Raw genomic sequence first — 115,008 nt, forward strand, 5'->3', positions numbered from 1 at the left:
CATCGTGGAAGGAGGGCATGGCATAGGAAAGCTGTCAAGTCATGGCAACCAGGAAGCAGAGAGAGAGAGAGAGAGAGAGAGAGAGAGGAGGAGGTGCCAGGACAAAATATAAATCCCAAAGGCACACCCCAGTGACCTACTTCCACCAGCTACACCCTACCTGCCTGCAGTTAACCAGTATGGTAGTATCTTCAAAATATTAATCCATCAAATGGATGAGTCCACTGATTAGGTCACAACTTCCATAGCAAATCCCTTCACTTGTGATCATTGCTACATTGTCTCCTGAGGTTTGGGGAACACCTCATAGTCAAGCCATAACAATGCTCTACAGCAGAGAGAGAGGATGACATTTCCAGAGATGCTCCATATCTAAAACTGAAGATAATTTCATCTTCCCCATGATATCCTACAACAGATATTGAAGCTAGGAATACATCTCTCATGACGCTTTCAGAGAGGCTCAGAGGATAAAAATGCGTGTCCCAGGATGCCCTCCAAGACATTGAGGGAAAGGACAACTTCCTCCTAAGTCCTATACCATATTTCTGTGATCAAGACCTTGTAGTAGCCGGGTGCGATGGTGCATGCCCACCTGTGATCCAGGCTTCTTGGAAGGTTGAAGATTGATCAAAAGTTCAAGGCCAGCCTGGGCAACTTAGTGAGACCCTGTCTCAAAATAAAATCTTAAAAAAGAGAGCTGGGGATGTAGCTTAGTAATAGAGCAATTGTCTGTCATGCACAAGGCCCTGGGTTTGAGCTCTAGTACTGGGAGGAGGAAAAATAGCCCTCATTGTTACTGGCCTCTGAGTTTTTGTTCAAGGATCTTTGGTTGCAAGAAATAAAATGTGTTTATGCTTGATTTAAGCAAAAATAACATTATCCGAAGTTTAGAAGCCATGCAAGACTTAGGTCTCCTGGCCTCATCCAGGACAGGAAACAGAACTGAAAGGTTATGTAAAATCAAAATTGTCTCCCTCTTTCAAAATCGATCTCTCTCCTCTCCCCACATCTCCACCCCTTTCCTTCCTTATCTCCTGGGCTTCCATTTTACTTTTCTGTCTCTACAGACTACTTCTTCTACTTCATGCGTACTAGACAAATATGCCCACTGACATGTGAAGTACTGAGAACTACTTGAGTCTTGATTTTGAAATTTTAGCTGAGAGACTAACTGGGTCCAGTTTGGTTCACGGCTCAGCCCATGACCCCCTCTGCCAGGGCTAGGGAAGTTCACATCAAAGCCATCATATGCAGTTGTTCAGGTCAAACACAAGCATCCATTGCTCCTCTCATTCTCATGGTATGCAACCCAGTCGACCAAAGCTGGAAAACAGAACCTGTAAGAGAGATTCGACCACAAGATGGGCCAATGAGACACAATGAAAGTTGGCCAGGGGCTTTTAGAGGACAAAAAGTTTTCAGGGCTTTAGGAGGTTTTAGGCAGGGATATGAAGTTCCCCACTGTGCTGAGGGGATTGTTGCTGTTTTTTGTTTGTTTGTTTGTTTGTTTTGATACTGGGGTTTGTACCTGGGGACGCTTTACCATAGAGCTACATCCCTAGCTCTTTTCTTTCTTTTCTTTGAGACAGGTCTCAGTAAGTTACTTAGGGCCTCGCTAAGTTGCTGAGGCTGGATTTGAATTCTCCTGCCTCAGCCTCCTGAGTCACCATGAAAGGCTGCTGAGGGAGTTCCTTAGAGAGAGAGAGAGAGAGAGAGAGAGAGAGAGAGAGAGAGAGGGAGAGAGAGGAGGTGCCAAGGACAAAATATAAATCCCAAAGATACACCCCCAGTGTTTTCTTCTCTCCCCCTTATTCTTCCCCTTTTGTCTCCCTATGTCTAGCTCTTCCCATTTATTTATCTGTCTTTATCTCTTCCCTCTCCCTGTGAATCTGGCCCCAGGGGTGCTTGCCAGTCATAGTGCAATTTGAGGACAGTCATCCATCCTCAGGACAGAGAGGTCCAGATCATGGGGAAGCCAGTCATAACTGGGACTTTTTGTCAAAGTCCTAACGAACAGAGTTACCCTGAAGTAGGGTAGGGACAAGACAACCACTCTCCTGGTGTCTTCAGATGGGAGAAATGATGGGACCCAAAGATGACAGGTAAGAACCAAACCAATATCTCCCAGGATGCCCCATAGCTGCGTCAAAAGGCTGTAAGAGCCTTGAGCAAGGTGCCTATTGGTTCTTCTGAGAAAAGGCAACTCTTAGCCATCCCCTTACAATGGTTTGGATATAGCTTGAGCATCTCCCAAGGCTTCCTCTTTTGAAATTTAATCTGCATCGAAAGATATTAAAAGAGTGGCAATTTAGCCCAACTAATTTAAAGGTGGTGACTTTGGGGTGATTAGGATTAGATAAAATCATCAGGGTGGAGCCCCCATGACTGAATCCTGCTGGCTTTATAAGCAGAAGGGGAGAAACCAGAAGAGACTTGTGCACTCCTGGTCTCTTGCTACGAGATGCCCTGTGCCACCTGGGGACTCTGCCAGCAAAAGCCATCACCAGATGCAGCCCCTTGACCTTGCCAAAATAAACCTCCTCTCTTTATAACTCACCCGGTCTGTGGCATTGTGTTGTTTGCAACAGAAAGTCAACTAGTGTACCCCTGATCTAGTGACCCAAATGCAGTTCAAACACTTCTCTCCCACCTAGTCCAAGTCACAGAATATGAGCCCTGAAAGAAGGATTAGAGATTACTCAGCGTGAGGACCTCTTCCTCAGTCCACAGTAGTAAACAGGGGCCTGAAAAAGAGCTGTGGTCCTAAGGATGGAGAGGATGCTCAGAGCTGGACACTGGACAGAAAGAGTATTGGAAGCTAATTCTGGTGGGTCTGGATGTGGAGTTTTTAAGTAATGATGGAGATAAAGAGCAAGAATTTTCAGAATTGGCATATCTGGACCTCAGTTTACCAGATTATCAGTCGGGCATGCGAGAGGTTAAGGCCTCCTATTTTCCATAGTTTCTCACTCTTCCTGAGCCCTATAAGTGACAATCTGCACCAGGTCATCAGGTCACCACGGAAGTGGGTTCAGGGAAACCCACTCCCAGGAGAAGAAGAGACTGAAATCTGCAGAGAGGAGTCGATCTCAAGGATGCCTGGAGAGACGGAAGGGCAGAGAGAACAAGAAGAGGCAGGAAAGAGGTGGACAAGAGAGGGGAGCCGGGACGCCGGGGCCTGGGGATGTCCACAGGAGCCTCTCCCTCCCCGGGGCTGAGGACTCAGGCTTCCCTCCACTGGGTTCGCTTTCAGGGGGCCCCTCCAGGGAACTAGGCGGAAACACGAGGTTCCGGGGTCAGGACCGACCCACCGGTGCCTGAGCCAGTTCCGCTCTGCCCTGGGGGATCCTTGAGCTGCTTAGACCCCTGCAGCCGGCCAGCCTCTCAGCAGACCAGACGCCTTCACCTTCACCCTCACCTGCCCGCAGGCCACTCTCCAACTCACCTTTTCCGCATCACTTCCCTCCTGCAGTGCTCACACCCACGCTCACCCCTCTCGCCTCTCACACATCCGCACCCCAAACCCCCACCTCACGCAACCCTCCCCGCACCTTAGAACACCCCTCCACAGCGCCCTCCCGCGCGCACCTTTCGCACATCGTTCAGCCTCCCTGGCTGACACTCACGATGTCCCCACCCTCACTCACGTCACCTTTGCACCTTCACACGGCCCCCACGACCTCTCGCCTTCACCCACCGCCCTCACCTGCCCCCGCCACGCTGTCGCGCTCCGGCGTCCCCCCCGCGGGCCTCCGCGCCCCCTCCTCCCTGTCCCCGGGCGCTCGCCCCCCAGCGCTTGCTGCCCTCACCCCCCATTGTCTCGGCCTCTCTCCCGGACCCCACTCCTTTCCCCTCCCCTCCCGGCCCCGGCCCCGCCCCGGCCTCGGCGCCCCGCCCCCGGGCGGGCAGGGGGCGGGGCGCGGGGGGCGGGGCGGGCGGCGCGGGCGGTGCAGGTGCCGGGCCCGGAGCGAGCGGCGGCGGCGGCGGCGGCGGCACCATGGGCCGGGCCCGGCGCTTCCAGTGGCCGCTGCTGCTGCTATGGGTGGCCGCGGCGGGGCCAGGTAGGGTCGGGGGCCGGGGTCGGCCGGCAGGGCTGGGGAGGGGGGGCGCGCCGCGGTGACAGCCCGGTCGCCGCGGGGCCGCAGAGGCCGAACAATGCGCTCGGGGCCAGGCCGGGCCCCCTCCCCGGGACAAAGCGCAGCGCGGGCCGGGAGCCGGGAGCCGCGGGCGGGGGAGGGGGCGCGGGCCCCGGCCGCCTTGCCGCAGCCCCCCCACCCCGCACAGGCCCCGATCCCCGCGGGGACAAAGGGCCCGAGACACCCCCTCCCAACAAGCCCGCCTTCTCCCGGCCGGTCCCGCTGCCCTTCTGTCCGGTCTTGCGACCCCCTGTCCGTCCCCGTCTGGATCCCTCTCTCTCTCCTTGTATTCCTACCCTTGTCCTCTGTCCCTCAGTCTTGAAGTCCTGTCCCTCCTTCTGTCTGTTCCCCTTTCTCCTTGCCTCCAGATTCCCCATCTCTCCATCCTGCCTTTGTCCCCCACCTTTGTCCCCTGGTCTCTGTCCCCTTTTCCTAGGTCAGTCTGCCCCCTCCCCATCATCCCTATTCACCCTGGTCTCTTCCCCTGTATTTCTGCCCTCCCTCTTTGCCCCCATTCTCCATCTCTGCTCCTGTCTTGCTGTCACCCTGGTTCTGTCTGTCCCTTTTTCTCTGTCCCTCATCTGCCCCATCCTCTTGTCTCTCTGTCCCCTATCTTTCTGTCACCCATTTCTCTAGCCCCCCTCTGTCACCTATCTCCCTCATTTCTCCTTCTGTCTGTCCCACTGTCTTCCTGTCCCCTGTCTCTGCCTCCTCTCTCTTCCCATTAAACGTCCATCCCAGGATCCTCCATCCCCATCCTTCATTCCTCCATCTCTGATCCCTCTGTGCCCTGGAGAGGAATTGAGTCAAACAGGACAGCCTAAGGAGCCTGCGGGGAACGGGCAGTGTGCATGTGTGTAGGCAAGGGGGAATGGAGAACCTTGGCATGTGGGCAGACACGTGGATTCAGCAAATGCCTCCCCAAACTGTCCCCACCCATTCACACACCCAGGCCATGACTTATGGAGCCCCCTCCAGGACATCCAGGGAGCCATCCACACACCCTTATAACACACTGTGGGAAGCCAGAGACCCTCAAGAGAGGGTGACCCTGAGGCTGGGGACAAGGTCAGGAAATGTCACCTAAACACTCACAGTCTCATACTGTGTGTGTCTTAAACCTATTATGGATTACCCCTTCCCTGGCAGGTTGAGCCACTTTGGGGGGAAACAGATGATTGGATGGTGGCTGGGCAAAAGCTGGAAGGCTTGATGTACCACAGAGATTTGGGAGAGGAATTATAACCAGGTGGCACAAAGCTGGGGACCTGCATTTAAGTCCTGGCTCTTGCCAATTGCCATAATACCTACCCCCCACCTCTCGGCTTCAGTTGCCTTTCTGTAAAGTGAGGATGTTGAACTCAGTGACCTGAAAGGGAATGCCTGCTTGGATGTGAAGGGCCTTCCAGCAAGTTGAGTGCCATGACACTTTCCTCCATCCAAGGTTTCAGGCAGAGCCTCCCTCACCTCTGGACAAGGTGTGGGGCGAAGCTGATCTCACATACTCTGCTTTTCTTCTGTAGTCTTCTGTGGTTCCTTCTTAACTTTTATCAGTATCTCCTTTCTTTGCAACAGACATGCCCCAATTTCCCAGATGACAGCTTTGGTACTTCAGTTGCATTTCCATCAATTTTTAATTTGCTTTATTTTTTTAGGCTGAAAACCAGATTCATAGGCTCTTGGAACCATTGAATCCAGTAAATAAAGAATCTGTGTATTTAGAATGTTGACATCTTTAGGATTCTAGAATCTGGAAGTCTTTAGAACCCTGATACCTTTCAAGTTCTAGAACCTCGGTGTTAGCATTGTAGAATCTTGACATCTTTAAAATCCTGAAGCATGTCAGAGTTCTTGGATCTTGATCTCTCTGCCTTGAAGAATTCTTGACTGTTTAGAGTCATGGGATTTGAGATTCTCTGAATCAAAATGTGGCCTCAGTTGACCACCTTCTCAGTTCAAGATTCCTTTCTCCAACGCTTCCAGCACTTTTGGGAGACAGCTAAGCCTTATCCTTAGTTTGATTTTAAAGTCCCTCCTTCCTGTCACCCTAATCTTCTCTGTAAATGTCCTCTAAATTACATAGTGCAGGGCTTTACAAGGGGAGAGCAAGCTTGGTACCTTGGGAAGAACTCTAGGCTAGGAGCTAAGGAGCTATGTCCCAGCCTCGCCCAGTTCATTGGTATAGTTTTGTCAGTCTCTGTCCTCTCTGAGCCTCACATTCCCCTTCGGTAGAGCCTGGGGCAGGGAGCTGGGGCACATGGCCTCCAAGGGCCCTGCCTGCTTTCCTTTTCATTGGATATTTCTGAATGGTCTTGGCCATCAAGTTTTAGACAGTGGTCTCCACATTTCCTCCTTAGTCCCCGCTTTCCTCTCTCACTTTACTTAGCCAGCAGGAACGGGAATGGGAGATGGAGTCTGTCTGTACCCTTTAAAAAATGTATTTGCTCTTTCCTGGCTTATTTATCTGCTAAGAATACCAGAAGAAGGTGGTGAGATTCATGGCAAAAGAAAGAAGGGTCCAAGATGAGCAAGGGAGAGGAAGTGAGAAAGAGCTGAATTGCCTGCCCAGAGATGCATACAGGGAGAAACAGAGAGCCACAGCCCAGAAACTGGGCAGAACAGAAAGAAGCAACCAGATATGCAGATACCAAGAAAGAATAAAGAGGCTGTTCGGAGTTGGGGAGCCTGTGGAGGGGGAGCTTGTGATCCCGAATAATGTTTCCCTCCCAGGGTGACTCACTTTTCCCTGCTAAAGTTCTGACCAGCCATTCTGAAAACAGGGGGATCCTCCCCTCATTGTGAGTCACCCCAAGGAACAGGTCCTGGGATATTTCTATCACTGACCCCCACCCACCCCTGAGCTGGATGCTTGAGTCCCCAGCCTGGGGGTGGGGGTCAGGTTCCACCATGGATTTCAAGGCCTTAGATAGAGCAGGGCTTGGGCCCAGGGGTGGGTTAATGTCGTGCGAGCCTGGCCTGTCCCCGTCTTGGGGAACACAAAGGCAGCTTTCTTTCTCTGGCTTGGTGGGGGGGTTGGAGTCAGTTAGACCTGCCAGCATCTAATGGCCTGTGGCACCAGGACCCAAGCACCCATGGTCTTAGCTTACGTAGACCCCAGGCCCGTCAGAACCAGGCACCCATGCTCTTCTGCATACACCCAGTGGGCCAAGGGGGCAGGGGCAGAGCCTGGGCTTCTCCAGGAAGGGAGTGCATAGAGGGCACTCAGGGTGGAGGATCAGACAGGGGGTGCTCAGTGCAGGCTTGCACCCTTCCGGGAGCAGGAATTTATCCCCCAACCCTATGCCAAGGGTGAGTCCTCCAGAGGACTCCCCGCCTCCTTTCTGGGCATGAGGCCTGGAATCTAGGGAGTCCCGAATATCCCTGGAACGCGGGGGCCACAGGGAAGACTTTGTGTGTGCGGCTGCTGACTCACCCCAACGCCCCCACCTGATGCTTGGGTCCCCAGAGAGAGGGAGACAAAGAACTGAGGAAGACAGGACTGTGATTCTGGAGGTTGGGGGCAATGGAATTGGAAGTTTCCAGGAAAGGAGAGGCTGGGGACCTGGACCTCGGGGCCTGAGGGAGAAGGGCTGGGTCCTGGGATGCCTGGGTCTGATGGAGGAGGAGTTGGGTCCTAGACCCCTGGGTCTGATGGAGGAGGGGCCAGGGGTTCGGACTCCTGAGTCTGAAGGAGGAGGACTGGGACCTGGACCTCTGGGCCTGAGGGAGGAGGACAGGGTCCTGGGATCTGTGGGTCTGATGGAGAAGGAGTTGGGTCCTGGAGCCCTGGGTTGGAGGGAGGAGGGGCTAGGGTTTAGACCCCTGGGTCTGAGGGAGGAGGGGCCAGGGGTTCGGACTCCTGAGTCTGAAGGAGGAGGACTGGGACCTGGCCCCCTGGGTCTGAGGGAGGAGGACTGGGGTCTGGACTCCTGGTTCTGAAGGAGGAGAGGGTTGGGAGTCCATACTTCTCGGTCTCAAGGGTGGAAGGGTACCGATTCGACTCCTGGGTCCTGAGAGAAGAAAGGCCTGGGTGGGGGGCCCACTCCAGGTTTCCAAAGGAGGAGGGGCTGGGACCCTGATGCCTAGGTCCTGCGAATACAGGCGCCTTTACAAGGCTGAGCTGGGGAAGAATTGATGCTTTGTGCAAGGATGTTCGGACTCCGCCATTGATGGGGGGCTGGGGGGGGTTCAGTCAGGACGCAGGGATGTACCACCTCCCTAGGGGAGGACGGGGGGAAGGAGGCAAGATGCCAGGAGCCCCCTGGGGAGCGGATACAGGGAGGGTGGCAGTGACCTTCCCAGAACTGTGACCTTGAGACTCCCTTGGGTATTCGCTGACTCAGGACCCAGGAAGTGCTCCCCCCACCTCGCTTGTTCTCCGTGGAAACATCCACCAGCTGTGTACTCTGGACCCCTGGCTCCTGGGTCCAGAGGAGGAGGGGCTGGAGGCTCAGACTTATGGTTTTGAAGGGGAAGAAGGCTGGGGGTTCAGACTCCTGGGTGCTGAAGGAGGAGGGCTGGGACCTGGACCGCTGGAGCCTGGGAGAGGAGGAGGTTGGGAGCTAGATTTCTGGGCCTAAAGGAGGAAGAGGGGGGCAGACTTCTGGAAGCTGATGGAGGAAGGGCTGGTCCCGAGAAAGGAGTGTTGGGGAGCTGGACTCTGGGTCTAAGGACAGAGGATGCCAGGTTCCTGGGTGTCTCTACACATCACCTGCTCAGCCACTCTTTCCCAAACCCTCCCCTGTCCCTTTTTTCAGGCACCATCCCCATGACGACTCCTGGCTGTCAACACAGTTTAAAGGGCCAGTGCCCCAGTCCCAAAAGCTCAGCCCCTCTCTGACCAGAAAGGCCCGCCCCCCACCACCCCCCAACCCCCAAAACAAAAGCTCCTGGGACATTAATATTCCAGGCACAGACACTGTTGGTTACTGACTCCTCAGGAGGGGGAGGGAATAAAACAAAAGCCCCCCACCCTCACCCCATGTGCACCCTCAAGCAGAGAACAGTGGATAGATTGGGGGGTGCAGATCCAGAGGTCCCGGTGGCTCCCAGGAGATGGTGAGTTTTGTCACTGACCTGCCTGAGACCCCCCCCAGCCTCATTCTCCACATCTGTAGAATGGGGGGCTAGCATTAGACTAGCTCTGAGGTCCAGGACCCATGGATAAGCTTCTAGATACTTTTTAAAGCACCAGAACTTGCAGGCCCATTTTCCCAAGCGTGGGGGTATTCCAGGAGGCCTCCCTGAGCTGCAGGCACCCAGCTGCTCCCTATGAGGCAGGCCCTGGCATCATCTGCACTTTACAGAGTGGGTGATCTAGACTCCAGAAGGTTAGCACACTTGCTCAAGGTCACACAGATGGCACATGATGGAACTGAGGTCAACCCGGGGTTTAAGATGAGACTAATGAAGTCCCAAAGGCGCCGTGAGGCTGAAATGAGATCCCATCAACACAGGCCATTCATTCAGCAAGCTCCCCAGGTACTCACCAAGGGTCAGGCATGCGCTGGGCACTGGGGTGCAGCAGCAAACCCAGTGGGTTACCTCCCTGGCTTCGTGGAGTATACAGGGATGGGGGACAAACAGACAATATAACAGTCAGCAGGTCACCAAGTGACATTACTCTAGAAGATATAGACCAGTGGGGAGGAACTAGAGAGTGTTCTGGAAGTGAGGGGACAAGAAGAGGTGAAGGTTGCTCTGCAGAGGTGTCCGAATTAGAACAGAAGGCAGCCCTGGGATGGTGGAGGGGCAGGAAAGAACATTCCAGACAGAGAGAAGAGCATGTGCAAAGGCTGGGAGTGGGAGCAAGGGACCTCGAGGCCAGTGAGCACAGTGAGCATCGAAGTGCAGGAGAGCCATGGCCAGGGAGCCGAGACAAGGGCCATGTACAACCTTGAAGGCCCAGGGAAGGGGTGGATTTTATTCCTAGTGTAACGGGCGCCCTCAGAGGGTTTGTGTTGTTTTTGGCACCAGGGGTTGAATCCAGGGGTGCTTAACCTCTGAGCCATATCCTCAGCCTTTTTTATCTTTTATTTTGAAACAGGGTCTCACTTAGTCGCTAAGAGCCTCACTAAGTTGCTGAGGCTGGCCTTGAACTGGTTACCCTCCTGCCTCAGCCACACAAGTTGCTGGGATTACAGGCAAGCATCACCATGCCCACCTTCGGAGGGTTTTTTGTTTGTTTGGTTGTTGTGGTGCTGGGCATTGAACTAGGATCTTGCGCATGAGAGGCAAATGCTTTACGAAAGAGTTACATCCTGCTAGTCCCCAGCCTCCTGAAGGGCTTTAAGCAGAGAGGTGACTTGATCTGACTGTTGGAAAAGTCCACTTGGCTTCTGTGTGGAAAATGGACTTGGAGGAGGCAGGCACAGGATCAGAGGGACCCACAAGTGGGCTCTTGAAGGGTCCTGGTGAGAAATGATGTTGGAGGAGAGGGTGGCAGGAGAGGTAGACAGAAGTAAGTAGATTTGGTCATGTTTGGGGGTAAAATGGACAGATATTGCTGATGGACAGAGTGTTGGGGTGAGGAAAAGGAAGGGACTGTGGGTAATTTCTAGATGTTTTTGGGCTGAGCAACTGGGTGGATGGTTGTCACATTTATTGAGGTTGTAAAAACTTGGGGAAGAAAATATTTGGGGTATGTTAAGTTTGACAGTCCAGGAGGTGTTAGCAAATAAAAAATAGAAGAAAGAAAGAAAAAAGAAAATAAACAAATATCAGACTTGACACCCCAATGAAATACTGGTTTAAAGGTGTTATCCTCAGGGCTGGGGTTGTGGCTCAGTGGTAGAGCGCTCGCCTAGCATGCGTGAGGCACTGGGTTTGATCCTCAGCACCGCATAAATGTGAAATAAAGATATTGTGTCTACCTGAAACTTAAGAATAGATACTTTTTAAAAAAAGTGTTCTTCTCTGGGCTGGGGTTGTGGCTCACTGGTAGAGTGCTTGCCTAGCATATGTGAGGCCCTGGATTCAATCCTCAGCACCACATAAAAATAAATAAAGTAAAAAATCCATTGACAACAAAAATATATTTAAAAAAAAAGTGTTATCCTGATACATAAAAAGTCCAGAATAGGAGTCCAGGGTTCTTGCTGCAGCTCCACATCTTCACCAGAGACCCAGACATCTTCTGGCTCTTGGTTCCACCAGTCCTATTGCTCCTATCCTCATGGCACAAGATGGCTACCAGAATTCTATGCATCACATCCTAGTTCCAGGTGGCATGACAGTGACCCTGTAGAAAAAGGATTTGGTCCCATGTTCAGGAAGGAGACACAACACTTTTGCTTATATCCAATGGGACAGAACTTTTTCACATAGCTCATCTAGCTGCAAGGGAGACAGAAAATAACACTTTCTGCTGGACATAGAGCAACCATAAAGTACAGTCAGGGTTCTTTTACTGGGCAGAATGGATGTTTGGACAGGAAGCCAGCAGTCTCTTATTTCCATCCTGCAGAATTCATCTTTTCTACCCCTTGACCCCCAAATTAGGTTACCTATCCTCTTAACAGGAAAATCACACTTTGATGAGATATTTCATTGATTTGTATGTGCTTCCCCATTACCTAAAGGCTTTCCAGGGTAGGGGCCTCATCTCTGGGTACCTAGTCCCTGAAACCTACTGGATGCTCAGCAAATACTCAATTGAATGAACGAAATCCTGGAACAAAACGTAAGAGACATGGAGAGTTAACTGGCATTTAAAGACAACCCAATGTGATCATTTTCCTGCTTCGAGACATCACTGACCTTTAGGATAAAAGACTTATCATTTGCAATCCATCAGGAGCATATTCCACAGCCCATGGCCAACACTGGACACTGTACCCACCAGCCAGGAGTGGATATGGATGCAGGGTATGGAACCAGGGAGACCAGGTGCAGATCCTGGCTCTGACACCCTTGGCTGCGACTGTGGGCAACTCATTCCGTCTCTCTGGGCCAATTTTCTTACCTGTAAAATTGGAACTGGGACTTGAGGCCCTGTGTTTAATCCTTAGCCTTAATTAATTAATTAATTTTAGAAAATGGAAATTGGGAAAAATGGGGATTGAAAATAGCGCATAACTTATGTAAGTATTGTGAAGATTAAATGGAAAATCTGTAGGTAATGACCTTTAACACAGGGCCTAGCCCAGCAGTGACCTGATCATAAGCAGTAGCTGTAGTAGTTGTTCTTACTTTGAAGAGGACAATGATGGTAATGGCGATGCTACTGCTGATTAGTCTTGACGTTCCATTTTCCCTGTAGACTGTTTCCTCTGAGAGTGTTAGAAACACTTTCCTTCCCGCCCCCCCCCCCCCCCAGTACTGGGAATTGAACCCAGGGCCTCACATGCGCTAGGCAAGTGTCCTACCACTGAGCCACACCTCCCACCCAACACTGCCTTTCTCACCCCACACCTTGTTCCTCTGATGATTATTCAGGGTAAGTTAGCTGCTGTAATAAACAGGCCCCCAAATCTCAATACTTAACAAAAAGGTGTATTTCTTGCTATGTCACTGTCCTGTATGGGAAGGTCATGGGGAACAGTCAGTCAGGGACTGGGGCTTCTTCTACCTTAACATTCTGTGTTCTTCTAAGCTCCCCAGAGTCATCTCCAGCCAGAGAGCCTGAAGGATTGTGAGGGAGATGGTTCAGGTGGGGAAGAAGTGTTTCTGTCTTCCACTTAGATCCCATTGGCCAGAAATCAGTCACATGGTTCCACCCAAGTGCAAAGGATGCTGGGAAAAGTACCATAGTTTGTTAGGTATCCATTAACTTTACAGTGGAACCTACTTCTCCAAATTTAGTGCCTCAAAACAACAACCACTCTTTTTGTTTGTGACTCTGGGTCAGCAATCTGTGCTGGGTTGGGTGGGCAGACTTCTCTTGGTCTCAGCTGGATTCACCTGCATGGCTGTGGTCACCCGGTGATGCAGCTGGGGCTGGATGATCCAGAGTTGCTTCACGCCAGCAGAAGCTGGTTGGTGCTGGCTGTGGCTCACTTTCTCTAGCCATGTGGGATCTTTCCCTCAACGGGCTAGTTGTGGTATCTTCACCCAGCAGCTCAGGGCAGCAGAGAGCACAAGTGGAAGTAGCAAGGCCTCTCCAGGGCCTGTTATTTATGCAATATCACTTCTAGCAAATTCTGTTCATCACTGCAAGTCACAGGCCTGCCCAGATTCAAGGAGGCAGAGTAGGAGGAGGAGGAGGAGCAGCAAGTGAATTTGCAAAGGACATATCCAGGAACGGGAAAAATATGATGGCCATCTTTGCAGACAAGCTACACTTGGTGCCCAAGTGTGAAAGATGGGATGTGGTGAATACATCAGCCTCCCACGCCTGTGAATGCTGGCTCCCTCTTTAACATCCAGACTCAATGGAGTTTTCTCCCAGAGTTACTGTGACCACCCATCTCCCTGGGCAGTTCTAGTCTCCCCTTCTCTGGGTTCCCAGTGTGTCCTGTGTTGCCACACTAGGCATATACCCTAGATCTTGCTCAGCTCCTTTAGAGAACAGAATTTTCCCCAGGTCTCTTAGGTGGCAGGAAATATTGGTGGAATGAACTGAAGGAGAGGGGAAGAAGGATTAGAGGGTTGGATGGAAGAGGAAAGAGGAAGAAAGAAAAAAAAAAAAAAACTGAACTGCAGCCTTCAGGGAGTCTCTTGCCTCTCTGTCTCCTGGTCCAGGTTCCGGACAAGAAGTACAGACAGAGAATGTGACGGTGGCTGAGGGCGGGGTGGCAGAGATCACCTGCCGTCTGCACCAGTATGATGGGTCTATAGTTGTCATCCAGAACCCAGCACGGCAGACGCTCTTCTTCAATGGCACCCGTGGTGAGTGCTGGGGCCTGGGCTCCTGTATCCCCAAAGAGGACACTGCTGAGTCTGGAGGGAGGAAGGCTCTGGGGACCTGCACACCCAGCCCTGCAGGCAAGAAGGCCTGAATAACCTGGGTCCCCAAGGGGATAAATAGATGGACACCTCAAACTCAGGTATGGCTGGAGAAAGGCAGAGGGCTGGACTTGGCACACCTGGGGGGGGGAGTGGAGGGAGTAGAGCGGGTGGGGGGTAGGCTTGAGGCCAGAACTCCTTGAGCTCACGCCTTCTCTCCCCTCTCTTTAGCCCTGAAGGACGAGCGTTTCCAGCTTGAGGAGTTCTCCCCGCGCAGGGTGAGGATCCGGCTCTCAGATGCCCGCCTGGAAGACGAAGGGGGTTACTTCTGCCAGCTCTACACGGAGGATACCCACCACCAGATTGCCACACTCACCGTGCTAGGTAATGGCTCCCCTTCTCAGACCCAGGCCCTCCTCTTTCTCCTCTGCTTCTCCTTCATTCTGAGACTTTTTTTTTTTTAAATACTGGGGATTTAACTCAGGGACACTCGACCACTGAGCCACATCCCCAGCCCTATTTTGTATTTATTTAGAGTCAGGGTCTCACTGAGTTGTTTAGTGCCTCGCTTTTTGCTGAGTCTGACCTTGAACTCAGGATCCTCCTGCCTCAGCCACCGGGCCAGGCCCCTGGTTGTTTTTAACCTCTGGTCATCTGGCTCCAGGAGATACGGCCGGCCTTCCTGACTAGTCTCTGCATTTGACTCCTGACACCTGGAACCCAGGCTCCCTTTGGTCCCTGGGATCTGGCAGCCTGGTTGCCTTGAGCCTACTTCGTTCTCTCCTAACCCCCTTCTCCTTGCGGCAGTGGCCCCGGAGAATCCAGTGGTGGAGGTCCGAGAGCAGGCGGTGGAGGGTGGAGAGGTGGAGCTCAGCTGCTTAGTTCCACGGTCGCGACCTGCCGCAGTCCTGCGCTGGTACCGGGACCGCAAAGAACTGAAAGGTACCCAGGGCTGGATGCCAGCGAGGGGTGGGACTTGAGAAAGGGCGGGGCTTAGGAAGAAGGCTCATTTAATGTGGGCGGAGCCCAGAGAAAAGTGCACACAGTTCTGACAACTAGCCCTTCAATATGCAGCTATTGATGAACTGATCGATGAGATAGGGGAGTGAAAGAGGAAGGAACTTTGGGAAGATGCACTGGAGCCCCTGGTTTGGGGAGGATTTGGAGGGAAAGAGGTGGGGCCCGTGGGTGGGGCGGAGCCGAAATCCTGGCCTGACAGTGTCTCTGGTGTGGCGTGGCAGGAGTGAGCAGCGGCCAGGAAAATGGCAAGGTCTGGAGCGTGGCTAGCACAGTGCGGTTCCGTGTGGACCGCAAAGACGATGGCGGTATTGTCATCTGTGAGGCACAGAATCAGGCGCTGCCCTCTGGACACAGCAAGCAGACGCAGTATGTGCTGGACGTGCAGTGTAAGTGCCCAGTAGGCAGGGTCCTGGGGGGTCCCCACACCAGCCACCCACCAGCATGATGGGGAAACCACTCCTCCTTCTTCCTTCTGCTCTCAGATTCTCCCACGGCCCGTATCCACGCCTCCCAGGCCGTGGTGAGGGAGGGAGACACGTTGGTGCTCACGTGTGCTGTCACGGGGAACCCCAGGTGAGCTCTAGAGCCCAAGACTCCTATCCTTAGAAAAGGGATGGGAACATAGACTCCTGAGTCTCAGGAATGTACAGCCTCAGCGAACAGGACTTGGGGTTCAGACTTCTGAGTCCAGAAGGAGAAGAGGGTCTGGGGACCCATACTCCTGGATCCCGAGGAAGGAGGCTCTGGAGCCCCGGGCTCTTGGGTTCTCAGGATGCAAGGGACTGGAAGGGCTAATTCTTGAGACCTTGGTGACAATAGAAGCTGGGCCCAGGACTTGGTTTTCCAAAAAGGAAAGAGCATGGTGACAATGGAAGCTGGGCCTGGGACTTGCTTTTCCAGAAAGGAAGGGGCTAGTGGGAGCCTCTTAACTGGAGGTCTGGGCGGGGTTAGCTGCATGTCTAGAGAATTCTGAGAAGCAGACTTGGGTGCTGGCATGGGGTCCTAACTTTGCCTATAATTTACCCCTGCCCAGGCCAAACCAGATCCGCTGGAACCGTGGGAATGAGTCTCTCCCAGAGAGGGCCGAGGCTCTGGGGGAGACTCTCACGCTGCCTGGCCTAGCTTCAGCGGATAATGGCACCTACACTTGCGAGGCGTCCAACAAACATGGCCACGCGAGGGCGCTCTACGTGCTGGTAGTCTATGGTGAGGGCAGGCTGCGGCATGCCGGGGGGCGGGACTCAGGGCAGGGGCAGGGCGTTTAGGGGCGGGGCTTGGGCAAAGACTAGTGGTGAAGAGCTCATAGTAGACTTATTACAACTGGGGGCCCAGACTGGGTTCAAATTCGGCTCTGCCTTACTTTCCTCCTGGGTAAAGTGGAAATAGACAATATCCCCCACCTCACTGAGTGGTTGTTAAGATTTTATGAACTAAATATGTTAAGTGATTGGAATGCCCCTATGTTTAGCACTTATTACCGTGTAACAGGGAATTTGGAGGTGGTTAGGCCCCAGCTGAGAACTTTAAATACCCGGAGCATTTTAGACGAAGTGGGAAGGGACCTGTTGCTTGGACATTCTCTGGTGGGGGAAGGTGTCCTCTGTAGGACTGAGTCAAAGAAAAGGGATGTACTGTCTCTATCCTCTGGGGAATGGAGGAAGAGGTGGGCGGGGGGCAGGAATTGGGATCAGGCAGTGTACAAAACAACAAGTATTCTTAAAGGAAGGGACATCTGGAAAGAGGGGAACCATGAGAGGGGACTACAAGGTAGCAGTAATTTTGAGGGGCAGGGTACATAAGGAGAGAGGTTATAAGCAGTGTGAGCTTAAGAGTTTGGCAGCGATGGAACCATTCTCTGATGACCTGGGCCTGCTCCGTCTCTCTGGCAGACCCTGGTGCCGTGGTAGAGGCTCAGACGTCGGTTCCCTACGCCATTGTGGGCGGCATCCTGGCACTGCTGGTGTTTCTGATCATATGTGTGCTAGTGGGCATGGTCTGGTGCTCTGTACGACAGAAGGGTGAGTGGGGGCGGGGCCTGAATTCAAGGAAGGGTCTGTGGGTTGTGGGATTCGGAAGGGGCGGAGCCTAGAGCTCAGATTCAAAAGAGGGCGGGCTTAGAGGCAGTGTGAGGGGGCGGGGCCTCAACCTAGCTTCGAAATCGGGCGGAGATTCCAAAGGGGTCATCTTGGTCAAGGACTCTGAGAAGGGTGAGATTTAGAAGCCCAATTAAAGGCAGAGATTTGAATAAAACAACTTATCTTCCTGATTGCTGGATTCACTGGGAGCACAGCAAGGGCACACCACCAAGCATAGGGCTAGGGTGGATCTTTCCATGAACTTTTGGAGCCTTCCTAATTCTGCTTTTACCTCCTTCTCTGCCACTGTTTTGCTATTCCCCGTCCTGTATGTTCCATTTCTCCCTCCTCTTTCACTGGTGTCTGTCTTGTTTGTCTTCCTATCTCCATTTATTTCTTTACAACTCCTGGACCCACATGTATGTCCCCACTGCCCTGGGGTCTGTCACCCCTCAGGCTCCTATCTGACCCACGAGGCCAGTGGCTTGGACGAGCAGGGAGAAGCAAGAGAAGCCTTCCTCAATGGCAGTGACGGACACAAGAGGAAAGAAGAATTCTTCATCTGACCCTACCCCCACCCCAGGCCTGGACCTAGGCTGGGGTCCCCCCACTGCCAGCTGCAAGGAACCAGCAAAGACATTTACCAGAGTCTGGGATGGTGGGCTTCTCCCCCTCACCACTAACACCTCAGACGCTTGGGCAGGGATGGGGGTGTTGGATGCCTGGCCAGAAGTGAGGGCCCAGAGGTCTGGGTCCTCCCCAGGCAGGGGCCAAAGGTCCAGATCCCCCAAGTCCAGGGAGGGCAGTAGGGATTGGGTTGGGGGAAGATAACTGGGGGAAGGCCATGGCCCTCAGGCTACAGAACCAGGTCTTGTGGGGAGGGGGTCAGATTCTGGGAACCGTGGGGTGGGCAGGGAAGGGGAACACAGATTTCTTTGGGGGTCCCAGACCCCACGCCAGCCATTGTAAGAGTTCCACAGAGCTCTGGGCACCTCTTTGCAAAGCCATGTTTGCACGGTGGGAGGAGGGGTGGGGGGAGGGTTTGGAAACAGGGATTCTGTGTCTTTGTGTCATAACTTTGATGGGGGCAGTGAGGGAGACAGCCCCGACCCTTATCTCCAACCCCCCTTCCCCAGGTTCCTGGGCTCCCCTTCTCTCCACCTCCTCCTCTACCCCTGTCCCACCCATATTTGTCTTTCCACCCACTCCTGGGGGGGCCTTCCCCATCTCTCCTCCAGGCCCCCCGGGGAGAGGGAAAGGAGTTTGGGGGGATGTGTGGTCTCTATGGTTTTATATATAATATATTAAAAAAATCAAAAATCTGTATGAAAATATCAGATTGCACCCCTCCCCCCACTCCTGGCTTTTGGCCCCTTTTTCTTGTTTTAAAAAACACACACATTTTTGTACGGGGCGGGGAGGGGAACTGGGAGGGGGTTTGGCAATCCCACTAACCACCATTAAACTGAGGAGAGAACAAGTGTTGGGGTGGCTGTGTGTCTGTCACTCTGACATTAATCTCCAGGGAAACTTTCACTTGCATCTCATCCTGTCCCTGTCCTGCTCAAAACCTCTCCTTAGCTAGATCAATCAAAGCCCTTTAGTCTGATATCTCATTTATCTAAATTGTAGATGTATTATTTGAACTTTAGATTACAATATAACCGCTTACAAAAAAATAATAATAATAACCTCTTACAAACTGGGGTGCGTGCCTGTAGGCTCAGCTACTCTGAAGCTAAGTAGGAGGATTGTCTGAGCCCAAGAGTTCAAGACCAGCCTAAGCCTTAAAAACAAAACTAGGGGCTGGGGTTGTGGCTCAGTGGTAGAGCACTTGCCTAGTATGTGTGAGGCACTGGGTTTGATCCTCAGCACCACATAAAAATAAGTAAAATAAAGGTTCATTGACAACTAAAAAAAAATTAAAAAACAAGACAACTAACCTCCATCAATGTGCCAGGTGTTGCTTAAATTCTGCAAAGTTCAAGGTGAATAAGACAGGCAAATGCTAGGTATTATAGGTAGTTTAGCATGTAATGCCAGATTCGTGGGACCCAAATAGACCTCCAGGAGCAGAATCTGATGCAATCACACAAGAGTCTTTATTGTAAACTCAAGCCTGGACTCACAACCGTTCCACACATTCGCTGCAGGAACAAGTTGGGTAGGGGTGATTGGTTAGTACAAGAGGGGGATTCCTTTGAACTGATTGGTTTAAGCCACGAGGGGAGTACATGCTAAACTACATGGTTTCCCAACATGTTATCAACTACCATAAACTATTGGGGGGTCATCTAGGATCCCAGGTATATTCCCTGTCTCATGCTGATTGGTGGTTGCTAGGGGATTACTATGGGTCCTTACCTAGCTTGAGTCAGGAACACCTGGGTCGCAGATCTCTCCTGTTATTTGCAGTCAAACAACTCAGCAGGGTGGGTATGTGCCTAGGAGTGCTCTGTGGGTTTTTCCAAGGGCAAGGGTCATGCCCGCTTCCTTGGACAGGCTTTGAGGTAGAAGCTTTTTTCAAAAAGAGTCACATCTGTTTCTCAAGCACCAATCTGAAGTTTGATCCTGCTGTAGGTACTGAGCATCTAAAATGAAGACTCCATTTTTACCCTCATGAAGCTTTCGTGAGGAAAACAGACTCTAATTGAGGAATTATACAATGTCAGACTGTGATAAGGACCATTAAAGAAAAATTGTAGCTGGGCCTGGTGATACCGCTGGTTACCAGTATAACACTAGAGAAGCACGCGAGGCAAGCATATAAAGCAGGGTTTATTTAAAAGGGTAACATAGACCTCTCCTTGGAGGGAGCAGAGGGCCATAGCTGGTATCCTGGTATCCCCAAAAGCAAGGGTGTTCTGCCTTTTTAAAATAGCTCTTAGGCTTCCTTTGTTCTCCTGCTCTCTTTTCCTTATCTCTCTCCTTCCTGCCTATGTGACTAGGCCCAGGAGAAGCTCAATGAGATGGCCAAAAGGTGAGAAGCAGGTGGGCTAAGTTGGAGTGATCTGGGCTGGAAAGGGGTGTGATTAACAACTCCCTGTAGGGAGGAACTATCCCTGGGACAGGTTACCTTAACAACAGGTTTGAACAGGGGCAGGTTATCTTGATAACAGTGGAGGAAGGGCTCTAAAGGCATTAGCATTTTTTTTTAAATATTTATTTTTTTAGTTATCGGTGGACACAACATCTTTGTATGTGGTGCTGAGAATCAAACCCGGGCCACACGCATGCCAGGCGAGCACGCTACCACTTGAGCCACATCCCCAGCCCCAGCATTAGCATTTTTTTTTTTTTTAATATTTATTTTTTAGTTTTCGGCGGACACAACATCTTTGTTTGTATGTGGTGCTGAGGATCGAACCCGGGCCGCACACATGCCAGGCGAGCGCGCTACCACTTGAGCCACATCCCCAGCCCCAGCATTAGCATTTTTAAAAAAATATTTATTCTCAAGTTTTAGGTGGACACAATATCTTTATTTTACATCGATGTGGTGGTGATCTGAGGATCAAACCCAGTGCCTCGGTGCATGCTAGGCAAGCGCTCTACCACTGAGCCACAACCCCAGCCCCCTCCCCCTGCATTAGCATTTTAATAGCTCTCCAACTTTCTGGACTCAAATTGGTCTCCTTGATCCTACCAGACTCAATTTACCTGTCTATACTGACTGCCTTTCTAATTCTGGCTTCAATGGTGGCAGAGATACTCAGGAGGCTGAGGCAGAAAAAGCCCAAGTTCTAGGTCGGCTGGCAACTTAGGGAGACCCTGTCTCAAAATAAAGAATAAAAAGGGCTGGGGATGTGGATCAGGAGTGAAATGCTTCTGGGCTCAATTCCCAGCACCACCAAAAATAAATTTAAAAAATAATATGTAGAGATGTGCAGTACCATTTTAACATGTTACTATGAAAACTTCAATTATACAGCAGTAGAGAGAACAGGCCATGAAGTCCCATGCACCTTTCGCTCCAGTTTCAACAAACAACTCAAGGCCAGTCTTGCTTTGTTCAAACTCCAATCTGAAGATGCTGTTATAATCAGGGAAAGCCTCTTAAGTTGACATGTGTTTCAAGATAGGAATTGTGAGCACAGCTATTAAAAGATCCGATGGAAAAGCATTTTCAGGCAAAGGGAACAACAAGATCAAAGGCGCAAGATGGTAAAGAGATTGGCTATCTAAAGTCAAGTGGAGCTAGACAGGAGTGGATACAAAGGAGGGTAGGTGAGGCCAGAAGGAGAAATAGGGCCAGACCACATGACAGACCCTGAAGCTATGATACATGAGTTTAGGGTTTTTTGTTTGTTTTTAAGTTGTAATGGAACTCCATGGAAGAGTTTTAAATTGCTGTGTGACAAAGTTACTTCTTCCTACAAGGCTGGAACCTTGCAACGGCTTCCTATACTCAGAATAAAGTCTAAGCTCTTTAAAATCGCCCATAGAATTTCCCTTCTCCAATCGTGTTTCAGGGACAGTAAGCTGCTTTCACTTCTTCAAACTATGCACTTGTTGTTGTTGTTGTTGTTTTGCCTGCCTCTGGGCTTTTGACCTTGATGTTCCTTCTGCCAGAAAGACTCCCATTCTAGTTGGCACCTATTCATACTTGGCTTAAAAATCACCACCTTTTGGAAGTCTTTCCAGTATCCCAGGCTGAGGCGGGCGCTTCTTCTGGCACCCACAGCTTCCTATGCGCCAACCATTCCAGGTGTGACCGTTTTAGGTAGTAGTCTAATTATGTGTAGATCTTCCGTTGACCATAGCGCCACGAAGATGGGGCCAGATCTGTCCTATTCACTGCAAAAAAAAAAAAAAAGTGTTCACCAGCACACGCCTGGCACAGAAGAGATCAATAAATATTTATCCTGCTTGGAGGGGTGTAAAGATTGATAGGGATCCTGGCCCTTGCCAACTGTCTTCGGATGTAAACTGATACCCAACTAAGACAAGATTTAGCCACTTGGCACTAGTCTGCAGTTCCTAAGCGCATGCGCTTTACTCAAGGGACCCCCCCAATATGCTAATCACTGCGCTCGAGAGTACAGCCTCTCCCAGGCATATGCAAATCACTCCTTCCAGTGCGGGAGGCCCTCCTTTGTCCCGCGCTAGGATTATGTAAATGAGAAGGCCTCCGATCCAGGATCCTGGCCGAGTGGTCGCCCTCCACCCACAACGCATCCTATTTTCATAAAGCGCGTTCCAGCTACGCACACGCACGCGCGAGCCCTGGAGCTTCTCGATCCTTCAGGCCGCGGACTGTACCAAGTAAACGCGGGCAGTGAGGGGCAAAGCACGGCAACCCGTGCGCGGGTTCCCTCCGTGGCCCGACTCGGATAGCCCCTCTTCCCACAGTGCGACAGGAATGGTCCATCTGGCTGCGCAAGCGCCCTAGGCTCCTCACGCCCCTTGCTCTCCCTCCTACTCTGCTTGCAACGCAGGCGCAGAGTCTGGGCGTGCAGCCGCCACCGCCGAGCCGGAGCTGGGGCCGCCAGCCCCGGTGAGTGTCCGCGGTCGGGGTGCGCGGGGCATGCTGGGAAGCGGGCGCTACGGCCCCGCTGCATGATGGGAGCGGCGGCAGCCGTCACCGAGGAGCCTGCAGCGGTCTTGAGCCGTGATGACCTGAGGGCGAGACCCGGACTCCTTTCCTTCCCCTACGCGGCTCCGCACGCTCCTGGGGCATCCTGGGAAAGCCAGCACTGCGTCTTACAGCGTTGGAGTCGGTCTGCTGGTCGTTATAGGCCTGGTGTATCCTGGGAAGGATTTCCCTAAATCCCTGTGGGGGTCCGGTCCCTTTTGTCCTGCGCCCTCTACTGAGCATCCTGGAAGTCGGCAGTGCTTCGGTGTAGGGCGTCTTGGAAGGTGGTCATTATAGGCCCGAAGCATCCTGGGAAGAACTGCCGCAGGGCATTGTGGGGACTGGTCCTTATTGTTTTGTGTAAGGTCCTTGCCTTAGCATATGTGCTAGTGCGGTCCTGCTGTTTTCAGACGGTCCATTCTGGGAGTAGGTTGTTGTAGGCTCAGGGCATTGCTGGGTCCAGGTCACCGATTTTGCCTGTTGGTTGTGACGGAGCTTTATTTATACTCCTTTAAGATCTTGGGAGCCAATCTGACCACCATAGGTGTTGTAGGAGTGTGACTTAAGTGCTTAGTATTCCAGAGTATGGAATACTCCGAAAGGGCCTTATGTGATGTGAGTTTGGGGAGGGGTGGGCTGGAATGGTGGGCGTTGTCTTCAGGTAACCTCATTCGAGGTCCTGATTGTCCCTGTTGTACGGTTGCCAGATAGAATTAGAATGTCCGGTAAAATTTCAGGTAAATAACAATCTTAGAAAAGTACAAGGGTGCCCCAGCCTGTGATCTCAGCTACTCAGAAGGCTGAGGCAGGAGGATTGCAAGTTCACAACCAGCCTGGACAACTTAAAGAGACCCTGTGTCAAAAAAAAAAAAAATAAATGAAAAGGGCTCAGTGGCAGAGCATACCTGGGTTCAATCCCCATAACCCACTCACCTGTACCCCCCCAAAAGGAAGACAGAAAGATCATCCCAAATATCGCATAAATATACATATATTAAATAATTCTTATTTATCTGAAATTCACATTTAACTCGGTGTCCTGTTTTTATTTGCTAAATCTGTCATTTTTATCCAGGCATACGGTAGAATTTCCAAATTAGAATTTCCTATATATACTAGGGTATTATAAAAACTCTTCTTTGCCAATTTTTAATTCTCTCTATCCTTACAAACTCAGATCCAGGTATCTTTGTGTCACTGGGGATTGAACCCAGGGGCTTTCTACTACTGAGCTTCATCCCCAGCCCTTTTAAAATTAATTTTGAGACAAGGTCTCTCTTAAGTTGCAAAAGCTAGCCTTGAACTTTTCATACTCTTGCCTCCTGAGTAGCCGGGATTATAGGCATGAGCTATTGTGCCCAGCTTCCAATTGTCTTCTTTAGGAAGTTCTCCTGCCAAGTTTCATCTTTTTCCAGCTTCAGTGTGATCTTAAGTCCTCAGCAATGAACTTGACCTCTGGGCTTTGAAGACAAGTATTTTCCACCATTGTATCCCCGGTGCCTATCACAGGCTTTGTCAAATAAGGGGATTTGTCAGCCCCTTCACTAACTGTCCCAGTGTGGCTCTCCACCATTAGGGAGTGCAGTAGGAGAAACAGAAAGTACTATCTATGTTTTCAGGGGGGTCTTTTGGTAAAGAGGAAATAAAAGAGAAGGATTAGGAAAGTCTCCCTGGGAGAGGCAGAGTGTTTGGTCTGGGAAGAAGTGTAGAGGTTCTTGTGTTTGTAGTAGGCTTTTAAGGGTGAAAAGGAGATCTCCAGATCTACAGGGGCCAAAGAGGACATTCCAGAGGGTGCACCAAGACCTCAGATGTAATAAGACCTGGTGTGCACAGGGAGAGGTGAGGAGCCTGGGATGGCTGGAAGTTCGTGGAGTTCCTGTCACATACCAGCAATTTGTGAGTCTACCAAATCTTCAAAAAAAAAAAAATCTCTTGAGCCATCAAAATCATTTTATGAGAGGTAGGATGACATAGCTTCAAATTCTAGTTTGACCACCTCCCAGATGTTGTGACCTTGGACTACTCATTTATCTTCTACCTCACCTTCCTCATCTGTACAAAGAAGATAATGTCTCAACATGGTTTGGAGGTTTGTGTAAGTCAAGGCCTAGATACCTCTTTCATATAGAGAAGGTAGTTAGGTCCTTTGTTTAAAGCTCCCTAGCTAAAGAGTGACAGATTTAGGATACTTACCTAAACACTTCTCTTGACACTTGATACACAACTAAGGCTGACATTCACAAACTGATGCAATCATATCAATTGCTTAATTTTTTTTTAAAATGCATTTTACCACTGAGCTACATTCCCAGTCCTTTTTATTTTTTAATATTTTTTTTAGTTGTAGTTGGACACAATATCTTTTATTTATTGTTATGTGGTGCTGAGGATCGAACCCAGCGCCTCACACCTGCTAGGCGAGTGCTTTACCACTGACCCACAACCCCAGCCCCATTTTTAATTTTTTTATTTGAGACAGGATCTCATCAAAATGCTGAGAGTCTTGCTAAATTGCTGAGGCTGACCTTGATCTTGTAAACCTCCTGCCTCAGCCTTCTGAGTCACTGGGATTACAGGTGTGTGCCATGCTACCCATCTTCAGTTGTTTCAGTTTTGAAATACCAAGTACTCTGTATCCCTAACTACCACTTTGGATCCTCTTCCAGCCCTGGACCTCCCCACAATCCAGCTCCAAAAGGGTTTATGCCTGCCACACTCTTTAATTCTGATTAGTGCGCCTATGCCAGTATCTACTGTTAAATATACAGAATGTCACCCTTCCTACCCCATTGAATAAGAACCACAAAACAATCTCATTGCCCAGATAAGGAAATTAAGGCCTCCAGAGGGGCAAGGGCTACAGCTGGGGCTCTGAAGACAGTCTGAGACAGAGCCTCACCCCAGCACTTAGCACACAGTGGGACTTGGAATGGGGACGAGCACTATGTAAAAATTTATTGAGTCACCACAGGCCTTTCCTTTTCCCTGTCCAGCATCCCACTCTACCTGCCAACATCCTGTATTAGAAGAATTGGTGGCCGGAGGTGTGACTGAAGAGCTGGCCGGGAAGGGACACTGCCCAGCTGCTGCTCTTCTCCTGTCTCCCATCCCCTCCCCTGGCCATGACAGAGACTCGGGAGCCAGCTGAGACTGGGGGCTACGCCAGCTTAGAAGAAGATGATGAAGACCTCTCCCCAGGTGAGATGGCTTTAGTGGTAGGAGTATTGTCTTGACTATTGTCCTGGCCTAGGGTTTGGGCTCCACTGGGAAATTTTGATTGTGAGCAGTTCCTTGTCTTGCTACGTGTTCTGTCCTGACTGGAAGTTCTTTTCCTGCTAGGAGATCTCTTCGCATTGAGACTCTTAGAAGTTGTAGGTTGTCCAGGATCTTTCTTCCTCCTGGTGGTTCTAGATTGGCTGTGATCTGACTCCTTGCTGGAAGTTCTAGATGGGCTAAGGTCTCTCTCCTTGCTGCCACTTCTAGAATGGCTGTGACTTCTTTCCTCACTGGGGGTTCTTGACCAATTGTGACCTCTTTCCTTTCTGAGGGTTCTAGAATGGTTCTGACTTTTCCTCCTCCTGTGGGTTCTAGACTGACTGTATCTTCTTCTATGTCTGGGAGTTCCCTTCCAGTTGTGACTTCTTGCCCTACTATGATTTCTCTTCCAACTGTGACTTCTCATCCTGCTGTGGGTCCTCCTCCGACTGTGACTTCTCGTTTTTCTAGGGGTTTTAGATCCGCTATGACTTCGGGTCCTGCTGGGGGTGCTGGACTGGCTGTGACTGTGGGTCCTGCTGGGGGTGCTGGACAGGCTGTGACTCCAGGTCCTGCTGTGGGTGCTAGAGAGGCTGTGACTTCTTGTCCTTCTGGGGGTGCTGGACTGGCTGTAATTTCGGGTCCTTCTGGGGGTGCTAGACTGGGTATACGTCTTGGTCCTCTCGGCCACTTCAGTTGGGCTGTAACTTGGTTCCCTCCTGGGGGCCGTCATCTGACTAGAACTCTTCGCTCTCCTTGTTGGTGTTGGAGACTGGCTGTTGCCCTTCCCCTGAAAGGGTGTTCTAGTTGGGCTGTAACTCTTTGAGCGGCTGGGGGTTACAGGCAACCTGGAACTGCTCCCCACACCTAAGGCTTCTCGTGGGCCATAACTCTTTTTCCTGCTCATATTTTTAAGCTGGCTGTCGCTCTTTTCCTGGGTGTTGGTTCTAAGCCGGCTATAACTCTTGTCCCGACTCCGTTTTGGATGGGAAGTAGGAGTTCTCGCCCTTTTAGCTAAGCCTGATTTGGTACCATGAGTTCTCATCCTGCTAGGAGTGCTGGCCCTGCTGGGTGACCTCCTAGAGCTGCGACTGCTCCTTCTGCCAGGTGTGCGACCCCGGCTGTGCGTGCCTTTCTGATGATGGTGTTTTGTGCTGCTGGTCTTGCTGCCTTTGCTGGTCCTTGTGTCGGTGCTTGCCCTACTGGGCGTTCTTACCTTATTGCGGACTTGGGACTTGCTACGGGACTGGTTAGAAGTGGCCGACTTTGTACTTGATGATTTGGTGGACTTGGAACTACTTGGGCTCATGACTGAGTTGGGGGATGTTGATGGCTTGGGGGCTACTGAGGAGGTGTTGGGCATTGCTGATTTGGTGACCTTCAAGGAGGCAGGAGATATGGGAGCCGTAGCAGGCATGGAGGATCCAGTAGAAGCCACAGACATGCTGGGCTTTGAGGATCTCTTAGGTGAAGGCATGATGGGTGCAAAAGGGCTTGTGGTCCTAGAAGTCATGGTGGACATGCAAGACCTGATAGCCATGGATAGTGACCTGATTGCCTGTCACGGGCCCACTGTGTGAAGTCATAGTGGGCACTGAAGCACCTGGAGGATGGACAGTGTGAAGTCAGGCATGAGAGAGCCGGAGGGACCCTGGTCCAAAGTTGGAGATATTGCCACCGTTTTGTAGCTATTCAGCAAACATCTCAGAGACAGACATGCTCAGCATTGCTGGAGACAGGGAGGGGTTGGTGATAGCCCTAGCCCTTTCTCGAAGAGTCTTCAGCCTCCAGACCTGCTCAGTCACTGCCCAAGGTGGTCAGAGTGTGATAGGGGTCCAGTGGTTGAAGGAATCCAGTGAACAAACATCAACCTGGGTGAACTTTGCAGAGGAGGTAGCATGTGAGCAGGGCCTTGAAGAGGAGCAGTTATTGTCCACAGAGCAGGATAGGGTCCCCTAGGGAGGGAGGTCAGAGCTCGGGCCACTGTCAGCCATTAACCTGCACATCCTCTGCTAGACAGTGGTGGGACCTGAGGTCAGAACAGCCCTTGAGGGGTTCCCAGTCTGATGGGGGAGACATATGAGGTTCTGGAAGCTACACTCTAAGGACAGTTACGGGGAACCTTAGGTGGGGTAGCCAGGGCAGAGTGATTTTGGGAAAGACCCCTGGATGGTAGCTTGGGGAATCAGGGTAATGGCTTCAGGGAGAACAGCCTATGCTGGGTCCTGAAGAATGACTAGGTGACCAGGTAGAAAGAGTCGGGGACAGCATTCTAGGCACAGGGATCAGTACACATCAAGGCCTCAGGAAACGTTTGGTAAACAGCAGGATGTAGCAGGATGGGGCACAAGCAGCCGGAGCTATGGGAGGCTGTTCAGCAGGTATTCGTAACCTGTTCTGGGCTGGTGAGGGCAGGGGCTCAGCAGTGAGCCACACAGGACTGTCCCTGGTCTGGTGGGGATGGAACCTGGACACAAATGCATAGCCCTTTGGGCTCAGAGCTGGGGACAGCTGGGACAGCAGAAGCGCAGTAGAAATGGTGATTAGCTGCCTGGGGTGAGGAGGTCTGGGATAGTGTCACCAAAGAAGGAGCCTCCTCCTGGGCCCTCACTGGAATCTAGGGCAGGATATTCACAGCAGAGGGAAGAGCCATGTTTCAGAAGAGGCCTGGAAGATGGATGCAAAGGTCTCCGTTCCACAAACATGCAGGCACTAAAACGCTAGATGTCACGCCTCACGGTGAGCCTCGGTCTCTGCTCTCAGGAACAGACGGTGCACACCCCACAGGCATGTGCTGTGAGCAGTGAGATGGGAATGAAAGAAAAGTGGAGTAAGGGGCAGAGGGAGGGCTGGGGAGGACTGCTGTTAGACAGGGTAAGTGACTAGGGAGTTCCTGAGAAGGTGACAGTGGAGCAGAGTCGAGGAGAAGAAGGAGTGAGTTTGGTCTACAGGGAAGGCTCTGAGGTGGGTTCATTCCGGGGGTGTTGAGAGATAGCCAGAAGCCCACTGTGGCTGGAGAGGACAGAAAAGGAGGTCAGAGAGGTGCCAGAAGGTCTGTGGCCGCTGTTCTGTTGCGGGCAGAGCACAGGTGCCCTGGGCAGCTCTGAGGAAGTAGGGTCCTTGGGCGGTGGATGAGAGTAAGGTTAGTGCCGCCCCTGAGAGTCCTTGGGCAGGGCCCTCCCTGGCAGCCAAGGAAGCCACTGTTTCCCTGTTATCGTGGGGTTTGCTCTGCATGTGCACCCCTAGACCACCTGCTGATAATGCCCTTTCCTGTATGTCAACTTCAAAATGTCCCCTTTTCTTAAACCTAAACTTGTCCTAGATATGTCCTTCCTACCCACGAAATCACTGTAATGTATCTATACTTAGAAAAAAATGTATCTCCTCCACATGACCACATACATCCTCATACATGCTTATGTGTGTATGGTTTCTTCCCCAAATGATGTTATGTGTGTTTTAATTTGTTTAACTCCCTGTTCAAATGCGGTGGGTGTTGGCCAGCACCTATGTAGCTCTCCGTGTCAGCCGAGCGAGGATTCCTGCTGTTCTGTGCCTCACTTTCCACATTTATCAGGTGGAGTAACAGTGGTACCCCTCTTCCAAGGGTTGCTTTAAGGCTTTGCCGTGTGTGTGTGTGTGTGTGTGTGTGTGTGTGTGTGCGCGCGTGTGTGTAGACAAATAAAGAGCAGGACTTTTAAAATAGCAGTGAATGCTTTATTGTTGCCGCTAACCCCACTCCACCCCAGACGCGGTTCTTGCTAGACATTCATTCTCTGGACACACAGATGTGGAGCATCTACCATGTGCCAGGCCCAATTCTGTGCCCCGAGGCCCCATCTGTGGAGAAGGAAGATCATGCCAGGCTGCCCTCTCCATCCTGTAGGTCTGAATGGGGGCAGTTGGGCTTAGCCCTCTGTCCTCTGACACCACTCTCTCCCTTGTCTGTCCTGACAGGCCCTGAGCATTCCTCTGACTCCGAATATACTCTCTCAGAGCCGGATTCTGAAGAAGAAGAAGATGAGGAGGAGGAGGAGGAGGAGACCACTGATGATCCCGAATATGACCCGGGCTACAAGGTGAAGCAGCGCCTTGGGGGAGGCCGGGGAGGCCCATCTCGCCGGGCCCCCCGTGCAGCCCAACCCCCAGGTCCCCCAGCCCAGCCTTGCCAGCTCTGTGGCCGCTCACCGCTTGGGGAGGTCCCACCGGGCACCCCACCTTGCCGGCTCTGCTGCCCTGCTACAGCTCCCCAGGAAGTACCAGCCCCTGAAGGGAGGGCCCTCAGGGAGGAAGAGGAGGAGCCACCCCGAGCTGGGGAGGGACGGCCAGCTGGGCGGGGGGAGGAGGACGATGAGGAGGAGGAGGGCACTTACCACTGTACAGAGTGCGAGGACTCCTTTGACAACCTCGGCGAGCTCCATGGCCACTTCATGCTGCATGCCCGGGGTGAGGTGTAGGCAGAGCCCCCCACCCAGGGAGCTGGGCAGAGGGGTGGGGTGGGAGGAGGGGGCTGAGGAAGCCAGCGTGGTCATGGGGAGTGGGGTACAGCTGATCTGTGTTGTCTTAGTAGTAGACATGTGAAGGCCGGAATAAAAGGCAAATTCTGTGTATGCTGGCCTAGCATGTGTTTGGTGGGGGGTGCGTGTGTGTGAGATATATGATACACACCTGGGCCTTTATCCCCACCCCCACCCCAGGCTTCTCCTTGTGACACCTCAGGGTCACTGTGGCCAGGATGACTCTCCATTTCCTAACGGCTGGCCATCTGTGTGGTTCATGTATTTACTCGTAGACTCCAGGATGAAGAGGCTCCAACACAACAGAATTTTGTTTCTCACTCATTTAATAATCCCAGGTGGGTGACTTGGTAAACAGGCTGCCCCTTAAGACTATTATCACCCACGCAGGGTGGGTGGCCACACTTGGGCCCCACTGGTGGGGGAAGATGGGGAGCCTGGAAGTTCTTCTGCGAGCCCTGGCCTGCCTTGACCAAGGAGCCAACTACAAAGCAACCTGGGAAAGGCAGTCTAGTCAGGCCCCAGAAAGTACGATATGGTTTGTGGGGGACAGCTAGTGTCACATTGCCTGAGCACCTCACAAAGAGGACTGCCATCAGAATCATACAAGGCTTTGCAAGCATTTCCTGAGAGTCTGGTTCTGGGCCAATGGCTTAATGTATATGGACTCAGAAATTATGCATCTAGGAACCTCAAAAATAGAAACTTTGTGATAATTCTAGCTCCCATCTTCCCAAGACTTGAACAGTGCTGTACTTTATTTGCATGAGATCATCTGGTTCTTGAAATAACTTTGTCAAGTAGGGATTGTAATGCATTTCATTTAACAAATAATTTTTGATCACCTGCTGTGTGCTAAGCATTGAGAATGCACCAGTGAATAAGATCCTTGTCTTCGTGGAGTTGATGTGGGGGTGAGTATGGGCTGCCACTGGAGACAGACAGAAAACCAATGAGATAAAGCAAACACTGGATGGTGGTAAATGCTGTAGAGAAAATAAAGGAGAGGGAGAGAGGGGAGAGCAGTTCTGGAAGGGGTTGCCCTTTTAAGTAGCACAGTCCTCCCTGAGAAGGTGACCAAGACCTGAAGGAAAGAGGGAGGGAGCCGTGCTTGTGGGTGGAGGAGAGAGATGCAGTTGAGTGGAGTAGGAGCCCACCTGGGATGTCAGGGAGACCTGAATGACAGCAAGGGAGGGAGGAGGGCTGAGCTGAAGGATCAGTGAGGGTCAGAGGGTAGCAGAGGGCTGGCTCATCGCAGCCTTGGTGAAACCTGGGCTCTCTGGGATGGGAAGTACTAATTGGCAGAGGATTGGCACCAAAGCTGCTTTGAAAAATAGACACCTAATTATGATAGTTACCGTTTACTGAACATTTATATGTGCCAAGCCGTGTTCTCGGGTGCTTTACATGGATTCGCTCATAGAAGCCTGGCAACTAAGAACCTCCAAGAATAGACCTGAATTACCATAACGGCATCAGTAAGTCAGCACTGCCAGCGGACCAGGCCCTGGGCTAAGTGCTTTATGTGAACAGATACGTGGGATCCTTAGGAGGTAGGGACTGTTGTGGTTTTTTCTCATTCATCCAGCAGTGCTTTATCGAGTACTTGTGAGAGGCAGGACTGTTCTGGGAGCTAGGAATGCCGCAACAAATAGAAAAAAAAAACCTCTGCCTTCACGGAGGTTATGTTACAGTGGGGAAGACAGTAAGCAGATGATTAAGTAAAATATACAGAATGTGTAGAACGTTAGAAGGCAGAAGAAATAGGAAGGAGAAATAGGAAGCGTAGTGGGAAGCTGGTGTGTGTGAAGGTTGTAGTTTTCAACATGGTGGTCAGGGACCACTGAGGTCAAGTACCTGAGAAGGTGACATCAAATCAGGACCTGGACAAGGGAAAGGAGTGAGCCACTGGGCTGTCTGGGGAAACACTGAGTACAAGAGTCTGGGGGGCCTGCTTGGGATGTGTGAGGAAGTGTACAAGGTGCCATGAGGCTGGAGCTCTGGGAGCAAGGGGAGGACTGGTAGGAGGTGAGGCAGCACAGCAGAGGGCTGTGCCATGTCGGCCGTGGCACCTTGGCTTCCTCTGAGTCCTCGTAGTAACATGGGGGCAATTTTCATGACCATTTTATAGCTGCTGTGGCAGGAGTGTACAGCCATTGAGTTACCTGCTGGAAGTCACACAGCCAGTGAGAAGCAGAGCTCAGGTTTTAACCCAGACAACCTGGTGCAGGGCATGGGTTCCACGACTAAACTGCACCCCTCTGTGGCTGCCCACAGCTAGTCAGGCTGACTTGAAAGGATGTAGCTCTCTAATGAGGGCTTAGTTTTTGCAGTGTTGAGGATTCAAACTAGGGGCAATTTACTACTGAGCTACAATCCCAATTATTTATGTTTTATTTTTTATTTTGAGATGGTCCTCCTAAGTTGCCGAGGCCAGCCTGGGACTTGTGATTCTCCTGCCTCAGCCTCCTCAATAGCTGGGATTACTGTCACACACCACCATGTCTGGCTAGCTATTGAAGTTTTTAAGATCACATTGATTACCAACATTGAAAATTGGGAAATTTCACATAAAAATGGAAGGTTTCTGCCTTCTTGAAAAATTATGAGAGTGGGACTCCCTCCCATGAGGCAGTAGTTTGATATACTGAGTGGGGGCCACCTCCTATGGGAGAGGCATTCATTCTGGGGTGCCCCATGCCTGACCTGCCTGGCACAGAACACGTTTGATACCTGTTGTAGGATCTTGGACCAAAGTGTCTTTCAAAACCCACACTTCTCATCCAAGTCACAGAACCTGACATCTAATCTTTGAAATGGAACTTCTATAACCTTTGTCACTGATCATCACAGAATCTGAGGCGTCAAGGCATAAATTCACAGCTGGTAAAAACAAGATGTTTTATTGTAACAAAATACCTGAGACAGGGTGCCTTATAAAGATTAAAAATGCATTTCTCACAGTTCTGGAGACTAAGTACCATCAGCGTCAGTGGCTGGCAAGGGCTGCTGTCTTCTTCCAAGATGGTACCTTCTTGATGTGTCACGGTGGAAGAGATTGAAGGGCCTACCTAGTTCCCTGGAGCTCTTTTAAGGTCACTTAATCCCATTCCTGATAGCAGACATTGCTGGCAGCAAAGGAATGTGGGAAATAGTTTCCAGAAAGCCCCAGCATCATGGAGGCTTAGTGAATGAGTATTTTCTTCTTCTTTTTTTTTAATATTTATTTTTAGGTTTTTTTTCAGGTAGACACAATATCTTAATTCTTTATTTATTTTTATGTGGTGCTGAGAATCGAACCCAGTGCCTCACACATGCTACCATTGAGCCACATCCCCAGCCCCATGAACGAGTATTTTCAAGACTCTATCCTAAGCTCCATCTTAGGCATAGGATGAAGCAGTGGGGGTCTGAGATATGACATTTCCTGCTCTCAGGAGCTGTTAGAGTGTAAAAAGACACAAATAATCACATCAACCAAAGGGTGTTGATTTCAGCTGCTAAAGAGTGCTCTGCAGAAAATAAGTCAGAAGAAGGGGTGGAAGTGACTCCTAATTAGGCAGGCTGAGGGGGACTTCTCTTAGGAGGTGGCTGTGTTGAGACCTGACTGATGGGGAGTCAGCTTTGCAAAGTTCTGATGTAAGAGCACTCCAAAGGAAATAGCAAGTGCCAAGGCCCTGAGGCAGAAGCAGTATGGCATGTGCAGCTTGAACAAGAGGAAGGGATTTTATTGCTTTCTGGGCTGGAACTCAGTCATAATCAGGTTTTGTGGGCTTGTCTTCAAATATTACTTATGGGGTGCCACTGTAGGGTTATAAGAGCAGAGTGATGTAAGCTGACTTTACACACAGGGTAGTCTATAGTAGAGGCTGGAGGGGGAGTGGTAGCAAGGGGAGCAGTTAGGAGACTCAAGAACTTAAGAGTCATGCAGGCAGTTGTGCAAGAGGCCAGAGACTGTAAGAGTCATGTTGACCCATTTTGAGATTCATTGTCCAGGTGACTATACCACATGCCTGGGGTTTGGGCTATAGATGAACATTTGGAAGCCAACAGTGATGCTATGTAGAGTCTTAGGAATCGATGGCATCTGAGAAATGTGGAGAGAACAGGAAACCCGAAGGGTAATTGAGGCCACTATTTATAGTGGGAGAACATGTGGCCCTTATTTGGGATTAGGGGAGCCACTATGGGAGTAATGTGAAAATATCTGAACTGGAAACACCTAGGCTTTCACCGTTGCCAAACGGAATATTTGGCTTTGGTGAAGTTGATATCTTGGGAGAAAAGAAGTGTGATAGTCAACTAACTGTAAACCTGTTTCCCCATAAGTCACCTCAGCAAAGAGTTCCAAGATAGACCTGTCCCAAATCATATGCACATGCGCGTGCACACACACATACCAGGTAGGACTAGTATTTCCCAGGGTGGGAATCTGTGATTCCAGACTCAGAGTAGGTTTGAAGAGAGGGAGTCCAACAGGAGTCTTCAGTTAAACAAGGGGTTCACAAATTTTTATGCTAAAGGGACAAAAGGATTTGTGGACCATGATGCTCTGCTGCAACTACTCAAATCTGCCATTCAATGTGAAAACAGCCATGGGGAAAAAAAAGAAAAAGTGAGAAAAGATAAAAGCCAAGTATGTTCCAATAAAACTTTATTTGTAAAACTCAGCAGCAGCTGGCTTGATTTTGCCATAGTTTGCAGACTCCTGCCTTGGGCTTGAAATTCTGCTGCCTAAAACAAGAGACCCAAAATGACGGTGGCTTAAACAAGATACAGTTGCTTTTCTTACATGTTATCAGAATGGTGGCTGGTATGGTGACATCCTATGAGGTTGGCCAGAGACCCAGGCTCCTGCTGTGTTGTTGCTCTGCCGTCCCACATACTGCTCTTGTCCTCACAGTCCAAGGTGGCTGGGCACTGTGTCCACGTTCCAATTAGAGGAAGGACATGTGCCTTTTTCAGGCCTGACTATTTTACCTAGGAATTTAGCCAGAACTCAGCCACATGACCACATTTAGCTGCAGGGGAGTCTGGGATGTGTGGTCTTGTGCTCCCATAAGCCTAACTAAAAATTGAGATAGCTATCAATTTCTCCCATAACCACCTCACCTGTGGATTTAAAAAACATCCCTCAATTCAAATACAGCCTGAGCAATGAATGCAGAGCATCAGCTATTGTCTCCAGAGGCAGGGCAGGCATTGTTAGGGACTAAAATGGGCCTGGAAGGACTTATCTCCGGCTGAGGGCGACACTCACCGCTTAGCTGCAGCTTGTAGCTTTTGCCCTGCTTACAGTGTAAGTCCTGGTCTTTTCAAGAGAACTGAAAATAGGATCTTAATGGGAAATCTCCAAGTGTTGGCCAAATGAAACATGAAGCAGAAGGTATCTCTGTTTGACTCCAAACTAGTTTCCCTACAGGACTAGGCCAACTCTGCCCTGAGCTCCCTCCTCCCCACATCCTTATGTTCTCTAGCAATTCCCACTCAAAAGCCAGAGCTCCCTGTTTAGACATTTTAATATGGATGTTTAGTTTTTAGATACTATTCCTGTTAGCTTATTCATGCCATCTCCCCTACACATATATATTAAAAAAAAATCCCATTCCTAGAATGGTACACAAAATTATTTAAATAGGGCATAATGCTCTTGTGTCATCCAGTGCCATGGCTGCTGTCTGAGTGGGGAGGGCTGGCAGACAGGGAGGAGACAGGACCTAAACTGCAATGCCTTTTGACTTGGGGTCTGGCTCCCACCTTGCTGCCCCATCCCCAAATACCCAGGTTGCTCCAGGTCTGGAACACACCCAGTCTCATTACAGGACAGCAACGCCGCCCTTCCCTGCCCTCTACTCAGGCACAGATCCAGGGCAATTTGCTCCTGCAGCCCATGGTGTCCATCTGGGAAACATTAAAGGTGATTACACAATCTGCAGCTAGTTATTCAACTGGGACTGAGGGAGAATAATTTTTCCTTCTCTATTGTGCATTTTTTTTTCTTCTTTTTTTTTTTTCCTTGCTCATTTTCTTAAAAAGATCTCACTGTTTGCTGATTTCACTGTTTCCCTAAAGGACCTATGTCCTCCAAAGACTGAAAGTCTAAATGACAGCCTTCTGGGTCCTATTTGTCCAGAGCCTTTTTGCCTTCCCAGGGTGGGAAGCAAATCCCTCCAAAGCCCCCAGAAGACCTGTGCCCGTATCATGGGTGGGTCCCACCAACCTAAGTGCGCATCTTAAGCACTTTTGAGGGGCTTAAGCTGTACTCAGAGCTCCCCCCGAGCATGTCGAATATAGTGTTGATGGAGCCCTGCTTCCTGGGCAAAGTCCTGACCACACTCCGTACAAGCAAAGGGACCAGGGTGGGTGCGGGCCTCATGCACCAGGCGGTGCCGCCTCAGAGAAGCAGCCTGCCCAAAGGTCTTGCCACAGTCAGGACAAGAGAAGGTGGGCTGGGCAGTGGTGGGTGCACCTGGCGAGGAGGGCCTGGCTGCTGGACCATGGCTGCGCTGGTGGATGATCAGGGCCTTGGAGGAGGGGAAGGAGCGGGCGCAGGTGAAGCAGATGAAGAGAGCCCCCTGCAGTTTCTGGGCCACGAAGTCCGCTGGGTGCTCCCGCTTCATGTGACGCTCCTGGAACTTGGAATCGGCGAAGGTGATGAGGCAGCGGGTGCATTGCGGGGCCCCTAGGTGGCCTAAGGGATGTGGGGAGAGGTCGGGGAAGGCCAGCAGGAGTATCCAGGACCTCTCCCAAGCCCCAGAATTATGCCAGCAACTACCACTGAATGCTATATGTGCTAGGAATGAGTTAAATGTTTGCAGTTATTATTCCTAAGACAGAAAAGTGCCTGATATCTAGAAGCTGACCTGACATGGCAAGGCCTTGGTGTTCCTCTGTACAAGCAAGTACAGAACTGTTAAAAACCCATTTTATGGGTGAGCAGACACAAGGCTCAATAGGTCAGCAAGTTACCCACAATCACAAAACTAGAAAATGAAAAGGTGGGGCCAGGGAATCTGCCTATCTGACACAATATGTGGTGGCTAGAGTAGTGCCTGGGATTGGGCCCCAGCTCCACCACTTCCTAGGCAAGTACAACAGCTTGCTCACCTGGAAAATGAGGTAATAACAGCATCTCTTTTTAGGATTTTTAGAAGGAACTAGTTAATTTATATAGTGCCGCTTTAAACAATGTTTGCAGTTATTACTCCCAAGACAGAGAAAAGCGCCTGATATCTGGGAGCTGACCTGACATGGCAAGGCCTTGGTGTTCCTCTGAACACAATTCCACAGAATAACAGTGACAGACAAGGTGTTGCCGCGACTGGGATGAGTCAAGACAAGACCACACCATAGGAATATCTGGATACAAACAAAACGTGAACATTGTCTAAGCCATGACCAGCCACCCCTCTATTCTTGTTAATGTGAGTGATCACAGCTGCTTTATCAATCACAACTTGACCTCATATTTTTTCTCTAGATAAGATTAAGAGAGCCAGTGAGAGCTGTTCCTACTTCCTGGAAGTATCTAATTCCTAGCAAAAGCCCCATTCTTAGACCCATTCCCAAATCATCACATGTAAGCTACATTATTTTTTTGTACTGGGGATTAAACCCAGAGGCACTTAAAACCACTAAGCCAGATCCCCAGGTTTTTTGCTTGTTTGTTTGGGGCTTTTGTTTTGTTTGAGACAGGATTTCATTAAATTGCTTAGGGCCTCACCGAGTTGCTGAGACTGGCTTCGAACATATCCTCCTGCCTCAGCCTCCCAAGTCACTGGGATTACAAGCATGTGACACTGCACCCAGCTCCCTATAAATCCGTTTTAAACACACATCCTGAGACACTCTAGTTTCCCCATGATATGTGAACAATAAACCCAATTTGTTCAAACAAGACGATGTGTTGCTGGTGATCTAGCTAGACTGCACTGACACTACGGCTCTTGTTACATATTTCTGACTCAGTTCCCTCACCTTAAAGTGACACGGGGTCCATGATTAAGAGTACTGAATGAGTGTTAAACTCAGTATGAGAATGACTGCACCTAGCACATATTAAGCATTCAACAGGAGCTGCTGCTACTGTAAGTCAAACATACCTTTATTAAAATCAGGCTTTCCCCCACTTTTTGCAGTTAATCCCATAACAGCCCTTGGAGGTGGGTAGTGGCAGGTCTCCCATTCCCATCTCCTGTATTAGGGACTGAATGCAGGGATCTCTACCAGCTATACATCCTCAACCTTTTCATTTTTTATTTTGAGACAGAGTCTAAGTTGCCTGAGGCTGGCCTTGTACTTGATCCTCATGCCTCAGCCAGAGATCCTGGGATTACAGGCCTGTTCCCACTGAGCCCAGTGTGGCAGCCTCTTTTGACAGAGGGGCCACCACATTCAAAATTTAGGTCAGAGCTGGGGCCAGAACCTTGGTGCTTCCCTCACAGTAGAGAGATTCCTAGCCTCACTTCTAACCCAAACCTCTCTTGGAAGCCACCCTATCCCTCTGAACTGCATCCCTTTTCTGCTAGGTGGAAAAGCAAGGTGAGTACACCTGAGCATAAGCATGAGGAGAGGCAGTTCCTGGTAGGCCAGCTCTAGGTCGTTCCATCCCCTTCCCAACAGGCAGGGCCCCGTAGCACCATAGGCACGGAATGCATAGGCTTGTGGGTCACCCTCCTCTGGCCAGCAGTACTCACAGATGTTGCCTCCTGGGCTGCTGGGCCTCCTCTCCTTGGGTGAATCCTGTTGCTCCATGGTGTCTTCGGGGTGTGAGTCCTCCATGGTGACTGAGACTCCTCTGGTCAAGACAGGAATAGGCGTGCGTGAGGCTCCTCATTTGTCACCAGCCCTAAGGAGCCTGCTAATCCTTTAGTGCCCACCTCCTGGAACTCGCTGACGGCGCTTTCTCTAGACAAGCTTCAACCCGCCCAGATTAGACTCCCTGGGTTTGTGGTTTCCCCTGGGGCCTTCTCACCTGTGTGACCTATGACTTCCTCCACCCAGCTAACTCCCTGACAGGGTGGGACCCTAGGTCTGGACACCAATCTCATTCCAGTCTCTCATATCTTGGGGAGGGTCGTCGTACCCACCCTTTAACCCGCCTCTTCCCGGGAGACATCTTTCTCTGACATCCTGTGGCTTGTTCCACTCAGAGCCCCTGCCTCTCAAGCACGCTGCCAGTCGCAGTGTCCCGCTGCCGCAGCACAGCTTCAGCTCCCGCTCACGACCAGTCGTCCCGGCCTCTGCTTTTCTCCCTACGGCAGAGGGCTGCCTTTCGCTGCGCCTGTCAGCCGCGCGCCATAGCGCCGCCGCCCGAGGGGAGTAGGGTAGGGCCCACCCAGACTCGAGGTTCCGTGGTCTTCGCGTCCTTTCTCCGGAAGAGCCTCTCGACGCCGAGGTCAGGGATTGCTGTCCGGCAGTAGTACAGTCACACAGGCCCGGTCCTCAGAATAATGGCCGGGGGTCCTTCCTTGACCTGGACGCACTGTGATGACGTTGAGAACCGTGTGTACCGTACATATCTAAGTTTCTTGCGCCCAGTTAGGTGGGCGCTCGCGGCGCGCAAGCGCCTCGCCCCCTTCATTGTTCTAGGCCCGGAGGCCGCAGAAGCTGGGGAGCGCGCACGATTCAGCTGTTCTGCTGCCAAGAACACGCTGTCTCCACCGTCAAGTTCCAAGATACCCCGCCTGGTAGAGGGAGTGGCTTCAGGTTAGAACTGTCCGATCGCGTCCTAATGTCTTTAAATCTGGGCGTTTTGGCCTCCTCGGCCTCTGTCCTCCGGGCTGGTCAGTCTCCTCTGCGACTGACCAGCCGCCACCAGCTATGCTCCTGGTGTGTTGGCTTTCTGCTCCGTTGGTGATTTGGGAGGAGGAAGAGTCATCCCCGTGTCCCCCGGGGGACAGGAGATTGAAGGTTGGACTTCTGAGGTGTTAAAGTTGAAAGGGAAACGCTAGCACTCAGAAAAAGGGTGAATAGGCGCCGGGGCCCCCAGGGAATAAGCCCAATATGCTGGGTTTCTAGGTCCTGGAGCGTGACACCCAGGTATGGAAATAGGAGACAGGGTAGAGGACTGAAGACTGGGCTAGAGAAGAAAAAGGCCAGGTGTTGCCTGACTCGTGTCTTCCCCGCCCTTGTTTTCCAGCAATGCTTCCGCCGCGAGGTGACGTGACTGCCTTATTCCTCGGGCCTCCGGGCTCGGGAAAGTCCTCGCTAATTGCAGCGCTTTGCGACAAGAATGTGGAGACGGTAGAGATCCCCGAAGGACGGCCGGACTCTGGGATCCCTAGTTTGAGAGCTGCGGGCCCAGGTCTTTTCCTGGGTGAACTGAGCTGCCCACCCGCGGTGCCCGGGCCCTGGGCGGCGGAGGCCAATGTGCTGGTATTGGTGCTACCCGGGCCCGAGGGGAACGGGGAGCTCTTGGACCCAGCACTGGCAGAGGCAGCGCGGGCCGCCCTAGCCCGAGGGACTCCGCTGCTTGCTGTGCGGAACCTCCGCCATGGGGATTCGCAGAATGATGCCCGGGCTCAGACAGCAGCCTTGCTGAACAGCGCCGGGTTAGGAGCAGCCACTCTCTTTGTGCTGCCGGCAGAGTGCTGCAGCAGCGATTGCTGGGAGGAGCTAGAACGCCTGCGGGTGGCACTGCGGAGCCAGGCGGAGGCGCTGCAGAGGTAAAGTGACAGGCTTTCAGGCTGGGTGGGGAGGCATGATCCCCTTCATCTAGACCCCATCCCTGAGGAGTTTGAGGGGAGACTACTGCCAAGGCTCCTCTCCTTTGCCCAGATCCCGCCTGGTCCTCAAAGGTTTTGAGGTCCGAGAGGCTCCACCCCAAGCTTGTGCTCTGCTTGACCCTTGTCAAGCCCCGCCTCCTGAGAGCCTTCTGAGGTCACAAGCTCTGCAAGAATTCTGGGACGGCCCTGGAGCTAGCCTGCCCGCAGGCAAAAAATTTTTGAAGTTAAACTCCATTTCACCTCAAAAGTTTCTGATCCTAGTGAAGATTTTACCCAGACTCAAACTCTCAAGTCCTTTTCTCCTCCCCTGTCATTAATTTGGCTCCCAAGCAACCCCAGTTGCCCAAGAGGCATACCTGCAATGACCTTTATTATATCTTGAAGTCCTCCCTCACTTCCTTTCTCCCTCTCGTTTCTGTTCCCCTTTGCTGGCTACCTCCTAAACTCCCCCGCCCCTACTGTCAGCCACCTCATTTTATGGATGTCAAATTGGAACTTAAAAAGTGGCATCTTTTTTCCTTAGCCTCACTTGCCTTGTGTTACCTTAGTCACATGTCCTTGGTAGGAGCTAGTATCAGAGATGTTTCTCCCCTCACTGACCCTCCTAACTCCTGGCTTCTGGAAAGAACACACTTGGGGACCCCCTCATTTGTCAGTAGTGCTCAATTGCTTTAGGCTACGATATAGTTGCCATTCTGTCCTTCCTCTAAGCTAATCCCATATGAGTTGGTTACACCCAACAGATTCCAGGAAACCTGCCCCCACTACTAACCCCTGGGTGTGTCCCAGAGAAATCTTGGTCCTGGGGGAGCCCTCATTTATGAACCAGATCCCAAGTCAACCAGTGGGTTTATCAAGGCCCTTGAGATCTGGGAGTAGGAGCAGAGCCCTCCTGATTAGTCTGGCCCCTCCCTTTCCTGCTCCTGCCTCACTCCAGGATTATTCAGAAAGCTCCACCCTTGTCACAGTAGCCCAGGCTTTGTTCCCCAGATTTCCCCATGTTTAGCTACCCTTGACTGCATCCCTCCCTGCTCCCACAGGCTCCTGCCACCGGCCCAGGATGGTTTTGAGGTGCTGGGCGCAGCTGAGCTGGAGGCTGTGCGGGAGGCCTTTGAGACCGGTGGCCTTGAGGCAGCTTTGTCTTGGGTGCGCTCAGGCCTGGAGCGCCTGGGCAGCGCAAGACTGGACCTGGCAGTGACTGGCACAACTGACATAGGCCTTGTGCTGAACATGCTACTTGGGTTGGATCCCAACGACCCTGGTGCAGTGCCTGCTTCTGTACCCACAGTGCCCACCCCCTTCCCAGCACCAGAGCGCCCAAATGTAGTGCTCTGGACTGTGCCTCTGGGTCCCCTGGGCACTTCCCCTGCTGCTGCCCCTCACCCCACCCACTATGATGCCCTCATCCTCGTCACTCTTGGGGCCCCCACTGAGAAGGACTGGGCCCAGGTCCGCTCCTTGGTGGTACCAGATGGGCCCCTCGTCTGCGTGCGAACAGATGGTAAGGGCGAGGATCCAGAGTCTCTGGAAGAGGAAAAAATAAAGCCCAGGGATGCAGACTTACAGAAGAAAGGCGAAGGGGGATTGGAGAATGCACCCAGCGACCCAAAGGAAAAACCTGGCACTGGATCTCAGAAAGCAGGTGGGGAAGATTCAGAGAAGGCTGGCAGCGAAGGTGTCGGTGCCAAGAAACCAGGCAGTGGGGACTCAGGGGGCACTGGTGCTTTGAGTCCGGAGGACGAGACGTGGGAGGTGCTGGAGGAGGCTCCCCCACCAGTGTTTCCCCTGCGGCCTGGTGGACTCCCCTCGCTGTGCGAATGGCTGCAGCGCGGTCTTCCGCCAGCCCAGGCTGGGGCACTGCTGCTGGCGCTGCCCCCCACCTCTCCAGGTGCTGCCCGCAAAAAGGCTGCAGCGCTGCGTGCTGGGGCGTGGAGGCCAGCTCTGTTGGCTAGTTTGGCGGCAGCAGCAGCCCCTGTACCAGGGCTAGGCTGGGCATGCGACGTGGCACTTCTCCGGGGACAGCTGGCCGAGTGGCGGCGGGCTCTGGGGCTTGAACCTGGGGCCCTGGCACGACGTGAGCGTGCCCTGGGCCTGGCTCCTGGTGAGCTTGCTGCCCGTACTCACTTCCCAGGCCCAGTGACGCGTGCAGAGGTGGAAGCAAGACTGGGTGCCTGGGCCGGTGAGGGCACTGCTGGTGGCGCAGCGCTGGGTGCACTGTCCTTCCTGTGGCCTGCGGGTGGCGCAGCTGCTACTGGTGGTCTGGGCTACCGCGCTGCCCATGGTGTCCTGCTGCAGGCACTAGTAGAGATGCAGGCAGATGCGGAGGCCGTGCTGGCGCCCCCTGAGCCCACCCAGTGAGGGATGGGATGGGAGCCAGGGCTTCTGGGGCTGGGAAACCTAAGCTCCGTTAGATTGGGGGGGGGGTTGAAGTCTGCCCCTTTAAGATAAGGGGTGGGGGTGTCTAGTACTCGGAATTCTGGGGGTTTGAGGATGCAGGTTCTGATTTCTAGTCATCTAGATTTGTGTAGGGGAATAGAGTCTCGGGGACAGGACTCCTGATTTCTCTGTAGACCAGGGAGTAGGCCATCCAGACCCTTGTCCGGATATTGGGGACCTGGAGTCCTAGAAGCAGAGTGCATCTTGGTCTCCAACTGGAGTTTTGGGGCCTCACCAGGGAAGTAAGGCTAGAATGCCTTGATTCCTAACAGAGGGGATCTTGGGCTCCATATTGGGGAAAAGGTCTGGGTTTTCCAGGAGCCAGAATTCTTGAATATGGCCCTCAAAGGGGAACAAGATCTGCTTCCTTGAAGGAAAAGGCCTATACACAGCCTCCCAGGATGCCAAGGGACAGTGGCTTTGAATCTTCTGTGGGGTGGGATTTGTGTGTCTGAGGTCTCAGGTTCCTGATTTGCAGGGACTGTGGGCCTTAGTTGCTAATTCTTGGATGATTGAAGGGTTACATATGGAAAAGGGAACAGGGAGCCTACAGGAGACAGTCCAAGACTCCATGGTCTTTTGGAAGTGAATGGGTGTCTTGTATTTGCTCTCCAAGGGTCTAGTGTAGGAAGAATGATCCCAGAAAAGTAACAGGTGGGCAAGAGGTGTGTGCATGGTGGGCTCTGGGGTAGCCTGAGGTCTAGGTGTGGCAGAGCAGGAACCTCTACTTCAGACATACCTCTCATCTCTCCCTAATATACTTGGATCCTGGCAGCTGCTCCCAGGAATTTGGGAAGGGGTACGCCTACCCATTGTCTAGGTGCTGTGTGATTCAGGGTGTCTCCAGGGTAGGTGTACCTCTGTCTTTCCTTTACGGTTCTATTACCTTTTTTGTTCATTTGGTTTCGGTCTGGGTTTCTTCTGTCATAATAGCCTTAACCCTTTTTCGCTTTGGCATTTTGTGCACCTGGCTTTTAGAGAAGCAGCTGTACTTCTGCACTAGTCCAAACATTTTTGTGTGGCCTTCTCAGTATCCCTAAGAGACTCTGCCTTCTGGTGTACACAGAGGGTGCTGCAGCCAGTAGCACTGCCACAGAACGGCTGTGCAGGTAGGTAGTCCAGATGGTGAGAATATGTCAGGGGTGAGGCAAAGGCAGAAACTGCAGTGCCTGTGTGTTTTAAGCTGCTAACTATGTGTAGGCAGGAAACCTGAAATTATATAGTGTCAAAAAACAAAGAGAGGATCTAACAGATGGGAAGAGCAAGTCCAGAGGGCAGGCTAGAGGCCCAATAGCCATAAGAAGGCTTCATGTGGTCTGGCTCCTGCCTCTTCTCATTCTTTGCCCTATCCCATTCCCAATGAGCCTGATAGGTTCTTCTGATAGAGTAGAATCTTGAGTCCTGCCTCAGGACCTTTGCACTTGTTATTTCCCCCTGTAATACACTGTTTCCATATCTTCCCATGATTGGCTCCTTGTCCATCAGGTCTCAGATGTCCCCTCAGAAAGGCCTTCCTGGCCACCCTAACTGATGTAGCTTGCACATCCTCACTACTGGTTCTGGCCAGTTGATTTACCTTGTAGCAAATATCACTATATTTATTTATTATATATCACCTTATTTATTTATTTGTTATTTACCTGCTTATTGGCTATTACCTCCTTGCTTGTCTTGTTCTCTGGTATATACTCAATACCTAGAACAGTATCTGGCACACAGTAGGTGTTTAGTAAGTAATATTTTTAGATTCACTGATCAGTAGCAGAACTAGGGTAAAGTTTAGGGCTGGAGATAGAGCAGTTTGTAGAGTGCTTGTCTCGCATGCACAAGGCCCTGGGTTCAATCCCCAGCACCACACACCAAAAAAATGAAATAAGAACTAGGGTAACATTTATATTTTTGGCCTCCCAGAAAGGAGAGAGGAACAAGATGGAGAGAAGCAAGCATGGTTACGCCACTCATTCTGTCACTTGGACCTATGCCTTATTTTCCCATCTGTGAAATGAAAGGGCTGGATGAGAACCGTGAATGCATTCGAGATCCTATTTTCCTTGACAACTGAAAACAAGGGTTACTGTTCTGAGGGACAGATAGTTGGGGGACAGTACCCCCATCTTCTGCTTAATCTTACCACTGGCACAAATTGTCCCATCAAAGTCAAATGGCCATGATTGACTTGGTGCTAAATGGCTCTAGGCTTTGTGCACAGAACTCACTCAGCCTTAGAAAGACTGATTTTAATATATTTTGTTTAACCCGATGTCCCCCAAATATTATCATTTCAACATATAATGTGTTAAAGGTAATAATGAGATAGTTTACACTCATTTAGTTTTGTATTTTAAACCTAGAGCATCTCAATTCAGATAATAAATTTTTATTAGAAAAGTTTGACCTCTTTAAATTTCACAAAATTCAGGCTGGGCACAGTGGTGCATGCCTGTAATCCTAGCTACTCAGGAGGCTAAGGAAGGAGGATAACAAGAAGGCCAGCCTCAGCAATTATATGAGACCCTACATCAAAGAAGGTAAAGAGCTGGGAGTTTAGCTTGGTAGAATGCCCTGGGGTTCAATCCCTAGTATTGAAAAAAGTAAAATTCATAGGTGACATAGATTCATATACCCAAGATCAAATTATATTTAATACTTCTTTGATAACTGAGATTGTTAAAAGTAAATAAAATTAAGAGCTAGGGGGCTGGGGATGTGGCTCAAGAGGTAGTGCGCTTGCCTGGCATGTGTGCGGCCCGGGTTCGATCCTCAGCACCACATACAAACAAAGATGTTGTGTCCGCCCAAAACTAAAAAATAAATATTAAAAATTCTCTCTGTCTGTCTCTCTCTCTCACCTCTCTCTTTAAAAAAAAGAGCTAGGATTGTGGCTCGGTGGTAGATCACTTGACTGGATGTGTGAAGCACTGAGTTCAATCCTCAGCACCACATAAAAACAAATAAAATAAAGGTATTATGTCCATCTACAACTAAAAAAATTTAAGTAAATTAAAAATTCCAAAAAAATTAAAAATTCAGTTTCTCAGCTGCATTAGCCACATTTTAAGTGCTCAGTAGCCACTTGTGGTTAGTGGCTACAGTGTTGACCAGTATTGCTATAGAACATTTTTTGGGGATTGCAGGAAACTTACTAGCATAGCTGTAGGGTGAGACAGGCCTGCTGACTTTGGGCGTGATCTCAGGGAAGTCATTCAGCACATGGCATCTACCTCATACAGGTTATGAGAGTTGCCTGGGAGTTCAGTCCTCTTGCTTTTGCCCACACGTCTTCAGCCCTGAGCAGCATGAAAATGTCTCTAGCTTAGGCACCTGTCACCACCAAGCCTTTGCTCAGATTGTCTTGTAGACAACTCTGTTCTGTGCTTTGTTGCTATTCCCTGTGCCCTTGTGCCAGAGATAATATCAAAGACAACAAGACAGTTTGTGTGTGTGTGTGTGTGTGTGTGTGGAGTGCCATTAGGTTTATATAGTTGTATGCTGGCACCTTTGGGTTTCATTGCTTCTGTTTTTGGTGCTTGCTTCTACGTTTTTTGGGTCCCCCTGCCCCTATACTGGGGGATTGAACCTAGGACCTCAGATCCTGGGTTCTGCTGGGTAAGTGCTCTACCACTGACCTACATCCCCAGCCCTGGTGGCCTTTTATCATGACTTGATGGATTCAGTTTAGGAATTGCAGAGTCATAAGGTCGTGTGAGTGAGGTATCTGTCCCTGGGAGCATCCAAGGAGGAAAGGCTAAAATTTCCTGTGGACAGGTCACAGGTTGCCATTGGGATGGGTCTAATGTGGCACCCCAGGGCTGGAGACCTGGGAATGTATGATGTACCTTGGTGTTGCCATTGCCAAAGCAGAAAAGACCCCCAAAACATGGGAGAATGAATGAGACACCCTCATCACCATAGCAGAGCTTTTGCATTTCTGGGTAATGGTGGGGCTTGTGTCTATTGCAGTGGGGAACCAGGAAGGACAAATCAAGGGTACGGTGACCTATGGTGTTTTTTGGAGGAATGAATAAAAATGTGTAGAAATCCTCTTGTGTGTTCTTTGGGGGTTTGAGTGGGGGAAATGCTGAGCCTCCTGACTAGGCTGGGAGCCTGGACTCCTGGGGCCGAGGGTAGGGGAAAGATGATGGGGAATCTATCCAGAGCACAATTCCTTAGGCTCCTGATTAGGAGCTTATATCTGCAGGATCTGAGTTTTGCCATCCTGGAAGGTGACTGTTAGGACCTTGATGGTCGAGCACATTTACTCCAGACCAGCGTGACGCATTAATGTCCCCAGTTTGTTCAGCCTCTCTGTAGCGTGGCCTTGGATCGTCCTCTCTCGTCTCATCCACTGGGGCAACAGCAAATTTGAGGCAAGGAGAGATTTAAAAAGTGCTCGTGCGTCGTGACTTTCTTCTGCTGTCCCTGGGACCCCTACCCCCATTGCCAGATTAAGAAGCCTAGGCTCAGTTGCTAGGTAATGAAGACACATGTAACCCAGTTGTCCTTGGCACCTCAACTCAGCCAGCCAACACTCAGAAACACATCTGCCTAATCGACTGGCAGCTGAGACCAGCAGAAGAATCGCCCAGCTGGTCCCTGACCAATTCCCGATACACAGAATAATGAGCTAAATAAAAGTTGATTGTTATAAACTACAGAATTTTGGAGTGGTTTGTTATGCAATGAAAGCCAACAGTCAAACTTGTTTACTCTCTGTGATGTGGTCTCTTTCTACCAGTGATTAAAATCTTCAATGTGAATCCTTTCTGTGAGCTTCAGATTCATCTTTTGAAAACAAGGATGAGAATATCAGTGCCTATCACTGAGTTGTGAAATGAGCTCTAAGAGGCCATGGTGGTCCTACATGCTATTGTGAAACATTCAGCTGTCAGTTTTATAATCCTAGGGTGGGATTGCACTTCCTGGATTCCCTGTGGTTGTGTGAGGCCATGTGACTAGTTCCCTCGAACCAGTAGAAAGTGTTGCTGGGTGTGGTGGTTGATGCAACACCTGTAATAACTAGGCCTGGGGACCCCAAGGCAGGAGGAGGATCACAAGTTCAAGGCCAGCCTCAGGAGCTTAAAGTGATTTCTGAGTCACAGGGTTTTTTTTGTTTTTTGCAGTAGTAGGTGAAGACGGGCATTCTGCCACTAAATCACATCCTCAACACCTTTTATTTTTTGAGACTGGATCTTGCTAAGTTGCTTAGAGCCTTGCTAAAGTGCTGAAGCTGGCTTTGAAATTGCAATCCTCCTGCTTCAGCCTCCCAAGCTACTGGGATTACAGGCATACACCACCACGCCTGGCTAAATCACAGCTTTTAATCACACATGTGAGGTTTTCCTGGGCTCTTTACTTTGGGTATAGAAAGTGGCCATGGTCAGCCGGAGTTGTGGCTCAGCGGTAGAGTGCTCGCCCAGCATGTACGAGGTGCTGGGTTCGATCCTCATCACCATATAAATAAATAAGTAAAATACAGGTGTTGTGTCCAACTACATCTAAAAATAAATAAGTAAATAAACTTATTTAAAAAAAAGAAATTGGCCATGTTCAAGTTGGTGACTGTGCAATGACTAATGAGCTGAATGCTGTGCATGGTGCTAAACACGTAGAGTGAAGGAACAACTAATTTTCTGTGAATGGACACTCATTCAGCAAACGTAACTCCCTCCCTCCCACTGGAGGGGGAGGATACTTTCCTACTACATTGCTATTGAGTTAGGCTATATGACTTACCTTGCTCAAGCGGTTCTAACTTCAGCAAGGGTCTTCAATATACTTGACTCAAATTTGTACTCCTGTGATCTGCCATGAGAACAGTTGAGGGAGTAACTGATCTGGAAGATTATGGAAGTGCACGAAGGGGAAGATTCCCTCCCCCCACCACCCCGTCACCCACACACACTAGAGCCAAATCAGCCAATACAGCTAGAAGTGGAGCTACCCAGCCAACCCATAAACCCTTTGGCAAAAATATTGTTTCAGGTTTGGGATGTTTTGTTACACAGCTTTATTGCAGCATTAGGTGATTCATACAACTTTGCTTTATTTATTTATTTTATTTGGGTGCAAGAGATTGAACACAGGGAGCTGTACCATTAAGTTATAGCCCCAAACTTTTTTATTTTATATTTTTTACTTTGTCACAGGGTCTTTCTAAATTGCTGAGACTGGCCTTGAACTTTCCATGCTCCTTCCTGCCTCAGCCTCCTGAGTTCCTGGGATTATAGGTGTGTGCTACCACACCTGGCAACTTTGTTATTTTAAACCACAAGATTAGTGATTTGTTTGTCGTCATAGAAAATCTAGTCTGTCCCAACTGGTGCCAGGGTTTAGCACCTGCCAACTGAAGGCCACTCAGTAGGTGGCAGCTATTATGATAATTACTATTTATTTAGACATATTGCTCACAGAATCATCATTCTCTTAAAAGGTTGAAGGCACTATACTAAGTGCTTTTAAAGTGTCCTTTCATTTGCCTCTTACAAAAAGCATTATAAGGTCATAGCTATTAATATCTAATACAGCTCAGTTGGTAGAGTGTTTTCTTCGCATGCACAAGGCCCTAGGTTCAATCCCCAGTACTACCAAAAAGGGAAAAAAAAAATCTACATTTTGTAGACAAGAAAACAGGAAAAAATTAAGTAATCAAGAACTCCAGAGTCTCACAAACTCAGGTTCAAATCAGATTCGACCTTTCCTACCTGTTAAAACCCAAGGCAAGTGGCACCCACAATCTGCCTCAGTTTATTTGTCTGAAAAGTGGGTATAATATCATTTCCATAGATTTGTGATCATAAAATGAGGTATAACATAGAAATCACTTAGCACAAGGGCCTGGCAAAGAGTGTCCCTTAATAAAGTACAAGGCCTTCCCTCTATCCCTGGAAAAGAGGAGGTTAGAAAAGAGGATTGAGATCTGTCCCTCTGCATCCCACCTCCCCAAGATGCATCATGTCACAAGTACTCAGGCTTGTTCTGTTAACTGGTTTAATTTATAGGGGAGCTGCAGAGCAGAACAAAAGGAGATCTCCAGCCATATATTCCTCAGGTCTTCACTCAGCCCGGCCAGGGGGATAGGGAGCTGGAAGGCAGTCTGCCCGGCGGATGAAGTAGAGGTAGGAAGCTGAGGGCACCTCGGCCCCAGCCTTTGTGTAGCAGGCACTCTCTGTAGCACAGCCTCGAGTGGCAAATTTGGTGTTGATGATACCTGGGAGGAGGGTTCCAGACTGGAGTCAGCCCCTTCTCATGGTCCAGGAGTCTCCACCCCTACCACCTCCTGGCCTAGTTCTCGGGAGCCCCTCCTCCCCTGGAACAGAGAGGTTTGGGCTTCCAGCTTTGGGATCCCTGTACCCTCAGAGATTCAGGGACCCCTCACCAGCCTGCACGTTGCCAGCAAAATAGATGCAGTGTGTTTCCTGGCCAACACAGCGAGCTGCCTGGGTTCCCGGGCACGTCTCCTGGAAGGGCACGATGCAGGAGGGGCACATCAAGCCATTCTCAGTACGATTGTTCTGGGGAGCTGCAGATGAGGGTGACGTGTATAGTGAACAGGAATGTTTACGCTCTTGCCGGAACCTCCCCAGAGCCCTGGGGATGCCAGGGCTGCTAATGGAAACTGCATTTTACAAGTAAGGAAACTGGCACCCAGAACCAGTGAGGTGCCTTGCCGGGTGTTACAGTATGAGCCAAGCACACAGTGGCCCCTGGGGCAGGGCTGAGTTGGCACTTACGGGGCACGGAGCCACTGTTGCAGCCGTCACTCTGGCAGCAGCGTGCGTTGGTTACCATGTAGTCATTGGGGCTCATGGTGGTGGAGACGAAGCCTGAGTAGCAGTCGCTGAACTTCATGCAGGCCTTAAAGGTGCTCACTGCCTGCCGGCCCTCTGCAGAGGGGACAGGAGTTCAGAGCAGGTGGCTTAGATCTAACCCTACACTTCCACAACGCCACGACCCCCTAGGATGGTCTCTTTCAGACCCCTAAAGTGATAGTCCCTGATTTGCCTGGTGTGTGGTCTGGAGTGGTTTATTAGATAGCCCTCCCTCCTTGGTACCATAGAGTGGAGTAGGCCTTTGGTGGTCTCCACATGGTCCCAAGTGCCTGCCTGGTGTGGTCTCTTCCACCATTCCCCTTCACCCCTCCGTGCTTCTCTCCTTCCCTGCCAGTAGGAGTCTTGCAAGTCTATGCGATTTTAAGACTTTGCTCCCCTCCCAGTAGCCCCTTCTAACAACTTCCAGAGTGCCGCCCCTGCTCCACACTCATATCTCAGATTCTTTCATAGTTACTCGCCAGAACTCCTCCCATCGGTAATCTCTTGCTGTCCCTCCTGGCTAGTCCCAGGTCTTGTCTGGGGTGGTTTCTTCCAGTCTACACAGCCTCCCTCCAAAAATTCAGTTTTCCCCTCCGTACCCCTCTGAGGGCTGGCTCTTCCCCAGCTGCTTCTTCCTCTGACCAAAGGTCCATTTCCCACCTATATGCCTGGGGAGGTGTCTTCAAGACTCTTGGGTCCTTCCCTCACCCACCAGAGCTTGCTGGGTGGACAGGACAATATAGCAATCTTCTATCCCAACTTGCACATCCCCTCCTTTCCAGATAGTTTCTTTCTGATCGAAAAGTTGACCTTCATCTGCAGCAGCCATCATTCCCTTGCTAGGTCCCCAGCATCTCTGCTCCTGTGACTAAGGGTCTCTTTCAGCTTTGAGTGAATGTGGCTGCTTGCCCCGGGGAGGGGAGGGGAGGGGATTGGCTTCCCTTGCTCCAAGTCTCCCTCTTCTTTCTCAGATCTGGGGGTGGGGTGGGGGCTCTAAGTCATGCTCTCTCTCTCCCTTCCACTTTACTCATGGGCTTCTCCAGTCCTCCATTTCTATTTCTCCTTATGAAGATTTGCTTCCAGCTTCAGAATCACCTCTCTCTCCACTCTGGGGTGGTCGCTTTTCTGTCTCTCCCCTAATCCAACATCATCTCTCCTCTGGTCTTTGGTCTCTTCCCTGATCTCATTCCCTGACTCCAACACAGCCTCTTCCTTCTTTACCCCTGCCCTATTTCTACCCCTTGCCTGTTAGATTCGTTCCCTCTGGCTCTCTTTCCCTCATGTCCTTAGCTCACTTAGCTCCCCGACCGCACCATCTTCTCCTTCGGACAGTGGCATCTTCAGAATCCCTTACCACAACAGTTTCCATCGCATCACTCAATTATCTTCCTAAGGTCTTTCCCTCTTTCCTGCCCTCCTCTGATTTTCTTCCCACGCTTCACCTGTCCTGAAAACTGTGATGATCTCTCCTCGGGACCGAGGTACCCTCTACCCAGAAAGCACGCCCTCCCCGCGGGGGGCTTGACGCCGCGCCCTCCTACTTGTGCTGGACTCGCTCACGAGAACCACGCATGCGTCCTTGCCAGCCTCGCAAGTCTTCATTCTGCCGCTGCACGTGTGCCCGGAGCCTTTACACACCTCACAGCTTAGAGGCCATCCTGCAGGGTAGAGGGCGAGTCTGTAGTCAGAAGTGGCGTGGACCGCAGTCCATGAATTCGACTTTGGCATTTAAAGGGGCGGGGCGGGGGAGGACTTGGGGTCCTGATGGAGGAAGGCCCAGCATCTCCCTGTGTTTTCATGGGTGGGGCCTTGACTTCTGTCCAGGCAACTGTCCAGAGTGACAAGGAAGCAGTGGTGCTGCCAGCAAAGCGGCTTCCAGGGGCGGGAAGCGACTCTGACTTGGAGCCTGTTTCCTTAATTACAAGGCTGGGGACTTTGGACGCCAGGGTCCTTTGTGCAAGCTCGGGGGCAGGGAGGGGTCGTGCCAAAGGTTTTCACGGACTTTTGTAAAACTTCAGGTCCAGCTGGTTCTTGGGTGTGGGACTCTCGCACAAGTACTGCACAGGTCTTATAGATGGTAGGAGTTCAGGTAGGGTACCTGAGGCTGGGGTCTGCATCCAAGGGCAAGGTGAGAGAGTGAGGACCAGGAAGGACTGAGAGCATGGACTCCTTGGTCCTAAGAGAGGAGGCAGCTCTACCTAAACTCTACCTAAACACCTTGGCCCTAGGAAAAGTGAAGCTGTCCTGGACTCCTGCATCTCTCTGAAGAAGGAGGCAAGGTGTCTGAACTCAGTCCAGAAAGAAAGGAAATCTCTCTTATTTATTTATTTATTTTTAAATTTCCCTTTCTAGTCGTGCTCTCCTCTGATTTTCTAGAATTCAGATGTCTTATTTGGGGACCCTGTCTATAGGACAGAGGATTCGAAGCCCACCAAGCCCCCTCTAACCACAGTGAGCTTTTCTTCTCCTGAAGAAAAGCTTTCTCCTTCTTATTCTCTGCCTCCTCTATAAATCTGAATTCCCAGGGTACCTCCTCTTTCCTCCTTGAAGACCTTGCTGAATTCTCTCTCACAGTTCTCTTTGCTGGGGTCCCAGGAAGGAGTCCAGGTCCCTTGTCACTTACCGAGATCCAAGAGGATGCAGAGCACAGTGGAGGCCAGCAGAAAGGTCCCCTGTCTTGTGGATGGTCTCATGGTGTGTGAATCTGTAGTCCCTGGTCCTCTGCCCTTATAGGAAGCTGAGGAGGGGCGGATCCAGACCCACCTTCACCCTGGGGTGAGAAATAGTTGAGGTCAGAACCCAGGGCAGTCCACTGAAGCCTCCAGGTTGAAGAGGCGGGACCAACATCCAAAAGGGACTTCACCTTGTGTCCAGATCAATTCTCCATGGGAACCTCAGGAGTCTTCCTGTCACCTCTTCCATCAGGACCCAGGTCACTCTGCCCTGTTTTCTCACCTTTCAACCCCTCCCCTAAAATCAAGGTCTGTCCAATTACTTGATTTCCTGTGAATTATAAAACACCTGCAAAGACTGAGATTCCCTCGTCCCATCTCCTCTCTCTTCTCAAGGAGGCGCCCAGCGTGGGTGGGGTCCTACCTGGGAGCACCTAGCATGTCCAGACTAGTCCTGTGGGGGCTGAACGCCTTGTCTCCCTTCCCTTCTCCTTTGCATTCTTGGCTCACACTCCCTCTTCTGTATTTGGACTGTCTGCTGTTCCAGCCCCACCCAGGGCTGATCCCTGGGTCTTGAGGGGATGAACAGAGAGGCACTTGTCAGGGGTCAGGTGCGGGCGTGGTAGAAGACAAATGCCCGCAGGTCACATATTGGGAAACTGAGGCATTTGTAGAAGCACTCTAGGCTGTGTATGGTTTGGAAACATGCTTGTGTTCTATCCTTTCCTCCTTCTCTTGGCCTCAGGATTTGGGCTGAGAGGGATCTGAGATGCTTTGTTGTGGTTTACCCTTTATTTTATTTATTTGTTTTTATGTGGTGCTGAAGATCAAACCCACTGCCTCACGCGTGCTAGGCGAGCGCTCTACCACTGAGCCACTACCCCAGTCCCCCCAAAAAAGGGATCTGAGCTTTTTATCGTGTGTGTGTGTGTGTGTGTGTGTGTGTGTGTGTGTGTGTGTTCAGGGAAAGGAGGGGGAGAGTGCAGCCGCAGAACAGGTGGAGGAGATCCTGTTTCACAAGGATCCAGGATCCGTGTGAACTGCCTTCTAAGCTTCAGTTTGGGCGGTGACTACGTCGTCCAATGAGAATGGCGAGTTTCTTTTAGGCACCAATCCCTGAGGCTGCCCCAGTTGCTAGGCGCCCGGAAAGCAAGGTGTTAACGTCATCAGGAAGCGGAGCTGGAGAGTGGTTGGATCAGAGAGGCGGGGCCGGAGAGAGAAAGCTTGTTGCTAGGGAACGCAGAGCCTCTTCCCGAAGAGATTCATCTGGGCTTGCGCGGTGTCGACGCGAGCGTCGGCGCGCCGCGGTTTGAAAGGCCCAAGCTTCGCGCGCTTGCGCACTTAAGCCAGCGCAGGGCGCCCTCCCTCCCCGCCCCCAAGCCAGGACCCTTCTTCATCCTCCGGTCCAGGCGAAGCCCCCGACATTGACATGCCAGAGATTCGCCTCCGCCACGTCGTGTCCTGCAGCAGCCAGGACTCGGTGAGGGACTGGCGTGGGGGAGGTTGGAAGATGCAAGGGAATTAGTAAAAGGGGCCCCGTAAGAACTTTGGGATCTAAAGGGAACTTCATGGAAGTCGAAGGAGGGGCATGGGGTTTCCAGAGACTGTAAGTGAATTCTGGGACAAATGTGGATTTGAACTTTTGGAACTTCCGGAGAGAAATGGAGGAATAGGGAAACCCATAGCTAACTTCCAGAGGGAAAATTCCAGTGGAAACTCTAGGCGGGGTGTGGGGGGACAGACGGGGTAACTTAAGTCCGGGGCAGCCTAGAGGGCTTGGGAGGACTCAGAGGAGTGATCTGAAAGCTGAGGGCCGAGCTCTCATCTCCGCCCTAACTCTCCTTTCCTCCTGTCTCCAGACCCACTGTGCAGAGAACCTTCTCAAGGCTGACACTTACCGGAAATGGCGGGCAGCCAAGGCTGGTGAAAAGACCATCTCGGTGGTGCTGCAGGTGATCCTGCCCTCCCCTTTCCTCCTACTGACTCGGGGTATAGAATCCCAAGGTCCAGATTCTGCTGAGCCATCTGGCAGTGCGTTGAGTCTCCTTCCCTTTGAGGCCTCAGCTTCCTTCCCTGGGAGATGGGCAAGTGCAATCCCTGTTTCTCCCAGCAGAGAAGAAAAGGAGACACGAGCACTAGGCCAAGAGATGACCCTAGGAATCACTCTGTGGCCCTCAGCAGGTTGTTCCCACTTGCTTTGACCTCAGTTTCCTCAGTTGTAACGGAATCATTGCCATGTACCTGCCTTCTAAAATCAGTGGGCTCAAGGTTGGAAGGTATCCAGGAAGGTCATTTAGCAAATCAACTTCATTTAAAAGAGGGTGAAACTGAAGCCTAAGGAAAGGAAATGAAGTGGCCAGTCTAAGCTACCATTTCTGGAATGCGGGCTGGTTTCATTCTGAGTGCTTTTTGTATATGCTTTCACTGAGTTCACGGCCACAGACCTGTGAATTTGGAGGGAGGCAGACTGGAAAGGGTGGTTTGGCCTGAGATAGTTACAGAATTCCAAGTAGGCTGTTCCGTCAGGGATAAGACACTGGTGGGAGAAGAGAGCTAAGTAGGTTTGAAAAATCTGCCCTTTGTCAGGTGGTGCCCTGGTATGATTCATTCTCACCACTAATAAATGACTTCTAGGGTCATTCTCACCATTATTAAATGACAATGTTGAGACTTGAGATCACAACTGAGTAGTAGTGTTTTTAACCACTTTATCATATTACATGGTTTTCATAAACTGGCTTTTACCCACCCTCACCCTTTCTGGGGATTGAACTTAGGGTGTTGTGCATGCTAAGTAGGTTCTGTACCACTGAACCACACCCCCCAGCTCCACACAGTGGCTTACTTGATGCCAACCACATTCCTTAGTTCTGAATGGAGGAGTGTTTGGGAGGGCTGTTGATAGGAACAAGGCTTATTTGTGAACATATTCTTTCTTTCTTTCTTTTTTGGGGGGAGGTTCTGGGAATTGAACTCAAGGGAGCACTGAGCTATATCCCCAGCCTGTTTTAGGTTTTGTTTTGAGACAGGATCTCACTAATTTGCTGAGATTGCCCTCAAACTTGTGATCCTCATGCCTTTGCCTCCCAAGTAGCTAGGATTATAGGTGTGTGCCGAGTACTGAACATATTCTTGGTCTCTCTTTTGCTTAGTACCAAGTCAGAGAGCCTTTTGAGAGTAGAAGCTGAGGATTCTCTTCCCAGGAAAAATTCACAGACCCACAATATTTTCTGACTTATTTTAGGTATTTAAGCATCTCCTAAATCTCTAACATAAAGATAATAATGAAAACTAGCATTATTCAGTGTTTTACAACCTGCCAGTCATCATTCTACACACCCCATGTGGTTAGTTTGTTTTTGTAGTACTGGTGATTAAACCCAGGGGTGCTCTACCACTAACTATATCCGTACCCTCCCTTTTTTTTTTGGAGAAGGGGTCTTGTTAAGTTGCCAAGGCTGGCCTCCAATTTAGGATCCTCTTGCCTCAATCTCCTGAGTAGCTGGAATTATAGGTGTATTCCACCATGCCCAGCCTGTCATGGTTTAATTCATTGAATCCTCATAAAAATCCCATGACCTAGGGTCTGTTTTTATTCCCATTTTATAGATGAGGAAACTGAGGGCCAGAGAAGTTATGTAACTTGCCTGAGAGCCAGTCTTTTAAACTGGGAGCTCGAGGTTGGTGATGGTTTTAGTTTGGGGACCTGGATTCAAATCCCAGCTTACTCACTCTGTGACCTCAGGCAAATTTTTTCATTTCTTTTAACCTGTTCTCATCTGTCCATTGGGAATAATGACTTCCAAAACCAGGTGGTTGTGAAAATTTGGTGACATAATGTCTGCAGAAGTGCTCTGTCAACATGTAGGTGTTTGTACAAAGGGAGGGATCTGTGGTTTTATTATGGGGTGATGACTCTACTGGGCTTCCTTATGATCAGGTGACCATAGGAAAATGACATTCAGTTCTGTTCACACAACTGAAGTAGGAACAGAGAAATGGAGGCAGAAGAGACAAGTCATGGAGCGAGAGGGAGGCAGAGGGCCAAGGCACAGGAATTATTGGCCTGGAAGAGGCTGGAGGAGTATTGCAGCTGTCGCTGAAATAGGAAACCCAGAGTGGGAGCAGATTGGGAAGGTGATGCATTTTGACTGGGATGTGCAATTTTGATATAATTTTGAGTATTAGGGATCAGATCTGAAGCTGGAAATAGAGGTACAGAAGTTGTCACTGTGGCTGGGTGCAGTGGCGCACGCCTGTAATCCTAGCAGCTTGGGAGGGTGAGGCAGGAAAATCTGGAGTTCAAAGCCAGCCTCAGCAATTTAGCAAGACCCTAAGCAACTTAGCGAGACCTTGTCTCTAAATAAAAAATGAAAAGGGCTGGGATGTGGCTCGGTGGTGAAGCACCCCTGGGTTCAATCCCCAGTACCAAAAAAAAAAAAAAAAAGGTGTCACCGTGAAGACTAGCTCGTACACTCAGGGTAAGCAGATTTATTAGTTCTTTCATTTACTTATTTATTCTACAAGTATTTATTAAGTGTTTTCTGTAGACAAAGCACTGTTTTAGCCCCTGGGACTGTATAGCAGTCATCAGCACTAGCCCCCCCCCCCCCCAAAAAAAAAAAAATCAGTCCTGTGGCGCTGTTATGCCAGTACAGAAAGATGGAAAATAAACCAATAAACAGAACCGACATCAGATGAGTGCAGTGAAAGGGATTTGACAATTAAGGGGAATGGGGGTGCCCAGCAGGGGAGGGCTGGTAACCCAAAATTTTTTATTTACATGGGCGATGGTCAAGGAAGGCTCCCCCAAGAAGGTGACACTGGAGAAAAGTTAGCTGTGCACATATCTGTGGAGGAGCCAGAGACTCCTTTGGATACATTGGAGGAGCACAAGGAGGCCCAGATGGCTGGAGTGGGGTTAGCCAGGGTGACGAAATAGGAGATGAGCTAGTGGGGTGAGGTCTACCCCCAAAACACTCAGCCTGGAAAATCATTGTAAGGACTTAAGGTTTTACTCTGGGTGAAATGGGAGCTGCTGAAGGCTCTGAGCAGAGGAGGGTCAGGATCTGACTTAAGTCTTCACAGGATCCTTCTGATTCCATGTTGAGAATAAACCTCAGGGGCCAGGCAGAGCAGCAGGGAGACCAGCACCCAGCGCCACGTCAGTTGTTAACGTCTTTAATGGGGAAATCTGATTGCATCTGACAGTTGTCAAAATACAGGGTAGCTCCGAATTTACTCAGTGCTAATTTTGGTTCTTTGGAAGTGAATGATAAGGCTGAAATTTTTGGACATCGAGGCAGTAGTCTTCTCTGAGGGTTTTCTACTACATCTCCAAACATCTTATGCAACATCTGGTATTGCTACAGGGTTCAGCCCCTTCAGCTTGTGACAGCCCCACACACTTTTTTTTTTTTTGGTAGCAGCTATAGGAGGTTTGTCACCAATTGGTCACCTGCTCCCAAGGCAAGGAGTTCAACCTCTTTGCCTGCCACTCCTGGGGAGGAGACAGGGACTCCATTGGAGACATTGGAGGAGCAGCTCCCCCTGCTCTGGAGGGCATGGCCAGGACATGATCCAGATGGAACCCCTGTGAACCGCTGAAGGTGCTTTCTTTAGAAGCAGTGTCGAACAGCGTGGTGACACACATCTTGGTTTTGGTTTGGGATGGTTTCCTAATCACTCAGTTCATGACTATAGTGTTTTAAATTCATTTTTACCTTTTGTTTTGGTTTGTTTTAAATGTGTAACATACACATAACAAATTGCACTTGTAAGTGTAGAGTTCAATGAATCTTCAAACTGGAGCCTATATACTCAACAGCCAAGTCAAGTACAGAATCTGCCTGACCCTCAAAGTCCTTTTATGTTCCTTCCTGTCACTATCCCCCATAAAGGGTAACCAATGTTGTGGATTTTATTTTTTAATTTTTATTATTATAATTATTTTTTAACATTTATTTTGTTTATTTATTTTTATGTGATGCTGAGGATCAAACCCAGTGCCTCATAAGTGCTAGGTGAGCGCTCTACCACTGAGATACAACCCCAGCCCTATTATTATAATTATTATTATTGGTACTAGAGATTGAACCCAGAAGCACTTTACCACTGAGCTACAGTCTTTTTAGTTTTTATTTTGAGATAGGGTCTCACCAGATTGCTACAGGTTTTGCTATCCTAGAACTTGCAGTCTTCCTGTCTCAGCCTCTGGAGTCACTGAGATTACAATTGTGCACCGCTACTCCTGGCTGTCCTGATATTTAACAGCATGGATTAGTTGTGCCTGATTTGAGTTTTCCATGAGTGGAATCGTGCAGTACATGTTTGGCCTGTTATGCTCTACATAGTGAAAGTCATCTGTGGTGTTGGGTGTACCTAGAGATAGTTCCTTTTCATTTCTATATAACATTCCACTCTGTGGACATAACCAGTATAGTTTTATTATCTCTACTTTTTGAAAAAAGAATATCTCCCTGTCCCTCCAATATGTTTCCTCCTCCCTCCAGTCACTCCTGCTACCCAGGGCCTCACTGTTAGCAGTTCATTGTTTCCTGCCTGGCTTGTTCTGTACATATACAAGTGTATATAGCTACCTTCTCCACTCCTTTTAAAAAAATATGTAGTGTAAAAAAAAATTGGGGCTGGGGGTGTAGCTCAGTGGTATAGTACTTGCCTAAACCCAGTGTGAAGCTCTGGGTTTAATCCCCAGCAATGGAAAATTAATAAGGAAATTAAAAATACACAGTATATGGGGGGTGCAGTGGCACACGCCTGTAATTCTAGCAGCTCAGGAAGTTGAGTTGGGAGGATGTGAGTTCAAAGCCAACCTCAGCAGTGGTGAGGCACTAAGCAACTCAGTGAGACTCTGTTTCTAAATAAAATACAAAATAGGGCTGCGGATGTGGCTCAGTGGTCAAGTGCCCCTGAGTTCAATCCCTGGCAACACACACACACACACACACACACACACACATATACACACACAGTATATAGACTGTTCTCCTTGCTTTCTTTTCTTTTTCTTTTTAAAAAAATATTTTATTTTTTAGTTGTAGTTGGACAAAATACCTTTATTTTTAAATTGTTTTTAACGTGGTGCTAAGAATAAAACCCAGGGCTTCACATGTGCTAGGCGAGTGCTCTACCGCTGAGCCATGACCCCAGCCCCTCTTTTTCTTCTTTTAATGAAGAACTGTATCATGCAATCCCACTGTCCCTTTATATAAAGTCCCCCCTATTATTTTAAATAATGTTTAACATTACATTTCATGTAATTTTTTTTCACAATCTGTCTCTCAGAAACTTCTGTATATCATTTGTTTTCTCTGAGAAAGGAGCATTCTCACAGACCTGGGCTGCAGATGACGGTCACCCTGTGCTTGAACCTTCTCCTGAAAGATGAGCCTTCTGAGAACTCCCTTCCTTTTTTGAGAAAAACATCACACAACATAAAATGCACCACTCTGACCACCTAAAGTGTATTATCCAGTGGTTTTTAGTATATTGACAGTGTCTCCACGCTCTAACTCCGATTATTTTCATCATCCCCAAAAGAAATCACATAACCATTAAGCAGTCACTTCCTACACCCCATCCCCAGGTTACCCTTGGCAACCACTGATCTACTTTCTATCTATATGGATTTGCTTTTTTGGCATTTCATATAAATGTACATGTGGTCTTTCATGTCTGCCTTCATTTACTTAGTGTAATGTTTTTGAAGTTCATCAAATTAGCATGCTAAGCATGTGCTCTACCACTGCACCACACCCTCAGCTCATCTTTCTTTTTAATTGAATACTATTCCATTAATACACTATACAGTGGAAAGGAAAGACAAAAATACATAAGAAAAATATGCTACACAATGTTGATCCATTCATTGGTTGATAACTGTTTGGGCCCCTTCCATGTGCAAGCATTTTAACTTATGAGGAAGAGAATACCACCCTTGAGGTAGACGTTGTTACTGTCCCCACTTTACGAGTTAGGAAGCAAGCAGGAGGGATGAAATGAAATCTTTTGCTCTAGGATCACATGGCAGTAAGCAAGTAGAACTGGGAAGGACCAGACCTTGTGTTTTTGGTTTTTTTTTTAAATATATTTTTAGTTTTCAGTGGATTTTTTTTATATATATGTGGTGCTGAGAATCGAACCCTGTGCTTCACACATATCAGGAAAGTGCTCTACCACTGAACTACAACCCCAGCCCCAGACCCTGTTCTTGACATTGGTACACAGCTCGGAACAACTCAGACATTGTCCTTGCTTTAATGGGGTTAAAAGTCTAGTGTCAGGCTGGGGTTATAGCTCAGTGGTTCAGCGCTTGCCTCGCTCATGTGAGGCACTAGATTGGATCCTCAGCACCACATAAAATAAATAAATAAATAAAGTAAAGATGTTGTGTCCATCTTTAAAAAAAAAATCTTAAAACAATGTCTAGTGTGGGAAGTAGCTCAGTGGTAGATCACTTGCCTACCATGCGCAAGACCCTGGGTTCCACCCCCAGCAGTACCAGAAGTCTAGTGAGGGGGACAAATGTTAGCTAATATAAACCAAGAAAAAATTTGAAGTATGGAATATCAAGTGGCTTAGGAATAGAAAGTGGTTCCTGGTAGGAGGTGAGGGAGAATCCGTTAGTCTGAAAAGGTGACATTTGAGCAGAGACCTAAAGGGTGGAAGGTACCAGCAATGCGAAGGAGTGGGGGAAGAGTGGCCTGGGGGAAGCGGCGAGGGACATGTGCAAGGACCCTGAGGAGGGAAGGAGCCAGTGTTTCCTGGACAGGAAGCAGCCCGCATGGCTGGAGGAGGTGACCTGGCTTGCAGGAGGCCAGCAGGGCTGAGCCTTGGGAAGGCCCTGCCCTTGGTGCCTCTTCCTCCGCCCGGTAGTGCTGTGGTGCAGGAGTGCACGCACTCAGTAGCCAGCCTGCCTGGGTTCCCTGGGGCTTTGCCCGCACCAGCTGTGACTTACGTAAGTGCTTCCTGTCTGTGGCTCCTCAGTTGGAGATAATTATAGCACCTGCCTGGCGGAGCGCAGTGAGGCGAGTGGCAGCTTGTGTTGTTCTTGCCCATCTGGCACCTTGTGAGCACTCAGGTGCTGGCTGCATTTATTGCAGTTTTTGCCTGGGCATCTCCTCTCCCTTCAGGAGAAGGATTGTTGTGCTGACCCTTCCCGTTTGCCTGTGAGGAAACTGCTTTTCAGAGAAGTTGGATTCAGATTGGAAACGACAGGGCTAGGTTTGGAACCCAGGTCTGCCTCACCCCAAGTTCAGGCTCCTTCCTCCCATAAAGCCATGTTCCTTTTTGTCGAATCAGGCAAACGAAGTCTTGGTGACTTCCTGACTGGACGGTGAGAGAGGAGATGGGAGCAGCAGATAGTCCCTGGAGACAGGGCAGGGCAGCAGAGGGTGGTGGACTAGGGATCTTTGAAGGCTAAAATAACTCAGTATTCTGGGGTCCTAGTGAAAGAGCCCCCAGCCGGAAGGCAGGAGGTTTGCATCAGCATTTCCTGACTGCTTCCACCTCTGCAGGGCTCTCTGCAGCTCCAGCTGTCAGGAAGAAATAGCAGATCCCGAGGGAGTTCTTATTATAGATAGGTCTTCCTTTCTTTTAACAAATAACTATCCAGCATCAATTATTAATGCTTCCTGACAGTGGTTGAGCACCTACTACGTGCCATGCCCTGTGACCATGTTATTTACGTGCATGGTCTTCAGTGTGATCAGCCCTGTTTTATAGATGAGGAAACTGAGGCTCCAGGAGGTTAGCCAGCAAGGCGACACAGCTAGTGTGTGGCAGATCTGGGATTCAAACCGAGGAATCAGTAATGAGCAAAACTGGACAAGCCTTGATCCATCCATCCGTCTATTCTGGGAGCTTCCGTGGACTCTTTATGATGAGTTCAATGAAGTTATAAATGTGGCATGTGGAGTCTGAAGAGCCAAGGAAGCACTTGTATTGGGGTGAGGACAGATGCATTTGCTTGGTGAATATCCTGGTTCGTGGCCATGCCCTATCCAACGCGCAGGAACACAGTGGCACTGCTCCCCGTTGACAGCCCTGGTCCTCATTGACACGTAGATGATATTCCAGGGGACATGGCAGCCCAAATGGGGGTTATCTCTTTTTCAGTCTCTGGCCCCACAGCAGGCCCAAAGGTAGAGCAGACATTGATGGTGGCCTTTCTCCCTGCCCACAGTTGGAGAAGGAGGAGCAGATACACAGCGTGGACATCGGGAATGATGGCTCAGCCTTTGTGGAAGTCCTGGTGGGCAGCTCGGCTGGAGGGGCTGGCGAGCAAGACTATGAGGTAAGCAGGACTGGGAGATGCTGACCTCTGCCTGTCCCTGTAGGGCCTCCGACATTCCTTGCAAGGGTGAAGTCATACCCTTTAGCTGCCTTCTGGAGGGTTGCCAGGTGTGCAGAGAAGACAAAGAGCAGACATGGGGTGGTGAAGGGCCATCAGGGGAGAGCCCAGTTGCTTATGTCATGTTGCATAAAAAACCAGAGGCTTGGGGCTGGGGATGTGGCTCAAGTGGTAGCGCGCTCGCCTGGCATGCGTGCGGCCCGGGTTTGATCCTCAGCACCACATACAAACAAAGATGTTGTGTCTGCCGATAACTAAAAAATAAATATTAAAATTCTCTCTCTCTCTCTCTCTCTCTCTACCTCTCTCTCTCTTTAAAAAAAAAAAAAAAAAAACCAGAGGCTCTCGCTGGGTTCTGGAGTTTAGTTGCTGCTTGAGAGCAAAGCTGCTCTTGTCAGGTCCCCAAGGTTCTCCCAGATTTCCTGGCATTTGAGATTCTGTGTCATTTGGGATGCTTCTGTTAGGCATTTCATTTGCATCAAATGTTTACAAGAAGGAATGCCTTTAGCTCTATTACAGATATCTTATTTTTTAATGTTTTAAAGATGTGGTCTTGCTGTGTTGCCCAGTCCGTCCCTGAACTCCTGGGCTCAAGCCATCCCTCTCAGCCTCTCAGGTAGCTGGAACTAAGGTGCTGCCACTGCACCTGGCTTACATGGTCCCTTTTTCACTGGTTGAGTTATTAGGACTGGGTTTGTAAGGTGCTAGTTATTCAGCTTGTTAATCAGGGGTGAGTAGAAATAAACCTACTGTTCACAAAGTCTAAATGAACAAACCAGTTTTCTACAAGATACATTTGTTATAGGAAAAAAATTTTTAATTGAGGTATATTTTGTATACAATGAAATGCTTAGACCTGGATGTACAGGGAAAAAGTTTTGAAATATGTATATACAGTATAAAAATCCCCCAAGCATTTCCAGCATTCCTTACAGTTCCCTGTTTCCCTTCGCAGCCCACTCTTCTGACTCCAGTTTAAGACAAGCTCTGAGTTATTTTCTGTCACTGTAGATAGGTTTTCCTATCCACTAATTTCATGTCAGTGGACTCTTGCAGAGTGTGTCTTTTTGGTGACTGGTTCTTTCACGTTACATACTCTTTTTTGGCATTCTTCCACATTGTGCAGATACCAGTGGTTTGTTCCATTTTGTTGCTGAATAGCATTCTATTATAGGAATATTCCATGGTTTGTTTATCTGCTCTCGTGTTGGTAGGCATCTGGGCTATTTCCAGTTTTGATTGTGTTTTCATTTTGTGGTACTGGGGATGGAACCCAGGGCCTCCTGCGTGGTAGGCAAATGCTCTACTACTGAGCTACACCCCCAAAGCCCTCAGTTTTTCACTATTAGGAATAAATCTTCTATGAACATTCTGTAGAATTCTCCATATGGAGATAAGTTGTCATTTATTTTGGATAATACCTACAAGTTGAGTTGTAGAGTCTTAAGAGTAAATATATTTTAACCTTATTAGATATTGACAGGTTTCCAAAGTGTTTGCACCATTTTCTGTTCCCTTTAGCAGTGTTTGAAAGTTCTAGTGCCCCCCATCTTTGCCTATTGTTATTGGTATTGGCAATATTTTTATTTTTATTTTTAAGCAGTCAAATGATGCTTAGTGGCTTTGATTTACACTTTCCTGAAAAGTTAAAACTATATATACATTTCATGTATTTTCTTGTGAAGTGTACATTTGGCTTGTTCTTTATTTTGTCTTTTTATCTGTGATTTGCCTTTTCAATATCTTAACAATGCACGTGTGTGGGGGCAATGGCTCTAGGGAATCCAGAACCATGCACCTGCTAGGCAGGCACTCTGCCACTGAACTACGTTCGTTTTCAGTGCCTTTTGCTGAGCAGAAGCTGAGGAAGTCCAGCCTCTCAAGGGTTATTTTTATTATTTTAAATGCTTAGTGTCTTTTGTGTCCTACAGGAAATAATTGTATGTCCAAAGTAATAATGGTCTCTGTGTGAGTTTCCTGGCACTACTGTAACAATCACTGCAAACTCAATGGCTTCAAATAACACAAATTTATTATCTTACAATTGTGGACATCAGAAGGCTAGAATCCGTCTCACTGGGGGAAAATCAAGTATTGGCAGGACCGCGTTCTTTTGTGAGTCTCCAGGGGAGAATTCATCTTCTTGTCTCTTCCAGCTTCTAGGGGCCACCTGCTGGCCTCTTCCATCTAAACTAACACTCCTATTACTGTAACATCTGCTTCCATCATCATTTCTGCCCTGACTCCGGCTTTCTTGCCTCTTTCTTATAAAAAGACCCTTGTGATGAGCTGGGCATGCTGATACATGTATTTTCAGCTTCTGGGAGACTGAGGTGGGAGGATCCCTTGAGCCCAGGGGTTCAAGACCAGCCTAGACAACATAGCAAGACTTCATCTCTGAGAAGAAAAGAGAAGAGAAACCTTCATGATGACATTGGGCCCATTGGATAATCCTGGGCAATCTCCCTCATCATAAGATCTTCAACTTGCTGAGGCTGGCTTTGAACTCTCAATCCTCCTGCCTCAGCTCCTGAGCTGCTGGGATTATACCACAGTCTTAATAGAAAAAAGGAAATGCTGAAATCAAGTTGTGTTGGACTTCTAATGCTAGCCTTCTTCAAGATTCTTTTGGGCTATTTAAGATCTTTGCATTTATTTCCATATAAAGTATAAAAAGCTTGTCAATTACTTTGTTAATTGATTTCAGACCTACAGAAAAGTTGCAAAAGTAGTGCAAAGAATTTCCATATACTCTTCACTTAGAGTCCCCAAAGTTGTTTTTATTTGTTTTTTGTGGTGCTGGGGATTGAATCCAGGGCCTTGTGTACTCGGGGCAAGCACTCTACCAACTGACCTATATCCCCAGCACTAGAGTCCCCAAAGTTAACATGTGCATATTTTTTCCTGAAGTGAGTATCATAAATTGTATGATGCTCCTTAATTCCTGCATATTTCAGTGAGTTTTTCCTAAAAACAAAGACTTTTTCTTTTCTTTTTCCTTCCTTCCTTCCTTCTTTTGTAGTACTGGGAATTGAACCCAGGGGTGCTGTACCACTGAGCTATATCCCCAGCCCTTTTTATTTTGAGTCAAGATCTCACTAAGTTGCCCAGGATAGCTTTGAACTTGCAATCCTCCTGCCTCAGCCTCCTGAGTAGCTTAGATTATAGGTGTGGATCTCATGCCGGCTTCCTCTCCACTCTTTCTTTTTCTCATCCTGCCATGATGACTAACTAGTATCTCTAGTGCAATGTTAAATGGAAGTGATGAAGTGAACACCCTTGCCTTGTTCCTGATATTAAGGGGGAAGCATTGAGTCTTTCACCATTAAGTATGACTGTAGGTTTGTTTGTTTGGTACCGGGAATTGAACCCAAGGGCTCTTAACCACTGAGCCACATCCACAGCCTCTTTTATGTTTTATTTGGAGACAGGGGCTCACTGATTACTCAGGGCCTTACTAAGTTGCTGAGGCTGGTTTGGTTGGTTGATTTTATATATAATATATATATATATGTATATGTATATATATATATATATATATATATATATATATATATATATATATTTTTTTTTTTTTTTTAAGATGTCAGTCTGAGGAAGTTTTTTCTGTTCCAGTTGAGAGCTTTTTGTTATATCACAAAAGCATGTTCACTTTTATCAACGTTTTCTGTTGTACAGGAATTTTTTTTTCTTTCTCAATACTGGGAATTGACATAGTTCTATCCATGAGCTACATCCCTAGCCCTTTTTATTTTTTATTTTGAGACAGGGTCTTCCTAAGTTGCTGAGGCTGACCTTGAACTTTCATACTCCTGCCTCAGTTGTTGGGATTATGATTCCTGGCTACAAGGAACATTTTACCAAATGAAGTTTCTTATAATAAACATTTTTATTCTCAAGGTGAGATAAGTCAGCAGTCTTTGGAACTACTGTGAAAAGGTTCTCCTCTTGGCAGATCAGTGTTATTCTTTATAATGATAAAAACAGAATAAGTGCATTAAAAATTGTATTTGTAGTTGTAGATGGACAACATGCCTTTGTTTTATTTGCTTATTTTTTGTATGTGGTGCTGAGGATAGAACCCAGTGCCTCACACATGCTAAGCAAGTGCTTTGCCACTGGGCTATAACCCCAGCCCCAGAATAAGTGCATTTTAAGCTAAGATTATCATATCTGGTGTGTGAATGTTTATTTTGCTTTGCTTGCCTTTCTAGAAAGGAGGAGGACTGGCTAGCTCAGAGTTTTGTCTTCCCAGGGTCCAAAAACACCTATGCTAACAGTTTTATTCTTTCAAGGTCTGTTTTTTTTTTTTTTTTTTTTTGTTGTTTTTGTACTGGGTATTGAACTCTGGGGTGCTTAACCACTGAGCCACATCCCCTGCCCCCTTTTATATATATATATATATATATTTATTTTATTTAGAGACAGGGTCTTGCTGAGTTGCTTAGGGCCTCGAGAAATTGCTTAGGCAGGCAGTGATCCTCCTGCCTCAGCCTCCCTAGCCACTGGAATATTTTACCAAACATTTTACTGGTATTACAGGTGTACGTTGGTGGCGCCTGGCCTTTCAAGGTTTTTTGTTTGTTTTTTAGATACCTAGGATTAAACTCAGGGATGTTCAACCACTGAGCCACATCCCCAGTCTTATGTTGTATTTTATTTAGAGACAGGGTCTCACTGAGTTGCTTAGTGCCTCACTTTTGCTGGGGCTGGCTTTGAACTCTCAATCCTCCTTCTTCAGCCTCCTGAGCCACTGGAATTACAGGAATGCGCCACCAAGCCTGGCCTTTCAAGGTTTTTAGTTAAATTTCTGCTCTGGTTCTGTTCTGTTACAACTTCTAGCCACAACTGAATTGAGGTCTCTGGGTCTCAGTGCTTGGTTTCCACTGAGAAATTAGATACAGCTAGAAGAAACAAGAAAAAAAGGTAAAAGGGTGGAGCAGGTGTGGTCAAGGTTAACATCACCTACAAATCAAACATGAGGCACATTATAGCAATAACCAATGCCATTTTCTACAAAGCCAACATGTTCTTTCTTCCCCATCTAAACTGTACAAAGGAGTTCTGGGGTTAGTATGGACTAGAGGTTAAAGGTTTAATTTTGGAAGCTTAAAGGCAGCATTGGATGGTGCAAGTCTGACAACCAGAGTGGGTCTCTTTACTTCAAATAGGAGGAGATATGCAGAGGAAATCTGCTTCTTAGTGTGGACAGTAGTTGCTGCCACAGTCTACATTATCCTTTTATTTCATCAGGTGAGAAATTCAGCTTCCCTGTCCTCAGAATCAGGCCTTTTGAAAAAAAAAAATTAAGTTTTTGGTACTAGGGATTGAACCCAGGAGCATCCACTGAACTACATTCCCAGCCCTTTTTTTTTTTTTTTTTTTTTTTTTTTTTGTGTGTGTGTGTGTGTGTGTGTGTGTGTGAGAGAGAGAGAGAGACAGAGACAGAGACAGAGACAGAGACAGACAAAGTCTTGCTCAGTTGCTTAGGTCCTCAGTGAATTGCTGATGCTGGCCTCGAACTTGCAATCCTTCCATGTCAGCTGCTAGAATTGCGGAGATTATAAGCATGGACCACCACACCCAGCTGAGAATAGGCCTTTTATAAGCAAATATAGTCAAGGCCAGGGTGATAGCTTCTCTTCTGTATGATTTTCTTTGTCTTTGTTGTTTTCTTTTCACAAACAGAGCTGGCCACAAAGAGACATGTAGTTATATTCTGCATTTTTCTCAGCAAAAGACCTTTATTTTCTAATTTTATAAATTTCACATATATCATTTAGAAAAGAGCCTAAGTAACAGAATACACCTAATCAAAAGTTTCTTATTGGATCCGGAAATATAATTTGTTCTTTCCTAAGGAAGGAAAAAGGAAGGACCCCTTTTCCTTGGGGGTCTAGCATTAGGCAGGCCCAGAGTTGATCTGGCAGTGTAACGAAGTTAGAGTGTTTCATTGGCATCTCTTTGATTCTTTTGGATTTGGCCTCATGGTCACAAGATGATAGTTGCTGCTCCATCTATCACTTGGTAACATCCAAAGCAAGAAGTGGGAGGGGAGGCGGATGGCAGAAATGCAGTAGCCCTCTTCCTCCCTCTGTTTCTCTTTATTGAACAAGGAAAATCTTTTCTAGGAGCCCCAAGCAGCCTTCCTCTTCTCTCTGACTGGATAGAACTGGATCACAGTCCAACCACTGGCAGAGGGATGGGGTTGTTTGAATCAATCATGATTTCTTCCGTTATGTTGGGTGCACACCTTCATCTCTTTTAAATCGTCTTGGTCAGGTCTGATTGTCTTTTGTTCCTTTGTCATACTATCAGTAACTCCATTATGTCTTTAAATGATTTAGAGTTATTTTTATGTTGTATGTTTTATAATTTGAATAAGTTTGGTTTCTGCTGACCCTAAGTCAAGGGCAGCTGCATCCCAGAGGTGCATGCATGTGTGTGTGTGTGTGTGTGTGTGTGTGTGTGTGTGTGTGTTTAATCATCGACTTCTGTTCTTTGGGCATATATCTGTGGGAATCCTCTCAGGGCATGCTTTGAAATTCAGTCCTCCAAAGACGAGTGCCCCTGGGTCAGGCGGTAATTTATTTATATTCATCTGGTGCTGAGGATTGAACCCAGTGCCCCACACATGCAAAGCAAACGCTTTACCACTGGGCTACAGCCCCAGCCTGGCAGTATAATTTTTAACTGCAAATGTTTGAGAGTAAGATTTGTGACTGGGAGTTCTCCAGAGAGAATTTTTCTCCTTTTCTCAGTGAAGGCCAAGATAGTTCTCCTAGACTGTTTCCATAGGCACAATTTCCCCTAATTTACCTACTGAGAATGTTACCCTTTGAGGATCCCAGCTCTCTGTGATGTAGCAATGATCTCTGAGATGCCATCTTCTTTGCTTGGAGGCCAGGCTCTGTCTCGTGTTTTCTAACAAACCTCACAGGGCCCTTTATTTATATCTTTGATTTTCAGTACAGGCACAGGTTCATTTAGAAAACCAAGGATTACACATTCAAGCTTTTTTACTGCTGTAACCAAAAGACCTGACAAGAATATCAAGGAGAAAAGGGTTATTTGCTGCTCATGGTTTTAGAAGCTGCAGTTCATAGACGGGTAACAGCATTGCTCTGGGCCCAAGGTGAAGCAGAACATCATGGCAGAAGGGAATGGTGGAGGAAAGCAGCTCAGGACTTGGTCACCAGGAAGCAGAGACCAGGGCCCTTTAAAATCAAGTTCTGTGCCAGCTGGCATTAGCATCAGGATAGACCAGAAAAATCAGTGCTGCCATTGCAGGCATGCCCCCACCAGGAGACCACACCAGTTGCTTTAGCAAAGGGAATGTAATGTATAGAATTAGTAGCTAGGTTTCCTTCCAGCCTGAGGTCTAATGAAGAAGCAACAGCAAAGAGCAGCTGCTAGGATTGCAGGAACCGGAGAAGCTGGAGTTAATGAAATGTACATGGTTAGAAACCAAAGGTGGGGTTGCTAAATGTGGGGAGGCCTAAACTCAGACCCCAAGGAGGAGTTGTTCTCCCATTCACTGCTGCTGGTGTCCCTGAGAGAGGCAGGATGAGGCTGGCTCCACAGATGTCAGGAAGCTGTAAACTGGATTAATCTGGGGCTGTAGGAAAGATCCTCATAGCTGTGTCCTGGAGTGTGCTCCTAGGATCTGCAAATGGACAAGAAGGAGCAGAGCCCTCTCCTCATACCTTGCAGCCCAGTGAGGCTGTTTCTCTTCCCCTTCTCTCTAGCTCCCCCTATTGGCAGAACCAATAGGTAAGGTGAAGTGGGCAACAGAAATGTCCTTCTCCAAGGGCAGCCCACATCATAGTGCCAAGGGTGAGGTGGGTGTGAGTGGAGAAGCAATCACTTAATAATTGATGCTGTTCCCCTGCGTTTTTGGATTTGCTTTATCATTTCTGGCCTCCTATAATTCTCTTAGCCTTTCCACTGACTCAGCCATGCATTTCCAAAGGCATTTGAATATTGTGCCGGTCACTATGAATACTCTCTGCTGGGAGAGTTCCTTAGGACATGTAGTCTGCCATATTGTCTGATGTTAAAACTCCATGGAAGAGTTCAGAGAAGGATCATTCAGATCCAGAGGTTAGAAAGAGTCCTTTGGACTACCATATGATCCAGCAATCCCACTTCTGGTTGAATACCCACAAGAAATAAAAATCAGTATGTTAAGATATTTCTGCATAATATAAACATATCCCCATGTTTATTGCAGCATGATTCACAATAGCCAAGATATGGAATCAATTGCAGTATCCAGCAGTGGACGAAGAGATAACAGGAAACATTGCTATATACACAATGGAATATTATTCCACCATAAAAAGAATGAAATTCTAGCTGGGCATGGTGGTGTATGTGGCTCAGGAGGCTGAGGCAGGAGGATTGTGATTCAAAGCCAGACTCAGCAAAAGTGAGGCACTAAGTAACTCAGTGGGACCCTGTCTCTAAATAAAATACAAAATAGGGCTGGGGATGTGGCTCAGTGGCTGAGTGCCCTGAGTTCAAGCCCCAGTACCAAAAAAAAGAAAGAAAGAATGAATGAATTTCTGTCATTTGCAGCAACATGGATGGTACTGCAAGAAATCATGTTAAGTTAATAAGCCAAGTACTGAAAGACAAACACCACATATTCTCACTTAAGGAGGGAAGCTTAACAGTTGATCTCAAATAGGAAATAGAGAATAGAAGAGCGGTTCCTAGAGCCTGGGAAGGGCGTGTGAGAAGAGGGTTGGAGAGAGAATGGCTGATGGGTGCAGGGTTACAGTTGGATAGGAAGAATGACTTCTCCATAGCACAGCATAATCACAGTTGGCAAGAATTAATTGTACATTTCAAAATAGCTAGTAGAAAGAATTTTGAATGTTCCCAATGCAAAGAAATGTGCCAGTTACCCTGATCTGGTCATTGCACACTGTTTACATGTATTGAATGTCACACTGTACTCCATAAATCTGTGCGATTGATATGTGTCAATTTAAAAACATGCATATATATCTATATTATGGGTTGGGGGTAGAAGTCGGTGGTGCGGTGTAGGTCAGTGGTAGAGTGCTTGCCCTAGTGTACATAAGGCTCCATATTTGATCACCACAAATAAATTTTTAAAATATATATAAAGATAGTGGGGGCTGGGATTGTGGCTCAGTGGTAGAACGCTTGCCTAGCACATGCGATCCTCAGCACCACATAAAAAATAAGTAAATAAGTAAGTAAATAAATAAATAAATAAAGATATTGTGTCCAACTACAACTAAAAAATAAATATAAAGATAGATAGGTATTTTAAAAGTACCTTGGAAACCTGTGTCAAGTCAATACTTACTGGGTCTGGAACTGTCCAGGCTCAAGCTAGAGTCCAATTGTCCCTTACCGCATACCCTTGGTCCCTTGTCCTCTTCCCTAGCCCCTAGGAGGTGTCATCTAAAGCAACCAGCCCTGGTTCTCATTCACCATGCCTTCTTCTCTCAGGTCCTTCTGGTAACCTCATCCTTCATGTCCCCTTCTGAGAGCCGCAGTGGCGCAAACCCCAACCGTGTTCGCATTTTTGGGCCTGACAAGTTGGTCCGGGCTGCCGCTGAGAAGCGCTGGGACCGGGTCAAGATTGTGTGCAGCCAGCCCTACAGCAAGGTACCTCACTGAAGGCACAGAGCCCTTGGTTCTGGGTGAGGAGGGAACTGAGGAGCCGATCCTGAGTCCCAGAGAGCTGAGAGGAATGGACAACTCTATCCCCATTGGGTTGTTGGCAAAGCTGGATCCCTACATTCCTGGAAATGGGTTTGGGATCCTCCCGTGCTGAGAAGCTTAGTTCTTGGAGTCTAGCAAAGGTGAACTGTGGCACATCCGAAAGGAATTGGAGGAGGGGCAACTGACTCATCAGCAGGGACTAGAGTTAACCTCATGGGACTGTAGTCTGACCATTGGGTTCAAAACATGCCTATGTCACTTTTTAGCTATGTGAACCTGGGCAGGTGACTTATCATTTCTGGGCCTCTATTTCCTAATATTTATATGGGAGTCTCAGCTGTGGTGACAGTGAGACCCAAATATGTAATAGCCCAGCACAATAAAGATGTACTTCTTGCCATTCAGCTGTCCTGGGAGGTATTTAGCTGGTCAGCTGCCTCCTCTCTGTGAGGTCATTTGGGGATCCGACTCCTCCTACTTTGTGGCTCTGCAGCCAGCTGGCAGAGCAGGAGAGAACTGGGAGTATTTCTGAGTTCAGGAAGTAGTACACAGCATTCCTCCCATTCCTAGTAGGAATTTGAGCACGTGGAAGTAAATTTGCTTGGCTGCCCAGCAGTCTTCGCCAGTTGCTGTGAGGGCGAAAGGAGCTAATGCATGTCAAGGGCACACAGCTGAACTGACCCTGAGTCAGGGCCCAGCACAGTTCTGTATCATCATCCTCATCCACAGGGCACCTCCTTAGACATTTGTGTCCTTAAGAGAGAAAGAGCAGGGCCGGGGGTGTGGCTCAGTGGGAGAGCACTTGCCTAGCACACGTGAGGCACTAGGTTTGATCCTTAGCGCCACATAAAAATAAAATAAAGGTATTGTGTCCACCTACAACTAAAATATATATACATATAAAAAAGAGAGAGAGAGAAAGAGCCAGAAAGGGACTTTTCTAAGTGAAAAGGTCTTTGGGCCAGGTTCTGTCCTTGGCCCATACACCCTGACTTTCACTCCTGCTTTCCCAGGACTCCCCCTATGGCCTGAGTTTTATTCGGCTTCATAGCCCCCCAGATAAAGACCAGGCAGAGGCCCCATCCCAGGTAAGCTCCACCTGCCACCCCTTTCCTCTCCACCCCTACCTGCCAGCCATCCTTCCACTGCACTGACTTGTGGGACCTTAGAAGGTGACCGTGACCAAGCTTGGCCAGTTCCGTGTGAAGGAGGAGGATGACAGTGCCAGTTCCCTGAGGCCAGGGGCTCTCTTCTTCAGCCGGATTAATAAGACATCCCCGGGTGAGTGTGGGAACCTGGGTGCTAAGTTAATGAGGGTTGGGATCTGGACTCATAGGTCTGAGAGGAGGTGGCTGGACCCCTGGGTCTGAGAGAAGACAGCTCGGGGCCTGGACCCCTAGGGCTAAGGGAGGAGAGCTTGGGCCCAGACCCCTAGATTACTGCTGGGTTTTAGGACTGACACTGTATGTCCCATGGATAGGAGCGAAAGGGTCTCAGGCCAGTCTTTTCATCCTGCTTCTGCTTTCTCCCTCTGTAGCCACAACCAGTGACCCAGCAGGGCCCAGCTACGCAGCAGCTACCCTCCAAGCCTCTAGTGCAGCCTCCTCAGCCTCCCCAGTTTCCAGGCCTGTCAGCAGCACCTCTAAGGTGAGATCACGAGACTTTGGTGGGATGGAGAAGGAAAGAAGCCCGAAGCCTCAGCCCATTCTTACCCCCACAGCCTCAGGAGTCTCCCAAAGGGAAGAGGAAGTTAGATTTGAATCTAGAAGAAAGGAAGATCCCCAACAAACCATCAGCCCAGCCCTCACCACCTGCCCTCAAGAGACCCAAATGTGAGCTAAGATCCCAGATTTCCACACGGCCTGGACTCCAGGGTCTGACAGGGAGGACTGAGGCGTGAACTCCTGGGCCTGGGGGAGGGGCTGGACGTTTAGTCCCAGTGGTATTAACTGACTCTTTACCCTTTTGCTTCCCAGTACCAGCTCCTACCCGCACCCCATCTACGGCCCCCGTTCCTGCCGCAGCACAGGGGGCAGTGCCAGGGAAGCCCCGGGGAGAAGGCACCAAGGCCAGGGGAGCCCGAGCTGGCCCGCAGGAGCTGGGGAAGATCCTTCAGGGTGTGGTGGTGGTTCTGAGTGGCTTCCAGAACCCCTTCCGCTCAGAGCTCCGGGACAAGGCTCTGGAGCTGGGTGCCAAGTATCGTCCAGACTGGACCCCGGACAGTACTCACCTCATGTAGGTCGCCTTCCTGCCCTGCCCTGTCCTCCATTGCTGTCTCTTTCTACCTCCCCGCCACCCGCTGCTTGTCTGTCTCCCTGGCTCACCTGCCTCTGCCTCTTTTTCTCCTCTTATTTCTACATCTGTCTTATCTCCCATCCCTTCCGTCTCCAGTGTCACTCGCTCTCTTTACTTCCTCTCCCCCTCTCTGTCACTCCTCTGTTTTTCCCCTTTGCCCCTCAGATCACGCCTAACCAAACCCCTCAATTCTGCCCCCACCAGCTGTGCCTTTGCCAACACCCCCAAGTACAGCCAGGTCTTGGGCCTCGGAGGCCGCATTGTGTGTAAAGAATGGGTGCTGGATTGTCACCGCATGCGTCGGCGGCTGCCCTCCCGAAGGTGAGGCCTCACTGCACACATGCAGCCCACACATACCAAGCCTGTCCCTTGTCCCCATGCTGACCAAGAGCCCAGGTGCTTCCAGCCCAGAGTCAGCTAGCTTCAGAGAGGAGGGACAGCTGGAAGGGACTCTTCTGGGAGGGTCCCAGGGGGCTCTGGGGAGTCTGCCTAGTGGAGAAGGAAAAGGACATTGCAAGCTGCAGGAACTGCGCGTATAGAGGCATTGGGTGGGAGGACAGCACTGGGGCTTGGTCATTTGTCATTCACAGCAGGTCCTGAAGCCTCTGCTTGGTTGGTGCCACACTGGGCCATGCAGTGCTGCGACCTAACTTTGAGCCTTGCTCTGAAGACATCTCACTTCAATGAGGTTCAGACTTGTTAAAACCTAGTATGGGGGAAGGCCCTGGGAAACCCACAGCAAGCCAGGAAGAGGACAAGAAAAGGTCTGCCTCTCTGAGCAGAGGCAGAGGACTTGCTGAGCAGCGGGGTCAAGGGTGGGGCTACCTGGAGCATCCGCTGAGCTTGCAGCAGAAGGTGCAAATGGCAGAGAAACGAGGCTGCGGGAAGTGGGAGCCTGGGAAGACTTTGGAGCTGGAGAAGAGTAGGATCATATCTGAGGCCTGTGGGTAGAAGGGGAGACTTGAGTTATGCTGCAGGCCTGAGTGTGTTCGGAAGTAGGTCTGTACTCCATGCTATGCTTCTGTTTTTAAGGGATACTGTCTGGGGTCGGGGAATGAAACTGGAAAGGCGGGTGGGGTTAGTTCAGCTTGGCTGAGATGCTGGGCTCTGTCCAGCTCCACAGACCTTTTGTACCTTGTTCTGGACTCTAAATGTGTCTGGAAGCCTTGAGTTCTTTTCTGCCTTTGGCACAAACTCCCTTGGCTGCACAAGCATCCTGAGCCATGTGAGTGTATATCCTGATGTCTGTCATGTTTACTGCAGATGTCAATGGCTTTGACTAGAGGGTGCCCCCCTCTAGTATGCTCCATAACTGAGGATGTTGTGTGACAGTCTGTATACCTGCCAATTGCCTCTCTGAAAACCAGAACTCAAAATTCTAAAACCCATCTCGTCTCAAGCGTCTCCTCTGTGAACAGAGGGGAGCCACAGAAGGTTTGAGGGGGACAGGGGCAGGCTCTGTAAGGGATGTGGTGTCCGGGGGAAACTGCAGATGGGGACCCAAAGAGACTGGGGCCTTAGAGATGGAAAGAAGGTGGAAGCAGGTGGATTTAGGATACATTTGGGGCAGAAGAAACAAGATTGGGATCACTGTCTGGGAGACTCCAAGGAGGACATGGAGGAAAATGGAACAAGATAAACACTGTCAGATTTAGGACCGGGTTTTAACCAAAAAAATTCAGAAAACATGTTGTATTTTAAAAACTCAAGGATAGAAGAGTCCAGGGCATGGACACAATATCTTTATTTTATTTACTTATTTTTATGTGGTGCTGAGGATCGAACCTGGGGCCTCGCGCATGCTAGGCGAGTGCTCTACCACTGAGCCACAGCCCAGCCCACAAACTGAGGTTTTTAAAAAACATTTTTGGGGTAGAGGTGCAGCTCAGTGGTAGAGCACATGCTTAGCATGCACGCACTCTGGGTTTTATTCCCTAGCACTGCAAAAAATAAACCTGGATGCTGTTTCTCTAGCCTTGAGACAGCCAAGTCATACAAGAAGGGTCTTAATGAAGCCAGTATTCACTTCTGCTTGCACGCTCTGCCCTGTGATTTGGGAGCAAATTAAATATCTCTCTGTGCCTTAGTTTCTTCATTTGTAAAATGGTGCTAAAAATAGCCCCTACATCAGGATTCAGTGAGTCAGTATTTGCCAAGCACTTGGAAGAGTTCCTGGTGCACATGAAGTCCCACATAAGCCTTAGCTGTGACTGCTGTTATTACAGCTGGGAGGTTCCTTTCCTGAGGCAGCCACTGCATGCAGAACCCTGCAGAGCATCAGGGTCTTCAATATACACAGGCACCCTTGGTGTCATCAAGGGCTGGGGGCTGAGTTTCAGGACACTCATACACACACTGGGGGATCTGTGCATACTCAAGTCCCATATATAAAACTGTAGGCAAGGCATGGTGGTACACACCTATAATCTTAGCTACTCAGGAGCTAAGGGAGGAGGAGCCCAAGTTCAAGGCCAGCCTAGGCAATAAAATAAAATGAAACTGCAGTATTTGCATACTACACATATCCTGCTATATATTTTAAATCATCTCTAGATCACTTATAATACCTAATCCTATGTAAGTGCTGTGTAAATACTTGCTATACTGTGTTGTTTAGGGAATAATGACAGAAATATGTACATGTTCAACCGGGCACTATGACCATGCCTCCAATCCCAGCAACTCTGGAGGCAGAGGCAAGAAGATCAAAGTTCAAGGTCAGCCTCAGCAGCTGAGCTAGACCCTGTCTCAAAATAAAAAATAAATTTTTTTTTTAAGGGTTGGGCATGTGGCTTAGTGGTAGAGCATCCCTGGTTTCAATCCCTGGTAAAATGCACACACACACACACACACACACACACACACACAGAGTAGATATACATTTATGTTCACTACAGATAGAGCTTCCTCTCCGCCCCACCTAGATATTTTCCATTCACAGTTATTTGGATCTACAAAGGGCCAACGGTATTTGCTTTTGAGAATTTTCCCTTAATTGTGGCATTTTCCTAGTGAGACATTTATTTTGACTCTCATAGGGGAAGCCTTTTTCACATTTTTCTCTCCTCTCTGAAATGAGACATTTCTTCCCCCAAGGAGGAGGTGAGGAGAGTGTGCTGGACTGATGGGCCCGGGGTCCTTCTCCAGCTGGGAGGGGACAGGATCCCCACCCTGAGTGTTTGATCTCCCTCCTCATGGAGGGCTTGGTGTTCTCCTGTCTTATGCCCCTTCCTCCCTCAGGTACCTCATGGCAGGGCCTGGCTCCAGCAGCGAGGATGAGGGGGGCTCTCACAGTGGCAGCAGTGAGGATGAGGCCCCCAAACTTCCTCCAAAGGTCTGGTGCCCCTGCCCGGGTGGGGGAGAGCATACTGGGAGGGGACACGATGTGGTGCCCCAGCCCCCTGCGGACAGACCCCCCCCCACATCTCTGCTCCCGTTCTTCACCCACAATCCTCCCTCCCTCAGCGCCCCCAGGCCAAAGCCAAGACCCCCCAGGGAGCTGGACCCAATTCACCCCAAAGGCCCCCAACCCCTGAGGAGACCAAAACAGCCTCGCCAGGACCCCAGGAAGATACCGACATTGAGGAGGACCAGTCAGGTTAGAGTCCGAGGGAGGAGGGGGCTGGGCTCAGACTCCAGGGTCTGAGGGAGGGAGGCTGGGGGCCTGGAATCTCTGGATTCCATTCAAGTGGAAGGAGGGGGCCTTGGGGCCCAGATAACTGGATCTGGAGGGAGTTGAGGTTGAGTTCGGCATGCCTGGGTCTGTGCTTGGGTGCCATTCTGAGAAGAGGGTGTTACCGAGCTTCCCAGAAGACAAAGCACCTCTCATGGGCTAAGCTTCTACTCTCAGGACAAGACAATGGAGCGGAAGATTCTGGGGACACTGAGGATGAGCTGAGGAGGTAGGCTGGGGACTAGGGTTAGGGTGACCTGGCTTTGAGTGTAGGCGATCTGCTCTGGGTGCTCAGCTTGTACCACTCCTGGCTCCACCAGGGTGGCTGAGCAGAGGGAGCAGAAGCCGGCCCCTGGGCAGGAGGAAAATGGCGAAGACCCATATGCGGGTTCCACAGACGAGAACACTGACAACGAGGAGCACCCGGAGTCTCCTGAGCTGCCGATCCCGGAACTCCCAGGTGGGAAACCCCGACCTCCTCCCGCCTGCCCAGCTGGGACTTGGCTCCTTAGTTCCCAGCTGTGGCTTGTCCCCGCAGCTCTGGACTTGCTGCCTTGACTGCTTCCATGTTGTCCTCGAAATGTCCCTCCTGTTTCAGCATCCTCTCTGTGACTTCCTTTTTTTTCCCCTTCCTGGCTTCTTGCTCCCACCAGCCCCCTTGCAGCCCAGTGTCAGGTGTGGTGCCCCTAGGGTCCCCTCCAGTTGTGAGCAGCCCCAACATCCCGCCAGTTCTTCCCACACACCACAATCCTCCCATCCAGTTCTGTCTAGGGGGAGACGTGGGCACTCCAGATGATGGGGGCAGTGCTGCCATTGGGACCCCAGTGGTGGGCACACGTGTTCACTTTAATATATTCATCACCTGGGACATGGATGCTCTGTGTGTGTGTGTGTGTGTGTGTCTAAGAGAAAATAAGAAAGGAAAATGGGAAAACTGCAGGGGTTTGTGGGCTTACGGGCATGGGAGCCCGAGTCTCTTAGGGTGAAGACAAGAGAGAAGAAAGGGGTCAGGGTCTGAGTGGACGTGAGATTTGGGGCCTTTGGAAGTCCTGTTTCCCCAGCTCCTCATGGGTGATAGCAGGGAGGAAAACACTGTGGTTTCCCAAAGCCCCTGAAGAGGCAGCAGCATGTCATTGGCCTGGAAAGTCACATGAAAATGGAAAAAAGAAAGCCACCCTGGTGGCCGGAGCAAGAGACAGGTACTGGCTGGAGGAATGAGCCAGCCCAGAGGAAGAAGTGGCCAGCTCTGGGGTTGCAGTGCTGACAGGCCTGCAGCCCACTGTCAGACACGTCGCCGTGGTGGTAATTGTGTCCTTCACTAGTAGAGCAAGCCAGCCAGCGAATGCACCTCCAAGAAGGCTCTGAGGGGCCACTGGGCTGGGAACCACTGCTTGTCATAGGTTCCTGCCCCTGCAAACACCTGGTCTCAGACACTCTGCCCGCCTCCCTGTCTTGGCTCCCAGTGTTCAGTCACTGTGGGATGACAATTGGGTGCCATTCTTGGGTGCCATTGGAACTCAGGGGACCTCACATGCCCCTTCCACCATTTCTCCTGCAGACTTCTTCCAGGGCAAACACTTCTTCCTGTATGGGGAGTTCCCTGGAGACGAGCGGCGGAAACTCATTCGATATGTCACAGCTTTCAACGGGTCAGTGTGTTGGGGAGATGATGGGTCTGGGAAGGGCTCAGGGACACCGTGGAGGGGTTGTGAGAAGGAAGGAGGAGGGAGAAGGTGCTTGGCCAATAGGATGGGCACAGACTGCAGAGACCAAATGCCAGCCATGCCCGCTTTCCTGGGCAGCCCCCAGTCTTCTCTAAAGTGAGGGTCTCTACCTCCATCTGAAAGGGCCATCATCAGGGTTACCTCTGTGGAGCTGCCACCACTGTGGCTTGGCCAGGCTGGTAAATGGAGGTACTGTGGATAGCTCAAGGGAGCACAGGTGGGGCTGGAGAGAGGACAGCCTCTGAGAATGGTTGGGGAGTGGGGTTTTGAGAGAAGGGGCACTGATCACCTGACATGCCCAATGCCTTTCTTCCTCACTCCTAACAGGGAGCTCGAGGATTATATGAGCGACCGGGTTCAGTTTGTGATCACGGCACAGGAGTGGGATCCCAGCTTCGAGGAGGTGAGCCCTGAGGAGGTGAGCCTGCCTTGACACCCCGCCATCCTGCCATTATGCATTCTCATGTGGGCCCCTGCCCCCCACAGGCCTTGATGGACAACCCTTCCCTGGCATTCGTTCGTCCCAGATGGATCTACAGTTGCAACGAGAAGCAGAAGTTACTTCCCCACCAGCTCTATGGGGTCGTGCCCCAGGCCTGAAATAGGTGTGCCTGCATGCACACACATGTGGCGCGCACACACACACACACACACATACACACACACACAGTTTAATAAAGGTGACTTGTTTGGAGCAGCTGCCCTGTCACACTTAGGAGTCTCCCAGAATTCCAAGAGACTCTGGCTTATGTCTCATGTTTGGTTTTGGTTACCTCCATGAAGGTCAGGTCTCTGGGCTACTGTTAGACCCCTGTCCTGGCATCTGGAAGTATACCAGGCCCCTCCATCAGAGATCCGAGAGGGAAGGGGCTCTGCCTTTCTCCCTGGCCTCACACCCCTGTGCTGGCCAGAGACAGAATTAAGAGTCTGCTACTCAGCCCTGCCCCAGAACTCGTCCTGGTCCTCTGAGGCATTCTGCATCTGGATTGTCTCTCTGTGGGTGATGGCCTGGACCCCGTCTAGGTTCACCACATTGAAGGTGGGAACTGAGCTAAGTGTTAGGGAATCTGGGCAGAAGGGATGGCCCTGTAGGCAGGCACCAGGCCAGGGCAAGGGCCGGGAGGCGGGACTAGCCTAAGGCAGCCGGGTGAGCGCTGCTGCCCTTGGAGAAGAGGCTTGAGGGGCAGATGTAGCAGAGAGGTGGGCACATTCCTTGCTTCTGAGCAGTCCAGTGTGGTGGCTGCTAGACACAGGTGGCTACTTCAGTGAATTGAAATGGAAACTTCACTTCCTCAGTCACGCTGGCCACACATTTCAAGTACTCCGAGGTTACTGTACTGACAGCACACAGAACACTTGTCACTGCGGAAGGCTTTTTGGACAGGGCTGCCCCAAAGGGCTGAGCATCCCTGGCCCAGGAGCATGGACTTTATCCTGGTGGTGGGGAAGTCAGGAAGGTACTTGAGCAGGACAAAGGCCAGAGCTGGGTTTGAGAGCTGACCTTCAGGTCATCGGTCATCTCTCTTTTTTTTTTTTTTTCCCTCTTCTTTTTTAAAAATTATAGTTGTAGATGGACAGCATGCCTTTATTTGTTTAGTTTTTTATGTGGTGCTAAGGATCAAACCCAGTGCCTCACACATGCTAGGCAAGTGCTCTGTCACTGAGTTACAGCTGCAGCTCCCCACCCACCCACCCCGGTCATTTCTTGAACACACCAAGTCAACCCCCAGAGCTGGCAGTCTTCCCTCCTTTCCCTTTCTGAACCTTTGTTTCTTTATCCATAAGATAAGATGGCATTAGACTGTATTCATTCCTTCATTCAATCACCCTCATTCAGATCACTGTCATCCAGGGCTGCTGTATCAAACCACCAACAGAAACTCATCTTCCAGGTCTGAAGCTCTGAAACCTAACATGGGAATCTGGGCTAAAAACCCAGGTGTGGGCAGAGCAGTGAGCCTCCTGGAGGCCCAGGGGTGGATCTGCTCGGCCTGCCCAGCTGTTGAGGGCAGTCCACATTCCATTCTCCTTCCAGGTTCAAAGCCAGCTGTGGCCAGTTTACTGTCTTCCACATGTAAAGGCCCTGTGATTACATGGAGCCCCCTAGATCACCTGGGACAATCTGTTTGAAGGTCATTTGCTTAACAACCTTCATTCCTTCTCTACTTCATTCTCCTTTGCCACATATTCACAGGTTCCAGGGATTAGGATGTGAACATCTTTGGGAGGCCATTCTTCTACCCACCACAACCAGCACGTGTAACACTAGGACTTCAGTGTAGGGAAAAAAAAAAAAATGACACTAGTTCCTGATTCCGCAGGTCTGCCATTGCGCCTGGAGAGCTGGGGAGTGCTGGTGCACTGGGCAGTGAAAAACGCAGGGAGAGCAAATTCAGCAGGGCAGTGGCAGCCGTGGGGCAGGGGCAGGTAGTTTAGAGGATTTGCTGCACTCTGCAGGGCCCTGGGAGATGTACAGGAGTACCTGGGAGAGCCCTTGCAGGCAGAGGGAAAGTAAGTGCAAAGGTTCTGAGGCATGAGCAGGTCTGCTGTGTTAAGGAGCAGACAGCAGGAGACCCACCATCTGCCCATCCTCCCAGCTTTTAAAGGCAATTCACATTCCATTCCAGACTCAGCTCCTGCCCTGTTTGGTTGCAAGTAAATCCTCTCTCAACCTCATTTTTTCCATGTGTACCAAGAAAGATTGAGCCAAGTCAACATCTCTCAGTTGAGTTTGAGTACTTGCAACTGCTGATGGTGTGGTTGCTTTGGAATAACTCCCAGCACTGCTCTCTGTGTAAACATGATATAAGCAACACTGCAAGGTTCAGAGGAGAGCAGAATCTTTACCCTTTTGTGCTCCCCACTCGCCAAAAATACATGCTCTGCTTCTGTGGTTACTAAGATAATTCTCTTTTATTTCTTAGGGTTTTGCTCCTCAAACTGCATTTTAAATCAACAGAAACTTACTTCTGTGTATAGTGTGAGGTGCCAGGATCGCTATTCATTTCCTACTATTGCTGTAACAAATCACCACAAGCTTAATGGCTTTAAACAACATATATTTAGTCCAAACTCAGCTTCATTGTCCTAAAATCAAGGTGTCCACAGGTCTTCAGCAGGTCTTGAAGCTCAAGGAAGAATCCATTTCCTTGCCCTTCCTAGCTTCTAGAGGCTGCCCAGATCCTCAGCTAGGATCCTTTTATCACTTCAATCTCTTTTTCCACCTTCACCTCTCCTCCTCTGATTCTTAACGCTGCTTTTGTTCCCATATAATGATCCCTGTGATCACATTGGGCCTACTCAAAATCTGGACCATCTCCCCTTCTCAAGAAGTCCTTCAAGATCTGTCTGCCTGTGGTCCCTTTTGCCACGTGTAGGCTAGCAAAGGTTCTGGGGGTTAGAATGTAAGCATCTTCAGGTAGGCACTGTTCTGTACACCAAGGATCCCATTTAATTTTCCTCCATATTTTTCAGCTCTTTACTGAGTCTGCCCTTTACCCACTCATCCACAGTAGGGGTTGGCAAACTAGGCCCTAAGGCAAGATCCAGCTCACCAAGTGTTTTTTGGTAAATAACTTGTTGGAACACAGCCATACTCCTTCACATGTCCATAATAATGTGTAGAGCTGCTTTTCTGCTCCAGCAGCAGAGGTGACTAATTGTGGCAGACACATGGCCTATATAACCTAAGAATATATATGGTCTGGCCCTCACAGGAAAAGTTGGCCACCCTCTGATCTACAGATAGTCTGTCAGTATAAGCACAGGCCCATTTCTGAGCTCTCAGTTCCCTTCCATTGGCCTGTTTCCAAACCAACACCCAAGAAAGATGTCACTACTACAGTCTTGAGGTAATCCTTTTGGAGGAGGCAGCGGACCAAGGCTCCCACACTTGTCCTGTAAATGGACCTGACTTGTTTTTTGGCTTGGGGTCTGGCTTGGCTTGATTTCTGTCTGCTGTCCGTATTAGACCAGGTCTGTCCTCACTGCTATGTCCCTAACACCCCACATGGGGTGCAGCATACAGTAGGTGCTTAATATATATCTGGAACAGAGCACACTCATCCTTACTATAGTAGGAGAATAAACTCCAAAAGGGAAGCTGACTGCCCCCTAACAAATGCCTTATAATGTCCTCATTTTACAGATGAGGCATCTGAGTTTGGACAAGTGACAAATCTTGTCTGAGGCCCCCCAGACTCCTGAGGAGTGGCAGGGCTAGTTCTGCGGTTTAGGTGTTTCCCTGAGCTTGCCTTCATCACTTAGTACATCTCGGGGCTCTTTTCACATCTGTAACAGTGCTGCCCTCTCCCTACACAGTCCACTCTGTGGCTCTACTGTCATTCATTAGCTGGCCCCCACTGATGGGCAGGCATATGGGCTGTTGCCAGTCTTTGGAAACCATCATACCGCAGTGGACAGCCTTACCTTTATGTCTTGACATGTTTTGAGTTTATGGGAGAAATTCCTACAAGTGGAATAGTTCAAACAAGCAAATGTGTATATTTTAAATGTCTTAGAACCAGTCATGTGGCCAAGGTGGAGACACCAAGTTAAACTTTCAGCAAGGAGGGAGCCTGTTTGCCCACATTCCTCAGCAACCCAGGACACTAGCAGGCTTTACTTTTGCCATATAAATGGGTGAAAAGAACCAGACTGAACCAGTCCCATCGAACCACAACTCCAGGTCCATGGTTTGGGATCCAGTGTTAATTCAGGTTGACACCTGCCCCTCCAGGTGAGCAGAGTTCCTCAGGCTTCTAATTCTGAACCCAGTGTAAATGGCAGATCTCTCACCCTGCCAGCTATCTGGAAGAGCCAAGTCCATACAGCAGGGCTTAGAAATCCCACCTTTTTATTGACCGGAGCTGGTTGGAAGGGGCCACCTGTAAGCCAAAGGGAGAGCTCAGTCTCTCTCCCCCTGGCCCTCTGCCTGGTGGTGGCTGCGTTGATGAACGAGCAGGAGGCGTCTCTGGCCAAAGGCCTGGCCACAGTTGGAGCATCGGTGTTGGCCAGTGGCTGGGCTGCCTGGTGCGGTGGGGGGGTCGTGACATAGGCGATGGGCAGCCAGTTTGGAGGGAAATGAGAAGGCCTTGGGGCAGTGTGGGCAAGGATAGGGGCGGGCGTCATTGGCATGGTGTGTGTGGCGGTGGGCTGCCAGTTTGGAGGGGTAGCAGAAGGACTTGGAGCAATCAGGGCACGGGTAGGGACGGGTGGGAGCGTGGGTCCAGAGGTGGGCTGCCAGCTTGGAGCGGTGACCAAAGGCCTTTGGGCAGTGGGGGCAGGGGTGCGGGCGGGCACCACTGTGTGTGAGGCGGTGGGCTGCCAGCTTAGAGGGGTAGGAGAACGCCTTGGGGCAGTCGGGGCACGGGTGGGGTCGGGTGCCCCCGTGCGCTAACCGGTGTGTGGCAAGCTTGGATGGGTAGGAGAAGGCCTTGTCACAGTCTGGGCAGCGGTGCGGGCGCTGGGGTGGGGGCCGCCGGCGGGGCCGGGAAGGCGTGCCCCCAGACTTGGAGGGCCCTGGAGCCGACTGGCTGGACTTCTGCGGCGGGGCCTGGTGGGGAGCTGGGGGACAGGAGGACTGGTGTACTCCAGGAAGCAGCTAACACCCTGGGTCCAAGCTAGGCTCTGCTAACACCTTGATGTTGCAGCCCGCCACCCAAAGTGTACCTTAGCATTTTAACGTTACACTAATTTTCTAAATGCCATTATTTCTGCTTCCCTTTTCCCCCATGCATTATCCTGAGGGGCCCCAAGGGGTTACCTTCCTAGGTCCCCAAAGCTACTGAGGCATCTATTTCCAGTATCTTTCCAGTGATCACCCTAAAGTCCCACATCCCCATATGCCTCTTCTAATTTCCTCAGCCCTAGCGAATGACCACTGGAGATTTCCCAAAATCAAATGGGAGGATTCCCCAGAGCAGATGCAGTTTTGGGGATCCTAAATGGTCGTGATTCTGGGACTTCAAACTTTCAGCCTCTGATTTCCCAAAACATGTGATCTTCTTATCAGCCCATTCCTGGGAATGAACCCTACTCACAGGCAGGGTCGCTCTCAACTCCTTTGGTCACGGGCTCCTTGCCAGTAGGACTAGGATTTGTGCCCTCAGCCTTGGACTTTGCGCCTCGCTCCAGCATCTTGCTGACACAGGAACCTAGGGGCAGGCGCAGGGGCGGGGATGATGCTTGGGTATTACCAGGTTGATAGGGATAGGGTTGGTTGGAGGGCCTAAAATCAGGTCTGTCTGTTTATATGGGATTCTTAGGTGAGGGCAGGCGTGGCGGGAAGGCGGGGCCTAAAAGCAGAATGGGCGAGGCTATGCAAATCTAACCTAAAGACCTTTGCAATTGAAGCTTTGGTAGAGTGGGCGGGGCCTATGTTCAGGGTGGGCGGAACCTTCCTCCCTCCAAACCCTACGGCCGCGAGAGCTAACACGGTGATGGGCGGGGTTATGCAAAAAGACCAAAGTCAATTGCTCCGCAACTCAGGCCCAGGGGCGGGCGGGCGGGCGAGTGGAGTGGGCGGTGTCTTTTGCAGCTCTGTCCCAGGGGAGGGGCCTATTAGCGCAGTGGGCAGAACTTCACATCCAAGAGTGGCTTTACCAGGCTTTGGGCTCAGTCTCAGTCCATTGACGCCGCGTCAACCTCGTCTTTCTTGTTGGTAAGTTTCATCCGCGGTGTGGATTGTGGCCGTGGAGGACAGACGGGAGACCTGGACGAAGATACGAAAGGAATGTGGCGTGTGTATCAATCCTGAGACCTCTAATACAATTTCCCTTGGGGTTGCAAGCATCCGGGATACAATGCACCCCTCAGAGTGTTGGTATTCGTGCACTAAATGCAAAGCCCCCCCGGAACCGAGTGTCCGGACCCAAAGCGAGCCTCCTCGGAGAGATCCTGGCTTTTAGCCCCCACAGTTTTCCGTAGACTAGGCGTCCGAGCCAGGACCCCTACCCTCCTCACCTGTGGGACTGCCCCTCCTTTGGGGCGGGGCTCCAAGCCCCACCCTCCTCGGCCGCTCCCGGTGCCCCAGCCGCTGCCTCGCTGCTTTCGGACCCACGGAGCTGCACCGCTGGGCGACGGGGCGGGCAGAGGAGGCGGGAGCTTCGCTAGCTGCTGGGCCCAGCCTTATTTCCATTCCCTCCTCCCACGCCGGCGTGGACGCATGCGCAGTTGCGGCCAGCAGAAGCTGCGGCGGGGGAAGACGGAATGGAAGGAAGGGGTGGGTGAGCCTGGCAGACAAGTTCACCATCAAGCGCAGAGCTGACGGCTCAAGAACCGCGGTAAAGTGCCCAGCGGTGCGGGGCCTACGGTGGCTGGCTGGAGTCAAGCACGTGCAGGCTAACACGGACTAACTACGCTTGGAGCTCAGAGAAAGCTCCGAGCCTCTATACTTCTTTTTTAAGTACCCCTCTTCTTTTCACGGGACAGCCTGAGTTACATCTCTGGAGGCAATTTCAAAAGCTCGTTCTCCACTTCACCTCTAAAGGCATTTGCAAAAACATCTGGCCGTTTCTTCGAGAGAGGGCGGGGGAGGACTCACTCAGAGCGAGCTGGTGCCGGATAAAAGGCATGGCATTTTATAGCATCCTGGCACCCTCCACCATGGGTGGCTCCAGGTTCTCAGCACCCCCGTCCCTGCCCCGCATTCCACGCTTCCTCCTTCCCCCGGCCTGGGTGGTCCCGAGGTGCCCAGGCTTATTCTCCTGGTGCCAAACCCAGGGTGGCATTCTTCCCAGGCAGTGACAGTGCATGTTCCTGCCCCGCGCTGGAAAGACTGTGAAGTGTCCTTTAAAGTCCTCCACCTGGGTGACTCTTCAGCCTGACAATAAGGTCTGGCGAGCCCTGGGAGCTGTGGGAGTACTTTGGCAGGTAATTGGGTTCTGGGCCAGATTGCCTGGGGGTAACTGGTCTGAACTCTTGACTCTGCCACTTTCTAGCCCTGTGACCTTGGGCAAGTCACTTCATCTTTCTGGGTTTCAGTCTCCTCATATATAAAATGGAAGATTCTTGGGATTAAGTAAGATAATCAATGGAAATTTTTGAGAACAGAAAGTGTCTAGAATGCTCAATAAATACTATCAATATTTTTGTTTTTACTGTGTATTAAACTAGGCCTGATGGGGTCAAAGTTGTACCAAGAATAGCAAGTGACCAAACTTCAAGATGGGGAGGACCTTGCTGCATTGGGGGGATCTCACCTGTCATAACTTGTCATGTCCCAGATGCTGGACTTCCTTCCAGCTATTGTGTATGCCACTGTCATTCCTGCCTCAGTGTCTCTGCACTAGCTGTTCTTTCTTTCCCCGGGGCTCTTCCTTCTTTGCTTGCCTGGCTCCACCCACCCCCACCTCAGTTCAAATGTTATAAAGGTGAAGACTTCCCTGCTCACCCTTCCCTCCATTCCTGGCTATGTCCTCTCCCTTATCGCTATATATCTGCCTTCTAGAATGTGTGCTCTGTTAAAATGAACAACTTATCAATCTTGTTCATCTCTGTGTCCCCAGAATCCAGAACAGGGTCTAGCACGTAAGAAATGGTCAATAAATCTGTGTCCAATAAATACGTGAAAGAATTTTAACAATAAGAAGCCCTCTGTAACAGAAAGATAGAATGATGGGTAGAATATAGAACTTAAGGTCAAGGAACTTAGGAAGGGGACTAAGCTGAGTGAGAAACCAGGGGAGGGTTTTAAACATAGGAAGTAGGCCTGGGTTGTAGCTTAGTGGAAGAGGGTTTTGCTAGCGTGCCTGAGGCCTTGGACTCAATCTTGAGCACAGGAAAAGAATTAGTGAGTCACAGAAACATAGGAAGTATCATGAACTAGGTTTGGTTTTCATATGCTTTTTTTTTTTTTTTTTTTTTTTTTGTAGTTGTAGATGGTCAGCATGCCTTTATTTCATTTGTTTTTGTTTTTGTTTTTTTTTTTGTATGTCGTGCTAAGGATCTAACCCAATGCCTCACACATGCTGAGCAAGTGCTCTGCCACTGAGCCACAGCCACAGCCCCTGATATTTTTTTAACCATTTTTTTTTTAATTATGGAAAAGTTAAGTATGGTGGCACACACCTGTAATCTCAGCTACTAGGGAAACTGAGACAAGAGGATTGCAAGTTCAAGGCTAGTGTGGGCAATTTTGCAAGATCCTGTCTCAAAATATATTTTTTTGATGTATTGGTGGGGGGGGGAGTGGACCCAGAGCTTTGACCATGGTAGGTAATCACTGTACCACTGAGCTATATCCCCAGCCCTTCTTTTTTTGTTTTGATACAGGGTCTTGTTAGTTGCCAAGGTTGGCCTCAAACTTGCAGTCCTCCTGCTCAGTCTCCCTAGTAGCTGGAATTACAGGTGTCCACCACTGTGCCCAGCTTAAAAAATATATATATTTTAAAAAGGGCTGAAGTTGCCAGGTGAAGTGACACAAGCCTGTAATCCCAGTGGCTTGGCTAGCTGAGGCAGGAGGATTGTGAGTTCAAAGCCAGCCTCAGCAACAGCAAGGTACTAAGCAACTCAGTGAGACCCTGTCTCTAAATAAAATACAAAATAGGGCTGGGGATGTGGCCCAGTGGTCAAGTGCCCCTGAGTTCAATCCCCAGTAGCCCCCCACCAAGAAAAAGGGCTGAGGTGCAACTCAGGGGCATAGCACTTGCTTAGCATGTGCTCACTGTTGCTGAGGCTGTCCTTGAGGTTATGATCCTCCTGTCTCAGCCTGCCAAGCTGCTGAGATTACAAGCATGTACCATTTTGATTGCTTAATCATTTCTTAATGTTATCAAATACCCCATCAGAGTTCAGTTTTTCCTATAGCCCCATTAACATTTCCCCCCACTCTTTCCAAGTGCAATGTTTAATTTTATTTAAAAGTTGAGAGAAAACAATTATTTGCTGCATCAATAATAGAATTGGCCAGCATCAGGCTGGGCCTGTCATACATAAGGCCCTGGTTTTGATCCTCAGCACTGGAAAAAATAAAAATTGGCCAGTGACAACTATCACACACTTATTTTTTATTTTTTTTTGGTACTGGGGATTGAACTCAGGGGCACTCAACCACTGAGCTACATCCACAGCCTTATTTTGTATTGTATTTTCAGACAGGGTCTCATGGAGTGGCTTAGCACCTCACTCTTGCTGAGGCTGGCTTTGAACTTGAAATCTTTTTGCCTCAGCCTCCCAAGTTGCCACTCTCTGGGATTACAGGCATGTACCACTCAGCCCGACTGCAATCACTCACTTGTGACCAATGTTGTTTAAATGACCACAACCACTCCTCCTAGATGATTCTAAAGCTCAGTGCCAGATACCATATCCCATAAACATCTTTTTATCACAGTTTGTTTGAATCAGAATTAAACAAGGCCTACGCATTGCATTATTTGCTGTGACTCTTTTTTCATTGACATTTTAAATGCTCTGATGGCTGCATGGAAAATTAATTGTAAAGAGGTAAGTGGAAGCCAGAAAACCAGGGAGGCCACTGTTACCTAGTCATCACAGTATTAACTACTAGCATTTATTGAGCACTTATTAACTTGTTATATACTGGAAATTGTCTTTATGTACATTAATTTATTTAATATCCACAGTAATTTATTAAGAAGAGGTGCTACTATTGTTCTCATCAGAAGAGGGAAATAAGGCATGGAGTGCAAGGTCACACAGCCGGGTCCCAGCAGGAAGTAACAACCAGAATTTCAATTCCTACAGCCTAGCCCTGGAGTCCAAACAATTCACCCTGATGCTTTGCTGCCTCTTGATGGGGTTAGAGGGCATGAGGATGGAAAGGGGGCCTGACTGGAGAGGTTTACTTAACAGGGCCTGGAGATGAATTGGGTGGAGGTGGCCAGGGGAGGAAGGAGTGAAGGACAAAGATGAAGTAATGCTGGCTAGCTTCCACCGAGGTCCTGTTCTGTGCCAGGTGCTCTTCCAGACTCTACAGGTGGGAACTAACTGGACCTTCATAATGAAGGGAGGAAAAAACAAGGAGAGAAATGAATTACAGTAGATGGGGTAGAGAGAGAAGATGGGAGGGGAGGGGAGGGGGGATAGTAGAGGACATGGAAGGTAGCAGAATACAACAGTTACTAATAGGGCATTATGTAAAAATGTGGATGTGTAACCGATGTGATTCTGCAATCTGTATTTGGGGTAAAAATGGGAGTTCATAACCCACTTGAATCTAATGTATGAAATATGATATGTCAAGAGCTTTGTAATGGTTTGAACAACCAATAAAAAAAAGGAAGGGAGGAAATATTTTCAACTTCATTTTACAGATGAGAAAACTGAAATGCAGAGAAAGAACAATTTTCAGCCCAGGGTCTCAGATCTGAGAAGGATGAAGCCAAGGTTTCTAACTTTCAGGACATCTCACAGCTGAGCCTACAGAAACCCCAGAGGGCCTTCAAGGGTCAGGTAATCAACCTAGAAATTCTTTCAAAACATTAGGAATGAGCCCCAGGAGGAGCAGGTCTTATTTGGGGAGCTCTCCCAGTAAAGAGTGTCTGAAGGTTCTTTTTTTTCCCTGGCTCCTCCCTGCCCTGAGCTCCTCCAATTGCTGCACTTCCTTATGTCCCCACCTCTGTGTCTCACCATCCTGACTGGGGACTCACCTCTGGGTCCCAGTTTTGCCCAGGTGGCAAGCCTAGAATTCATGCCTGGAATAAATGAGCCAAGTTCCCTTGGCTCGGAGCGTTTCTCTCCACCCATTTCTCCTGGTGACTTCCTCCCACAATCTTCTAGAATCTGCAACTGTACCTTTGTGACTGTTTCTTTGTAGGACATCCATTTCAACCCTCCCTGTGCCTCTGAATGGCTCTTCAGGTCTCCTTCTTTGGTGTCTGAGCCTTTGAGAGACTCTATGAGTCTTATCTCTGATGAAGACCACCAGAGATACTCGGGGAGTTTGGCAAAATTGGGTTTTATTGACTTGCTGTAGCTTAGGAGGGAGGACCATAAAGGAAGTCCTGGCCAGCTCCCCAAACACACAGAGAGGGCTAGCACTAGCAGAGGGTCTGGGAAAAGGTGATATTTGTTTAAAATTTAAGTGAGGCAGAGTTTAGGCTTAAGGCAAAGCAGATCACATGGAAAGGGATTAAAGTGGGGCCTGCTCTGAGGATTCCTTCCAGGGCCTGTTCCTTGGAAACTTCAGAGTGAGGACCAAGGTGGATTTCAGTGCATTGTCACATCCCGTAATCCCAGCAGTTTGGCAGGAGGATAGTAAGTTTGAGGCTGGCCTGGGCCACTTAGCAAGATCCAGTCTCAAAATAAAAATTAAAAGTGCTTGGGCTGGGGTTGTGGCTCAGTGGTAGAGCGCTTGCCTGGCATGTGTAAGGCACCGGGTTTGATTCTCAGCACCGCATATTAATAAATAAAATAAAGGCCCATTGACAACTAAAAAATATTAAAATAAAAAAGTGCTGGCATATTAGCTCAGGGGTAAAGTGCCCCTGGGTTCAATCTCAGTATTAAAAAGGAGCTGGGGAGTACTGGGGTTGTGGCTCAGTGGCAGAGCACTTGCCTAGAATGTGTGAGGCACTGGGTTCGATTTTCAGCACCACATAAAAAATAAATAAAATAAAGCCATTGTGCCTATCTATAACTAATAAAAATATTTTTTAAAATGGGGAGCATAAAAGTGGACTGTTGCTGCCTGAAACCCACCTCAAAAGCTCTCTGCACTTGGGCCAGCAGTCAGACTGCTTCTTTGGCAGTTTTTTGGATCCTCCAGAAGACAAGAATGGAATGGTTGAGTTGTTTTGTTTGTTTTTTTTTTTTTTTTGTTTGTTTGTTTGTTTTTTGTTTTTTTACTTCTTTATTTATTTAAATAAATAAAGGATGAGGATGGAACTCTGGGGCCTTGTGTGTTCTAGGCAAGTGCTCTACCACTGAGTTATGTAGCTCTAGCCTAGGAGGGTCTTATTCACACTATTGATATGATTCCGAAGAACAAAACTTCTGACAGTCCATGGCTTTAGACAGGGCAGTTTCTTGCCTCTGGGTCTTTGATGTGAATGAACAAAAGCTGTTTTACAGTTTCACACCCCATCATAAGACAAATAAGACAAAAAGATCTTCAGCCTGAGTTTGCAAGATATAATGCAAAATTGTATCTTGCAAACTTTTATATGTATTACATGTAATTTATGCATATTTATTTATTATATGTAAACATACATACATGTACAAATATGTATATATGCATGTGCAAACACATACATAAAATATTTCTTCTTGGGAAGAAAGAAAACATTTCTGATAAACTGCTTCAAGAAATTTTGAATGAAACTTAAGAGGGTTAGTATTGTTCTGGTAACTAGGCACCCACCCAACAGTCCCTCAAAACACTAGTGACCTTGAACCGAGCATCTTTTTTTTCTCATAATGACTCTTCCACCAAGGGCTTTTCCTATACAATAGCCTGTGGCTGTGAGTGAGGGGGGGGGGATGTCTCTTGAGTTTCTACCTCTCTGCCTGTCTCTCTCTCTCTCTCTATGCCAGTATTCTGAGCGTCTCGCGAGTGTCTCTATTCTGTTTTTCCAGATGTGAGTGCCCCGGGGCGGCTCGTTGTCTTCCTGGGTCTCTGACACATCCCTGCTGTCCCCCAGGTCTGCAGCTGCACGCCCCGCCCTCCCTCCGCGCTGGCGCCCGCGGCCCCTTTAAGGCAGGCCCCGCCTCGCCCCGCCCCGCCCCGCCCCCCGCCCGCCCAGCTCTCAGGGTCAGCCCTGGAGCGTCCGGCTGTGGCGGGTGCTTTGCCTGGGCTCAGCGTGGACCCTGGCCTGGGGCGCGATGGCAGCGGCGGCCCTAAGGGTTGCTAGGCGGCAGCTGAGCCAGCACAGCGGGTCTGGAGCCCCCATCCTCCTGCGGCAGGTGCGAGGTGGCTGAACCGGGAAGCGGGTTACTGGGCCGTAGGCAGCGGGAGGGGAGAGACTCGTGGATGTTTTTAGGGGGAAGAGATCTGGGGGTGGGGGTCCCATGCCTGTACGTTGCACACAATAGGTGGAGCTGGGGGCTGGAATGCAGTGTCCAGGGGAGCGATATGGGGGACCGTGGGTTTGGGGCCGAGCTCCTGGGTCCGTTACAAGATAGAGTGCTGGGAACCCTGGTTTGGGGTGTTGGAATTCCTGGCGCTCTCTCCCTCCGGGTGGCCCGCGGTTTCCCTTGAATGCTATCCCTTGCTTTGACCTAAAGCCTTCTCTCTCTCAAGGTTGTTCCCATCCTCCTCCGACTGTGTATCTATTTATTTTATTTTTTTTTTTTAATGAACCTCTGTCTACTTTTGAAAGGAAAAAAAGAAAAAAAAAAGAAACTTGGAATGACTTAGTTCTGATAGAGGAAGGTGGGGATCCGGACACCCGGATTCCCGACTCCAGGAGAAAGAGGGACTGGGGTTTCTGCTTTAGAAACTCAGGAAGAGGATGTGTGGTCTGGACTCCTGGCTCTGGGGGATGGGAGTCGCGGATGGGCACTCTCACCTGTGTCCCCCAACCTCACCTCCAGATGTTTGAGCCGAAAAGCTGCACCTATACGTACCTACTGGGTGACAGAGAGTCCCGGGAGGCCATTCTGATCGACCCGGTCCTGGAGACAGCACCCCGGGATGCCCAGTTGGTCAAGGAGCTGGGGCTGCGGCTGCTGTACGCTGGTGAGTCTGGAGACCAAACTCGTGGGTGGGGGGAGGAGGTGCTGGGGCCTGGACCCCTGGGTCTCAGGGAGGAGGGTTGGGGGCTTGGCCCTAATCTTGTCCTCCTCTCTCCCAGTGAATACCCACTGCCACGCAGACCACATCACAGGCTCAGGGGTGCTCCGGTCTCTACTTCCCGGCTGCCAGTCTGTCATCTCCCGCCTTAGTGGGGCCCAAGCTGACCTGCACATTGAGGATGGCGATTCTATCCGCTTTGGACGCTTTGTAAGTTGGATTCTGGGTCCCCCAGAAGAGGGTGATAGTCTGGACTCCTTGAACTTAAGGGAAGAGGGTACTGGAGCCCTGGGCTGCTGAGTCCTCAGGAGGAGGGACCTTAGGACCTGGTTTCCTGACCCCTGAACTCACATCTCTGGGAGGAGGCCACTATAAACAGGTAGGGCATTGGGGAAGGAGGTTCAAGGTGGGTGTGTCTCCGGCCAAGTCCCTTAAGTCAACAACATTTATGGAGTTTCCTAAGCCTTTGGGGCAGTTCTGTGGGCCCTGTGTCTCCATAAAATTGATTGGTGGTTGAAATTCTGAGGCCAGGGCTAGGAGACCCAGCCCAGTCTTCTGAGCCACTGTTGGAGGAAGGAGCATCCCCTTGCACAGCGACAGGGCTAGGGTGAGGCTCAAGGGAGTAATATTTAAGGTGGTGCTCACTTGCAGGGTGCTGTAAATGCAGGGCTGGCCCCTGAGAGTGGGTGCTTCCTTTAAATGTGGCACTGTGGTAGCCTCACCCTAGCCCCAGCTGTTGCCTCACCCAGGAATGGTCAGAAGGTTCCCACTTCCTTCTCTTTCTTGCCACAGGTAGAATCAGCAGGTTTCCAGCCAGAATTGCAATCCAGGGCAATATGGAGGAGTGGAGGGGGTTGCTCAGAGGAGGGCAAACAGCTGACAGGGCTTTTTTTTTTTTTTCCCTAATCAGAGTTGCTAAAGATGTAGTGAGTTTGGTTGACAAAATGCCAGGTTACAGGGTAAGGTCTCAGCCTCCAGGGCAGAAGGTTTTGCTAAATAATGGGAACAGTTTATTTATCGAGAGTGTTTAGTAGAAAGAGGACTGTGCATGGGATCAGAGGGTTTAACTGCAGTGGTCACAGACTCTTGTTTTTTTGGGGGGTGGGGGTGGGTGTGGGTATTGGAATTGAACCCAGGGCCACTTAACCACTAAGCAATATCCCCAGCTCTTTTTTATATATTTCTTTAGAGACAGGGTCTTGCTAAGTTGCTTAGGGCCTTGCTAAGTTGCTGAGGCTGCCTCTGAACTTACAGTCTTCCTGAGCCACTGGGATTACAGGTGTGTACTATTGCACTTGGCCACACACTCTTTATTTCAAGCCTATTTTGGGAAGTAGGTAAAAAAGACTTTGTACACTTATGTGGGTGGCACGTAATACTCAGGTGCTAATAAGCATTTCTTGGATTTGAGCAGAGCCTCTGAAGGATTAGGAATGATTAGGGTTTGTGTCAAGGTGAGTCTGCTTTCAGTGAGCAAGTGTGGAAGGGTTTAGCTGTGGTACATTTAATTTCAGTGTTTATTTTATCTTTAGCGGCCTTTCTGATATAATCCACAGACCATACAGTGCATCCTTTTAAAGTACGCAGTTCAGTGACTAGTAGTGTATTCAGAGTTGTATATCCATCACTGCAATTTTAAATTATTTTCATTTCTCTAAAAAAGAAACCCCATACCCTGAGCCATCAGCCCTTCCCTCTTCTCTTCCTCAGCCCTAGGCAACTTTTAAAAAATTTTTTTTTGGTATCAGGGATTGAACCTAGGGATGCTTTCCCACTGAGCCACATCCCCCCTGCCCTTTTAAAAAATGTTTTTGAGACAGGGTCTTCTTAAGTTGCTTAGAGCCTTGCTAAGTTGCTGAGGCCAGCTTTGAATTCGCAATCCTCCTGCCTCAGTCTCCTGAGTTGCTGGGATTATAGGCGTGTACCACTGTGCCTGGCTTACTCTTTTTTTTTTTTTTTAATGGTATTGGAGGTTGAATCCAGAGGTGCTTTACCACTGAGCCACACTCCCAGCCCCCCCCCCTTTTTTTTTATTTAGTTGTAGATGGACACAATATCTTTATTTTTATTTATTTATTTTTCTGTGGTGCTGAGGATCGAATCCAGGGACTCATGTGTGTGAGGCAAGCACTCTACCACTGAGCTACAACCCCAGCCCTCTCCAACCCTTTTTAATTTTAATATTTGAGACAGGGTCTTGTTAAGTTGCTGAGGCTGGCCTTCAACTTGAGATCCTTCTGCCTCAGCCTCCCAAGTTGCTGGGGTTACAGGTTTGCGCCACTCAATTTGTAATATACTTTCTGTGTCTATGGGTTTTCCCATTCTGAATATTTCATAGAAATGGAGGCATACAATGTGATTATTTTTACTGACTTCTTTCCCTTAACAGCACAGTCTTTTCAGGATTCACCTTTGTCATAGCATGTATCAGTACTTCATTCTCTATATCTTTGAACAGCATCCCATTACATGGATGGTTACGCCCCAACTTGTTTATGCATTCTCAGTTGGTAGACATTTGAGCTCTTTCCACTTTCTGGCTATTATGAATAATGCTGCTGGAACATTCATGTGTACATGTCTGTTGACGTGTGTTTTTTTAAAATATTTTTTAGATGTTGATGAACCTTTATTTTATTCATTTGTTGATATGCAGTTGAGAATCGAACCCAGTGCCTCACACATGCTAGGCAAGTGTTCTACCACTGAGCCACAACCCCAGCCTGACATGTGTTTTTTTTTTTTTTTCTTTATATTTATTTTTTAGTTTTCGGCAGACACAACATCTTTGTTTGTATGTGGTGCTGAGGATTGAACCCAGGCCGCACGCATACCAGGCGAGCGCGCTACCGCTTGAGCCACATCCCCAGCCCATGACATGTGTTTTTATTTCTCTGGAGTTTATGCCTAGGAGTGGAATTGCTGAGTCACATGATAATTTTACGTTTAACAGTTTGAGGAACTTCCATACTTTTCCAGAGTGGCCACATTATTCTACAGACCTACCAGCAGGATATGAAAGTTCCAACTCCTCCACAGCCTTACCAACACTTGTTATTATCTGTGTTTATGGTTGTTTAGCATTGGTTTGGCTTTTTTTTTTTAAAGAGAGAGAGAGAGAGAGAGAGAGAGAGAGAATTTTTTAATATTTATTCTTTAGTTATCGGTGGACACAACATCTTTTGTTTGTACGTGGTGCTGAGGATCGAACCTGGGCCGCACGCATGCCAGGTGAGCGCGCTACCGCTTGAGCCACATCCCCAGCCCGCATTGGTTTGGCTTTGATCTGAGATCTTTATCAATCTTTGGAGATGGGTCTATTTATTTATTTATTTTTATTATTTCTTACATCACATTAGAGGAATGTATTACATTCATAATTTTTTTGCATTACAATTCTTAATACACTTTATACCACAATTTATCCAATCTGTTTGTATATAAGGTATGTGACACCAAATTCACAAGAGATGGGTTTATTTTTTATCCCTCTTATTTTTCCTGCTCCTACTTTTAAAAATCAAGTCTATAACATACCTATGATAAGGTGAGAAGTGCACAGACTACACACGTGCAGCTGGGTGCAAGCGTACATATGTTTACACTTGTGTACCCACCATCCATGTGGAGATTCACAACATGCCTGTCACCCCAAAGGCTTCCTTGTCCCTCTTCTTGGCCAGTGACGCCTCTATCAAGGGATCATTCTTGGGACTTAGGGACCCACAGTTAGTTCCACCTGTTCTGGACTTTCTAAAGAAGAATTACAAGTCGGCATACAGGTGGTGCACACCTGTAATACCAGATGCTTAGAGGCCAAGGCAGGAGGATCACAAGTTCAAGTTCAGCATGGGCAACTTAGACCCTGTCTCAAAATTAAAAAAGAAAAGGCTGAGGATGTGGCTCCATGGTAAAGTGCCTTTGGGTTCAATCCCCAGTACTGCAAAAAAAAAAAAAAGGAAGAAGAATTAATTATTAATTACACACCTGTGTGCACTCCTATGTCCAGCTCTTTATACTCTACATGATGCTTCTACTGTTGCAATTCTTTCCTTCTCTTGCTTCATAGCAGGGGTTGGCAAACTTTTCTGTAAGGGACCAGATCATAACTATTTTCAATTTTACAGGCCTCAGGGTCACTTTTGCCACCACTTGGCTCTCATTTTATGGTGTAAAGCAGCAATAGACAGTGTACATAAATTAATAAGCATGGCTGTGTTCCAGTATAACTTTATTTATGGCCTCTTGAATTAAATTTCAGATAGCTTTCAGGTGTCAAAAAATAATTATTGGGCTGGGCAAGCACACTTGCCTGGCATGTGTGAGGCACTGGGTTGGATTCTCAGCACCACATATAAATAAATTAAAATCTATCAACAACTAAAAATATTTTTTTTAATAATAATAATAATTATATTTTTCAAGTAAAAATGTAAAAACCATTCTCCACTTTCAGGCCTTACAACAACAGGTGGCAGGCTTAGTTTGGTCCACCCCACCATAGTTTGCTGACCCCTGAGGTAGAGTACATCATTGTGTGAATACACCCCAGTTTGTTTACACATTCTTTTTTTAATGATCCATCTCAGTTTTGGGCTACAATGAAAAATGCTGCTATGAAGTTTTCGTGTTTTTTTTTTTTTCTTTTTTCTTTTTGGCGGTACTAGGGATTGAACACAAGGATGCTTTATCACTTAGTTATATCCCCAGCCCTTTTTTTTATTATGGGGCAGGATCTAAGCTTATTGCTGAGATTGTCCTTGAACTTGTGATCCTCCTGAATTGCTGGGACTACAGGTATGTGCCAGTGTAATTGTTATGAATATTTTTATACAAATCTCTTGGTGGATATTGCCCTAAATTTCAAGAAGTTGAATTTTCTGTGTCATAGAGATAAAATATGTTTGACTTTAGTAGAAATTGCCAAATAGTTGGATTTTTGTTTTGTTTCGTATTTGACAGGGGCTTGCTATATTTGCCTTGGCTGGTCTCAAACTCCTGAACTGAAGAGATCCTTCTTGTTTCAGCCTTTCCAGTAGCTGAGACTGTAGGCACACACTGTGTGTGTGTGTGTGTGTGTGTGTGTGTGTATTGCTGCACATTGAACTTAGGGCTTCAGGTATACTAGGCAAGTGCTCGACCACTGAGCTACATCAACAGCTCATACATATTTTTAAAGTGGCAATTCTTTTACGATTTTGACCCATATTCTGGTCCCCTGTGTAAACAAACAAAGTGCAGATTACAACAAAAACTGTATCACAGCCTTATGCTAAGCAGTTTTTTGAACTAGTATAGTTTATACTGAAGATGGACCAAATTTGAATGGTTTCATTGTAGAATGAATTTTTTTTTTAAATAAGCAGTGACAATTGAACATTGTAGCTCCCACAGCAGGTGGCAAATTAGGTGCCTGGTTAGTACTTGAATGGGAGAAAGTCAACCTTGTTGATTTATAGAGGAGTGCTGCTCAAAATATGATTCTTCAGGCCCTGATTTAGAGATTCTTTAATTGCCTGGGGGTGGCACGGGGAATCAGTATGTTTTTAAAAGCTCCCTCAATGATTCTTGTGTGACCCACATGGAGGAATTTTGAAAAAATAATGCCAAGCTATCCAGGGTACTTCCTCTTATTTGGAATTAAATATTTGAAACATGAAGCAAGTCTTTTTTGCACTGATGTTTTCTAATGAAAAAAATTTAAGCACACAGAAAAGTTGGAAAAAATACATTCATACTGTGTACAATTATCTTTTTTTTAAAAAAAAAATTTTCTTGCACAGTGCTGGGCATGGAAGCCAGGGTCTCACGCATGCTAGGCAAGGGCTCTACCCCTGAGCTGCTCCCCAGCTCATCTTTATTTTTGATGCATCACCAAATTGGAGATGTTAGCCCACTCTCCCTAAACAGAGCAAATATTTTTTTCTTTCCCAAAATAAAGGAATAGGATTTAGCCGATGGAGATCCAGAGTATTTAGTGGTGATGAAAACGAGGCTTTGTGTTTTAGAGCTTAGCTCTCATAGGAACAGTGATTAAGTACTTTTGAATAGTGGAAGAATAAACACGAGGACTATATGGAAAGGAGGCCGAGAGTTTGCTCGCCACCAGGGGGCAGTGTAGGCTGCGGAAACTGCAATGCTGCCATGGGGTGTGCGCGGCCTTGTCCCATCTGTATTGTGTTTGACTGATGGCGGGTGGTTTCAGAAGATTTAGCTGCTGCAAGAAAGGGTGTGGTGATGCGTCATGGAGGGGAAGAATGAGATTGTTGAGAGAGTGGGGGTTATGTGCTGCCGTCAGCTGGGCCCAGCTGGAATATCCTGCAGTCCCTGAGATCACTCAACAAGTTTCAGGAGCAGCTGAGGCTGCCTTCAGTCAAGATCTGAGTTGACCCCACTTGCAACTTTTTATTTCCAAAATCTACATGCAACCGAGTAATAGTGCTCCCCCAGCCCCCGCAGCGTTGAGAGAACAATTTTAACACTCTCACACAGTATCCATAAGTTCCCCAGTTGGGGACGATTTATCACAGTTGCTTTATTTCTCTATTTCTGTATGCTTCCCACTTCCCCTACCCCCAACATTCAAAAGTAAATTGCAGGGGCTCCGGGTATAGCACAGTAGTAGAGTGCTTGCCTGGTACGTCCAAAGCCCTGGGTTCCATTCCCAACGTAGAGGGAAAATAAACTGAATTGCAGATATTTCACCCCTAAAGTCTTCTAACAGTGTTCTCCTTTCTCACCCCTTCTCAGACTCTCAAATCTTTGTTGTTGTTGTTTTTAATTTTTTTTTAGTTACAGATGAACACAATGCCTTTATTTTATTTATGGATTTTTATGTGGTGCTGAGAATGGAACCCAGTGCCTCACACATGCTAGACAAGCGCTCTACCACTGAGCCACAACTCCAGTCCCATTTTCTCAAATCTTTTGATCTCTGGACTCTCTTAAAAACTAAAGAAGACCCTAAAATGCTCTCTTTCTTTTTTTGGATACCGGGGTTTGAACCAAGGGTGCTTTACTGCTGAGCTACATCCCCAGCCCTTTTTATTTTTTATTTTGAGATAGGGTCTTGCTGAGTTCCAGGCTAAGTTGCCCAGGCTGGTCTCAACCTTGCAATCTTCCTGCCTCAGCCTCCTGAGTTGCTGAGATTACAGGTGTGAACCACCATGCCCTGCTGTTTAGTTTATGTGGTTCTATTAATATTTACTGTATTAGATATTCAAATTGAGACTTCATTTTTAGAGATGGAACTCAGAATTTGCTGCATGCTAGGTAAGTGCTATACTACTTAACTACATCCTCAGGCCTGAGACATTATTTTAAAACAGTAATATACAAGCACAGGCTCCATTAGCCATCAAAGCAATGACATTATCAAAGATCATGAAACTTCTGGAAAGTTCACTAATACTTGTGGGTTAATGCAAGGGGTAAAAAACAGAAGACATTTGCCCCCCTCAGTACTGGGGACTGAACCCAGGGGCATTTTACCTCTGAGCCACATCCCCAACCCTTTTTATTCGCTATTTTGAGACAGGCCTCACTCAGTTGCTAAAGCTGGCATTGAACTTTTGATCCTCCTGCCTCAGCCTCCTAAGTCACCAGGATTACAGATGTGTGCCATCACTCCCAACAGCAAAAGACTTTTTGAAATGTCTAAAAACCTTTTTGACCTTGTGGAAGGAACCTCAGGGGTTCCTTCAATTACACTTCGAGAACCACTCTTTTACAAAACCTTTGTCAAAGTACCAAAATGTACAGTAATTCATCTCATCAGTAAATATTGAGCCCACGTTCAAATTTCTTGGGTTGCTCCAAGAATAATTTTTTGCAGCTGTTTTTAGGAACCTGGACCCAATGGAGGTTCCTGCACAGCACTAGTTTATTATAGCTGCTGAGTCTCCATCTAGACTAGTTCCATATACTTTGTGCTTCATGACATACACTTTTTTTGGGGGGGGGGCTACTGAGGATTGAGCCAAGGGGTACTTAACCACTAAGCCACATCCCCAGCTTTTTAAAATATTTTATTTAGAGACAGGGTCTCCCTGAGTTGCTTAGGGCCTTACTAAGTTTCTGAGGCTGGCTTTGAACTCTAAATTCTCCTGCCTCAGAAATCCCTCCCGAGCCGCAGGGATGACAGGTGTGCGCCACCGCTCCTCGCTATGACATTGACTCTTGAAGCTTCCTGACCTGTTGTCTTATAAAGGGTCTTGATATGTCTAGGACACCTTGTGGTGTCCTTTGTCTTCTAAAACTTCCCTTTTTTTACAAATTGAAGTAGATTGTGGATATTTCTTATTGGTTAATAGTCATCATTTTAACAATCAGTATCAAAAAATCGAGTATTTGCTTCTCACCAGCTTCCACTGATGAATTCTCACAGTATTTATCTCCAGATATTTTTGGAGTCAGATATTGTGCCCTCTCCCCATTTGGGGGAGGAGGAATTTTGAAGGTTAAGTGCATTCAGGGTCCTCCTCATTTGGATGGAAGGCAACTAGGACTTGAACTTGGACAGACTGACTTCAAGGGCATTGCTGTTGACCACCAAGGTTTTCAGTTCCCACGTCCAGAGGGGAGGGTTGAACAGATGGCCCTCCTGTGGGTTGATGACTGGGTTTCTTCTTTCAAAGGTCCCTCTGGCCTGCCCCAGCCCAATCCCCATCTTCCCTCCTCAGAGTCTCTGGAAGGCCAGGGCCCCAGCTGGCTCTCTTACTCACACCCTCCTTGGTCCTTTCCTTACTAATAATCCAGAAAAAAAATTGGCAACTCTAAATTTGGCCTGCCATATGAAAGTCACACACTTAAATGCCCACAGAGGCCAAGGGGGCAAACTGAGTGTTCTGCCACTTCCTGCTGTGTGACCTGGAGCTCGCATTTTACCTTTCTGGGCTTCAGTTCCCCCATCTGGAACATGGGCCCATATGGGTACCCGTGGAGAGTGGGTAGAACAGGGCCTGCTTGAGGTCAGTTCCAGGCAAAAACATTTGCTCTTGACTCTGTTGTGGTTTATTTCCACAGAGAAATATGTTCTCCCTCCATGTTCTTGTTGTGACATGCTACTACAAATTGTCTGATTGACATGTTTGACTTCCCTTCTAACCCTGTGTTCTGGGTGAACCAAGCACACAGTAGGTAATAAATAGCAGCTGACATTTGGCACCAGGAGCAGGGAGCGGTCCCATCTGTGACACGTTTTCAGGTGTATTCCCTACTTATGGGGACGCCCACTGCATGGGTCACATTGGTTGTTTCCATGTAGGAGTAAAGCCAGGCTGTAGTCTTCTGTTTGATTCTCAGAGTGAAGCTGGGAATAGATCCATATCTCCTACTTTTGAAGGGTAGACAACAAATGCGGTCTCCTAATAACCACCGACCTGTCCAAACACAATTCTGTAGGCTGCATCCAGCCCTCGGGCCTCTGTCGTGCCTCTTCTGATAAATGAACCTCATTGAACATTCATAACAGTGAAATGAGTTCAGAATTATTTTTCCCATTTCACAGATAAGGAAGCTCAGAGAAGAAAGCAGTTTGCCTGAAAATCAGACAGTAGGGAAGGGGCTGAGCCAGAATTTGAAACCAGGAGCCTTTGTGATTCTACTAGATCAATTGTTTTCCCGATTTTAAAACATTCTTATTTATTATTCATATTTTTATTATAATAACACTTGTGTACTGAGAATTTTTCTAAGCACTTTACATACAAAGTAGCTTACTCTTTATAACAATCCTATGAGCTGGGTACTGTTATTATTCCCATTTTACAAAGAAGCACACAGGCCCAGAGTGGTAGAATAACTTGTCCAAGGTCACAGAGCTAGTAATAGAACTAAGATTAGAACCCTTGCCATCTGGCTGCAGAGAGTGCTTTTTTTTTTTAACTGTTTGATTCTATTTATATAACATTCTAGAATATGCAAACTAATCTGTAATAACAGAAAGTCAGAAGTTGACTGGGGCTAGGGGTAGAGGAAGGATTGGAAGCATGGATTGGAAAGGGTCACAAGGAAACTTGGGGGTGTTGGAAATGTTTGTCATCTGATTGTAGGGATGTTTTCTCTGGAGTACCTTTTAAAAAAATGTAAATAAGGAGAGAAAATGAAATCACCAGGTCCATAAGTGAATCCACCACATCAATAACTCCAGAAGCAATTAAAACATTTCAGTGCATAGAGAAAGAAGAAAAACTTCCCAATTTCTTTTATGAAACCAGCCTGATTTTGATACCAAGAGCCACTTGTGCAGGTATTAACTCTGGAAATCAGCTGCCCTGTGTATGACCTGGTTTCGAGATTATTTTTTGGTTTTTTTCTTTTAGAAGTTTAATTGCAGTTTGTCTTCATATGATTTCTCTGGGCATGTAAGTCAGCTTTCCATCACTGTGACAACATACTTGAGATAAACGTAAGGAGGAAAAGTTTATTTTGACTCATAGTTTTATAGGTTCCAGTTTGTGATCTGGTGGCCCTGTGGTGAGGCCAGGGGGGCGGGGCCCATATCCTCTTCAAGGCCACGCCCTCAATGACCTAACCTCCTCCCTCTAGGCCCCACCTACTAAAAGTTCCTCCACTTTTTAGCAGCACCTGAGCTGGAGACCAAGCCTTTATTTAACACATGAGTCTTTGGGGGACGTTCCAGATCCAGATTGTAACGTTGGGCTTATTCTGCTTGGGAATTTAGCAGCCTGATAAGAGAGCCCAGCAAGAAGGAAGAGGAGGCAGGTTGGCCTCCAAGGCTGATGCCAATGAGAAGGCTTTCATGTGCAGGACCCAGAGCCTGGTCTCCTGACACCCTCCTAGCACGTCCCTGCCACCCAGGCCCATGTGTGTGTGTCTTTATCCTCGTCCCCTTCTCTCTGCGCCCCTCTCTCTGTCCCTCCACCTCTGTCTTTGCTGTGGTGCTGGGAATGGAACCGGGCCTCACCCCTGATGGGCAAGTGCTCTGCCACTCTGCTACCCACCCCCTCTCCTCATCAGCTCTTGCTTTTTCTCTGGAAACCTCCAGCAGTCTGGGGCTGCCTTTCACCCCCATCCCGTGCCCTCTTCAAGAGGCAAATATTTTACACCTTGGTTCAGACCTGAGCCGCAGCTTCGCAAAGCAATGTTTGTTCTCTGTGCCACAGGCTCCGGGAGATCTCCCGCTTCTCCCCCACTCTCCACGCCAGCCCTCCTGCTCCCTTCCACTCCACTGGATCTGACGCCTCTCTGTGTCTCGCCCACTTCTGCTAGACGTGGCCTGTGGACCATGTTGTCCTGTGTAGTCAGTTTGCTCCTTCGAGGGTGTGCATACACCCCAACTTATCTATCCATTCTTGTCCATGGGCTCACAGTTGGTTCTCAGTTTGGGGCATTATAAATAGTCCTGCTGCAAACAAGACACACAGGAACAACCGCGGGCCAAGAGGTGAGCCCAGGGACCTGTAGGTTTTTCATGTTTCCCACCCTGATGTACCAGAGTTTCCATTTTTCCACATCCATCTTTTTCACCACAGCCTTTCTGGTGTGGTGTGGTGGTGATATCCTGTGGTGGTTTCACTTTTATTTCCCTGATGACAGATGAAGTGGAGCAACTTTTCATGTGTTCGTACCATTTGGATGTCCAATTTTGCAATTTCTTTTTCAATTCTTTACTATGTTTTTCTATTAGATAGTATACCTTATTGATTTGAAGGTTATCTTTATATATTATAGATCCAATAACTTTGTTGAATATTTGTTTGTAGATAGCTTCTCTCCCTCCTGCTGTCTTCATGGTGCATTTAAACAAAAGACATTTTAATTTTATTGTAGTTCAACATATCCATTCGGGCTCTGTAATGAATGCAGTTTTTTTTGCTGGGGAGGAGGGGGCTGCAGTAACCAAGGGTTGAACTCAAGGGCACTTGACCACTGAGCCATATCCCCAGCCCTATTTTGTATTTTATTTACAGACAGGGTCTCACTGAGTTGCTTAGTGCCTTTTGCTGAGGCCGGCTTTGATCCTCCTGCCTCAGCCTCCTGAGCTACTGGCATTACAGGCATGTGTCACTGTGCCCAGCTCATAGTGAATACTTTATGTGCTAAAGACTCCTTTGCCTGCTCCAAGATGACAAACTCATTTGATGTTTTTCTCTAAAGTCTGTTGTTTGATCTTTCACCTTTAGATCTGTAGTCCATTGACTATTTATTTTTGAGTGTGGTGTGAGGTAGGGGTCAATATCAACTTTGCTTTCTAAAGAGACATTGATTGACCCAGAACTATATTAAAAAGACCGTTTTCCCACCACTGTGCTGAAGTGAACCTGTGACTGGTTTAAGAAAACATGCAATTGATATATTCGCTCTCTGGCTCATCCCCTCCCAGAGCCTCATTCTCACTTTGCTGTCACCTCCAACATCCTTTCCTGCTATCCACTCCTGCTCATCTCACTGCAGCCTCCTGTTGTTTCTCCAAATCAAACACAAAACGACCACATGTCTTAACTAAGCGGGAGTTTAGTTTTCTCCTACAATAGGAGATCTGGAAGAAGGTAGTTCAGCAGCACTAGGTTGGTGGGATTCTCAGGGTTGTGCCTTTTGTTGCAAGGTAGCTGCTGCAGCTGCAGCCATCACACCTTGAATTTAGAGCCAGAGGCAGGAGAAAAAAAAGCAATGCCTGTTCCTTCCCTAGACATCTCAGGAGTCTTACTGAGATCTCATTGATCAGACAATAGTCAGGGGCTACCCAGGCTGCCAGAGAGACTAGGAAAGTGTTGGCCAGGGACATTGACACCTAGAACCCAATTGGAGTAAGGAGAGGTGGAGTGAGTTGGTGGGGGGCCACAGAGTCTGCATGTGGGGTCCTTGGATATCAGCAGATGACTGACCCAGATGAGGCTGAGATTTGGGAGGTGGAGCTCTACTGAGAGGGAGGAGGGATGGGGGTGTGGGGACTAATTTTATAAATGGGGACTAATTGAATCATGATGTTAGGTCATTAGAGTAATATTTGTTCTATGACCCTGGCTTCCCTGGAGCTGAGTGTGGAGATTGAGGCCACAGGACTCCGGACATGGGCATTCTGTGCATATGTGTCGGGGGTTCTTAATGACAGAGTCCCAGAAGTGGCTTGAGATGTCATAAAGGGTACATATTTGAGATGTTAATAAATACTGCTAATTTCCCTCCAAAATGACCACACTGATTTGTACCCACACCCCAGGAAATAAAAAGGCTCGTCCCAAACACTTTAAGCAATTCTGATAGTTGTCACTCTGGTCAGTGAAAATAAGCGTTTTTAAAGTTTTAATCCTTTCCTTTCTCCATTTCTTCCTTTTGAGGAGGTTGGTCACTTTTTTGGTGATCTTTTACTATTTATTTTATTTACTTCCATGAACTGCCTGTTCTTTTCCTTTCTAAGTTCTTTGCTGCTGTTGTTCATTCATTTGGTTTTTTTGGTATTGAGGGTTGAACCCAGGTGTGCTTTATCACAGAGCCACATCCTCAGCCCTTTTAAAAATTTTTTATTTTGAGACAGGAGCTCTCTAAGTTTCTCAGGACCTTGCTAAGTTGCTGAGGCTGCCTTTGAAATTGCGATCCTCCTGCCTCAGCCTCCTGAGCCACTGAGGTCATAGGTGTGGACCACCACTCCCAGTTCTTTTGGAAATTCTTATTGACGCTTGGGAGCTATTCATATATTGTGGCTTTTTTCACCTTAAAGTAACTTTGTTGTACACATTGCCAATATTGACTCTGAGGTTGTTTTTTTTTTTTTATGTCCTTTAACTCTGATTTGCGGGGGGCGGGGGGCGGGTACTGGGGATTGAACTCAGGAGCACTCAACCACTGAGCCACATCCCCAGCCCTATTTTGTATTTTATTTAGAGACAGGGTCTCACTGAGTTGCTTAGCACCTCACTTTTGCTGAGGTAGCTGGCTTTGAACTGAAAATTCTCCTGTCTCAGCCTTTTGAGCCACTGGGATTACAGGCATGTGCCACCGTGAGTTTAAGCATTTTAAACTCATAATCTCTTCCTTCATCTAATATGACTCTGGTGGGGCTTCTGGGGCCAGCTTGTTGGTGACTGTCTCTGTACACCCTGTCCCTGCCAGGCCTTGGAGACCCGGGCCAGCCCTGGCCACACCCCAGGCTGTGTCACCTTTGTCCTGAACGACCTCAGCATGGCCTTCACTGGAGATGCCCTGCTGATCCGTGGATGTGGGCGGACAGACTTCCAGCAAGGTGACCCGCTCCTTATCCAGCCCAAGATTCAAATATGGTTATATATTTGCCAGGGTTTTAAGCATGAGCTGCAAGAATGAATGAGTGGACCTTAGATTTTTAGGGGGCCAGTTTTACATTCAGAATTTAGTTGCCAGAGTATCCACTTAGGGCATTAGCTATTGGAGGACCATTAATTCCAGGGGTGCATTAGTTATCTATTGCTATGAAACAAATTACTGCAAAATGTAACAATGATTAGACAGGCACAGTAGCACATTTCTATAATCTTAGCAACTCTAAGGCTGAGACAGGAGGATTGCAAGTTCAAGGTCAGCCTTGGCAATTTAGCATGACCCTGTCTCAAAATAAAAAATTTTAATAAAAGCTGGAGATATAGCACAGTGGCAGAGTATCCCTGGGTTCAATCCCCAGTACATAATAATAATAATAATAACAACAACAACAACGACATTCACTGTCCCACAAAGTTTGTGAGAGTCAAGAATCCAGGAGCAGTTTAGGGTGTGGGCTGTACTCATCAGAAGCTGGATGGGTCTGGGGACCCACTTCTGGGGTGGCTTCCTCCCATGGCTGCCAGTTCCTGTGCTTGTTGGCAGAGGCTTCCCTTCCTCACCTGGTGGACTGCTCCAGAGGGCTGCATGAGTGTCCTTATGACATGGCAGCCAGATCCTCCTAGAAAAAAAATGACCAGAGAGAAAGAGAAGCCCTAATTTTTTCTTTGACCTTGCCTCAGAAGTTATACTCTGTCATTTTTGCAATATCCTATTTATTAGGAGCAAAATATGTAATCCAGACCCTTAGATCAAGGGGAGGGAAATGAAGTGTCACGTTTCAATAAGAAGATTCAAGAATTTACAAAGGTGTTCGAAAACCACATCAAGGGCCTTAGCTGCTGGTGGGTGTGGTGGGGTGGAGTTCTGCTCAGGAGATCAGCTCCTAGTGGCTGCTCAGAGGCCCCTAGGAGGTTGTTAGGTCCCTGGTTCAGCTGTGAGAAGGTTCTGCAGCTTCGGGGTGTTGCTGCAGAGGATGGTTTGATTCGGGGATTTTCCTGTGGGAAGAGAGTTTAGTTTTGGATCTCAGGATCTGGCTGCCCGTTGAGCATGTACATGAATGTGGCTTGACACTAGATTGGAGGAGTAGGCTGTATTGTGGGCAGAGGCAAGACCATGTGAGAGAAATGGCGGCAGCTGTCACACACTGGCAGCGGGAAGCCAGGTCCCGGCCCCCTCTCCCTCTCTATGTCTTCATTTCAGACTGTGGTCATCTCTCTCGGACTTCTAATTTGCTTCTTATCCATTCCCAGCACAACATAAAATGGGAGAATTGAAATGGAAGGCAAAAGAATGTTCCAGAGAGGTTTGCCTCTGTCCCGGTCGAGGCTCAGCTTCCTGTTGGAACCACTGTTCCATATGCTGCTTGGCCTCCTGTCTTTGGTTTATTACCTTCTAGTCCAACTTCTTTGCCCAGAATCCTTCCTCAGTGTCCCCAGAGTAAGGACACATTTCCTGGGGGGCTTCAGAATCTCTCTTCCCACACTTACAGTCCCACATTATAAAGGCAAATTTCTCACCATTCATTTTTCTTCACGTATGTCCTTCCCTCTGCCTCTACCTCGACAAAGGAGTTTGGGCAGGAGATGAGGGAGATGGCTTTGCTACTCTGATCATCCTCCCACCCTTTTCCTGAGGGAAGGTATTTTAGGGCTTCTCCTATCCTGCTCACCCACTGACCTCTGACCTTTCCTTCCCCAGGCTGTGCTAAGACCTTGTACCACTCAGTCCACAAAAAGATCTTCACACTTCCAGGCAACTGTCTGGTCTACCCTGCTCATGATTACCATGGTGAGGGCTCGCTGGAGGGGGTGGGGGCTTACCTAACATTTGAGGGGATAGCCAGCTTCTGTATTCTTTGTTTGGCACAGAGACTACACACATTCCAGAAATTCCTCTGGCCAAAAATGATTAAGTGCTTGGGTGTGCCGTGTGTGGATGTAGAAACTAGACAACTTCTAGAATTCTGCAGGGCGTGGGTTTTCCTGGGACTTCCTTGTGGAGTGCAGAGGACTGTTGGGAAACTACATTTCCCATAATGCGCACCGGGAGGGAAAGCAATCAGAATATTTTGGGAAGAGCCCATTAGTGCCAGGCTAGAGAGGCACCCAAAGACCTCCTGGGAATTGTAGTTCCGAGTGGCCCAAGGTACTGGACCAGTTGACTTCCCTCTCCCTACCCCCTACCTTGGTCACTAGGACACACAGTGTCCACTGTGGAGGAGGAGCGGACTCTGAACCCTCGGCTCACTCTCAGCTGTGAGGAGTTTGTTAAGGTCATGGACAATCTGAACTTGCCCAAACCACAGCAGATAGGTGAGCACCAGGGGTCCTGGTGGGAGGAGGATTGGGGTGTGGACTCCTGGGTCTGAGGGAGGAGGGGTAGGGCCAGAACTCTAGTTCTCTAAAGAAGGGCGCAGTGTATCTGGGTCCTTGGAGGGACATGGGCTTCTGCCTGGCCCCTTGGTTTCATCCAGTTTCTTTTCAGACATTGCTGTTCCAGCCAACATGCGCTGCGGGGTCCAGACGCCACCTTCCTAACCTGTTTCTGTCAGGTGCTTATGTCCGTCAAGAATGCACTCAGTGGAGCGAGGCGAGAGGGGTCACCACTAGACCTCTGTCCCCTCCCACCCTATCCCCATCAGCCCCTCAAACTTCTTAAATAAAAAGTATTTTTTTTCCTTTCGTCATGAATCTGACATCTGCCTCTTTTCTGGGGGGAACCAGCTGGGTTTTGAGTGGATGTGCTTGGAGTTGGTTCTAGTCCCTTGGAAAGGCTGCGGGAGCTGGGCGCGATGCAGGTCCGGGGAGATTTCTAACTCACAAGATTAGAAGCCAACATATCTGGCAGGTGCTCTCATGGCCTTGGATCAGAACACTATTGGGTCCTGAGTCCTAGAGTTAGGTACTTTCCCTCTACAGCCCTCAATTGCCTGATCTGTAAATGGAAATAATAATAATAGGGTGTCATGGAGATCTGATAAGTCCATAAATATGAGTGCTTGGCACACTGCCTGAATGGCCAACTCCCTAGGAGTGCTATTATTGTTGGTATCATTTGGAATGATCTCTTAGGTGCTTCCTGACTTGGAGTGACAATTTACATAATGGTTAAGAACATGGATGTTGAAAGAATGAAGCCAATGTGTAGACCTTGGATGCATTTCTCTCCCCCCAGCCTCAGTTTCCCCTCAGTATATAATGGGAATAGTAATCCCTCTTTCTAGATGGGCTGCTTTGAGGGTGAAACCAAATTAGCGTGTGTAAAATGTTCAGCACAGCTCTTGACATCTAATAACCTGGTTTCATGTACCACTTATTTTCTGTTTTTGCCCAGAGAGAAAAAGGTCTGGCTGAGACCTTTAACCTCTGTCCTCCGCCCCATAGCAAAATGTGTGTGGGGCGGGGGCACACTTCCCTGTATTTCTGGGCGGGTATCTGACTCAAAGTACCCCTCTCCCCTTGTCCAGCTCCCTAAACCGGTTGGGGCCCTTCGAAAGGGCTCATTAGAGGGGAGAGTCTCCATCTTCATTCCTATCTCCCTTTGAGAACTCTTAGAATGTGGGCAGTAGGGAGGCTGGTATACAAAGGTGGCCGGGCAGCCCTTCAGGGGACAGGAATGGGAGCGCTGGAGGCGGAGTGGGAGGTCGCGGTGCTGGGTTCTCCGAGGGTGGGGCCCGGAAGGCCTGATGCCGCGGGCGGGGCGAGCTGGTCGCTCCCTCCTCGCTCCGGAGCTGTTGGACCTGTTGTCCCCCCTCCACTTCCGGGCTGCTGGGGAGGGGGACGGGCGGCCTCTCCTCCTCTTCACAGCCACCTGTCTCCGTGGCAGAAGCCGCAGTGCCGGGAGCGCGGAGCGGAGCGAGCTGGTGAGGGGCCGGGGCTGCGGGAAGGAGGGGACTCAGCTTGCGGGGCCCGCGCGGGAGGCGGGAGCCGGAGTTCGGGAGCCTAGTTCCTGGGAGAAAAGGAGGGCTTGGCTCCAGCCTCGTCCCGAGGGGAAGACCGGGAGCCCGGTCTCTGAATCCCTGGGTGACGCGATGTGGGTGCTGGTCCCTTGCACAGTGGGGTCGGGACTGCCGGACTCGGGGAGGAAGGGGCGTTGAGTACCAAGGGAAGAGAAGGGGTCGCGTTAAAGTGGCCCAAGAGATTGTCGGGGGCCACTGGGCAAGTCCAAGGCCCG

The 115,008-nt window shown here is 48.9% G+C and overlaps 9 protein-coding genes and 1 long non-coding RNA gene across 22 annotated transcripts; 5 read left to right on the forward strand and 5 right to left on the reverse strand.

Annotated features, from left to right (window-relative positions):
• The first annotated feature begins 3,955 nt into the window (after positions 1-3,955).
• Positions 3,956-17,987, forward strand: Cadm4 (cell adhesion molecule 4). Its single transcript, XM_076838764.2, has 9 exons — positions 3,956-4,064; positions 13,821-13,967; positions 14,256-14,408; positions 14,832-14,966; positions 15,266-15,430; positions 15,527-15,617; positions 16,078-16,250; positions 16,934-17,062; positions 17,576-17,987. The coding sequence occupies exons 1-9, from the start codon at positions 4,001-4,003 to the stop codon at positions 17,683-17,685; spliced, it is 1,167 nt and encodes a 388-aa protein (XP_076694879.1). The 5' UTR covers positions 3,956-4,000; the 3' UTR covers positions 17,686-17,987.
• A 2,560-nt stretch (positions 17,988-20,547) lies between these two features.
• On the reverse strand, positions 20,548-22,992 carry LOC143383513 (uncharacterized). Its single transcript, XR_013089152.2, has 2 exons — positions 22,331-22,992; positions 20,548-21,916 (listed from the first exon to the last, which is right to left on the reverse strand). It is a non-coding gene; the product is annotated as an uncharacterized LOC143383513 (long non-coding RNA).
• Znf428 (zinc finger protein 428) lies at positions 22,224-30,559 on the forward strand. Of its 7 annotated transcripts, none has more exons than XM_076838180.2 (4): positions 22,224-24,654; positions 24,757-24,789; positions 25,688-25,892; positions 29,907-30,559. In XM_076838180.2, exons 3-4 carry the CDS (start codon positions 25,817-25,819, stop codon positions 30,404-30,406), a joined length of 576 nt encoding a protein of 191 aa, XP_076694295.1. In that variant the 5' UTR covers positions 22,224-24,654; positions 24,757-24,789; positions 25,688-25,816; the 3' UTR covers positions 30,407-30,559. The 7 variants fall into 7 exon arrangements, with proteins under 7 accessions (XP_076694295.1, XP_076694296.1, XP_076694294.1 ...); XM_076838181.2 differs by having other exon boundaries at positions 24,757-24,783; XM_076838179.2 differs by having other exon boundaries at positions 22,224-24,590; positions 24,682-24,789.
• Srrm5 (serine/arginine repetitive matrix 5) lies at positions 25,852-27,426 on the reverse strand. The gene is made up of 2 exons (XM_077105775.1): positions 26,621-27,426; positions 25,852-26,476 (listed from the first exon to the last, which is right to left on the reverse strand). The coding sequence occupies exons 1-2, from the start codon at positions 27,424-27,426 to the stop codon at positions 25,852-25,854; spliced, it is 1,431 nt and encodes a 476-aa protein (XP_076961890.1).
• Positions 30,560-35,219: 4,660 nt separating the features above from the next.
• Znf576 (zinc finger protein 576) lies at positions 35,220-40,130 on the reverse strand. Its single transcript, XM_076838187.2, has 3 exons — positions 39,556-40,130; positions 39,163-39,263; positions 35,220-37,157 (listed from the first exon to the last, which is right to left on the reverse strand). Exons 1-3 carry the CDS (start codon positions 39,582-39,584, stop codon positions 36,730-36,732), a joined length of 558 nt encoding a protein of 185 aa, XP_076694302.1. The 5' UTR covers positions 39,585-40,130; the 3' UTR covers positions 35,220-36,729.
• Irgq (immunity related GTPase Q) lies at positions 39,870-43,594 on the forward strand. Of its 3 annotated transcripts, none has more exons than XM_076838172.2 (3): positions 39,870-40,174; positions 40,608-41,133; positions 42,234-43,594. In XM_076838172.2, the coding sequence occupies exons 1-3, from the start codon at positions 39,919-39,921 to the stop codon at positions 43,549-43,551; spliced, it is 2,100 nt and encodes a 699-aa protein (XP_076694287.2). In that variant the 5' UTR covers positions 39,870-39,918; the 3' UTR covers positions 43,552-43,594. The 3 variants fall into 3 exon arrangements, with proteins under 3 accessions (XP_076694287.2, XP_076694290.1, XP_076694289.1); XM_076838175.2 differs by lacking the exon at positions 39,870-40,174 and adding an exon at positions 40,235-40,392; XM_076838174.2 differs by lacking the exon at positions 39,870-40,174 and adding an exon at positions 40,235-40,378.
• Positions 43,595-50,681: 7,087 nt separating this feature from the next.
• Pinlyp (phospholipase A2 inhibitor and LY6/PLAUR domain containing) lies at positions 50,682-54,130 on the reverse strand. The gene is made up of 5 exons (XM_076839544.2): positions 54,061-54,130; positions 52,979-53,095; positions 51,360-51,512; positions 51,005-51,148; positions 50,682-50,836 (listed from the first exon to the last, which is right to left on the reverse strand). The coding sequence occupies exons 1-5, from the start codon at positions 54,128-54,130 to the stop codon at positions 50,682-50,684; spliced, it is 639 nt and encodes a 212-aa protein (XP_076695659.2).
• A 1,261-nt stretch (positions 54,131-55,391) lies between these two features.
• Positions 55,392-82,572, forward strand: Xrcc1 (X-ray repair cross complementing 1). 3 transcript variants are annotated; one of them, XM_076838008.2, is made up of 17 exons: positions 55,392-55,589; positions 55,969-56,061; positions 64,314-64,424; positions 73,971-74,129; positions 75,200-75,274; positions 75,356-75,467; positions 75,724-75,833; positions 75,907-76,018; positions 76,163-76,421; positions 76,686-76,802; positions 79,722-79,815; positions 79,947-80,079; positions 80,332-80,383; positions 80,475-80,614; positions 81,713-81,803; positions 82,206-82,281; positions 82,365-82,572. In XM_076838008.2, the coding sequence occupies exons 1-17, from the start codon at positions 55,539-55,541 to the stop codon at positions 82,476-82,478; spliced, it is 1,899 nt and encodes a 632-aa protein (XP_076694123.2). In that variant the 5' UTR covers positions 55,392-55,538; the 3' UTR covers positions 82,479-82,572. The 3 variants fall into 3 exon arrangements, with proteins under 3 accessions (XP_076694123.2, XP_076694125.2, XP_076694124.2); XM_076838010.2 differs by having other exon boundaries at positions 75,913-76,018; XM_076838009.2 differs by having other exon boundaries at positions 75,359-75,467.
• A 3,821-nt stretch (positions 82,573-86,393) lies between these two features.
• Znf575 (zinc finger protein 575) lies at positions 86,394-90,150 on the reverse strand. Of its 2 annotated transcripts, none has more exons than XM_076838900.2 (4): positions 90,080-90,150; positions 88,482-88,590; positions 87,920-88,033; positions 86,394-87,443 (listed from the first exon to the last, which is right to left on the reverse strand). In XM_076838900.2, the coding sequence occupies exons 3-4, from the start codon at positions 88,014-88,016 to the stop codon at positions 86,785-86,787; spliced, it is 756 nt and encodes a 251-aa protein (XP_076695015.2). In that variant the 5' UTR covers positions 88,017-88,033; positions 88,482-88,590; positions 90,080-90,150; the 3' UTR covers positions 86,394-86,784. The 2 variants fall into 2 exon arrangements, with proteins under 2 accessions (XP_076695015.2, XP_076961958.1); XM_077105843.1 differs by lacking the exon at positions 90,080-90,150 and adding an exon at positions 88,842-88,954.
• Positions 89,081-113,525, forward strand: Ethe1 (ETHE1 persulfide dioxygenase). Of its 2 annotated transcripts, XM_076838899.2 has the most exons (8): positions 89,081-89,161; positions 93,155-93,293; positions 96,378-96,522; positions 96,638-96,786; positions 110,650-110,779; positions 112,534-112,623; positions 113,031-113,147; positions 113,320-113,525. In XM_076838899.2, the coding sequence occupies exons 3-8, from the start codon at positions 96,378-96,380 to the stop codon at positions 113,370-113,372; spliced, it is 684 nt and encodes a 227-aa protein (XP_076695014.2). In that variant the 5' UTR covers positions 89,081-89,161; positions 93,155-93,293; the 3' UTR covers positions 113,373-113,525. The 2 variants fall into 2 exon arrangements, with proteins under 2 accessions (XP_076695014.2, XP_076695013.2); XM_076838898.2 differs by lacking the exons at positions 89,081-89,161; positions 93,155-93,293 and adding an exon at positions 95,559-95,747.
• Positions 113,526-115,008: the final 1,483 nt, after the last annotated feature.

Source organism: Callospermophilus lateralis, chromosome 18, assembly GCF_048772815.1.
Source record: "Callospermophilus lateralis isolate mCalLat2 chromosome 18, mCalLat2.hap1, whole genome shotgun sequence".
NCBI lineage: Eukaryota > Metazoa > Chordata > Mammalia > Rodentia > Sciuridae > Callospermophilus > Callospermophilus lateralis.

Excerpts from the sequence above, each read along its gene's own strand:
- Ethe1 (XM_076838898.2), top strand. The coding sequence starts at position 95,667 with ATGGCAGCGGCGGCCCTAAGGGTTGCTAGGCGGCAGCTGAGCCAGCAC. Across the intron at positions 96,523-96,637 it reads GCTGCGGCTGCTGTACGCTG|TGAATACCCACTGCCACGCA; the intron begins GTGAGTCTGGAG and ends CCTCTCTCCCAG. Across the intron at positions 96,787-110,649 it reads CTATCCGCTTTGGACGCTTT|GCCTTGGAGACCCGGGCCAG; the intron begins GTAAGTTGGATT and ends TGTCCCTGCCAG.
- Znf428 (XM_076838176.2), top strand. The coding sequence starts at position 25,817 with ATGACAGAGACTCGGGAGCCAGCTGAGACTGGGGGCTACGCCAGCTTA. Across the intron at positions 25,893-29,906 it reads TGATGAAGACCTCTCCCCAG|GCCCTGAGCATTCCTCTGAC; the intron begins GTGAGATGGCTT and ends CTGTCCTGACAG.
- Srrm5 (XM_077105775.1), bottom strand. The coding sequence starts at position 27,426 with ATGCCTTCACCTAAGAGATCCTCAAAGCCCAGCATGTCTGTGGCTTCT. Across the intron at positions 26,477-26,620 it reads GTGGCCGAGAGGACCAAGAC|TCACAGCCAGTCCAGCACCC; the intron begins GTATACCCAGTC and ends CAGGACCCACAG.
- Pinlyp (XM_076839544.2), bottom strand. The coding sequence starts at position 54,130 with ATGAGACCATCCACAAGACAGGGGACCTTTCTGCTGGCCTCCACTGTG. Across the intron at positions 53,096-54,060 it reads CTGCATCCTCTTGGATCTCG|GATGGCCTCTAAGCTGTGAG; the intron begins GTAAGTGACAAG and ends TCTACCCTGCAG. Across the intron at positions 50,837-51,004 it reads TGCTGGCAACGTGCAGGCTG|GTATCATCAACACCAAATTT; the intron begins GTGAGGGGTCCC and ends CCCTCCTCCCAG.
- Irgq (XM_076838172.2), top strand. The coding sequence starts at position 39,919 with ATGGCCGGGGGTCCTTCCTTGACCTGGACGCACTGTGATGACGTTGAG. Across the intron at positions 40,175-40,607 it reads GGTAGAGGGAGTGGCTTCAG|CAATGCTTCCGCCGCGAGGT; the intron begins GTTAGAACTGTC and ends CTTGTTTTCCAG. Across the intron at positions 41,134-42,233 it reads CAGGCGGAGGCGCTGCAGAG|GCTCCTGCCACCGGCCCAGG; the intron begins GTAAAGTGACAG and ends CTGCTCCCACAG.
- Znf576 (XM_076838187.2), bottom strand. The coding sequence starts at position 39,584 with ATGTCTCCCGGGAAGAGGCGGGTTAAAGG. Across the intron at positions 39,264-39,555 it reads GGGAAGAGGCGGGTTAAAGG|AGGAGTCTCAGTCACCATGG; the intron begins GTGGGTACGACG and ends TGTCTTGACCAG. Across the intron at positions 37,158-39,162 it reads CAGCCCAGGAGGCAACATCT|GCCACCTAGGGGCCCCGCAA; the intron begins GTGAGTACTGCT and ends CACATCCCTTAG.
- Cadm4 (XM_076838764.2), top strand. The coding sequence starts at position 4,001 with ATGGGCCGGGCCCGGCGCTTCCAGTGGCCGCTGCTGCTGCTATGGGTG. Across the intron at positions 4,065-13,820 it reads GGTGGCCGCGGCGGGGCCAG|GTTCCGGACAAGAAGTACAG; the intron begins GTAGGGTCGGGG and ends CTCCTGGTCCAG. Across the intron at positions 15,431-15,526 it reads GTATGTGCTGGACGTGCAGT|ATTCTCCCACGGCCCGTATC; the intron begins GTAAGTGCCCAG and ends TTCTGCTCTCAG.
- Znf575 (XM_076838900.2), bottom strand. The coding sequence starts at position 88,016 with ATGCTGGAGCGAGGCGCAAAGTCCAAGGCTGAGGGCACAAATCCTAGT. Across the intron at positions 87,444-87,919 it reads AGTTGAGAGCGACCCTGCCT|CTCCCCACCAGGCCCCGCCG; the intron begins GTGAGTAGGGTT and ends CCTGTCCCCCAG.
- Xrcc1 (XM_076838008.2), top strand. The coding sequence starts at position 55,539 with ATGCCAGAGATTCGCCTCCGCCACGTCGTGTCCTGCAGCAGCCAGGAC. Across the intron at positions 76,019-76,162 it reads TGCCCTCAAGAGACCCAAAT|TACCAGCTCCTACCCGCACC; the intron begins GTGAGCTAAGAT and ends TTTGCTTCCCAG. Across the intron at positions 80,384-80,474 it reads ACTGAGGATGAGCTGAGGAG|GGTGGCTGAGCAGAGGGAGC; the intron begins GTAGGCTGGGGA and ends TGGCTCCACCAG.